This window comes from Lathyrus oleraceus, chromosome 7, assembly GCF_024323335.1.
Source record: "Lathyrus oleraceus cultivar Zhongwan6 chromosome 7, CAAS_Psat_ZW6_1.0, whole genome shotgun sequence".
In the NCBI taxonomy this organism is placed as follows: domain Eukaryota; kingdom Viridiplantae; phylum Streptophyta; class Magnoliopsida; order Fabales; family Fabaceae; genus Lathyrus; species Lathyrus oleraceus.
Window position 1 is genome coordinate 96,511,735 of NC_066585.1, and position 144,179 is coordinate 96,655,913.

The window sequence follows — 144,179 nt, forward strand, 5'->3', positions numbered from 1 at the left end:
AAGAAGCTCACAAAGACCTTTAGCCATCCCTCGAAACTCTACTTCAGCACTTGATAATGCTACAACCTTTTGTTTCTTACTTTTCCATGTAACCAAATTTCCTCCAACAAAGGTAAAATAGCCTGAGGTGGATTTTCTGTTGGTGATATCTCCTGCCCATTCAACGTCTGTATAACCTTCAACTTGTACATGATTATTCTTTGTGAACATCAAGCCTTTTCCAGGCAAGGACTTCAAGTACCGCATGATTCGAATTACCGCTTCCATGTGATCTTTACTCGGGTTGTGCATAAATTGACTTACTACACTTACCGCATACGCTATATCAGGTCGTGTATGAGATAAGTAAATAAGTTTTCCAACCAATCTCTGGTACCTTCCTTTGTTTGTTGGCACTTGGTCTGGATATTCTCCAAGTTGGTGGTTCTGGACAATTGGAGTATCTACAGGTTTACAGTCTAGTAGCCCAACTTCTGATAAAAGATCTAGGATATATTTTCGTTGAGATAAAAAGATGCCTTTCTTCGACCTAGCAACTTCAATACCTAGAAAATATTTGAGCCCACCTAGATTTTTCATCTCAAATTCGGTTGCAAGTTGTTTTTGAAGTTTTGCTATTTCCTCAGAGTCATCTCCTGTAATAATCATATCATCTACATACACAATCAAAGTTGTGACCTTACCTTGACGATGTTTCAGAAACAACGTATGATCTGCGTTGCTTTGTTGGAAGCCATATTTTTTCATTTCCAGGTTCAATCTCCCAAACCACGCTCTAGGAGATTGCTTCAAGCCGTACAAACTGCGTTGCAATTTACACACCACCTTAGTCTCATAATTTGTCATGTATCCCGGAGGGATATCCATATAGATTTCTTCTTTCAAGTGCCCATGGAGAAATGCATTTTTCACGTCTAACTAATGCAATGGCCAATCCAGATTTACTGCAAGAGATAAAAGAACTCTGACAGTGCTCAACTTGGCAACAGGTGAAAACGTTTCTTGATAGTCTACGTCATATGTTTGTGTAAAGCCTTTAGCCACTAATCTTGCTTTGTACCTTTCAATAGACCCATCAACTTTGTACTTGATAGAGAAAACCCACTTACACCCTACTAGTTTCTTTCCTTTTGGTAAAGGGACAAGAGTCCATGTCGCATTCTTGTTTAATGCCTCCATTTCTTCATTCATAGTTTGAACCCATCTAGGGTCTTCAATGGCCTCTTCAATGTTTCTAGGTACACTGTATGAAGACAGCTCATTTGCAAATTTCTTAAGGGGTTCAGACAAGTCCTTCATAGAGACATAATTAGCAATTGGATACGTTGATCTATGATCCTCTTCTTCAGGAGAGTAACACTTCGGTGGTTTTCCCCGATTATGCCTGTGAGGTAATTCATAGCTAACAGAGATATCACCATTATTATTAATATTATGAGATATAGGAGAGTTTACCTCAATGATATTCTCAGGAGATGGATCGTTGAGTACTGGAGAGGGGGGGAGTTCCGATACTTCAACTTCAGGACTCATATGGTCTGTTTGAGTTTGACAAGAATCACCAAAAACTTTAGTTGAAGGTATATCAATATCTTTGAACTAGTCAAATGTCGACCAATTCAACTCTTCTTCTGGTGTCTCCCCCTGAAGAGAAGAATTGGGTGATACAGATGAGTAGAAATGGTCAAATTCCAAGAATATAACATCCATAGTTACATAAATGCGTCGAGTAATAGGGTCATAACAACGATACCCTTTCTGGTGTACACCATATCCCAAAAACAGGCAGCGAATGGCACACAGATCAAGCTTTGTACACTGGTTTTTATGTAAGTGAACAAACGCAACACACCCAAAGACTCGAGGTGGCAGCATTTGTATTGTAGGCAGCGGTACAAATATGGACAAGGTCTGCAGCGGAGTTTTAAATTCAAGGACCTTCGATGGCCTCCGATTGATGAGATATACTGTTGTAGTAACAGCGTCAGTCCAATGGTGGTGAGGCACATGTGCTCCATGTAAAAGAGCACGGGCAGTTTCAAGAATATGGAGATTTTTTCGTTCTGCAACACCATTTTGTTGTGGGGTTTGTGGACACGTGTTTTCATGAATAAGTCCGTGTTTTTTGAAATACTCATGGAATTGATGATTTATGTAACACCCCTTTTTCTATCCCAAATTATTTAGTATATAATCAGAGTAAATAAGCACGCATCTAAAGAAAAGGGCGTCACATCGACGTTTTCGAAACTTAAACTTTCAAAAACCAACAATACACCTGGTCATTCAAAATAACACATTTCACTCCTCATGAATATTCAAGCAATATGCGTTCGCAGCGGAAAATAAAGAATACTCATGTATTTCATAATATGATTCATGTCCCATACCATGATCATCTCTCAATAATCACTTCAAATAAAATAAAACAATTAATGACATAAAGCATATCAAAATAAGATATGAGTTCAATACCACTAATCTACCCAGTGTTACATGACCAGAGCATTGACTCATTACCTAATTTCAAACTAAATACGGAAACTCTCCAGCTATTCTTGAGCGAGCTACCGTCCACCTACTCCAGCAATACTACTCTGTAGTATCTGCACGATACCCATGTAAAGGTAACATTCAAACAGAAAGGGTGAGAATTCAAATCATTATGAAATAGCATAATAAGGCACAATGAATTAAAACAATAATTCAAGAATTCATCACACTTTGCATTATTATATCCCTGATATTAACAAACAATCATCTCACATGCTTCAAACATGCATCACACCCACATCAATACATGCATTCAATGATCACATAACTATCAACGACTCGATGCAAGACAATGTGACTCCATGCATGCGGTACCTCAATATGAACTCAAAGTTTCACCGCTTTCCGATTCAATATCTAGAATCCAAGCCACGCTTCCGATCCGGACAAGACCAAAGCCCTACGTTTGTTTCCAATGAAGGATCACCGCTTAATACTACGCCTAATCCCAATTAAGGATTAACGTCTGCTACGTCTGTTTCCAATGAAGGATCACCGCTTAAATACTACGCCTAATCCCAATTAAGGATTAACGTCTGCTACGTCTGTTTCCAATGAAGGATCATCGCTTAACCACTTCCACAATGAAGTCAACCATGCTATGAATGAATGCACACATACCAACACATATGCAATTAAGACCATCTATATACCGTCTTAACATCCCACATATCACCATGACTCACAATTGGTACATATACACATTCATCACAACACATCAATTACGATTACATATACACATCCATAACCATAAATCATTCACAAATCAGTACTGGTATACATACACATTCGTACAAAATATTATTCACCAATATAGGCCAATCATCAAACATGTACACATGAATTTCATTCCAAAACGCACACAACATTTAAATATCAATTTTTCACTTTTCAAACAGTGTTAACCGGTTAACGCATATGGTTAATCGGTTAACGTAAAACAGAATGCGCTTCTTGGCAATTTTTAACAGTGTTAACCGGTTAACGCCCTGGGTTAACCGGTTAACGCAAGACAGAATGTAATTTTTCAATATCGCAACAGTGTTAACCGGTTAACACCCTGGGTTAACCGGTTAACGCAAAACAGAATGTTGTTCCTGCGCTAACACGAAACAGAATGCAGATTTCCCCGCATTTTTCATCGTTGGAGGACTTCCGGACCTCCGATTTTGATTCCGTAAAAAGCTACACGTTCAGAAAATTATGACTCATCCAATTATATATTCATTCACAGTTTTAGCATAATTTAATCATCACAATTCAAGAGTATTTATCAAGACCTAATAATTCCAAACCATGCCAATTAAGGATTTCAACCTAAAACATGTTCCTACCCATTGACCCAATCATACTAACCCATAATGATAAGGATTTACCCCCTTACCTTGTCAATTTGATGGAAACCTTGACTCCTCTCGCTTTTCCTCTCCTCTTTCTCTATTGCCTTCAGTGCTCAAGTGAATTCTAATTCTCACTTCCTTCACTCTTACTATTTATAATAGTATTCTAGTTGGGCTTAAATCATCTAATTTAATCACTAGGCCCAATAATACCTAATATTTAAATACCTCTATTTAAATTTAAATAATTAACCACTCACTATGCAACCAAGTTAATTAATTAATTCAATTATTTAATTATTTCTCATATCCACTAGATAATGAATTAATACACCAATTAATTAACACTACACATAATTAAATTAAAATTATAATAATAATAGTATAATAATTCAATACTAAAAAAAAATGGGTTGTTACAATTTACAAACTCCCCACCATTATCAGAGCGAAGGATATTAATTTTCTTTGAATATTGAGTTTGAATCATTTTATGGAATTGTTGAAATATGTGTATCACTTCATTTTTTTGTTTCAACAAATAAATCCAAGTCATTCGAGTGCAATCATCAACAAATATCACAAACCACCGATAACCAGAGATAGAAGATTTTGGGGATGGACCCCATACATCAGAATGGATTAAAGCAAATGGAGCATTACTTTTATTCATACTTGATGGAAAAGTAACATTGGGGATGGCCTACACTAAAATCCTCCATATAGTAAAGTCCCCCTCTCTTAGTACCACGCCCAATGATCTCCTTCGTGAGAATATCCTAAAGGAAACAAAAAAATGGATAAATCAGCACAACACAGTTCAAGTCTTTTATAACTTGACTCACAGACAACAACTTATGAGATAGAGAGGGAACAAGTAGTGTATTTGAAAGCGAAAGGCTGGTGATAACATCACAGTTCCAGCCCATGTTACCGCCGATAAACCACCATTTGCGTTGGCAATACTTGAGCGCCGAGGGGTTGAACGTTCAGAAAAATCAGCAGCATCGAACGTCATATGATCGGTAGCTCCGGAATCAAGTATCCATGCATTAGAGTCATCATCATGATTAGAGCAAATCAGAACATTACCTTCAGTGGTGTGGGAAATTGATTTTGGAATGAGGGAAAGATGGGGTTCGACAGTAGCTACTGCCGCTTTTCCCGGGTTGCTATCAGTTGTATCGCGATGCTTTCGAGCCTGAAAATCTGTCCACCAGTTTGGATATCCATGAAGCTTAAAACAGGTCTCGATAGTATGTTTGTTACCTCCACAATGAGAGCACTTAGTGCCATTAGATGGTTCTTTATGTTTGGATTGAGAAAGTATCTTACTGCTATGTAATTTGAGACCCTTAGATGCAAGAACTGCTCTAGATAATTCATTGGAGTTGTCTGTCATCACTGCCTGACGAAGAGCTTCCCTCCTAACATGTGCATATGCTTGCTCCACTGTTGGAAACAGTTTCATTTGTAAAACACCGCTTCTGATATTATCTAAGCGGTCATCAAGTCCATCCAAAAACACATACACTCGTTCTTCTTGGATAAGTGTATTGTAGTGTTGGATATCAACTTGACATGTCATCGGATTTGGACGACGAAAATATATCTCACGCCAAAGTCCTTGGAGAACGTTATAATTTTTTCAAGAGAACCACCGGCTTGTTTAAGACGTGTCACCCATCTCCGAAGGTCATACACCTGGGAGGTGTCACTGCCATCAAAGTACATGGTCGCAATTGCATCCCACACCAGCTTGGCAGTGGAGAAGCGAATAAAGTTGCTGATTAGAGAAGAGTCCATTGAGTTGATTATCCATCCCTTAACAATCGCGTTGTCAGTCCGCCAACGTCGAAACGTAGGATCTGTTTGAGGGGGTTGGGGGAGATCTCCATTGATATATCCTAGTTTGTCTTTGCCCGAGATATACATCTCGACCACCTGGGACCAGAGGGGATAGTTGTTGCCATCTAACTTGATTCCAATCGGTGCCACCGTATGGTCAGAGCCAATTTGTGACGGGGCTGACGCACGGTTCAGAACTTCCATCATTTTCGTCGTCAATTCAGCAAGAATGGAAGACGAGGTAACCTCATCGGAGTTTGAATCCGAGTCGCCCATTGAAGAAGGATGGAAAGTGTTACCATAGGTCAGGATTAAGACCTGGCGGCTGATACCATGTTAAACTCATATAAAACTTTCATATTATTTCAATCGTATATTACAAGAAGGGAATAGGTTATATTTATATACACAGAAAACCTAATTCTAATTATAACTAAATCAGAATAATTATAGCTAAATCATGGTAATTAATAGTTAATAACTATATTCCTATTATAGTTCCTAAAATCTTGTTGACAGCTAACGCCAACACCACCTTCCACATCATTTCTTTAAATTTAATTCCTAAATATTTCTTCCTGAAGTTACTGTATAAATGTATAGAACATGAACTAAATCAGAATATGCAATGCAAGTAAGAATATACAAGGAAATGGTTAGTCATATTAACATCGGATGTTAGTCGCTCTTTTATTTATCTTTAGAAGGTAAAAAGAGAAACATTCTAGTTAATTAGAGATCCACGCCTTTAATGATCATACTTCAAATGTCTTTTCGTAGGCACCATCATTATAAACCTTGGGAACGAAAACACTCGAGTGTTGCATGCGATTGATTTGACACGATTGATTAAGTTCATTTCTTTTTGCATTTTAAAGCATAATTATTGAAGAGTCATTGTTTCCTTTCTTTAAGTCATTCCTCCCAGCTTGTAGTTATCCTCTTTTATTTTGGAATCGGTATCCAAAAAAGTTAGTACATCATAGATAAAAATTTGTAGAAGAGTTCTAAAACAATCCTAGAAGTATGCTTAATCTTCAAGGGTGGACTATGTTTACTCTTCAACCACTTCTGATTTTGCTAAATAAGGTAATCTCGAATGGGGCCTTTCTTAAGGTTGACCCATATTTGGATTGGGGTGTCTTGACCCCTAATGAGAATGAAAGGATATGTGGTGAGTATGGCAATTGTGTCATTCCCTTTTATGAATGCACTTTCTCAATTGTAGGTCTTCGCCTGCCCTTCACTACTTTTGAGGTGCAAGTTCTCAAAATTTTGGTAATGGCTCAGTCACAACTTTATCCAGCAAGTTAGGCGTACATAAAAGTCTACTAATATTGGTGTGAATACTTGAAGGGAAAGCCTTATGTGACCTTTCTCTTTCATTTTTCCGATGTCACCCTTGTCCTGTGACTCAGATGCGGAGTAGGGGATTAATTTCTCGGGTGTCGCTATTTCAGGGATTTAGGACTCTTCCTGAGTCGCATCTTTTTTATTGTCAGTTCATTTTGGTTACCCTTATCCACCCAGAGGCTCACGTTACAGTTTGAGCTGTTGGGAATATAGTGGAGGGTAGATGCATTGAGTTGTTCCCCGAGTACTGGATTGAGTCATTTTATAATGGGAAACATGGTGTATGTATATAAAGAGAATGACCTTATTGCAAAAGATTTGTATCAAAAGAAGTAGCTGATGATTCTTATCAACGATCTGGGCTATTTCGGCGGTGGTATTCCCTCTAGGAGGGCGTCCGGAAATACTTGTAGTGCCTCATTGATATTCAATTGTTGATGGAGGCCCATTTTCGAAAAGAAAGAAAAGTTACTTTTGATAAGTTTTTAAAGCTCTTGGCTTCTTTATCTTCAATTTGCTTATGCATGATGTATTCGCTTTGACAATGATTGTGTGTAGATTTAATGAAGGAAGAAGTAAAACTCCTACTCTTAAAGTTGGGAATATGGTCGACAGGGACTAAAGCTTGACCCTTTACTACTTTGTATCCTTCTATAAGTACTAGTGATTTGATTTTACTTTAGAGGTTGCATAGTACTTCGGGCCCATGTCCTCGCTTTTCTAGAGAACACCAGCCTTCTCCTTCGGAAGTGGATTGTTTCTATCTAGCCAATCTGGTTGGGCGTACCCTAGAGGAAGAATTGGTGATTCTGGATCGGTATACTCGGAAGGCCTCTCTCACTTTAGCCCTCGGTGGAGTCGATCACTTGGAAGATTTTTAGTTTGACCATCAATGCATGGAAAAACATTGGTTGGAAGAAAGTGTTTGCAATCTAACGCTTCAGCGGGATAGGTACCTACATGAAATACAAACAACTTATACCTCTCTCAGTAGGATAAGGGATGCTTTGCTCCCCCTTATTCACCATGGTTCTTTGTCCGACAAGTTGACTCACCTAGTAAGGATCATTGTGAGGAAGAACCAATCTCTAGTTCCTGCTTGGAGAAATTTATCTTCTTCTCAGGCATCTTTTTCAGCAATTCAAAGGGGATTAGAGTCTTTGCGCCTTGAGAATGCTTCTCTGACTCAACACCTTGTTAATTTTATTGCTGCCAACCTTGGGGTGATGTCGTAGTCTTTTGAAAATGACTTACAGAAAGTGGAACAATTTCACCATCCTCTTCTTATCCAGAGGGAGCAGGTTCGGTAAAATCAAATGCTAAAAGATGGGGAGATCGTCTCCTTGCTAGAGTAACTCTGACGACCACTTTTTTGTGTGTACTATATGCAAAGTACTTTGTTATGGAAGAATATGTTGTATATATTTGTAATAAAGGTTTTTGTTACCAGCCTGAGGTAAATTTGAATGACCATGAGTGCAGAGCTCTGGATCTCATGTGAACTTATGAGATCTTCCCTCAAAGTTATTGGACGTCTCTAAGGTCATTTTGTTGGGCATGTGACTTCACACACAAGAGGGGGTGAATTGTGTGTTTCACAAAAAAAAATGATTTTGAAAATATTTTAGGATTAACTTCAGAGTTTGAAAACATTTTAGAATTTGTTTAGAAATAAGAACTGGAATATAAAATTCATAAAGTATAAGTTAAGGGAAGAGAGAACACACCAGAAGTTGTATAGGTCCGGTCAAAAGAAAAAGACTTAATCCTCTCCCCAAGATTTGATCGTGTGAATATCCAATATTCTTAAGAGGTTTTAGTAGGTTGAACTCTCGAAACCCCTTATATAAGGAAAATGAAATGTATGGCTAACTTTCAACCAAACAACAGACACACGGAAAAGTGGTGAGTCTTCCTTCTAAATGATGGATCGAAGCAGTTAGTCTTCTTTCCACAAGAAACTTGTAGCAGTTAGTATTCAAGCTTAAAACCAAGATTTTACATAGGCTAGTATTGAACCTGAGTGAGCTTTTAATCCGGGATAAACTCACGAACCTAGGAGATTTTATACCGTACTAATCTCTAACCTTAGTAAGCTTTTAACACTGGGATAAACATGAACCAAAAAGAGGCATTACACATGATAACCACCAACCAAGATGAGATTTTAATACCGGGATGATCTCTAACCTTAGAAAGCTTTTAATAGTGGGCTGAGCTTGAACTGGAAAGGGGTTTTACACATGATAACCATCAACCAAGATGAGATTTACCTAGCTGATCTTGAACCGATGAAGACTTTTGAATGGGCTGAGCCTTCGAACTGAAGCGATGACTTAGTAATTAATTCTCCAAAACCAAGATTTTGATGGATTTAGCTTTGAACTAAAATAAACAATCCCTAAATGGATGAATTATTCAACCTTCCAGAATTACAAAACCTCATTGGTGAATTTACAATACTACCCTTCCAGAATTACAAATTCCTCACTTGCAAAACAACTTTCTCGAAAACGCTACGACTAAATTTTAATGAGAGAAAGTAAAGAAAAAATATTTTAGAGAGAGAGAGTTAGGACTGAGGTATGAAAACTCAAGTTTCTCTATATTTTTGAAATATGAGGGATGAGACCTTTATTTATAGGCTATAGGTTGGGACAAAAAGGGGAAAATTTTGGGCCATAATTGATGAGCCAATCATTTGGTATAATGTTTCAATCGATTGGTTGGCCTAAAAATATTTTTTTTGGCTTGTTTTAAAATGAAATAAAAGATATATATTAATTGTCACTCATTAAGATGATTTCCTAATCATTTAGGGCGCATTTTTGCACTGAATCGATCGATTGGGTGAAGTCATAAGCGGTTGGTAAGAAAAAAAAAATGCCCAAAAATTTTCTGACAGTTCCTAAATCATTTGGCACGACTTTAAGATATTTTTAAAAATATTTCCTTGAGAAAAATAAGTTTGAAAAGTTTTTTTTGTGTGTGTGTGTATGAGTTGTATAACTTTATGAGAAAGCCCTTATGCTTTTACAATATTATTTACTCAGACATGTTAGGGCGAGCTTTCACACACTTCAAGTCTTGTCAAATGCTTCACACTTGTAGACACATGCTTGAGTTTTACTTTGATATGAGGCTTCAGTTATATTCCATTTAGATGCTATCATCAGAAAATCAAGTTTATCAAACCCCATTGATTTAGTTGCAACTTTAACTGCTTTATACTTAACTTTAGTTGTTATCGTCAAGAATAAGTTGTCATCATCAAAAACATGTTCATATTCAATAGAGCTTTCTAGATTAATAACCTGGAAACAAGGTTCCACGCCTTCCCGACCAAATGTCCAATCCCTTTCCCCTGCTAAGGTGAAAACGTGGTTCGAGGTCGACGTGTGGCTGACCAATTGTGTCCTCTGTAGTGGCTAGCTGCTATAGGGGGTAGGCGTTACTTCATGGGGAGAATTGATGGTTGTAGTCACACGAGCGGGGCGTTTGTGACAGCACCCCTGACTTTCAGTGGAGAATTTATTGTTGTAGTCACACATGCGAGGCGTTTGCGACTACACCCCTGACTTTCGGTGAAGTGATTATTGTAATCGCATGTGCGGGGCGATCACAACAACACCCCTAACTTTTTGTGGGGAATTGATTTTTGTAATCGCATGCACGGGGCATTTGAGACAACACCTCTGACTTTAAGTGGGGAATTTATTATTATAGTTACATGCGCGAGGCGTTTTTAATAATACCCCTAACTTTCATTGTGCTTACATTGCGTAGTGGGGATTTGAACGCTTTGGTCGTACCCCGAATGTAATGCTATCGTACACAACCAAAAAGAAATGAATATATCAAACTTACAATATTCCATTTATATTTTAGAATTACTCTTGCATAAAGAGAAGAGTGGGTATACATACATAATGTGTAATACAAATAATAAGGAAACACAATTGGGAGGGTCAACCGCCACTTATTCTCCTTATCTGCTTCCTTATAGTTTAGCCACATCTTAGTGGGTGAATGTTCATGCTTTAGAGCTGACCGGTCAGGGACACCATATTGATATCCATGGCTACACCCTCTTATTGGTCTCACTAGAGCGCTTGATAAATTCTTTTTTCCTCTTCAAGATTGGCATTTATGATGATCGGTTTCCTTGGATATTATGGTACTTGAGCTTAAGGTGGGCCAATTATGCTACAATGTCCAACATGGATGTGAAGGATCTTCCCATAATTAAATTTTAGACACTCCTACAAAGGTCAACGAGGAATTACGAGTTTACCGTTCAAATGTCTTTTCCTTTACCTAATGATACAATCAACACAACATACCCCCACAGATGGTTGGTCGTCCCATTGAATGCATGCAAGTTTGAGCCTTTATATGGCCATAAGCTTCCTCTTTCTAGGCCCATCTTTTCAAACAACTCAGAATACATGATGTCGCAAGAGCTGCCACCATAAATCAGGATTCAGGAGACGTCAAACTTCTCTATCGTAATTGTGATCACTAGGGGAAAGATTTCATTAGGAATGTCGCCTACTTTCTTAGAGCCCCGGAATCCCAGCATTGGCCAGACAAAGATCTTTACTGATGTACTTCCATCCTTTTTATGGATTACAAACATCTTGGCGATCTTCCTCTTCATAGTTCCTTTAGACGGAAGGTTTGCTCGAGGCGTTCCTCCTGTGATGACAGCGATATATGGATGTTTACCTTTGCTTGCCTCCTTTCTCTTGCCAGTGGTCCCTGCTTCATCCGTTTTAGAGGGAGATTTTCCCTTGGGTGATTCCTACACTCTCTCTTACCCTCTTTCACAGACTCGACTAGCTTGCATCTCTTGATCAACCCTTCAATGGCATCCTTCAACAGGATGCAATTGTCGATGTTTTGGTTGTGCTCTTTATGAAAGCAGTAATACTTCGACTTGTTATTCGAGGACGATTCTCCAATAGGGAAAGGGGGTCGGATTCCTCCCTTCTAGAATTTTTTGTTGGCACAATCTTGGTAGATCTTCTCCCGAGATGCATTCAACAGAGTGTACTTCTCGTACTATCCCTGCATTCTTCTTTTGGAATCATCATTCTTATAGTGGAACTCCTTCCCAAATGGGTGTCCAGAGTTGGTGTCGGCAGAAGTAGGATTAACGAATTGAGTGTGTCATACGGTGAACTGGACTTTTTGTGGTTTTAATCGCAATGTCGCGGTTAGCAAGAGTCGCCACCGACTTTTCTTTTATCCAATAAGGAAAGGTGGAAAAGAACAGGAAAGACCTTAATTTAGATTTTGGGTTCGGGAGGTACATTATACAAAGGGAAGGTGTTAGCACCCTTTGTATCCATGGTTATCCATGGGCTCTTAATTGCTCGATCACTTATATTATTTTTGTCTAAAAAAGTGTTTGTGAATTGTTTGGAAAATTGTTTTGAAAAGAGAATTTAACTTTGTAATGATTCTTGTATGAATGTATACAAAGTGGTTATCCCGTTTTAGTTTTGAAAATTGTTTAGAAAAATATAACTCGGTAATGATTCTAGTATGAATGTATACCAAGTGGTGATTTTCTGAAGGTATTTTGAAAGGTGTGAGGTGTGAAAAAATGTTTTAGGTTGTGAGCCAGCAATTAAGAGTTATACCGACCCAAGGTCTTTATGAGTATTTCCTATCCTTATGAGGGTAAAACTGTCCTTATTATTGAGAAATAAGTAGTTTTATCCTTTGGATGTAAAAGGGTCATCGTAGGGTCATCGATTGGTCATTGAAGGCAACAGTTATGAGGATACCTTAGCATTCGAAGGGACTATCATCATTTAACCGTAGGCAACATCGGAGGGTCATCGAGGGACAAAGTTGTATATTCGAAGGCAACATCCGAGGGACTATAATTTATTTTATGATGATTTAACCGAAGGGTCTTTGCTAAGGGTATCCCCACATTCGCGGGACATGACCGTAATATCGTAATCGTAAGGCAACAAAGAGAGGTCCAAGATCACTTATTCAAAGGCAAAGTTTTACAATTAATTATATAATTAGGATGAAACTCCACATTAAAATTATTAAAAATAATATATTAAAAATAATATATTAAAAATTAATACATTAGAAATTAATACATTAAAAATTAATTTAGGGTGAAACTCCACAAGGGTATCCCACAAATAAAGTGGAATACCTAGCCAATAACCTTTTCCTGGGATATGTGAACCTTTACGAAACTCAAAAAAGAGACATGTCAGAACACCAAATCAGGGTGCAATCGAAGATTACACCGGAGAAATATCACAACAATAAATAGGATAGGATGAATAATGCATGGCTATGATAAAACACAAAAAAAACAGAATAGAAAAGTCAGCTACTGTCTCGTTCGCCTCTGCTTCGCCTAGCGAAGGCCAGGCGAATATTCGCCCCAGGCTCGCCTAGCGATGTGCTAGCGAGCGGCCACGGATTTTGAATTTGAAAACAGCCCCATGTTAGGAACCTTGAATTTTTATGGCATTTAATCACAGGAACAGCATGGTCAAACATTCAGGGTATTCAGGCATATTTAAATTCACATACGAAAGCAAATTATATATCAACATTTAATCATGATGCATTATATATGCAAATATGGCCAATTGAAAGTATAAACAATAGAGATACGCAAACCTGTTTGCCAATTCAAGGTTGAAGGGGTTGATCACTTGTGGTATCGGAATGAGTTAGGCGGCGGGAATTGGGCGGCAGTGGCTTCGGTGCGGATGGGCTGCTTTCCGGATTTCTTTACTCTGAATTCTCCGGGTTGGCAGGGTTCCTATGCCAAAGTTTCTATCCGTCCTTCTCTGTTCTCTCTCTTTCTTTTTCCTCAAGGTTTTGTTCCAAGGAAACCTCAGAGTATTTTGCTTCTCTTCCTTCTTTCTCCAGTGAGTCTCCCAGTGTAAACTCCAAGTCTAACTCCCCCCCCCCCTTTTCCTCTACTGAAACTTCAGTATTTATAGACTAATTTTGTGGGTAATGGGCTTGGAATGAGGGAGACCCAAGTCCAAAATAATTTGTTATATTTTATTTATTTATTTATTTTAATTATTTAATTAATTAATTAATTAATTAATTAATTAAATTTTTTTTTTCTTTTTTTTTTTTTTTTCGTTTTTTTTTTTTTTTTTTTTTTTTTTTTTTTTTTTTTTTTTTTTTTTTTTTAGGAAAAATGATGGGTAATTTTTGGGGTATGACAGCTGCCCCTGTTCAATATTCTTGAACCGAGAGAGTTAGGATGGCGTGTATGCCATTCGTGGTCTGGAGGTGGAAGATTATTGAACACTAGAATGCCCCAAAAATTTGCACTTGAGAATCGACAGTTGGTCTTGATGGAGATGGGCTTAAAGATGCCATCCGGGAGGTTTGATGACGAAAGCTTCAGATCGAGCCGTACATTAGGCCAATTTGAAGACATGGGTGCCACACTGGGTCGTACATTAGACCGAATAATGAGTCATCCATTAGGCAGCCGACTTCGCTGGGGAGTCGGAGTGTGTCATATGCTGTTGGGGATAAAGGATCAGAATGGACCATACGCTAGATCGTATCTGAGTTGAAGAGAGAGCCGTCCGTTAGGCTGAATCTGATGATGAAAGGGGTGGTCGTACACTAGACTACACTTCAGAAATGTACCGTACACTAGGTAGCATCTGAGTAGTTGAGGATCCGAATGGGTCGTACGTTAGACCGTATTGGAGTTGCTGGAGCTCAGAATGGATCGTACATTAAATCGAATCTGAGTTGCAGAATGAGCCGTCCAGTAGGCTGAATCTGATGGTAAAAGGGAGTAGTCGTACACTAGACTACACTTCAGAAATGTACCGTGCACTAGGTAGCATCTGAGTAAGGGAGTAGCCGTATACTAGACTACCATTCAGAAATGTACCTGTCCGAAGGTAGCATCTGAGTAAGGGAGTAGCTGTATACTGGACTACCATCCAGAAATGTACCTGTCCGAAGGTAGCATCTGGGAAAGGGAGTAGCAGTATACTGGACTACCATCCAGAAATGTACCTGTCCGAAGGTAGCATCTGAGAAAGGGAGTAGCCGTATACTGGACTACCATCCAGAATGTACCTGTCCGAAGGTAGCATCTGGGAAAGGGAGCAGCCGTATACTAGACTACCATTCAGAAATGTACCTGTCCGAAGGTAGCATCTGAGAAAGGGAGTAGCCGTATACTAGACTACCATTCAGAAATGTACCTGTCCGAAGGTAGCATCTGAGAAAGGGAGTAGCCGTATACTGGACTACCATCCAGAAATGTACCTGTCCGAAGGTAGCATCTGGGAAAGGGAGTAGCCGTATACTGGACTACCATCCAGAAATGTACCTGTCCGAAGGTAGCATCTGGGAAAGGGAGTAGCCGTATACTAGACTACCATTCAGAAATGTACCTGTCCGAAGGTAGCATCTGAGAAAGGGAGTAGCCGTATACTAGACTACCATCCAGAAATGTACCTGTCCGAAGGTAGCATCTGGGAAAGGGAGTAGCCGTATACTAGACTACCATTCAGAAATGTACCTGTCCGAAGGTAGCATCTGAGAAAGGGAGTAGCCGTATACTAGACTACCATCCAGAAATGTACCTGTCCGAAGGTAGCATCTGGGAAAGGGAGTAGCCGTATACTGGACTACCATCCAGAAATGTACCTGTCCGAAGGTAGCATCTGGGAAAGGGAGTAGCCGTATACTGGACTACCATCCAGAAATGTACCTGTCCGAAGGTAGCATCTGGGAAAGGGAGTAGCCGTATACTAGACTACCATTCAGAAATGTACCTGTCCGAAGGTAGCATCTGGGAAAGGGAGTAGCCGTATACTGGACTACCATCCAGAAATGTACCTGTCCGAAGGTAGCATCTGGGAAAGGGAGTAGCCGTATACTGGACTACCATCCAGAAATGTACCTGTCCGAAGGTAGCATCTGGTCAGATGAAGGTCTAACTTGGTCGTGCATTAGACTGTACTTGAGTTGAAGAAGGTCAGAATGGATCGTATGCTAGATCGTATCTGAGTTGTTGAGGGTCAGAATGGGTCGTCCGTTAGATCGTATCTGAGTTGAAGAAGGTCAGAATGGATCGTACGCTAGATCGTATCTGAGTTGAAGGAGTCATATGTTGAGCTGAATCAGAATGAACCGTATGTTAGGCTGTATCTGTATACGTTGTACTTGCAATAAATGTCTGGGATAGGCTTAGCGATGCCATCGCTAGGAGGATATCGAAGTGTTGTCAGAATGAATGTTCCCATGAATTGCATCTGGAATATGTATCTGAATCTTGTCTGTGATTGATAAAGGCGTCTGCCTGAATGAGCCTTTTACTTTGACTATATCAGGAGGATAATTAACCTGCAAAGAAAAGTTAGCTTTATGCTATGTCATGATGCATGAGATGTTTTATGCTTTCGAAAATAAATGTGAATGTTGTATGCATGCGTATGCTGTGAAATGATGTAATGAATGAGTTATGCGTATGAGAAGTTCTGCTTGGGGACTCTACTGGGGAAAATAAATCCCCATCTACTGATTGGAGATATTCGTGTTGAGGACCCTCTCTCGGCTGGGGGTTCTGACTTCTGTCTGATGGTAGAGATATTCAACAGAGCCTGGCTGGGGATGGATGAGATGATCAATCTGTCTGATGATGCCGACCTCTGTTGGGGAATAGCTGGCTATGCCGGGGAATACTGCCAACTTCTTCTGGGGAAAAACAGGCTTGCTGGGGAAGAGAATTGGTAGTGGATTCATTGGAAGCATGATTAGACCTTTTCCTTGATCCTGAAGTAGGGTAGTAATTGCTATTGCTATTCTATGCATGTATTTTGGTAAACATTGGTCATATTCAAATGCACATATTAATTCAAATTAAATCAATGGACGTTTACGCAAACAAAACAGAAAAAGTAAAAACAAAAGTATCTTTTTTGAAAGAAGGTTGTATTGATTTTGAAAGGAGGCCTATAAACAGGCAATTTGTGTACAAGGAGACAGAAATCCTAGTAAGAGGAAATTGTCGAAAACAAAGAGATAGCTATGTGGAAGAAGTCCTATTGATTTTAAGCCTACTACTGTCATTATGTCTTCGAGCATCTCATCCCCTGCTGTCGGATAGAAGTGATTGGCTTGGTCAGTCCCTCGAACTTGGATGAAAGTTGACTGAGAACGGGACATAGTCATACGCTTTAATCCCTAATTTTTGCCTGGACCGCCTTTTCAGGTTTTCAGCCCACCAGGATACCCTTTTTTGCCCAAGCCACCTTTTCAGGTTTTCGACTTGCCGGGTGTACATTTTTTTTATATATATCCCTAATTTTTGCCCGAACCCTTTTGGTTCGCCGGGATGCCCTTACTTTTGCCTAGATACGTCGATCTAGCGGGTCTTTTTCATGCGTAGTATTTTTTAACTATGTCCGCGTTCACGGGATGCGGGAAATCTTCGCCATCCACTGTAGCAAGTATCATGGCTCCACCAGAGAATATCTTCTTAACTACAAATGGCCCTTTGTACGTGGGAGTCCATTTGCCTCTGGGATCAGTTTGCGGTAGCACGATACACTTGATTACCAAGTCGCCAATTTGATACACTTGTCTCTTGACCTTTTTGTTGAATGCCCTGGTCATGCGCTTCTGATATATCTGCCCGTGACATACAGCCGCAAGTCTCTTCTCATCCATCAAATTTATCTGATCGAGTCAAGTCTGAATCCGTTCCTCTTCATCTAAGCCCGCCTCTTTCATGATTCTTAGCGAGGGAACCTGAACTTCCACTGGTAAGATGGCTTCCATTCCATAGACTAAAGAGAACGGAGCTGCCCCTGTCGAAGTGCGTACTGAAGTGCGATAGTCATGAAAAGCAAATGGTAACATCTCATGCCAGTCTTTGTACATTACTGTCATCTTTTGTATAAGCTTCTGGACATTGTTAGCAGCCTCCACGGTGCCGTTCATCCTTGGCCGGTACGGAGAAGAATTAGAGTGTTTTATTTTGAACCGCGTGCAGAGTTCAGTAACCATCTTGTTGTTCAAATTAGCACTATTATCAGTGATAACTCTTTCAGGAGACAACAAGTTTCTCGAATAGATATTTGATAGAACCCATCTTAGAAATCAATAAAGTGGTATGATTCAACATGTACTGTCTTAGTCGGCGAGCAGCCCAAGCCAAAGCGCAGCAAGCTTTCTCGAGCTATGAGTATCTTGTTTCACAGTCGGTACCTTTTGCTAAGGCGGTATATGGCATGCTCTTTTCGACCAGACTCGTCATGTTGCCCCAACACACCTCATTGGATTTTCTAACACGGTCAAATACATGATTAGAGGTCTTCCTTCAACTGGTGGTGTCAGAATTGGAGGTTCTTGGAGACACTTCTTGATTTTATCAAAAGTTTCCTGACATTCATCATCTCTTGACTGTCCTCAGTAATTTGAAGATAGGTTTGCAAGTAGCAGTCAAGTAGGATATAAACCGGGCAATGTAATTCAAGTGCCCCAAGAGGCTTCTGACTTCTTTCTTGTCTACTTTTAGTACTCAGATCGACAGTTTCAATTGACTCCTCATGCGGCTGTACAGTCCTTTCTTCTTTCAGTAACAGTCTGGCAAGTTCTTCAGGTACTTCACAATCTTCCTCACTTCCATCTTCGGCTTGGTAGATCGGATTTTCGAAGTCATAATGAACAGTAGCAGAACTATTATCAACAGGATCCAGAGTGGATGTGGATACGCAATTTGTTACGTGAGTGTGTGCAAGAAAGCATAGCTTATTTGAAAAATGACAGGAAAGATAAAGAGCGCAATATTTGAATGCAAAAAGTCCATTGATTTATTGAATATGAATATGCTTATGAGAATGACAAAACATTTAACCAAATTTGATACATTGAATAAACAACAAACAATTACTCCTGACTAAAGGAAGTTGGAATAGTGTCTTCAGCCTTCCAATTATCCAAGTTGCAATCGCTATTCACATCTTCTACAGCATTAACAGTCTTGTCATGATCGGGCATAGGAGCAGTGATGACATTAGGAATATCCAGAGGATCAAATTCAAATTCCCCAGCGTCGATCATATCCTGAATCTTGTTCTTCAGCGACCAGCAATCATTCGTATCATGCCCGGGGCTATCGGAGTGATAGGCACACCTGGCGTTGGGATTATAACGAGGAGAAGTAGTGTTGGGTTTTGCAGGAGGATCTCTGAGGGTAATTAAATTTACTTTTAGCATACCCTGCAGTGCTTGTGCTAAAGTCATATTGATCTTCGTAAACTGCCTTCTTCCCGGGTTAATGTGCCTCACAGATTTCTTGTCCTTTTTCTTCTTGAGCAAGAGAGTCTTCAGTTCCTCCTGCCCCTTGGATAAGTTCAAGATCATCTCCTGGAGTTGAGCATTCTGAGCCTGGAGATCTTTGACAGTTTGTTCGAGGTCCATTTTTCTGTTTGAAGGAAAACCGTGAGAATACTGATCCTTTTAGAGTACCTGTTATGCAATGTCATGTTATGCTATGCAATGTATGAAATGTTTTCAAGGACTTTTGGAATTTAATTTTGCATAAACTACCAAAAAAGAAAGCCACTTTTATTAATAATATTTGATTAATATTCATTATAATAAGAAGTAAAATACAATAAAAGCTCAGGTCTCCCAGGGACGGCTTCTTTTTGGGCGAAGATATGTGTTGAGTCTTCGTTCCTCATTAAGCTGGCCGGTGAGCTCTAACACCTTCTTCCTTGTAGCACAGAACTGGGCTTCAAAAGTATCCCTTTCCTCTCTCAACTGGATCCAGGACTTCTTTAACTCTTCAACATCGGTAGGCATATCTGGATAAGGAACGATCTGAGGAGTACCTCCTTCAGCTTCTGGTTCAACAATCAGTGGTCCGACTGCCAGATATGGCATGACAAGTTCACGAGCTCTTGTGCGGACCCATCTGAGATAAGGTTCCATAGGAATAGAGTTTTTCTGTCCTAAAGTACTTCTTTTCACCATGCCCCAAGCTCGCACAAATCTTTGACGGAGACCTTGGGAATCGTTATCATAGTCAAACACCGTGCCTTGTATAATTATTTCATGTGGACCATCTCTTCGAGCACAACCAAACTGACGTAGGGCTAAAGCAGGATTATAAGTAATACCTCCTCTTATCCCCATGAGTGGTACATTAGGGAATTCTCCACAACGGTCAATGATGATATTGTTTTCTTTGAAATGAGGACACCAACGGATGTCTGAGTGGGAGAGCGACATTATCCTTTGAGACCATCTCAAACTTTGCTCATTCTTCAAGACTGACTGAGGAAGGTGCGAAATAAACCACCTGGATAATAAAGGTATGCAGCACATGAGAGTCCCTTGCCTCTTCATAGTACGAGTGTGAAGGGAATGCAGAATGTCGCCGAGCAAGGTAGGCACAGGGTTACGAGCGAGAAATATCTGAATAGCATTCATATCTATGAATTGATCTGGATTAGGGAATAACACCAAACCATAGATTAGTAATGCTAGAATCTCCTCGAAAGCATGGACATTCATGACTTTTAAGAATTCTCGGGCCTTATTCATCAGAAATTTGGCAAGTAAACCCTTAACTCCACTTCTTGTTACCCAATTAGCTTCAATATCTGACTTTGTCATGTGTAAAGCTGCGGCAACTTTTTCGGACCTCGGAATCTTTTCTAAACCACTGAAAGGTATTTGATCAAGAATAGGTATCCCAAGCAGCTGGGAAAACTCTTCTAATGTGGGCACCAACTGATAATCTGGGAATGTGAAGCAATGATGTTTAGGATCGAAGAACTGGAATAGGACTCTCATCATATCTTCTTTGAAACCAGTGGTAACCAAATCGAGGAGAGAACCATGCTTTTTGACGAACTGAGCCTGATCAGGAAGTTCTGACACTAAATCCTTGAGTTGAGGAGAGATGACTACAAAATTTATCCGGATAGTCTTCCTGGGAGCCATAGCCTTACAAAATAGAGCCAAGTTAAATCCCTAAGTCCTCGAAGTGATTAGTGCAATGTCATAATGTTATGATGTTATGATGTTATGATGTTATGACGTTATGATATTATGATATTAAACAAATAACAAGCATAAGCAAGTCATACAACAATCATTCCTAGGTTTTAAGGCTTGCATGAGTTCCATAGGTAAGTACCCTCCCCACTGAAGTTTGGTGGGTTCAACCTGTCTTAGAATAGTAACCGGGTTCTAGAAGGATCTCAAATCATTGACCTTTCCTTAAGTCCACTTCAGTGCAACACCAAGTGGTTGACCGAAGCTTCCCTAAAGTCCAATCTCAAAGAGTGTAGTATCGAGTCTCAACCAACTCCAGTCGGAACCGAAGCCAGTTATCTCACTACTTTCTAATGGCCAGGATGAGTCAATTAGGGTTCTAAAGGTCTGGTTAATGCTTTTATGACACCACGCGAATGCCAAATATTTCCTCAACTAACATGAGGAACATCAGGACATCCAAAGTGCCACATTAACCGTAGCCATCATTTTGACCATTCCAGTATACGCCGGACAGTCGCGATGATCTCTTGCTACTTGCCTAAGGTACACTAGATCCGGGTGTAGGATCTTTCACTCAAGCATAACATACCCAAGCAATCCCTTAAAAATAAATCAGACAAATTGAATAAGTGATCTTGTTTTTAAGGTAACCTCTCTTTTTAAATATTCCCCAGCAGAGTCGCCAGTTCTGTCATACGGTGAACTGGACTTTTTGTGGTTTTAATCGCAATATCGCGGTTAGCAAGAGTCGCCACCGACTTTTCTTTTATCCAATAAGGAAAGGTGGAAAAGAACAGGAAAGACCTTAATTTAGATTTTGGGTTCGGGAGGTACATTATACAAAGGGAAGGTGTTAGCACCCTTTGTATCCATGGTTATCCATGGGCTCTTAATTGCTCGATCACTTATATTATTTTTGTCTAAAAAAGTGTTTGTGAATTATTTGGAAAATTGTTTTGAAAAGAGAATTTAACTTTGTAATGATTCTTGTATGAATGTATACAAAGTGGTTATCCCGTTTTAGTTTTGAAAATTGTTTAGAAAAATATAACTCGGTAATGATTCTAGTATGAATGTATACCAAGTGGTGATTTTCTGAAGGTATTTTGAAAGGTGTGAGGTGTGAAAAAATGTTTTAGGTTGTGAGCCAGCAATTAAGAGTTATACCGACCCAAGGTCTTTATGAGTATTTCCTATCCTTATGAGGGTAAAACTGTCCTTATTATTGAGAAATAAGTAGTTTTATCCTTTGGATGTAAAAGGGTCATCGTAGGGTCATCGATTGGTCATTGAAGGCAACAGTTATGAGGATACCTTAGCATTCGAAGGGACTATCATCATTTAACCGTAGGCAACATCGGAGGGTCATCGAGGGACAAAGTTGTATATTCGAAGGCAACATCCGAGGGACTATAATTTATTTTATGATGATTTAACCGAAGGGTCTTTGCTAAGGGTATCCCCACATTCGCGGGACATGACCGTAATATCGTAATCGTAAGGCAACAAAGAGAGGTCCAAGATCACTTATTCAAAGGCAAAGTTTTACAATTAATTATATAATTAGGATGAAACTCCACATTAAAATTATTAAAAATAATATATTAAAAATAATATATTAAAAATTAATACATTAGAAATTAATACATTAAAAATTAATTTAGGGTGAAACTCCACAAGGGTATCCCACAAATAAAGTGGAATACCTAGCCAATAACCTTTTCCTGGGATATGTGAACCTTTACGAAACTCAAAAAAAGAGACATGTCAGAACACCAAATCAGGGTGCAATCGAAGATTACACCGGAGAAATATCACAACAATAAATAGGATAGGATGAATAATGCATGGCTATGATAAAACACAAAAAAACAGAATAGAAAAGTCAGCTACTGTCTCGTTCGCCTCTGCTTCGCCTAGCGAAGGCCAGGCGAATATTCGCCCCAGGCTCGCCTAGCGATGTGCTAGCGAGCGGCCACGGATTTTGAATTTGAAAACAGCCCCATGTTAGGAACCTTGAATTTTTATGGCATTTAATCACAGGAACAGCATGGTCAAACATTCAGGGTATTCAGGCATATTTAAATTCACATACGAAAGCAAATTATATATCAACATTTAATCATGATGCATTATATATGCAAATATGGCCAATTGAAAGTATAAACAATAGAGATACGCAAACCTGTTTGCCAATTCAAGGTTGAAGGGGTTGATCACTTGTGGTATCGGAATGAGTTAGGCGGCGGGAATTGGGCGGCAGTGGCTTCGGTGCGGATGGGCTGCTTTCCGGATTTCTTTACTCTGAATTCTCCGGGTTGGCAGGGTTCCTATGCCAAAGTTTCTATCCGTCCTTCTCTGTTCTCTCTCTTTCTTTTTCCTCAAGGTTTTGTTCCAAGGAAACCTCAGAGTATTTTGCTTCTCTTCCTTCTTTCTCCAGTGAGTCTCCCAGTGTAAACTCCAAGTCTAACTCCCCCCCCCCCCCCCCCCCCTTTTCCTCTACTGAAACTTCAGTATTTATAGACTAATTTTGTGGGTAATGGGCTTGGAATGAGGGAGACCCAAGTCCAAAATAATTTGTTATATTTTATTTATTTATTTATTTTAATTATTTAATTAATTAATTAATTAATTAATTAATTAATTAATTAAATTTTTTTTTTCTTTTTTTTTTTTTTTTTTTTTTTTTTTTTTTTTTTTTTTTTTTTTTTTTTTTTTTTTTTAGGAAAAATGATGGGTAATTTTTGGGGTATGACAGAGTGTTTAATTTCTCCTCTAGGATCAGGTAAGACTAAGTCATGCTCAACATCTCCTCAGTTGTTTGTATTTTCTTCATTCCTATCTTTAATCTGAAAGGATATTCGCGTAGAAGGTCATTTTCAAAGATCTAACACTTAAGGCCTTCCTCTACTCCTTCTACTTCAATAGCAACTTGAGTGAACCAGTTGATATAGGATTGCAGACTTTCCTTATTCCATTGGGCGATCCCGCTCAGAGTAGTTACTCTCATAATGTGCCTTTTTTGGGGGGTAAAATATGTAAAGAACCATTCTCAAAAGTTCATCCATGATTCAATACTTTCCTTTGATATTCCATTGAACCGCAGCCTGAACGGGATGTCCAAAGTTAATGCAAACATTTTGCATTTTGAGGCTTCGTCAGCATTGAAGTAATTCAGTTGATCATTGATGAGTTACGCATGCTTGTACGAGTCTTCCTTTTCATTGTACTCTCCCATCTTTGGCGCTTCTCCATATATTTTGGTATTTTGCTATATAATATTTGGGCGCATAGAGGATGTTTCAGTTGATTGTTTGATGGTTGATTTTCTGCCTGGTCGGGGGGAGGCGCATGTCTGCTCTGGTCTCCCTCGCTACTTTAGGGGAGGACTTTTGTGTTTCTTTCAACTCTAATTATTATTTAACTTAGAAGCTTCATCTTTCTTCTTTTCGATCGTATTGGGGATGATAATGTGATTTCTCCTTGATACGACCTCTTAAACAGTGTTTCCTCTTGGAGGCGCATTGTGGAGGCTTTCTTCAAGGTGATACAACCTTTATTCTATCGCTAGAGAATTCTATTGTCGAACAATGTAATGCATGTTGTTCAATAACTCATTAGTGCGTTGCAATCCAAGGTTTGCTCGCAGTAGTTGGAAGCCAGGTAAGGCATCAATTTGTGAAACTGGAGGTGGAACTTGAGGTCCAGTCGTATGTAATTGGATAGATCCAACTATTTAGGGAGTCTGGACCAAATATGGATGTATTTGAACCTCTTCTTCTGGATTCATAACGCTTTGTGGAGGAGGCAGAAATGGTTGATTGACCATTGCTTGATCAGAAGCAGCAACAACTTCTATCTTTGAGACTTTGTTATGCCTATGGTTAGTTGTTTGTTGTCTCGCTTGACTATATAATCAATGATGGTTTCATAATATGGAAGGCTCTCGGATAGTGTGATATCAAATCCTCGACAAGAAGAAGGGGTGCATATGGTATGAATATAATAAAGAGAGTGAGTAAGGGAGAAAACTACTTAATCATGGAACCACCATAACCAAACACTCAACCTATTACTACTACCTCTTTCGTATCACTTTCTAAACTCTGTAAAAATACTAATTCTCATAAAATAGAAAACCTTATTGAGTATTCTTATGTTCCAGAAGATGCCCAAGTTGTTGAAACAATACATCGCCTTTTAAGTCCATATAATATCTTCAAAATACAAAAAATAATTACCAAATCCATTAGAAATCTAATCTCTACAAGCTGCCCTCATATGAAAGAATATGTCCAGTCGTCTCGACTAGACCAATATAGTCTGAGATCTACCAACCAAGAGAAGTATGTAGATTTAGAGATTCCTCAAAGTCTCATAACTCACTGGAAGTTTGAAGGATACACAACTTTACATTTTAGAGCTGTCAGGCTCATCATCTCTCTCCATGGAAGGAAAAATCAACCCGTCTTCTGCAAGATAGATCTTTTAGATTTAAATTATCTCCAATATGAAAATGTTTAATAGGGATTGTTTTAACCACACTCCATGCGGGAAGTGTTATCCTTACTATTTTTCCAAATTATAATGTAAGCCTCAATGATAGTATTTTATCCACGAGACTAAAAGTACAAGTCTAGATCACTGGATCAGATCAAACTTCAGAAGCTATGTCTGCCACTCTTCATCACCAAATAATATATTGTCTATAAAATCATTCGATAGATTTGCCTCTCTCGGGATGTTCTTCTGATTCTCTGTTGGTCGTTACTAACAGAGAATAAGATATACCATATATTGTTCTAATACCAAGAAGGGTCACAAGGGAATAATTAACTCAATTAATTCCCTTGAATGGATAAAAAATTATGAAAACATCCATCTTGAGAGAAGACTAATATAATCTCAAGAGACTACCTTTAGAAGATCCATTGACAAAATTGTAAAAACAATTTTCAAAAATCCAGATGAAGGGTCAAGTTCGATCTCTCCTATTTTCCAAACCATCATGATCCAACCAATACTTAAATAGGATTGGTGTCTGGTTCATGTTATCACAACAGAAGGAAAACCCATATATACTGACAAGATAAATAACCATTCCATTTGGGACATTGATCCTAAAAAATGTGACCCAGGATGTGGCTATTGGATGCACGATGATGATATTAACGAAGAAGTTATCCTCTCCAAAAGAAAAATAAAGGGACATGCAAACCATCTCCTCCTCCTCAAAGAAGATATGATCCTAATAATGGCCCATGGATAGGAATACATGAGAAAAAGAAACCTCTCTTTATCTATAAGGAAGCTCTTAATATCCTTAGGAAAGAAAATTTGTTGTCGCCTGATGACCCTACTCTTGTTACATGGTCACCTTCGGACTACTGTAAACCATTGGATCCTCAAAAAACTATTGAGCCAATCCATTGTTTTATGTACTCAACTACAACATCAGATTATAGCCAACATTTTCCTTCTCTAGAAAGGAAAATGGACCCAAATACAGACATGACATGTAAACCTTTCATTCACCCTAATAAAGTCCAGACTAATGGAAAACTTAACCCTTTGACTAAAGCTGGGGAGGTTCTAAATTGGCAATCAGAAGACATGGTTGCTCAAAATGATATTGTCCATAATCTTGACAAATGGTAGATAAAATTGCTGAAAAATAGATGAAATAGATGATTATCTCAAGGTTTTATCTCAGAAAATGTAGAAGCATTACAGAAGCTTAAACGCTTAAGTCTCTCGGCTAGATCATGACTTAAGACAGGTGTTAGAAGAAAGAATTTTGGCAAGACTTTTGACCAAAAGGGAAGAGAAATAACAAATCTTCAAGGTCAATTAAAAGAGATGGATGATTTCTTGAGGGCTTCTCATGAAAGGAAACCCAAGCATGTTGAAAACTATTTGTTTAACTCTCATACTTTCCCTACATATTTCACACGACCAGAAATTCCTTCTCCTTTTTACCCTACCTATTCCTCATCTCCACCAAATTATGTCAAATACATACCCACATCCCACATACCAAAATCTGACAAAACGAGTGCCACCTCAACTTCCATGACAAAAGGGAAAGTTGTCTGTTTGAGCGCTTCATCCTCAAACTCTCAGGATGTTCCTAAAACACCTTCTCTAAAATTCCAAGAAGAAGAAGAAAATCCTGATAAAAGTTTCCAAGCCATGGCAATTAAAGGAAATTATGAATACCCCCGAGAAAATCACTCTCTCGCTGAATCCTCAACACAAAAGGGTAAAAGTTCCTCCTCAGATGATAACAACGATTCTTATCAAGATACATCCACTGATGAAACACCGAGATCCTTTTCATCAGAGTCATAACCTCAAGAGAATTTTATTCCTGGGCTCTTCATGGCAAATATAAAAGAAGAAGAATATTTTTATGAAGAACCACATGAAGATACTCAAGTCACTAAAAGGACAAAAGTAAATAGTGGTCCTTGATTCATGCTTGATGATATCCCACCTAGTCGGTGGAGAAAAAGACTCCTAGAATTTAGGGCTTGGCTTAACACTTAGATGATGAAAACAAATGCATATAGTTATAAAGTCATTAAAGAATTTTGTTGTAGAATGACATGCATTATGAAAGAACGGTATCATAATCTTGGAACATTCAAACAAGATGAGCTGTCATACTAAAAATACTGTCAGTATTCTTGGATTCCTTCACCATGAATTTATTGGAGATATGGAGATATTTGATAGTAAAAGCATACAAAAATTCTTTGAGATGAAGTTTTGTTCCCTCAAAACAAAATACCTCGATAAACATTATCATAGAATGACACAGAGGTATTAAGTCCTCAATGGATTTAATGACCCTATGTTAGACGAGGGTAATGATCTAGAGGGGATGAATAGAACGCAAATAAAATATTGATTAAAAATATATTTTTAAAAATATTTTCTATGGCAAGCAAAAATGACTCCAGATCGACACTCGTCTATCCCAAACCATTATCTGAAGAATCAGATATGCGTATTAAACCGTAGCGAAATAAAATAAACATATAAAAATGATGAGAAAACAAATCAATATGTTTTTTAAAATAACGTTTGAATAATTTTACAGTTTGATAATCGATTTCCAATGAAATAGGAAACAAAAATTAACTAAGACAATTTATCAAACAATTTGTGTGCAATGAACACCAAGTTGATCTTTCCTTAGTGTTGTTGATGTGAAAACCAATTGCAATTTTATAGATTACAATCATCTTACAAAACAGTTTAAAATATTTCATCACAAACAAAATTATCAGTATATGAAATTGCATACTAAATGAATTCACAAATTGTAAAGAGAATGAGAGAGATAGAGAGAGAGAGAGAGAGAGAGAGAGAAAGAATTATTTGTTTAGGAAGTTCCCCAATTATCCTCACTATGGGTACGTTTGCCCCCAATTCCAAATGGAATTGAGATATTCAATTAACCTTTACAAATGTTGTATACAAGAGAGAAACATAAAGCCAAACCCTTAATCCCAAATTTGAAGTTGATTCTATCTTTTTCTCTTCCCTTGATCTTAAGCAAGATCTAGTGTCCCAAGATTTCCAATTGATCCTCTGGTATCTCTACTCCTTTAATAGAAACTTCTTTCTTCAAAGCTTTCACTCGGCCGAATCCAAGTTGCAAAATATCGTGCCCAAAACCCCCCAAATCACCTTTGATCTTGGAAGGAAAATCCCAACTTGTTTTATCAATGAAACCCCAAAAAAAATCTCAACCCAATTTGATTATACAAATCCTAAATTGGACCTTATCAAGCTTGTATCTAGATGACACCCATCAAAAATGATTATGTGTAGTTATTGTATGTGTGCATAGAAAAAGGTTGAAGATGATGAAAAAATTAATGTTTTGAAAAGAATGCATGAGTGCATATATATATATATATATATATGTGTGTGTGTGTGTGTGTGTGTGTGTGTGTGTGTGTGTGTGTGTGTGTGCATGTGTATGTGTATGCACGTGTATGTGTGTGCATGTATGTGTGTATGCATGTGTGTGTGTGTATGTGAACGTGTGTGTGTGTGCATATGTGTGTGTATGTGTGTGTGTATGCATGTGTGCGTGTGTGCATTTGTGTATGTGAGTGTGTGCATGTGTGCATGTGTGTGTGTATGTGTGTGTGTGTGCATGTGTGCGTGTATGTGTGTGTGTGTGTAAGAAAAAATAATATAAAAACAGAATTTATAAAATTTACAAGTTTGGAGTTTTGAAGCAGCATGTGTCGACCTCAAAAGTGAATGTATCGACCCGTAAAAGCATTTTTGCTTCTATACGTTGAACTAAAGATCATAGGTGTTGACCTCAAATAGGCGGAGATTTTGGATTTTCCAAAAGCTCGAGATGCATCGACCCATAGTCATCATGCGTTGAACTAAACGAGCAATGCATCGCCCTGAGAGGCTTGTGTGTCGACACATAGAAGGCAACAACTTTGGTTTTGTAAAACCTTCAACATGTGTCGACCTATGGCTTGGATGTGTCGATATCTAACCTAGTTTTTCACATAAAAACTCAATTTTGACTTGTAAAAGCATAACTAATCTAATTTTAAGTGTCCTAAGATGAAAATTCACACCTTTACAAATTTTGACTTGAGGATAAGGTCTAATATACACAAATATTAAGTGTCTTAGTTTTAACATCATTCAAAACATTTCTAAAAGGATAATGCACTCACACCCTAGTCTCAAAAATACATTTGTCTCCTTTCTACCTCAAGAACTTCAGCCAGAAATTCATAGAATGGTAGCAACAACCCAAAAGCTTATCAAAATCATAAGTCTTGGCTAGATTCATCAAGTTAGTTTAAAAGCATTTGAAAATCTATGGAGATTGCATTATCATTTCTCATAGGTTGTAGAACAAAAGTCAAAGTTCACCAAGGCATGCAAGAAGCCTTACCTAGTGATCAAATGTAATGATAAAAGATGTAGTTGTGCAAAAAAAAATGTCATCAACAAAAATACACAAAACCTCGTAAGATCTTCAAAGGAAAGAAAAATAAAGCTATGAAGTTTTTAAAAAGAAAATCTTTCAGAGAAAAAGGGAAAAATCAAAGATGCTTTGTTTGTGGGAAAATGGGACACTTTTCTAAAGAATGTCCTAATAATACAAACAAAGCCACAAAGCTGATCAACTATCTTCAACCTCTAGAAGGAGACCTAGAATCTTTGTATTCTGAACAAAGCTCTGCTAATGAAGAAACAATTTTTGCCCTAAAAAACTCTTTGTCTTTAGAATTAGGAGATGATGATTATTTCCCAGTTTACCCTTCAATGAAATAGGGAGTTCTCTTCCTACCCCTCCTTTCCCTTGTGTTGAAATTCATGTCCTCACATCAAAGTTTTCTTGTCCCAAGAAAGTTATAGCTTATATGGATACTGGGCCACAGATTACAATGATGAATCCTAGCATTCTCCCAATAGAATCATAGGTGACACATGCTACATACTTTGTAGCAGCAGATAGAAAAGTTTTCAGGGCATACTTAATGACTAAGAAAAAGATAGGAATAAATTCTTCACATACTGCATAGTCTAGACAAGGGTCATTGGTAGTAGTCTTCCAAATAAATATATTGTTGTAGGAATGGATGTCTATTCAGCAGCAATTAGGCTTCAAATTCTCCCCAAAGGAATCAAATTCAAAAGAGAATTCAAACTCTATTCTAAAATATCAAAACTATATTCCCTTTCTAAAGTCCCTGTTAGGTATGAAGAAATCAAGTACAACCTACTCAAACTCTATGCAAACAGCCATGGAAAATTCCTTCATCCAAAACCTATATTGAAAAATTAAGACATTTTTGTCCATCTTCCTTTTAAGCTCAATGAAGATTTTAATCCAACCAAGGCCACTCATCCAGGAATGAGTCCATCAGATTATACATTGGCTAGGGAAGAATGCAACCAGCTGCTCATACAAGGTATGGTAGAACCCACTAAATCGGAGTGGGATTGCCAAGCATTTTATGTATAAAAGAGATATGAAAAGATGAGAGGGAAAGTGAGGCTAGTAATTAACTATAAACCTCTAAATCATTTTTTCAAAGATGATAAATTTCTCATTCCAAAGGTTTCATCCTTAAATGTTTTCATCAAAGAAGCCCAAATTTATTCTAAGTTTGATATTAAGTCAGGGTTTTGGAAATTGGGTATCGACCCTGAGGACCGCTACAAGATGGCGTTCTGCATTCTTAATGCCCACTACCAATGGATAATATTACCATTGGGGCTTAAGGTAGCTCCATCGCTTTTTCAAAAGGCCATGACTAATTTTCTTAGCCCATTCTCAATAGTATCCTCATTTATATTGATGATGTGTTATTATTCTCAAAAGAAGAAAAAAACTCATATACAATTATTGGGCCAATTCCTTCAAATAGCCCAATAACATGGAATGATGCTCTCTGAAAACAAAAGCCAATTGGGCCAAGGGAAATACCAACCTCAATCTCATATTGCTCAAGAACTCTTAAACTTTCCTGATGAAAATCTCACCATTATGCAAATTCAGCAATTTCTTGGTATAATTAATTATATCAGAGATTTCCTACCAAAGCTAGCGAGATGTACAAGTCCCCTGTCCCAGTTACTCAAGAAAAAACCACCATCATGGGGAACAAAGCAAACTGAAGCAGTAAAGGCTTTGAAAAAGATCTCACAAACTCTGCATGCCCTGAAAATCTCGGGGAATGGTAAGAGAATCTTACAGACTGATGCTAGTGATCATTATTAGGGAGTAGTCCTAATAGAAGAAGTTGATGTGATAAAGTATTATTGTGGTCATTCTAGTGGTCAATTCAAAGAAGCTGAAAAATATTATCACACCACTTAAAAGGAAGCTCTTGCAGTTAAGCAAGGTATCCAAAAATTCTACTTCCACCTAAGAGGCTATCAGTTTGAAGTTCATATGGATAATTCCTCTTTTTCTAAGATCCTTGAATTTTAAAAAAAAAATCCTCCAGATCCTCAAACTCTTCGACTCAAAGATTGGTTTTCCATATATGGTTTTACTGTAAAACATATCAAAGGAACTCAAAATGTGATCCCTGATTTTCTTTCTAGACCTATGAAACCCATCAAAATCATTACTACGAAGCACAATTTCCCCCTGATTCTTATGGTCAAACCTTTATCAATCCATTCATCTATGACTAAGAATCTTCCTCCGGGGATAAATATGTCCTCCTCACCATCCAACTCAAAGAATATGCCAGAAATAATCTTTTTTATTTCATGACTAAGATTATAAAAAAGAAACTCCCAGATCATACTCCTTACTTCCCAAACACACCTTTTATTCTACTATTCATGATAAACCCAAAATTTAAATTTACAAAAAACCAATTATGGTATATTTAGTGTGGAACCTATCTATATGGTATGCTTGTCCATGTCCCAACTAAAGCCATGTATAACCATATAATGGATCCTAAGAACCACAAGTCGTTAATCTTGACTACTCTTGAATGGTATTCTCCATTGGAATGGTGGAGAAATCAATTAAGACCAGTCCTAGACGAAGTCAAGGAAATAAAATTAGTCTCAGAAGTCGTTGGCAAACTCAAGATTGTTTTCTTCCTACACCGGCCATATCAAATAGATCTCATAACTAAACTCCTTGTTTGTAATAATTATGCTGATATATGGGAAACTATTGATGATTATCCTTCAAGTTTAAAAGTTACAAAATTATTAATGGATTATGACAACTTCATCAATCTTCATGATCAAGGAAAAATCAAAGCTGATACAACTTGCATAAGTCATGAAAGGGTTAAGATACGAGAAATTGGAGAATGCTCGGGCCAGGCTCTTCAGCAAAATAAGATTCTCCAATGGAGACCGAGTCATCGGAAAGACGCGTGGAAGAAACCCAAAGTAAAATGTTGGATGAAACATGGAAATATGAGTCACCTCCTTATCTAGGTTACTTTTCAAAAGAATACCTATCCGACCAAAATATGTCTCTAAGTCATGAGCTCGTCTTTAAAGACTAATTGGATAAGTGTACCTTATGTGTCACATGCATGTTTATGAATAATGGTATTTTTTCTTCTTATGTAATAGTACTATAATAATGTACCTATAAGTCATAAGTGTGTCGGTCATTTGAAAAAAGCATTCTAATAATGTTTATGATGGCATGCTTGTAAATAATGTCTATCTTGTCCTTTTGTGGATCTCCTTATCTATAAAAGGAGACATCTTGTATCAGTTTGAGGCAGAAGCAATAAGAAATAAATCTTCTGTGCTAAAACATAAACATGTTCTAAAAATCTTTCTTTTCTCTCTAAAATCTTTAGGTATTATGTTCATATCATAATTTTCATACAAAGATGCAAATATGCTCTACACTTGCCTCAAAATGAGGATCTTGAATATCAGAAAACATCTTACCATCAATCAATAACACGGCCCTCGCTATTATGGGATGTCAGTTTTAATTGTTAGTCTATGTTTGAAACTTTATTATGCCTATGGTTATTTGTTTATTGCCTCGCTTGACTATATAGTTAAGGTTAGTTTCATGACATGTGAGGCTCCCGAACAATGTGGTATCAAAGCCTCGACAATAAGAAGGGGTGCATATGATATGAATATAATAAAGAAAGTGATTAAAGATATCAGAGATCAAAAACTTTTGGAAATAGAAGTTGAAATGTTACTTAATTGGAACAAACACGACGAATCTTGGTGTTTGATTTCGAAGGCTCTCGGTTTAATGACCTAAGAAGGTACAAACTGGATAATTGAAGAGAGAACGTGAAATCATGGAAAATGCAGGAATCAAAAGTCGATTCCCATAGACGACATCATTGTTCTATACTGGAACTAGAAATAGAGTAAGGATCAAAGGTAATGGCGGATCTAAGCTTCTGGTGCGATAGATAGTGGATTAACCTATAAGATTAACACTCTAATGCTAAACTCAGTATGTGAAAGAGGGTAGTGAATTGAAATTGAGTTTGAAATTGAGTGTCTGAATTGGCGCACTATCTATTTATATAATAAAGGAAATAACAGACTCGTTATTTGTTAGGTGTGGATCATGGAGAGTCATTGGATGCATCAAATGGTTGACATCTTCTATAACCATTTGTAGGGTGGATTTCGTGTGTTGAGAACGTTCTGAAAGGATTACAACTCCTTTAGAGTGGTCAGTGGTATCAATATGGCCGGCTCAAAACACTACTTTTTTCTTCAAATTGCACATTTGCAAAATAAGGTCTAGGATAATAGTTTCTTGTTCTTGCTTTAGGGGCTTTATTTCCTAATCTACTTAATATGCTATTATTTTCTTCTTCATCAGATAGAGTATTAATCTTACCTGATGGAGATGTTCCTATTTTTAAGAATTTTAATTTACTAACTAATTCATCCAACTTATTTTCAGTATTATGACCTAAAGTAATTCCTTTTAATTCTTTATTTGAATGGGTATTATACAGATATATAGATCTATTAGGATCTAACATAATATTTTTAATATCTTTATATTAAGGGATAGAGTTCTCAATCCTTTCTAACGGTTGTGACATGGTGCAAATAATTTGATTTGTATAATTTATTTGATAATGGAGGTTATTAATGTCCTTTATTTTATTAAAAGAGTTTGTTATTGACTTGAAAGGCGAAGCTTCTATTTCTAAGTTTTCTTTTGGAGTGATAATCTTAATGACTTCTAATGGAGGGTGAATTGATTATATATTTTTAGAAGTTTTCCCTTGTGTACTCAATTTAACATTAACATCTAAAAACATTTTAACAGAAAAAGGGGTTCTCTATTTTTTCTTCTAAATAGAATAATTCAAGTCATGTAAAGAAATAGGTACTAATCTCATGTAATTATAAAAATTGATACAAAATTTCTAAATATAATTTTGTCTATTCCTTAGAGAAATACCAAGGTTACTTCTCTAAGTTATAGGCGGTCTATAACAAAGGATCATCTTTAGCAATTACCCCTAATATACGTGATTCTCTTGGAGGAGACCTGGAGAAAGCTAAATTACCCCTAATATACGTGATTCTCTTGGAGGAGACCTAGAGATTTTCTCCGAGTAAATTGATTGGGGAATTGTAGAAGAAAAGTTTACTCTGACAATATTTACCCTAATAGTGGAATCTATCACGTGTCTAGCATGAGATGAAGAACTAATACTACTAGACTTATGATATTTATAGGATTGACTTCTAGTCATCCTAATCCTAACCGATCCATCAATATCTTGGATTACAATTCTAATTGTTCTAGCTTCTATTTTTTTTATTTAATTACATCTTGAAGTATCCATTCTTTTGAAAACTTGTTTATAATATCAGAAGCAGTTAATATCTTTGGGGTCATAATATTATACCTACTTAGATTTGCTTCAATAATACATGTTTCATTCTTAGGGATATTTTTAATTAATTTAAACCTTGAATATAAATAACTAATATTCTTTTTTTTGTAAATTCATCTCTTAATCTCATAGAATAATTTAGATGACAATTAAAGTGAGCATGACCATTCAATTATAGCAATAGTTGAATTCTAAAAATCTTTTATTATAGTGTCTCCTAAAACTAGTAGTATAGGAGTGTGTAATCCTAATTTGTGCAATGATTCATGGCTATTTGAATTAATATTTGAATTAATCTTAGATGAATATATTTGTAACCATCTCTATAATGTTTTTTTAATAATTTTATGTTTAACAAATTTATAGTCTCATATTTCTCTTTTATGGATGTTACTGATTCAATAATATGAATTATTTTTTTATTTCTAAAATCAAAAGTATTTATCTTATAAATTTCTCTTAACTACATTCTGACATATACCAGTTTACTAACCTATTATTTTTATTAAATAACTTACAATTTTTATTTATTAAACTTGTTATTTTTAAGTTTAAGTATCCTATTCTTCATCTTTCTTCTCCCCCTTATTTTTGTTTACATAATTAGAATTAAAATGTGTTAAACTAATTGTTTTACTGTCTCAGCTCAGATCATACTACTATTATTAGTTACCCTCTAAGAAAAATCAAATTCACGGATTAGTTGTAGATAAAAAGTAAAATAAATAAATCTTGAAAATATCTGGTATAATAAAAAGAATAAAAGTAGAATCAAAGTATCCTCAAATCCATTGAGCAGAGGACTAAAGAAGTTTCCAAAATCGTGCGTAGTCTTATATTTGTCAAAACAAAAGAATTCATATTTTGGAATTTTGTTTTAAGATAACTCATATTTTGGAGTTAATCATTATGCACCAACTCTTTTAACAGCTGTTTTACATGAATGTTCCCAAAAATCCCAACCAAACGCATTCGTCGTGGCTTCTGTCATTTGTGATTTGTTAAGTATAAATTAGTAAACAATTTTGTAAAGTCAAGTGTGAGCGTATATTATTACCTCTCTTTGTTTGTAGAAACTTTTGGTCTTTCTTATGGTCATATACACTAGAAAAGGAGTGTATCTTTTATACTTCATTTGAACTATAAAGTGGAGTATTTGAGAAGACTGATTGAGGTTAAACTCGAGGTAAACAGTGAAATATAACAGTAATCATGTAGCAATGCATTAAGAACTTGGCATTTCAATTACTATGCCTTTTGGATTCTAGTTCAATTGGTGGCAGAGGAGAATGAATGTAGCCGAAATTTAGTGGTTCTAGGTTCAACAATAAAGCTTAACATTTCATTGCAATATGTGACTTCAGTGTTTTTTTTAAATAACATATTTAAAATACCAACAAATAGTTTAAATATTACTGTACTTTATATTTTATCTATTTAGATATCTTAAATTTTACATTTTAAATCTAGATTTAAAAGATCAAAGCTTAAACATATATTTTACATTTTATTTATATAAAAAACTTAAAAATTGTGTTTTAACTATAGATTTAAAAGACTAATAGTTTACCTTAAATTAAAATGAGATATCAAATACATAATAGTTGTATAAAACACAAGTAAAACAAATGCTTTTTATGTTAAAATTTATTTACACCATTAGATGAACCAATCACGCCATTAAATCAAGTGTGATACTAGTATAATAGAAGTTATTGATCAAATGGTAGGAAAAAGGTTTGTGCAACATATAATTAGTCTCAAATACAGTGTCCTTTTACTTTTGCAGGGTATTTTTGAATTTCATGTAGTACATACGATACATAAAATGAAACATAAGAATAAAAATAGAGAAAAGACACTTTTGTTTACTGGTGTATGTAGGGCCCACGACATTTCATCTGTTTGAATCTAATTAAAGTAACGCCTCTATAAGTAGGCCTATATGCAAGCAAACGAGCTCAAACCAAAGTAAACAAGTTCTTCTCAGAGCACCATTATTTACTCATTATTACAAGGTAAGGAAGTAGTCCATTTTTTTCAGAAAGAAACTTCCTTCCTTGGTTTTTATTTTTCAATATATAAATTTATCTCTACATTCAAGACATAACGCACCTATCAACCATATACATGCTCCATTGCACAACTCGCATAAAACACTATTTTTAATCCCTTAAGTTCTCTATAATCTGTAGTTTTTATCTAAATTGACAAGTTATTTTTCAATTTTTTTTAGTTTATAAACCATTTTACTTTTGATCATACAGAAATGGGAGTTAGTGGAACTTTTGACTACTTGTCTGATCTAATGAGCAGTGGTCACCAGCATCTCAAGAAGAAGAAGAAGCAGTTACAAACTGTAGAGCTTAAGGTTAGAATGGACTGTGATGGCTGTGAGCTTAAGGTCAAGAAAACCCTTTCTTCTCTAAGTGGTAAAGTCACACTCTTTTCATCTTTTCATCATTTATTATTAACATTTTACCAGTGGCATTCAACATGAAGTTGATGAAATGTAATGGTGATTTCAGGGGTAAAATCGGTAGAGATAAACCGTAAACAGCAAAAAGTAACTGTAACTGGGTTTGTGGAGCCAAACAAGGTGCTAAAGAAGGCTAAGTCAACGGGGAAGAAGGCTGAAATTTGGCCTTATGTACCTTACAACTTGGTGGCTCAACCATATGCTGTTTCTTCTTATGACAAGAGGGCTCCTCCTGGTTATGTGAGAAGAGTGGAGAATGCTCCAACCACTGGAACCATGACAAGATATGAAGATCCTTATGTCAACATGTTCAGTGATGAAAACCCAAATGCATGTTCTATCATGTAAACAAAAAAAAATGTTTTTTTTCTAAGCTTGGCACTGTAAATTTTCATATTTTAATCTAGTGTGTTGTTTCATTTTTCTTGTTTACTTTTTCTGGTTCTGGTCAATTTTCAAGCTCTTGTTTCCCTAGATTAAGGACGTTTCTTTACATGAAAAAGGATGAGAAGAGACGTTGCTGTTATCATTGCATTTATTTCCTAATTTTGTTATTTTCCAGAACTGTACACTGTACCTGCTTGTAGTTTTACAGTGGTTACTTTTGGTGGGACTTGACCTAAGATAGGAAATTGTTTCTATTGTTATGGTCTTTTTTCTCCTAGAAAGGAAAGCTGGATTGGGTGCAAAAGTGGAACAAACGTGCGAATTGCAAATAAATAGGGCCTGCAGGGTTGAAATGGTAAACAAAACAAACATGCCTTGTTGTGTGATTAAAGTTTTTATTTTTGCTTGCGGCTTGGAGTTGGAACTGGAGTTGAAAGGGAAAATAGTATAGAAGGGAGGAAACAACACGCAACCGCAATACTACACTTCTTAATGAAGGTCAGGTCACACCAAAATAAAATAAAAATGAAGGGCACATAAAGGAGGGTACAAATAACTGTTAAAGGCTCAAAAGTTATAAGGTTCACCCATTTTCCAATAGTATAAACTTTAACAGTATTTTGCATTTCATTTTGCCTAACCTGCACGATTGCTTGTTCCCTAGTTCTTGAACATTTGGCCCCTGTCTTCACCTAAGAAAAAACATTAGCAGTACTTTGCATTTTATTGCACCCAACATAAAAAGATCAAAAGGATAAAGGATACATGTAATAGGAATCTCAATTATCATATAAAGAGTTTACTAGTTTATCATTCAGAGATCATTATTAAAGATATTACATTTACAATAAAGATACAAAAGTTGCATCATGTTATGTGCATATACATAAAACTTGTCTAATCTATATATCACCACACCAGGAATGATTCCTCGTTACTCTTAAAATGGGTAATCAGGTCAATCTTGTCCAACCGCACTAACCAGGAGCAGTAACTCTAGAGAGCTGGAAGCAAGAAGGAGGTTCTGCCTAACCATATCCATATTCACAAGCAAAAAAAGAAAAACCATTTCATTGCTCTAAATTATTAAAAATAATGATTATATGTATTTTAGACAATCCAAATCAGAGAATGATATTAGATTACAAACAAAAACTCTTCATCTTAAATATCACTTAGTCATTAAACAGTATTGTGTCATAAATTTACCAAATATGCCAAGCCACTAGGATAAGGTTAATAATGATGGGTTTAAGTAGCTTGCATGAGATCCAAGTTCAAACATCATTTTCCCTATTGCATAAGAAAAATATTCACAAAAAATCCTGTGTCAAAATATTAAGCAGCCTATGTTTTAACTATGATTATGTGTGTCAGCAAATTTTAATATTGCTTACTAGATGGAATAAAAACCAGTTAAACTACTAAAGCAGGTGATCAATGTTTTATCATGAATGTTCTGCATATACCTACAAATGCATAAAAGCCTCCTGTTGGTTACCAAGGTTGTCAAGATTGAGATCTTACATGAGATCGGGAGAGAATAGCAAGATCGTAAAATACAAAATCGTAGCTAAGATCAGAAGATCCTATCCAATTATTTTTGTAAGATCGAGAGGGGGTAACAAGATCATAAAGCATAAGATCACAACAAAAATCGTAAAATCCTACTAAAATGAAAAAATAACAGTACATATTTAAAGTATATTTACATGATATATGTTAGTCGGCACGTGTATTCGTGAGAAAATGACTCTTTTTCATATTCTTTAAACAAGTATGATTGAGTTTTTATACTTGACTACTACCACATAGAACATTTGTTAGATGTTAGGGACATATTTGGTCAATTACTAGGATTTTCATATGTCAATTGGTTAAAACAAACCCTACAAGTAAGATGTTTATTCTCTAAACGCTAAACCTAGAACTTCATCATTTCAAAAGGCACACATTTATCCCACCAAACTGTAACTGTTGTGCCTCCGCGTTTTGTCATCCTTCTCACCTTTTAAAAGTGGTGGCGGGAAAACGGCTAATCATGGCCGAAAGTGGCAAAGATCGCACAAAATTAATGATTTTACGAATTTTTTTTCACAATTTGACTACAACACACGATTCTACATAAGATCGGGATCATTGGGGGTGAGTGAGATGTAAAATCTTAAGATTTTAAGATCTAGATCAAGATCTTGACAACCATGCTGGTTACATGGTTAATGTTTGAAACTTGAGCATGCGATTTAGATAACATCGAAAATAAACCAACATGTTTAGGTGTGGAGCATACAGAAAGTAAGCTGGATATAACAATCTGAGTGCTAGATAGTATTTCAGCTATCTAAACTAAGAACAAAATATTTTCAAAAGATAAGAAAACTTACCCAATCCATCTGTGGTTCATATGTGTACATGTATCTTATCGATTTTTACTTCCATCCCTTTTCGTTGCCCGAATAACGACCAACAAATTTAATATCATACAGAAGAGTGGCATTACCAGGTATATTGCAGTCACCTATTGAATCAGTAACAAAAATGTCAAAATCTAACATATTCAATGACTCACTGCTTCTTCCCATAATAATGTTAGATTCAATATCTGCTCATCCTAATAAAATCCATGGTCTTATAATTCTTTGAATGAAAAAAAAACACAGGTACAAAAACAAATTCAACAGGGAAAGTGGAGAACAATGTTGCCACTTGCAGATTGTGGAAAATAGGCGTTTTTTCAAACTCTACTATGCTACAGAGCTACAACACCGCATAGCTACTATCCTACAACACTTTGTACTTAAATAGAGTATCGCAAAACAGTAGCGATTTATTCAAATTCCGCAACACCGCTAGAGCTAATTTTTACAACATTGATAGGAAATATACTAAAGGTGGTGCAATGCACATGACCAATCACAGAAGTAATTAACCATTGAGTAGTGATTCATCTCTCCATTCAAGTAAGTGTCCACTACTTTTTTTGTATTTTAGGTCTAACAAAAGGGATTATCCATGTTCAGGACTAAATTAACTAATAATAATGCAACAATTAACATTCAATGAAATGAAACCTGAGAAACACCCTGCAGGTTCTGGTCCATATGCTAACAATGGAGGAATCATTAGCTTGCGTTTCCCACCTAGGTAAAAAAAGGCAGATTAATTAACTTAGCAAGTATCATATCATATACCATAATCAAGGAAACTTATACACTTAGATCAAATTTAATACCTATCCGCATTGGAGGTACTCCTTCACCTCCCAAAATTCCCTGATCCAATCCCCTGATTACCTGAAAATCTCATTCACCCCTAAAATTACAAACTCAGCAAAAGGATGTAACCACTAACCACACAAAAAAGTTAACAAAAACTTATATATCAACCTTGCCAACCCCAATACGCATGGTGAGAGGTCTACCACGTTTATAACTGCTATCAAATACGATTCCATCGCCGAACCTCGCAGTATAATGAACCTGCAATATATATTAGTATCTCATCATATCAGTAACTAATTAAATTTTTTGCATATTGAAAATGAACGAGTAAGTAAGAAATTAACATTGATAAGCTCTCCGAGAGGAGCTTCATCACCGAAACCCTCAACAACATCGCAGTAACCAAGCCCAGATTTAGCGTAATTGAGCTCACACATTGGCTCTGCTACAGTAGCATAGTATTCAATTCTCGTTGCATCCGCATCCAACGCCGTTAACCCCATAACACAAGCCGCTACAATCCCTACACCAAATCCAACTAACGGATTCTTATCCTTACGTGCCGAACATAACACTTTATTGGGCCCATTGTAACTCTTGCCATTCGGTTTCCAAATACAAGAAGAGGGAAAACGGTTAGAAACGGTTACGCCTGAAGAGAGTGAGAATGAGAGTGCCATTTTCTATTCCTCTATCTGTATAGTGTATGTATGGCTCTCTGCGGATATATCAAACCCAGACCCGGGTCCACCAACATTCTATTTTCTATTTTCTTTTTCACTTCAATTAAAAAAATAAAAGAAAATAAATTAAAATAAAATATCTTGCGGCTGTGACTACAAGCGAGAAACAGAGTGAGAGAAAGAAGAGAAAAACTCGCACGCTTACAAATGAAAATTTTCAAAAACGTTCTAACCTCTAACAACCGCGTAACTAACTCGCACGCTTACAAAATTCCTCTAACCGTTTCATTCGCGCGCGTATATATAAATGGTTCTCCCTTTATCTTCTTCTCATTTGATTCATTTTGCGTTCACTTTCACTTTCAGAGACTTGAATCATTGCTTCTTCTTTTTCTTCTCTAACCACCATGGAAATATCTTCTTCCTTTTCCTCACTGCGATTCTCGCTGATAGTAGCAATCTCCTTTGCTGCTATGCTCTGTGGTCCCAAGGTTAGTGCTACCGAAGGACTCGAAGCTTCATTCACGCCGTCAATGATACCGCCACCACCACCACATGATCTTCAAGAACATTCGTTCTTCTCTCACACTGCATTGCTTCCACCGATCTTGTCTCATCTCGGTTTTCACGAGCTTGCAACGGCGGCTCCGTCCTTGTCTGATGCTTCAACCACTGCTTCATCAACTTGGAACGGTCCTTCCACGATTTTCGCTCCCTCTGATGGCTCGCTCCGGACTTGCTTCTCTTGCTCTGTTCCTAACCTTCTCCGTGAACACATTGTTCCAGGTCTATTCACGATCGAGTATTTGCGGAGACTTGCTTTTGGCACCAAGATCGAGACACTGAGTCCCGGCCGTTGTATAACCGTCACTTCCGATTCTGTTCATGCGAGCAATGGTACCAGTGTCGACGCGAAGGTCTTCATCGGAGGCGTGGAGATCACACAGCCAGATCTCTTCAACAACGGAATGATTGTGGTTCACGGTCTTCAAGGTTTCGTCTCTACGCTATCTCCGTTTTCTTGCGACGTAGAAAGAATGACTTCACTCTCCTTCCCGTTCCATCCGGATCACCGTTCCGGTGCACATGCTCATACTCACACTCACGGAACTACGGTGCTTCCTGCTGTTATGCGCCTCATGCTCAGAGATGCAATGCTCAGACTACGTAATAACGGTTTCAGTATACTCTCCCTTGCTATGAAGGTAAAATACGCAGAGCTCATTACTCTCAACAACATGACTATTTTCGCCGTGGATGATCTTTCCATATTCTCCGGTTCTCAGTCATATATCAGCAATATACGGTTCCATATCGTGCCTAACCATTACTTGTCCATAACGGATCTGGAGAAGCTTCCGGTTGGTACTGCTCTGCCTACACTGGAACGAGGCCAGCCGCTTCTGATCACAACCTCTGGTGGAGGAGTGACACTAGCACCAATGAGAATTAACTATGTGAGAGTTAAGGTGGCTGACGTCATTCGCAATGTGAAGATAGTTGTGCACAGTGTGTATTTGCCATTTCCGCATATCAATCCTGTTGCGGCTGCTTATGACTCTATCTTAGGAGGTGAAGGACAAGGAGCATCGGAAGGAGCGGCTACTGTAACAGATGCTGCAGGTCTGGGGTCGGATGGAACCTGTTCTGCTCTTGATGGACGTGGAGGTTGTGCTTCTGGCTTCAGTACTGCAGGTATGTCTCCCATGCCTCAGGTCAAACCGATGGTGGAGATTGAAGATCACCATGGTTTATGAATGCAATTCTGATGGTGTAGATGGCCGTTTATACTTCTTACTGAAGTGAAACTCTGAGAAATGTGTAATTAGTTCACGCCGTTATATTCATTACTGTTGCTCAGTTTATTTTAGTTTGTTCTTCACTTCTTTCTCTGCTGAAGTGAAACTCTGGAAAATTTGTAGTTAGTTCACTTTGTTATCCATCTACTGTATGTTGATTAGTTCTTTAATAAAACTTTACAGATTTCTTGGGAATATCTTGATTTTTCCTTGACTATGTATATGTCATGTCATGCATGATTTCCTGTATACACCTCTTGATTTACTGTATGTTGATTCGTTCTTTAATAAAAAAGAAAGGGAGCACAAAAGTTTGTTAATGAATCTCAGCCATTTGCTCCTACATCTCTTGGACATAATCCAACTGACAGATCACTATATGAATTGGAGAGCTTACACCTTAATCATCAAGGATGATTCAGCTATGAATCACTAAGAATCCCTCTAAGATATTCTCACGGTTTCTTTTTCTCTTTTCCACACTAACTCCTTGCACTCAAATATGAAAAGTTCAGATTAATCGTTTCCCTCCTAAGGCTATACTTATAGCCACTACCCAAGGAGAAAGTTAGTTACAACTAACAGAAAAAAACCAATTCTGAGTTGCTTGAGGTGAATGCAACTCAAGAGACTAGAGAGGCCAAGAGCTGAGTACCAAACTACAACCGATACTTGCATCTTAATAGCTATTAAATATATTGTTATGAGCTCTACTTTTTCTCCGAAGAAAAATAGGATTGCAATGTTAATAGTGGTATAACTCTCCTATTTTACAAATTAATCCAACATTATGCCGGGTGCAAACCATATTTGACAGAGAAAATACAATAAATGACATGTCATGAAAATGACAGAAGATAAGCTTGCGTAGAAGTAGCAACTTGGTCAAAGATATTTGTAAGGGATTGACTTTGTAAAGTTTGTATGACACTCATGTGCAAGTTGGCAGTGAAAGTGAGCAGAGGAAACCAAATAAGTAGTCTACTATCCAACATAAGATAAAATGATAATTTCAAAAATAAATTAATTTAGATTTTTTTACATAAGTACAGTTACACCTTACAACCTATGCAATGAGGCCGGCACGATTTGTATATTAAGTAACAATTAAAAAATACATATCACGATGATTTTTTGGAAGAACAAATAATCTGTATATAAATTACAAAAAAAATGAAAGTTTTTAGTTTAATTAAGGCCTAAGAAGATTTTTGGTTTTGCCACAACCCATGATGGATGAAGGTAGCTTCCCAACCCTATCAATTCCTTCTTCAAAAACCACTCCCATCCCCATATAGAAATGAGACTCTATGTGACAATGGAAAGCCCATACACCAGGATTATCAGATCGAAACCTCAGAGCTGTCCAACCAAAAGGATGCACTGGCACAGTGTTCTTGCTAATGGGATTCACCAAGTTATAGTTTTTGGGGTCATTGTTTACATCAAACTTACCCTTTCCATATCCAAGTACCCAAAAATCATGCCCATGAAGATGCCAAGGATGTGTCTCACTGTTGTTTTTATTCATAGTGTTAGCATTTTGAAGTATAACATCCACTGTTGTATTGAACTGCAGTCTATAAATTCCATTGCTAGAAGTAGCATTTGTGTTGTTAGCCACACTGAGAATATCATAGTTATTAAAATCATAGCCATCTGGTGGTGGTCTTTGGTTGAATACACCATTTATGTTCTCTTTAAGTGCAACAAGATAAGGAGTGTGAGGTAGGAAAAAGGATACATTGTTAACAGACCAATGGCGAACACCGTCTATCGTGTTTTGTGTGTTGAGCATAACTATGACTCTATCTGAGGTTGTGGGAGGTTTGATTGTGTAATTTGGGTGAGCTTTGATTGTAAGGCTTTGAATTAGTCTTGACTCGACATTGTCCCAAGCTGGTGGAGGAGGCGGAGTTGTTGGTGGGGACCGCATTGGATGGTTTGGGTAGTAGTTGAAAATGGCTAAACCAGGTGGAGTTGTTCTGTTTCTGCTTACAACATTGGAGGTGATCCAGTAGTTTCTTGATGGATCTTGATTGGCTTTCACAAGAACTGAGTATGTTTCACCTGAGTATATGTAGAGATTCTTAACAACAAATGGCTCAACATAGTGTCCATCTGCTTCAACAACAGTCATATTATGACCCTGCAACATTAGAAATATGTTAAAACTGTTGTACATAAGCAATTTAGGGAAAAACAAATCAAGGTTAAATTGCGGTTGTGTTCGCAGTCGTGTCACAACAGTGTCACATATACATCAAAAACCATGAGTTGCAACTTAGACGTCGGCTGCAGATCTTATTTTAAAACCCTAGATGATACTTAGAATGATTGAGTGAATGAATGATTACCTCTATTTGGAAACTAAGAGCTGATAAAGCAGACAAGCTTGCAACTCTAATTCTGTATGTTTTTCCTGTGACGACCGTTTGCACAAAGGGAGAGCATTGAGGGTTTGTTGAGTTACAAACATCAGCAGTTAAGGAGGAGCAGTTGAATCTTCCTTTTCCATGAATCAAGAGTGACTAGTGAAACCAAATATAAAAAGAATTAACAAAAACAACAGTTAGACAGTTGGAAAAAGAAGAAAAAAAAAATATGATTGTAGATTTTGAATTAGTACACATCAATTTATTTACCTGAGGTTCCCCCACCCATTGAAAAGGGATTGAAGACAATCCAGCAGATTGTTCATAAGTACTCTTATGATACCAATCATTCAGAATAATGCTTCTATCGAAGTCATAAGAAAAGGGCTCAGGATCCTTGGATGCGACACGAATCATTCCATATAGCCCTGCCTCTCTTTGCATTCCATAGTGAGCATGATAAAGATATGTACCAGGCTGTTACATTAAACATGCTACCAAATTAGATGTGAACAAATTTTTATGTTAAGATTTGTTAAACTCGTAATGCTTGAAACATGCACAAATTGTCAAGCTCATTCATCTTATGTATTTTACAACAACTTACCCTATCAACAACAAATTGATAAACAAAGGTGTCTCCAGGTAGTATAGGACATTGAGATACCCCTTCTGTTCCATCAAACCAAGGAGTTCCAATCTGTCTGATACCATGCCAATGGATGGCAAGATTTTCTGTGAGCAAGCTGTTGTTAACTTCAACAATAACAGTATCACCTTCTTGTGCTTCAATGGTGGGTCCTGGACTTTTTCCATTAATGGTTATAACTAGTTTCTTGTAACAATCAGGGGACCTAAAATCATACTTCACCTCCCATTTATAATGTCTAACACCAGCCTCAGCTATGTAGAAATTCACCAGAATTAGAAAGAAACATAGAGCCAATAATTTTGGTGCTGAATGAAGTTGAACCATGTCTATATTGTTAAAAATGTTTGTTGATATTGAAAGAGAGCTTAAGGGAAAAAAATAATGTGAATGAATGTTAAGAAATATGTTGAGTTTGGTGGCATTTAAATAGTGATTGGGTTATGTTGAATGTTTATAAGTCTGGTCAAAATAAGCTGGTGATTAAAAAAAAGTAAGAAATTTCGCTTTTTTTTTTCTAAGCGCGTTGTTTTAGTCCTATAGCATCCATTGCCTTGGAGTTTCTTTCTTGCTCATTCAGATTTTCATTTTCAACTACCTCTATGGATTAGAAAATCACCTTAAACTTATATACATAACTGTAATAATCACACTTCAAATTATAATATTTTCGAATTTTAATATTAATGTTTAAATTAATAATTGTTAATTGAGTTAAATTTGTGGAGCTCTAACAAATATTTATTTAAATTTATATTGTCTAAAGACATGTGTTAAATATTTTTGGAAAATAAATTTTATATTAACAAAATAAAAAATTTAAATTTTTGACAAATTGAATGCATAATTTTCAAATTAATATTGTTTATATTCAGTTTTTTGCTCTTGAAACATAACTTGACATTTTTTATATCTAAGTTAATTCAGCCGTCCAAAATACTAGTACACCTTAACTTAACTTATAGTGAACACTTTTTATTGGGTGAGTTGATATAAACTAAGGAATGTCTTAGAACCATACGCTTTATAATATTAAGTTTTTCATACTAAATTTTTGTTAAAGTTTTTGTTTGTTTCTAAAATAAGACACTCTACAATTTTTTGAATACGTTTATTATTTTTTCTAAATATATTTCTTAGAAATTAATATTATATATTCGTGTCAGATAAAAAACTTAAGTATATCTATAAATAAAATATATTTTGATACTATTTTTGTTTATAAATTAAAATTTAGTTGAATAAATAACATAAATGAAAAAAAGTTGGTTGCATTATTGAACTTGTTGACAAATTGTAGAGTTTTATAGTTTTACTTTTTAAAAGCTATAATTAGTTAATGTTTATGCATAAATTATTTATTATAAATTTTGAAAAAAAAAACATAATTAAAGATAAGTTGATGGAAAAAAAATTAAAGAATTTTAAAAAATTCAAAATATTTATAAAATTGAACAAAGAAAAAACTAAAAAACTAAAAAACTAAAAAACTAAAAAACTAAAAAACTAAAATATATATATATATATATATATATATATATATATATATATATATATATATATATATATATATATATATATATATATATAAAGAGAATATCAAATAATTTATTTTTTCTATTTTAAGTGGGATTTTGATATTTTTTTCCTTATAGAACTGCACATGATGTCTAGCTCAATGGCCTTATTTGACATAATTTACCTAATAATAGAAAAACTTAGAAAATAAATAAAGTCAAATTTAGACGAAGTTTCGGTGAAATATACTTACACACTACCAACACAAGTTTTGAGTTTAGAAAATTATTTTTTTTAAGTAATTATTAAATTAACACATAACTATAAATAAAAGTTACTTCTGAAGATTGAACTCTAAATGAATAATTTATATTAATTAGTAATTTTGTATATGTCTTAATCTTATAAATATTATAAAAAAACTATTTATTCTATCTATTTATCTATTTTATTGATACATGCCAATATTTAAGATCAGTTTGATAGGTATGATAGGATACATACAAAATATAATAAAAAACAAATAAAGATAAAATATGTAGTGTGACAGTAATTTTATTATATTATGTGTTTAACGTTATTAACTTTTTAATTTAATCATAGTTTGATCTCCTATTTTATATAATTTATATAATTAATTTTTATATTTTAAATCTAAATAATTTGATCTCTTTTGTCTTTAGTTTTTACATTTAAAATTAACGTTGTGTCTATTTTTAAATAATATCTCATTTGTGAAACATGAAAAGTTATCACAATCATAATATATATAGATAAAAAAATAGATAGATAGAGAGAATAATTGAATAAATAAATGGAATATTATGAGTTCAAATTTGTACTCTGTCATCTAAAATCTTTGCACAACTACGAATTGAGTTGGTTTAATATGACAAACTATGATACATCTATTTCATCGTATATTTTATTTTGTGCATCAAATGGACCCTAAATATGTTTATTTGAATAATCAATGCAAGTCAATAACTTTTATAATTTAAAGGAAAATTTCGTAAGCATTTAAGTGCCAAAATTATCACCAAATAGGGTCTTTTTGAAACTCTCTAAAATGAAACTTTAAAACAATAAAATTCAAATGATCCATAGAAATTCTAAAGTTTACATGTCAATCAACACTCATATTTATTTTATGTCAAGTATGATTGATTTTCACATTCCCTCTCAAGTTCAGCAGTTTATAGATACGACGAACTAGAATAGGAACACTCCCATTAAACTTGTAGTTTTTTTATAGATCATGTCGATCAAAATCTTTGAGTCACTTTCCACAATAAGATGAGAATAATTCTACCTTAAAGTCATGTCTAAGATCAAATACAAACTCCACATCTTAGCGTCTAAGGTATCACATGCTCGAATATTCTTAGAGCAACTTTTAACCCATTTACCGTCTGAATCACTAAAAAGACTACCACACCCAAAAAATTATCCTTTATCCTTACATGCATCATCACTATTGAATTTGATCCAACCTTCTTGCAGTTGCTTCCATCCTATGTAGATAATTTTCTTCAACTAAGAACTTCTACAGAGAGGTTACATGTTGTATTCTCCAATATCTATGAAAAATCTTTGGATCAATAAAGTTGGATTGTCCGACCTTTGGAAATCAACTTCAAAGATAGTTTTGTTCTTCCATTTTCACAAATACCAAGACGTCGTCATGAAATTAGTCTTCCTTTCGGAAATGTTTGTCTCAATTCCTTTCCTATTGAGGTTATGAAAAACCAATCATACAATCAAAAGAAAAGAAATTAGTCATACAATCACAAGGAACAACGTGATGCCATACATGGATTGAATATATGCAATCACAAAGAACATGAAGCATAATATTTCATCCCCATTCTTACAACAAGGGAAAATAGGAGAGATATAAATAGTCTTCCAGTCACCATCCATTGTCAAGCAGTTTTGAAGTTGCAAAGAATAAGCATTTGTACTATGAATTGACAAGTATTGCTTCCTCCTACTCAATAGTGTCTGGACCATCAATATTTGTAGACGCCAAAAGAGAAATAACTCAACAAACAATGTCGGTTGGAAAGTTGTTTGTAAGGAACTCAAGGTCCCAATCTTCTGAAGTATGTATTGAATTTCTAACTCAAAGAGTAATATCCATGTAGGCATGATTTCCTATAAATAATAGTGTTCCAGTCTTCTGAAGTGTGTATTGAATTTCTAACTCAAAGAGTAATATCCATGTAGGCATGATTTCCTATAGATAATAGTGTTCCATTATTATGATATAATTTGTCTAGCCAAAAAATAGTATTACGTTCATCCCCTATTCGCCACACCACATGTTGATGAAAATCACTCTAAATACTTGCAAGTGTTTTCCATAGAGGACAGTTTTAGTAAGGTTATGCACTAATACTAGTGATAAGGTCATTATTACACTCATCTTTACTGCATAAGACTTTACCCTATTAATGATTGTCAAGTTTCTTAATCAGCTTCGAAAGCATCTTCATTAGAAAAGCCTCATTCATATGATGCATTTGTCGAAAACCAAGACCTCGGTCAATTTTAGGCAGAAAACAAACCTCCCAACTAATAAGACATGCTTTCTCACCTTGATCAAAATCTCCCACATGAAACCACACTGAATTTTACTAACCTCATTACTAAAGGTCTTGGGGATCTTAGCATAAATCATATGGTAGTAAGGAATCATGCTAAGGACCAATTTAGAGAAAGTGATCCTACCTATCAAGCTTAAATATTGTTGTTTATAACTACTCAATTTACTTTAAATTTTGTTAGCAATGTGATTAATGTCTTATAAAATTCCTTCTTGGAGCAAGTTCCAAGATATCTACCCAAATTTTGGCATGAGTAAAACCTGTATGTCATAAAATTTACTCACGATGTTGAGTATCAACAATTAAATTTATTAATTGTCATAAATTAACTTTAAATAAACATAATTAAATATGAATATAGTACTAGTTTGTCAAGCTTTTCTTTGTGGTGTCTTTTTGTAGCTCGAAAACGAGTACATAAATTATCGTATCCATAGAGACTAGTTATGTTTTATAAACCGTTCAATCATTTTTTATGATTCTAAGAGAAAGGTTGTTTAGAGATGTTTGTTTGAGAAAATAAAATGATAGAAAATAAATTGAGATTGCAATGTTAAGAGTGAAAAAATTTGTTGGGGTTAGATTTCATCATCTTTATCCTCATGTATAACCATTGATCAGTAATATGTTCTTCTACTTGTAGCTCATTGATAACACTAAAATTTACCGTATTTTCGACTCCAATTTCACATGCATTCTAGTTGTTTTATTATCATTTTGCTGTGTTATTGCTATGTTTTTCTTTGTTTTCAGGTTTTTATTTTAATCGGAGCCCCGATCGAGAAAAGGAGCGAAAAAGAGCCAAAAACCCTAAAATTCAGCATTTTGTTCTTGTGACCTACCCCATGGTTGGCGCCATAGACCCTGCCATGACGTGTCCAAGCTCAACTTCCCTCAACTTCCACGTTCCCCACTACTTCCACTAAGGCTCCCCATTTTGTGCTTGTGGCGGGCGCCATGGCCTTGTGGCGGGCGCCACAAGAGGAAAATAGTTTCCCTCCCATTTTCAAGTTGAAGGACATCCAAGTCATTTCCATCTTTTTACTTGCTTATAAATAGAAACTCGAATTCACTTTTACAATCATCCAAACTTAGAGCAGAGGCAAACTCAGAGCAACTTTGTTTCACTTAGGCATATATTCAGTTTTATAAAGTGGTAATCGCTTCGCATTGGAGTGTTACCATAATTGTGTAATCGAGTCTGTGATGGAGTCTGTAATCGAGTTTGGAGCACTTTGGAAGGAAGTTAATCCTGCCGCCATTTTCATTTCCGCTTTGCAATTTATTCAACCCTCCGATTGGAGCAGGTTTTTATTACTTGTCTTTATCTTATTTATTTTCCTCGCACTCGCTTTACTTTTATTTATTTCCTCGCACTCGCTTTACTTTATTTATTTTCCCGCACTCGCTTTACTTTTATTTATTTCCTCGCACTCGCTTTACTTTTATTTATTTCCTCGCACTCGCTTTACTTTATTTATTTCCTCGCACTCGCTTTAAATTATTTATTTCCTCGCACTCGCTTTAAATTATTTACTTTCCGCACTCGCACTACTTTTATTTATTTTCCGCACTCGCACTACTTTTATTTATTTTCCGCACTCGCACTACTTTTATTTATTCTAATGCACTTTTACTTTACCATGTCTAACTAAATTTATAAGGTTAGAATGTAAGGATCGTAATTGAACCGATAATCCGTACAATTGTTTGTAGAAACACTTAAGGGCTATTTTAACTTTCAACTTAAGTTTTCCCGCACTTCAATTCCGTTGGGTAAGATCGAAAGCCGTCCAACGTCTATCTAAACTTAATTGTTTTTAACTATTTCAAAAACAGCGAAAGCGATTTGTTTAGTTCATTGGGAGATTTTAACATTAAGAAGAAAAGAGATTTTAAAACTATTTTCGGACGCGTTTATGAGTTTAGAGTCTGGTTCGTAAGAACCTCTTTTGGTTAAGAAATCCAGGTTATAATACTTTTCAACTTAGTCAAGATACTATATTTCTTAAAAATAGGTTTACTACTCTAACGCAATGCGCGCCTTTTTATAAGTGACAATAAGAGGGTTTGATTAGGGAGTACAACTCGGTTCTGAATACGCGAAAGCGACAGTTCCTGTTAAATTAGTTATTTTCAAAGTAGGAAACATTGCCCATAAGTAGCTCTACTAGCAAGTACTTGGATTATCAATCGATTACGTGAATTACATTCGATCCTGTCTTTATTAATTAAATTTATTTCAATACTTTATTTTTCATTGCACACTCTAAAAAACACCTATTTTGATTGCCTTTGATAAACACCATAACAATAGATAACGATAGATTGACACTTGGTCTCTATGGATTCGACAATCTTTTATATTACTCTGACACGTTCGTATACTTGCGAAACACCGCATCAAGTTTTTGGCGCCGTTGCCGGGGACCAATTTCGTCAAATTTCATTTTCCTGTTGTTATATCGTTTAGACTTAGGCTATTTCCCGCCGGTCAATGCGAAGAACTCGCAGCACCGGAAGTTTAAGCTTAGTATACCCTCTGGCGGAACCTGAACGTTACGCTCGCGCACGTTTATTCTTTCATAGAATTAAGAGAGCTATGGCCGAAGATCAAAACCAATGACCTCTTAAGGACTTCGCTCAACCATCTAACGAAGAATCTAGTTCTAGTATAGTAAACCCAACCATCCCAGCTAATAATTTTGAACTTAAACCATCCCTGTTGCAACTAGTGCAACAGAGACAATTCACAGGTCTCGCTACTGAGAACCCAAACCAACATTTAAAAATATTTCTTCAATTAGCAGACACTTTTAAAACCAATGGAGCTTCTCCTGAGGCAATACGTTTAAGATTATTTCCTTTTTCCCTCAGAGATAAAGCCCTATCATGGTTAGATTCCCTTCCACCCAATTCCATTACGACTTGGGATAACCTTAGAAGAGTTTTTCTTGCTAGATATTTTCCCCCAAGTAAGACCACCTGTCATACCCCAAAATTTGCCCGTTGATATTACAAGGCATTTTTCAAGGCACTCCGACTTATTCTGCAAGGCACTAACCTTAAAGGGACAAAAGCCCAGCTCACAACAGGCCCAATCCAGAAAATGGCCCAAACTGGCCTGCTCGCTAGGCGAGCAGATCCTTCGCCTAGCGAACCCTTCGTCATGACACTCGCCCCAGCGAAGCACCAGATCCAGTAAAAGCCCAAACTAGCTTGCTCGCTAGGCGAGCAACTCCTTCGCCTAGCGAAGCTTGCGAATATCAGAATTTCTGGGCTTCATTCTGAGCCCATTAGGTCACAACAAGAGCACTATAAATAGCCAAGCCTTCAGTCACGAAAAGGGGAAGAAAAACGGAGACGGGAGAACGGAAACGGAGAAAGGAGAGCCCTAGCAAGCAAACCCTGATACTCACTGGAGGCAAACCCTGAAAGAACTCGGCGGCACCAAGGTCTACCTCTGCCCAATTCAATCCGATTTGCCGATTCGAAGTCACAACTCAGTGCTAACAGGTTTACATTGCTATTATTGTCTTATGTTCTTAATTTGCATATGGCTTTATGATTAGATTTATGAAATATCTTAGGTTTGGCATGTGAACTTCGGTATATACCTGAATACTTTAAATGATTAACCATATAATTGCAGTAATGAAATCCATAGGGCTTAAAATTGGTTGAGATTGTACGGATATCAAATTCAAAACCAGCAGCCGCTCGCTAGCACATCGCTAAGCGAGCCGGTAGCGAGTACTCTCTAGGCCTTCGCTAGGCGATGCAGGGGCGAACGAGACAGTGGCTGTTTCATTTCCTTGTTGTTCTATCTTATGTTTGCCTAATCATGATTTATTATAATTCTGCATCAGTTGGCCTGAGTTCATGACTGTTGTGTTTATTTTATGATGCACTTTCAATTATACTTTATCTCGATGCTCTAATCCGTGTGTTGAATTGTGTAAAGGCTTACATATTCTCGAAGAAACGGTCGGCTAGGCACTCCACCTTATGTGTGGGATACCCTTATGGAAATTCACCCTGAATTACTCAATTGATTTTAATGTATTAATCTTATGGCGAAGATCCACCCTAATGGTTTAATTAGTCTTAATGTATTAATTTTAATGTGGACCTAATTACCTAACTGATTACGGCTATTTAATTAATTGTAAAACGTTGCCTTTAAATAAATGATATCGGACCTCTCTTTTGTTACCCCCACGATTACGGTATTACGGTCATGTCCCGCGAATGTGGGGATACACTTAGCAAAGACCCTTCGGTTAAATCATCATAGTCCCTCGGATGTTGCCTTTGTCCCTCGATGACCCTTCCGTGTAGCCTACGGTTAAATGATGATCGTCCCTTCGAATGCTAAGGTATCCTTACAACTGTTGCCTTCAATGACCTATCGATGACCCTACGATGACCCTTTTACATCCAAAGGATAAAATTACTTACTTCTCAATAGTAAGGACAGTTTTACCCTCATAAGGATAGGAAATGCCCATAAAGACCTTGGGTAGGTATAACTCTCAATTGCTTATTCATAACCTAAAATACTTTTCACACCTTACACATTTCAAAACATCTTTTAGAAAATCACCACTTGGCATACATTCGTACTAGGATCATTGCCGAGTTATATTTTTCTAAGCTATTTTCAAAACTAAACGAGATAACCACTTTGTATACATTCATACAAGAATCATTACAAAGTTAAATTCTCCTTTTCAAAACATTTCCTACACATTTCTCAAACACTCTTTCAAAATTAAAAAAAACATAAATGATTGAGCAATTAAGAGCCCATGGATAACCATGGATACAAAGGGTGCTAACACCTTCCCTTTGTATAATGTACCTCCCGAACCTAAGACTCTAAATTAAGGTCTTTCCTGTTCTTTTCCACCTTTCCTTATTGGATAAAAGAAAATTCGGTGGCGACTCTTGCTAACCGCGACATTGCGATTAAAAACACATTAAAGTCAGTTCACCGTATGACAGAACTGGCGACTCTGCTGGGGACATAAAGAGAGGTCACCTTAAAAAATAATTTATGTTTTCGAATTGTTCCTTCTTTTAAGGGGATGCTTGAGTGAAAGATCCTACACCTGGATCTAGTGTACCTTAGGTAAGTAGCAATAGATCATCACGACTATCCGGCGTATACTGGAATGGTTAAAATGATGGCTACGGTTAATGTGACGCTTTGGATGTCCTGATGTTCCTCATGTCTACTTGGGGAAAAATTTTGCATTCGCGTGGTGTCATCAAAGCATTAATCAGACTTTTAGAACCCTAATTGACTCATCCTAGCCATTAGAAAGTAGTGAGATAACTGGCTTCGGTTCCGACCGGGGTTGGTTGATACTCGATACTACACTCTTTGAGATTGGACTTTAGGGAAGCTTTGGTCAACCACTTGGTGTTGCACTGAAATGGACTTAAAGGAAGGTCAATGATTGGAGATCCTTCTAGAACCCGGTTACTATTCTAGGACAGGTTGAACCAACCAAACTTCAGTGGGGAGGGTACTTACCTATGAAACTCATGCAAGCCTTAAAACCTAGGAATGATGGTTGTGTGACTTGCTTGTGCTTGCTATTTACATAACATCATAACATCATAACATCATTGTACTAACCATTTCAAGGACTTAGGAATTTAGCTTTGCTCTGTTAAACAGGTTATGGCTTCCAGGAAGACTATCCGGATCAATCTTGTAACGATCTCTCCTCAACTCAAGGATTTAGTGTCAGAACTTCCCGATCATGCTCAGTTCATCAAGAAACATGGTTCTATCCTCAATTTGGTTACCACGGGTTTCAAAGAAGATATGATGAGAGTTCTATTCCAGTTCTTCGATCCTAAACATCATTGCTTCACTTTCCCAGATTATCAGTTGGTACCCACATTAGAAGAATTTTCCAAGTTGCTTGGGATACCTATCCTTGATCAAATACCTTTCAGTGGTTTAGAAAAGATTCCGAAGTCTGAAGAAGTTGCCGCAGCTTTACACATGATAAAGTCCGACATTGAAATTAATTGGGTAACAAGAAGTGGGGTTAAGGGCTTACTTGCCAAATTTCTGATAAGTAAGGCCCGAGAATTCCTAAAGGTTATGAATGTCCATACTTTCGAAGATGTCCTAGCATTACTAATCTATGGTTTGGTGTTATTCCCTAATCCAGACCAATTCATAGACATGAATGCTATTAAGATATTCCTCACTCATAACCCTGTGCCTACCTTGCTTGGAGACATCTTGCATTCCCTTCATACTCGTACTATGAAAAGGCAAGGGACTCTCATGTGCTGCGTACCTCTGTTGTCTAGGTGGTTTATTTCGCACCTTCCTCAATCAGTCTTGAAGAATGATCAGAATTTGAAATGGTCTCAAAGGATAATGGCACTCTCCCATTCAGACATCCGTTGGTGTTCTAATCTCAGAGAAAATGTTATCCTCATCGACCGTTGTGGGGAATTCTCTAACGTACCACTCCTGGGGATAAGAGGGGGTATCACTTATAACCCAGCTTTATCTCTACGTCAGTTTGGGTATGCTCGAAGAGATGGTCCATACGAAATGATTATTCAAGGTGCAGTGTTTGACTATGACAATGACTCTCAAGGTCTCCGTCAAAGGTTTGTACGAGCTTGGGGCATGGTGAAAAGAAGCACTTTAGGACAGAAAAATTCTATTCCTATGGAGCCTTATCTCAGATGGGTACGCGCGAGAGCTCGTGAACTTGTCATGCCCTATCTCGCGGTTGGACCATTGATTGTTGAATCAGGGGTCGAAGGAGGTACTTCTCAGATCATTCCTTATCCAGATATGCCCACTGATGTTGAGGAATTGAAGAGATCCTGGACCCAGTTGAGAGAGGAAAGGGACACTTTTGAAGCCCAGTTCAATGCAGAAAAGAAGAAAGTACTAGAGCTCACCAGCCAGCTTAATGAGGAACGAAGACTCAATACATATCTTCGCCCAAAAAGAAGCCGTCCCTGGGAGGCTTGAGCTTTTATTGTATTTTTTATTTTTTCCTTGTTGTAATGAACCTTGATTAAAGAAATAATTAGTGAAAGTTTCCCTCTTTTGGGTGGTTTACGCAAAGTTAAATTCCAAAAGTCCTTGAAAACATTTCATGCATTGCATAGCATAACATAACATTGCATAACAGGTATTCTAAAGGACCATATTCTCACGGTCTGCCTCTTAAACAGAAAAATGGCTCTCGAACAAACTGTCAAAGATCTCCAGGCTCAGAATGCTCAATTCCAGGAGATGATGCTGAGCTTATCCAAGGGGCAGGAAGAACTGAAGGCTCTCTTGCTCGAGAAGAAGAAAGACCCGAAACTTGTGAGTTACATCAACCCAGGAAGAAGGCTTAAAAGACAGGCCGCGAGAGTCAAGTTTGGAATTCCGAATGGTCCAGAAGAGGAGACGGAGAATGATTCAGAGGAGGAGAATGTTGATTTCACCAACCCTGAGGATGACGATGAAGATTATGAAAATGAACAGTACTCTCCAAAAGATGATAAGTACAAGCTGCTGGAAGAACGTATGCTAGCCATGGAGGGTCAGAAGGCGCCCGGTCTGGATTTCGAAAGTTTGGGTCTGGTCTCCGATGTGACCATTCCTCGCAAATTCAAGATCCCCACTTTCACTAAGTACGATGGTGCATCCTATCCTCAGATGCATCTGAGAGCTTATGTGAGAAAGAATCAGCCATATACCACTGATAAGAAGCTATGGATCCATTTCTTCCAAGAGAGTCTGTCTGGCACACAGTTGGAATGGTATTATCAGCTCGAGAGCTCTGACATCCGCACCTGGACTGATTTAGCAACAGCTTTCTATAAACAGTACCAGTATAACTCTGAACTGGCACCTACTCGGCTACAGTTGCAGAATATGACTATGGGATCCAAAGAAAGCTTCAAAGAGTATGCTCAGAAATGGAGAGATTTGGCTGGCAGAGTCAAACCCCCTATGACTGACCGAGAATTGGTGGACATGTTCATGGGCACCCTGACTGGCCCATTCTACAGCCATCTACTGGGAAGTTCGTCATCAGGTTTCACTGAACTTATATTGACAGGTGAGCGTGTTGAAAGTGGCATCCGAAGTGGAAAGATACAGGCGGCCACCTCTGCAAGCACCAAAAGGTCCTATCAGGGGAGGAATGAATCAAATACTGTGTACGGTCAAAAGGGTCGTAACAAGAAAAATCGTGACCATACCATTGGAGCAGTTACGATTGCAGCACCGCCATCTCAAAACTTCCAGCCCAAACAAGACAAGCCAAGAAGGCAGTTTACCAGGATCAATATGACCTTAGCACAAGCACTGCAAAGTATGCTAAAGGCAAATCTGATCACCCTCAGAGATCCTCCTATGAAACCCAACACTGCTTCTTCTCGTTATAATCCCAATGCCAGGTGTGCGTATCACTCCGATAGCCCCGGACATGATACAAACGATTGTTGGTCGTTGAAGAACAAAATACAGGATATGATCGAAGCTGGAGAAATTGAATTTGAGCCTCCGGAGACTCCTAACGTCATCACTGCACCTATGCCTAACCATGACAAGACTGTTAATGCTGTGGATAACAATTCTTACATTTCTAGTGTGGCTGATTTAACGTCCCCTCTCCTGATCATCAAGAAGAATTTATTGCAAGCTGGTTTATTTCCAGGTTGTGCTGAAAATTGCGATCTCTGTATACTCCGACCCAATGATTGCCTGAAATTGAGGAATGGTATTCAACGGCTGATAGATGATCGTACGATCCTCTTCGAAAAGATTCCCAAGGCAAAAAACCTTATTGGAGAGGTATCTGTGATTGCGAGGTCCAAAGTTCCAGTGAAGATTACTGCCCCCAGAGTACCTGTGAAGATTACTGCTGAGCCCAGGGTAGCTCCCCTAATCATTACGGCACCTGGCCCAGTACCGTATTCCTCAAGCAAAGCCATTCCGTGGAATTACGGAGGTGATGTTTACATCCATGGCGTAAAACAAGTTGATAATTCTGATGACATTGTTGGGACTAGTAAAATTACCCGAAGCGGAAGGATCTTTTCTCCAGAGATCTCACCTCTAGTTCCCGAAAACCGAGGAAAGGAACCAGTTAACCCTTCTCAGTCAGAGACACCGGTCGAAGTTACTACTGAAGATATTGCCAAACAAGAAATGGAAGAAATGCTGAAAATCATCCGCAAGAGTGATTTTGATGTGGTAGAACAGTTGGGGCATACCCCGTCTAAAATCTCGATGTTATCCTTGTTGTTATCTTCTGAAACTCATGCTAATGCCTTGATAAAATTCTTGAAGACTGCTCATGTACCTCAGGAGACCTCCGTCGATCAGTTCGAAAACTATGTTGCTAACCTGACTGTTGACGATGGCCTAAGTTTTTCCAATGCTGACCTGACACCAGCAGGGAAGAATCACAATAAAGCTCTGCATATCTCCATTGAGTGTAAGGGGATCACCTTGTCTCATGTGTTGATCGATAATGGCTCTTCTTTGAATGTGCTACCGAAAGCCGTGCTCGATAAACTTGACTGCCAGAGCATTGAACTGAAGCCTAGTGACATTGTGGTGCATGCTTACGATGGTGCGAAGAGTGTTGTCCATGGTGAAGTGGTTCTCCCTATCAAGATAGGACCTCAGGTTTTCAACACTACCTTTCATGTAATGAACATTCGTCCTGCCTATTCCTGCTTGCTGGGACGCCCTTGGATTCACGGGGCAAGTGCTGTAGCTTCGTCTCTCCATCAAAAGCTGAGATATCCAATAGAGGGTAAGATCGTCACTGTGTGTGGAGAAGAAGAGTATATCGTCAGTAGTGTGCATACCTTCAGATACGTCGAGATGGATGGTGAATTCTTTGAGACTCTCTCTCAGTCATTTGAAGTAGTTCCTCCGACCAGTCCTGTCCTTAAGCCGACTCCCCGTGTGCCCAAGGTTGTTCGTGCTCCTCCTGCTATGATTTCTCTGAAAGATGCTCAAGCCGTGGTTGAAGATGGTGGTCGTACTGGCTGGGGTCAACTGATCAACATACCCTACAAGTCTGATAAATTTGGCCTGGGATTCAATTCTGAAAAGAGGGTCAAAGATCAAATCAATGCTGTAGAAGATGCTGACAGCGATTGCGACCTGGATAGCTGGGTTTACCCAACAATTGGTGACGGACTCAATAATTGGAAGGCTGAAGACACTATCCCGATCTCCTTTAGTCAGGAGTAATTGTTATTGTCTATTTAGTGTTGCAAATTTTTTAGTTTTTCAATTGAACCTCTTAAAGCGTTGTGTCCAGGCCCGGGGCACAATAGCTAGTTTGTTAAGGGTTTGTCATTTCATAAGCATATTCATATTCAATAAATCAATGGACTTTTTGCATTCAAATATTGCGCTCTTTATCTTTCCTGTCAGTTTTTCAAACAAGCTATGCTCTCTTACACACACTCACGTAACAAATTGCAGATCCGTATCCACTCTGGATCCTATTGATAATAATTCCGCTACTATTCATTATGACTTTGAAAATCCGATCTACCAAGCCGAAGATGGAAGTGAGAAAGATTGTGAAGTACCCGGAGAACTCGCCAGATTGTTACTGCAGGAAGAAAAGACTATACAACCGCATGAGGAGACAATCGAAATTGTAAATCTGGGTACTGAAGTAGACAAGAAAGAAGTCAGAATAGGAGCAGGCTTGGAAAACAGTATCAAAGACAGATTGATTCAGATGTTACGTGACCACGTAGAGATTTTTGCTTGGTCTTATGAAGACATGCCCGGATTGGATACTGACATAGTAGTGCATCGTCTGCCAACGAAGGAAGACTGTCGTCCTGTCAAGCAAAAGGTTCGCCGCATGCGTCCTGAAATGTCTGAGAAAATCAAAGCCGAGGTTATGAAACAATTCAATGCCGGTTTTCTAGCCGTTACTTCTTATCCTCAATGGGTTGCTAATGTGGTACCAGTGCCAAAGAAGGATGGTAAGGTGCGAATATGCATAGATTACAGAGATTTGAATAAAGCGAGTCCCAAAGATGACTTTCCACTCCCGCACATCGATGTTCTGGTAGATAACACCGCTCAACACAAAGTATTCTCCTTCATGGACGGATTCTCGGGTTATAATCAGATTAAGATGGCACCTGAGGACATGGAGAAAACTACGTTTGTGACGCAATGGGGCATTTTCTGTTACAAAGTAATGCCATTCGGTTTAAAGAACGTCGGAGCAACATACCAGCGTGCTATGGTAGTCTTGTTCCATGATATGATTCATCATGAAATAGAAGTATATGTGGATGACATGATAGCCAGATCTCATACTGAAGAAGAACATCTCGATCATTTATACAAACTGTTTGAGAGGTTGAAGAAATACAAGTTGAGATTGAACCCGAACAAATGCACCTTTGGTGTGAGATCCGGTAAACTCTTGGGCTTTATTGTCAGTGGTAAAGGAATTGAAGTCGACCCGGCTAAGGTGAGAGCTATTCAAGAAATGCCAGTTCCCCGTACAGATAAAGAAGTCAGAGGTTTCTTGGGACGTTTGAATTACATCGCCCGATTTATCTCCCATTTAACTGCTACCTGCGAACCCATCTTCAAATTACTGAGGAAAAATCAAGAGATGATATGGAATGATGAATGCCAAGAAGCTTTTGACAAAATCAAGAAATACCTCCAGGAACCTCCAATTCTGGTACCACCCGTTGAAGGAAGACCTCTAATCATGTATTTGACCGTGTTAGAAAATTCAATGGGGTGTGTATTGGGGCAACATGACGAGTCTGGTCGAAAAGAGCACGCCATATACTACCTTAGCAAAAAGTTCACCGACTGTGAAACAAGATACTCACTGCTCGAGAGAACTTGCTGTGCTTTGGCCTGGGCTGCTCGCCGACTAAGACAGTATATGTTGAATCATACCACTTTGTTGATTTCTAGGATGGATCCCATCAAATACATATTCGAGAAACCTGCCCTCTCCGGAAGAATAGCGAGATGGCAGATGATCTTAACAGAGTATGATATCCAGTATACTACCCAGAAAGCAATCAAAGGAAGCGTGCTAGCTGATCATTTGGCTCATCAAGCGGTGGACGATTACCAATCTATGGATTTTGAGTTTCCAGATGAGGATGTCATGCTTGTTACTGATGATGAAAAACCTAAACCGGATGAAGGACCCGAACTGGGATCCCGATGGACCATGGTTTTTGATGGATCTTCTAATGCATTGGGCAATGGCGTTGGTGTGGTAATCATCTCTCCCGGGGGTTACCATACACCTTTCACTGCTAGACTATGCTTTCATTGTACCAATAATATGGCTGAATATGAAGCATGTATTTTGGGACTCAAGGCTGCTATAGACTGGCGAATCAAGTTTTTGAATGTGTACGGAGACTCAGCATTAGTAATTAGTCAAATCAAAGGAGAATGGGACACTAAACATCCGAATCTCATCCCTTATCGAGAGCGGGTAATGACATTAATCCCATACTTTGAAGAGATTACATTCGAACATATCCCACGAGAAGAGAATCAGTTGGCAGACGCATTAGCTACCATGTCATCTATGTTCAGAGTCAGATGGGATAGTGAAGCTCCCAGGATCACTATTGAACGACTAGATGAACCAGCATACTGTTATGAACTTAACGCTGAGGGAGTAGAGGAGAAACCTTGGTTCCACGAAGTAAAAAGATATTTAGAAGCTCGGGAATACCCTGAAGGGGCATCCATCAATGACAGAAAATTCCTGAGGAAGTTCTCCGCTAAATTCTTTCTGAGTAATGGAGTATTATACAAGCGTAATCATGATTCGACTTTGCTTCGCTGTGTGGATAAAAAGGAAGCAGAAAAGATTATGGAAGACATGCATGACGGTGTTTTCGGGACTCACTCTGGTGGACATACAATGGCCAAGAAGATTCTGAGATCAGGGTATTACTGGTCTACCATGGAAGCTGATTGCCACCATCACTCCAGAACCTGTCACAAGTGCCAGATCTATGCGGATAAAGTACATGTGCCTCCTGCTCCTTTAAACGTGTTGACCGCCCCTTGGCCCTTTGCTATGTGGGGCATTGATGTGATTGGGGAGATTAAACCTACTGCTTCTAATGGACATCGTTTCATCCTCGTTGCTATTGATTACTTTACAAAGTGGGTAGAGGCAGCCTCATTCGCTTCTGTCACCAAGAATGTGGTGGCACGATTCATCAAGAATAATCTCATTTGTCGGTATGGCATCCCTGAAAGAATTATCACTGACAATGGTACTAATTTGAACAACAAGATGATTACTGAACTTTGCACGCAGTTCAAAATAAAACACCATAATTCCTCTCCGTACCGGCCAAAGATGAACGGCGCCGTGGAAGCTGCTAATAAAAATATCAAGAAGATCATACAGAAGATGACAGTAACATACAAAGACTGGCATGAGATGTTACCATTTGCTCTCCATGGTTATCGCACCTCAGTGCGCACTTCGACAGGGGCAACTCCGTTCTCTTTAGTCTACGGAATGGAAGCCGTTTTACCAGTGGAAGTTCAGATTCCCTCTCTAAGAATCATGAAAGAAGCAGGTTTAGATGAAGATGAATGGATTCAGACTCGACTCGATCAGATAAATTTGATTGATGAGAAGAGACTCGCGGTTGTTTGTCATGGGCAGATATATCAGAAGCGCATGACCCAGGCATTTAACAAAAGAATCAAGAGACAGGTGTATCAAATCGGCGAATTGGTGATAAAGTGTATCATTCTACCACAAGGTGATCCCAGAGGCAAATGGACTCCCACATATGAAGGGCCATTTGTGGTTAAGAAAGTATTCTCTGGTGGAGCCATGATACTTGCTACAATGGATGGCGAAGACTTCCCGCATCCTGTGAACGCGGACATAGTTAAAAAATACTACGCGTAAAAGAGACCCGTTAGGTCGACGTACCTAGGCAAAAGTAAGGGCATCCCGGCGAACCAAAAGGGTTCGGGCAAAAATTAGGGATAAACATATAAAGACGTACACCCGTCAAGTCGAAAACCTGAAAAGGCGGCTTGGGCAAAAAAGGGTATCCTGGTGGACTGAAAACCTGAAAAGGCGGTCCAGGCAAAAATTAGGGATTAAAGCGTATGACTATGTCCCGTTCTCTGTCAGCTTCAACCAAGTTCAAGGGACTGGACAAGCTAATCACTTCTATCCGACAGCAGGAGATGAGACGCTTGAAGACATAATGACAGTAGCAGAATTAAAATCGATAGGACTTTTCCTTCATAGCTTTTTCTTTATGTTCTCGGCAACTTCCTCTTACTAGGATTTCTGTCTCCTTGTATACAATTTGCCTGTTCAAAGGCCCTCTTTCAAAATCAATACGATGTCATTTCCACAAAGATGTTTTACTTTCTCTGCTTTGCTTGCATAAACGTCCATTGATTTAATTTGAATTGATTTATGCATTTGAATATGATCAATGTTTACAAAAAATGCATGCCTAGAATAGTAATAGCGATTACTACAAGACTTCAGGATCGAGAAGAAGGTCTAACCATGCTTTCCAATGAATACGTCGCTAATTCTATTCCCCAACAAGAACCAGCTATTTCCCAGAAGAGGTTGGCATCACCAGACAGACTGGTCATCTCTTCCATCCCCAGTCGGGCTCTGTTGAGTGTTTTCCGCCATCAGACAGAAATCAAGTATCCTCAGCTAAGAAAGGGTCATCAATACAAATATCTCTGACCAGAAGACTGAGATTTATTTCCCCAGTAGAGTCCCCTGGGAGAACGTTTCAGACGCATAGTGCATTCATTACATCATTTCACATCACATACCTGCATAAAATGTTCACATTTATTTCATTCCGCCTCATATACATTACATCGTTTCATAGCATGCACATGCATACCATGTTCGCAGGCATAAAACATCTCATGCACCATGACATTGCATGAAACTAACTTGATTTTTCAGGTTAAGCATCCTCCTGATACGGTCAAATAAAGATCCACTCAGGCGGGCGACTTTATCGATTACAGATATATCTTTCAGATATACTCCATGTCAACATTCATCCTGACATTCTCCTAATGATGGCATCTCTAAGCCCATCCCAGACATTTATTGCGAATACAACATATACAAATATCATCAGATATAGCCTAACGTACGGTTCATTCTGATTCAGCCCAACATATGATTCCTTCAATTATTTCAAGACGGTCTAGCGTACGACCCATTCGGGTGTTCATCTCCTCAGATGCTACCTAGTGTACGGTACATTCTGACATGGTCTAGCATACGACTACCCTTTCATCCTCAGACGCGGCCTGACAGACGACTCATTCCGCAACTCCAATGCGGCCTAACATACAACCCCTTTGGATCTCCCACTCAGATACGATCTAGCGTACGATCTATTCTAATTCCACCTGCTTCAGGTACAGCCTAATGGATGGCTCAGTCTGCAACTCAGATACGATCTAGCGTATGATCCATTCTTATCGTTCATCCCCAACAAAGTCATCCGCCTAATGGACAACTCACTTTGCTATTCAGATGCGGTCTAGCGTATGATCCATTCTGATCCCTTATCCCCAGCAGTATATAACACACTCCGACTCCCCGGCAAAGTCGACAACATAATGGATGACTCACTATACGGTCTAGCGTATGACCCGGTATGACATCCATGTCTTCAGATATCGTCTAATGTACGACGCACTCTGAAGTTTCCATCATCAAACTTCCCGGATGGCATCGTTAAGCCCATCAGGAATAATTTCTGGTTAGCAAGTGCAAATTTTTGGGGCATTCTAGTGTTTAATATTCTCCCACCTCCAGACCACGAAGGACGTACATACCATTCTAACTCTCTCGGTTCAAGAATATTAAACAGGGGCAGCTGTCATACCCCAAAATTTGCCCGTTGATATTACAAGGCATTTTTCAAGGCACTCCGATTTATTCTGCAAGGCACTAACCTTAAAGGGACAAAAGCCCAGCTCACAACAGGCCCAATCCAGAAAATGGCCCAAACTAGCCTGCTCGCTAGGCGAGCAGATCCTTCGCCTAGCGAACCCTTCGTCATGACACTCGCCCCAGCGAAGCACCAGATCCAGTAAAAGCCCAAACTAGCTTGCTCGCTAGGCGAGCAACTCCTTCGCCTAGCGAAGCTTGCGAATATCAGAATTTCTGGGCTTCATTCTGAGCCCATTAGGTCACAACAAGAGCACTATAAATAGCCAAGCCTTCAGTCACGAAAAGGGGAAGAAAAACGGAGACGGGAGAACGGAAACGGAGAAAGGAGAGCCCTAGCAAGCAAACCCTGATACTCACTGGAGGCAAACCCTGAAAGAACTCGGCGGCACCAAGGTCTACCTCTGCCCAATTCAATCCGATTTGCCGATTCGAAGTCACAACTCAGTGCTAACAGGTTTACATTGCTATTATTGTCTTATGTTCTTAATTTGCATATGGCTTTATGATTAGATTTATGAAATATCTTAGGTTTGACATGTGAACTTCGGTATATACCTGAATACTTTAAATGATTAACCATATAATTGCAGTAATGAAATCCATAGGGCTTAAAATTGGTTGAGATTGTACTGATATCAAATTCAAAACCAGCAGCCGCTCGCTAGCACATCGCTAAGCGAGCCGGTAGCGAGTACTCGCTAGGCCTTCACTAGGCGAAGCAGGGGCGAACGGGACAGTGGCTGTTTCATTTCCTTGCTGTTCTATCTTATGTTTGCCTAATCATGATTTATTATAATTCTGCATCGGTTGGCCTAAGTTCATGACTGTTGTGTTTATTTTATGATGCACTTTCAATTATACTTTATCTCGATGCTCTAATCCGTGTGTTGAATTGTGTAAAGGCTTACATATTCTCGAAGAAACGGCCGGCTAGGCACTCCACCTTATGTGTGGGATACCCTTATGGAAATTCACCCTGAATTACTCAATTGATTTTAATGTATTAATCTTATGGCGAAGATCCACCCTAATGGTTTAATTAATCTTAATGTATTAATTTTAATGTGGACCTAATTACCTAACTGATTACGGCTATTTAATTAATTGTAAAACGTTGCCTTTAAATAAATGATATCGGACCTCTCTTTTGTTACCCCCACGATTACGGTATTACGGTCATGTCCCGCGAATGTGGGGATACACTTAGCAAAGACCCTTCGGTTAAATCATCATAGTCCCTCGGATGTTGCCTTTGTCCCTCGATGATCCTTCGGTGTAGCCTACGGTTAAATGATGATCGTCCCTTCGAATGCTAAGGTATCCTTACAACTGTTGCCTTCAATGACCTATCGTTGACCCTACGATGACCCTTTTACATCCAAAGGATAAAACTACTTACTTCTCAATAGTAAGGACAGTTTTACCCTCATAAGGATAGGAAATGCCCATAAAGACCTTGGGTAGGTATAACTCTCAATTGCTTATTCATAACCTAAAATACTTTTCACACCTCACACATTTCAAAACATCTTTTAGAAAATCACCACTTGGCATACATTCGTACTAGGATCATTGCCGAGTTATATTTTTCTAAGCTATTTTCAAAACTAAACGAGATAACCACTTTGTATACATTCATACAAGAATCATTACAAAGTTAAATTCTCCTTTTCAAAACATTTCCTACACATTTCTCAAACACTCTTTCAAAATTAAAAAAAACATAAATGATTGAGCAATTAAGAGCCCATGGATAACCATGGATACAAAGGGTGCTAACACCTTCCCTTTGTATAATGTACCTCCCGAACCTAAGACTCTAAATTAAGGTCTTTCCTGTTCTTTTCCACCTTTCCTTATTGGATAAAAGAAAAGTCGGTGGCGACTCTTGCTAACCGCGACATTGCGATTAAAAACACATTAAAGTCAGTTCACCGTATGACACCACCATTCTTCGAAACCATATAACTAGATTTACCCAAAACCAAGGAGAATCGTTGTTCGAAGCTTGGGAGAGATATAAAGAGTTGTTACGAGCATGCCCACATCATGGCTTAGAAAATTGGTTAATCATTCAAACCTTCTATAATGGACTTCATTACAACACAAAGATGACCATCGACGCTGCCGCAGGCGGTGCTCTGATGAACAAACCTTATCCTGAAGCTAGTGCCCTCATCGAAGATATGGCTTAAAACCATCAATCATGGGGAGTCGAACGAGCGACAATTGAGAAGAAGGAAGCCCAAGGAGGAGTGCATGAACTAAGATCTATAGACATGATGCAAGCTAAAATGGATGCATTATCCCTTAAAGTCGAGCATATGTGCATAAACCCGAATACTGTAGCCGCAGTTTCGTCGGATTGTGAGATATGTGGAACCAAAGGACACCAATCTGCAGAATGCAGTTTATTAAACGAAACCCACTCTGAGCAAGTGAACTACACCCAAGGGAACCCATATTCGAATACCTATAACCCTGGATGGAGGAATCACCCGAACTTCTCCTATAAAAACAATAACCCTATTCAAAATAATGCACCTCCGAGACCTAGTTATCAAGCCCCTAGATCAAATCAACCTATGTAACATGTGCCACCAAAGCCGAGCCTTGAGAAAATTATGGAAAATTTTATCACCGCTCAAACCCAACAAAACAAGGAGTTCATGAACCAAAACATTCATGTTAACGAATTGATTACTCAGTTAGGAACCAAGGTTGACCAAATAGTTACTCATACTAAGATGCTTGAAACCCAGATCTCTCAGGTAGCTTTAAACCAAGCCCCTCAGACTACACCTGGAGGACAATTCCCTGGACAACCTCAACAAAATCCGAGAGGACAAGCCAATGCCATTACCCTACGAAGTGGGAACGCTTATGATGAGCCACCAAACCCTAGATTGAGTGAACCCGAAACTTCTAAGGAATGTACCAAACCCATGGACGAAGTAAAGGAACCAGAGGAATCTGAAAACCAGTAAGGTCGAGATAAAGGAGAAGAACCTAAAGATAAAACTTACGTACCACCCCCGCCATATAAACCACCTATACCATATCCGCAAAGACTCAAACAAACCCATATCAATAAACAATATCAAAAATTTATTAAAGTTATAGAAAAACTTCATGTAGAAATCCCTTTCACAGAAGCCATCACCCAAATACCTTCTTATTCAAAGTTTCTCAAAGACATCCTTACCAACAAACGTAGGCTTGATGATCCGAAGCCTTTGGAATGTAATGCTATTTCCGAGGACAAATTAGCAAAGAAAGATAAAGATCCTGGAAATTTCTCCATTCCTTGCCTTTTGGGTAATCATGTCATCGAAAAAGCTTTTCTAGACTTGGGAGATAGTGTGAGCTTAATGCCTTTAGCGGTTTGTGAGAGGTTAAACTTAGGAGAATTACAACCCACTAAGATGTCACTTCAGTTAGCCGATAGATCTGTTAAGTATCTGATAGGCATTTTAGAAGATGTTCCTGTTAGGATAGGTCAGTTATTTATCCCTACTGATTTTATTGTCATGAACATCAAAGAGGACAATGATATACCAATCCTTCTAGGTAGACCATTCTTATCGACTGCAGGAGCCATAATAGATGTCAAGAAAGGAAAGTTGACATTTGAGGTAGGTGACGAGAAAATAGAATTTATACTTTCGAAATTTCTTATGGCACCTGTGATGGGAGATTCGTGTTATGCCTTAGATATCATTGATGAATGTGTTAGAGAATTAGAATAAAAAGAAATTATAAAAACAATTAAGTTACCATCAACTCTCATAAGGGAAGATGATGACTTTAAGAAACCCTACATCAATGATAATCTTTACGAATGTTTATCCCTTACCCCAGATCCTATGCCATGCCCTAAGAAACCAACCTTATAACTTAAGGAACTGCCTAAGAACCTGAGATATGAGTTCCTCGATGAAAAGATGAACCGTCCAGTTATAGTCAGTGCCACCTTGAGCCAAGAGGAAACGAACCAACTTTTAGACGTTTTACGAAGATATCCCCCAGCCTTAGGATATAATATCTCTGACCTGAAAGGTATAAGTCCATCTGTATGCATGCATCGGATTTCACTAGAAGACGATTCAAAACCCTCTAGGGAACATCAGAGAAGAATAAACCCTATAATGAGTGATGTTGTTAAAAAGGAAGTTCTTAAGTTACTTGAGGCAGGAATCATCTATCAGATCTCGGATAGTAAGTGGGTGAGCCCTGTGCATGTAGTACCTAAAAAGGGAGGCATCACAATCGTGCAAAACGATAAAGGCGAACATGTAGCAAAACATTTAGAAGGAGGATGGCGGATGTGTATAGATTATAGAAAATTAAATAAAGCAACTAGGAAGGATCATTTCCCTTTACCATTTATAGACCAGATGTTGGAGCGTCTAGCCAGACACTCTTACTTCTGTTATCTAGATGGATACTCTGGATTCTTCCAAATACCTATCCACCCTGAAGATCAAGAAAAAACCACCTTTACATGCCCTTATGGAACTTTTGCCTATAGACGAATGCCATTCGGCCTCTGTAATGCCCCAGCTACTTTCCAACGCTGCATGATGTCAATCTTTGCAGATTACCTAGATGGTATCATGGAAGTGTTTATGGATGATTTCTCGGTTTGCGGATTTGATTTCCACAATTGCCTTGCTAACCTTGAGAAAATCCTGGAGAGATGCGTGGAGGTGAACCTCGTGCTAAATTGGGAAAAATGTCATTTCATGGTAACCGAAGGAATAGTTTTAGGACATATAGTTTCTGAAAAAGGTATAGAGGTAGATAAAGCTAAAATAGAAGTTATAGAAAACCTAAAACCCCAAAAAACCATCAGAGAAGTCCGAAGCTTTCTTGGACACGCTGGATTCTACCGGCGTTTTATTAAGGACTTCTCCAAAATAACTAAACCTTTAACCGGACTTTTAATGAAAGATGCTGAATTCATTTTCGATGAAAAATGTAATGACGCATTTAATCTTTTAAAGCAAGCATTAGTATCTGCACCCATTATGAAACCACCTGATTGGTCAGAACCGTTTGAGATAATGTGCGATGCTAGTGATTATGCAGTTGGAGCCGTTCTAGGACAAAGGAAAGATAAAAAATTACATACCATTTATTATGCCAGTAGAACCCTAGATGTTGCCCAACTTAACTACGCAACAACTGAAAAAGAATTACTCGATGTAGTTTTCGCTATAGACAAATTTAGATCTTATCTAGTAGGAGCAAAAATTATAGTTTACACCGATCATGCTGCCATTCGTTACCTATTAAGTAAAAAAGATGTCAAGCCCAGATTACTCCGATGGATTCTATTACTACAAGAGTTTGATTTAGACATTAGAGATAAAAAAAAGGCACTGAAAATGTAGTAGCTGATCACCTTTCTAGGCTAGAACATCTAAAACCTAAACTAGTACCCATAAATGATGATTTCGCCTATGATAGACTGATCGCTAGAGTAGAAACCATTGAAGATAATAACCTAGATCCTTATGAGCACCCTCAAAATTCCTTAGCAATAAGTAAAGTACCCTGGTATGCAGATTTCGTTAATTACCTAGCTGCTGATATAGTACCCCCTGATCTTGATTACCACCGTAAGAAGAAATTCTTCCACGATGTGAGAAACTTCTATTGGGACGAATCGCTCCTTTTCAAAAGGGGTAAAGATGGCATTTTTCGCCGTTGCATTCTAGAAGAAGAGGTAAATAATATTATTGAGCATTGTCATTCTGCACCTTATGGTGGACATGCGAGCACATCTAAGACATACGCCAAGATTCTTCAAGCTGGCCTATTCTGGCCTACCATGTGGCGTGATGTCTATGCTTGCATTGTCAAATGTGATAGATGCCAACGCACTGGAAACATTTCAAGACGTGATGAAATGCCTCTAAGAAACATTTAGGAAGTAGAACTCTTTGACGTATGGGGTATAGATTTCATGGGACCTTTTCCACAATCCTTAGGAAACAGGTATATCTTAGTAGCTGTAGACTATGTGTCTAAGTGGATTGAAGCTATAGCTGCACCCACAAACGACACTAGGGTAGTAATCAAATTATTTAAAAACTATATATTCCCTAGATTTGGAACACCACGTTTAGTCATAAGCGATGGAGGATCACACTTTATATCGAGAATATTTGACAAACTTTTAAGAAAATATGGAGTTAGGCATAGAGTAGCAACACCATACCATCCACAAACTAGTGGCCAAGTAGAAGTATCTAATAGGGAGATAAAACAGATCCTAGAGAAAACTGTTTCTATTTCTAGGAGAGACTGGTCTCAGAAGCTTCAAGAAGCATTATGGGCTTATAGAACCGCTTTCAAAACCCCTATAGGAACTACTCCTTATCAACTAGTTTATGGAAAATTCTGTCACTTACCTTTCGAATTAGAGCATAAGGCCTATTGGGCCATTAAAACTTTGAATTTAGACTACCTAGCCGCTGGAGAAAAGCGTACCCTAGACATTCATAAATTAGAAGAACTTAGGAAATCTGCCTACGAGAATGCAAAAATATATAAAGAGAGGACAAAAGCCTATCACGACAAAAGAATAGTAAAGAAAAATTTCAATATAGGCGATCATGTTCTCCTTTTTAACTCTAGGTTACGACTCTTCCCTGGAAAGCTACGTTCAAGATGGACTGGTCCTTTCGAAGTATCCAAGATTCTGAGATCCGGAGCCGTAGAAATCAAGAACGATACCTGTAGTCCATTCATTGTAAATGGACAAATACTGAAGCTCTACGAAGGAGGAGACATTCCAGCATACTATTCGAGCCACACCCTGATTGATCCACCGATTCCTACCACTACAGGTGTATAAATTCTAATCGTCAAGCTATTGACGTTAAACAAGCGTTGCGTGGGAGGCAACCCATGGTTTTTCTTTCATTTTACCTTTTTCGCATTTATTTAATTTTATTTTTATTTTATTTTATCATATTTTGCATTGAGACTAAGATTTGAATGGTTTGTATTTTCAGGATCACTTTCTTAACTTTTACAGGATGCAGGATTTCGATGACATGCATGTGGCCTATAGAGATAATGCTCAGAGGGAGCGCTACATTGCTCTGTATCAGCACCCTATGGCACCCACACGTTATCCTGATTAGCACTGTATGGAGGCACTGGGTATCGACCCGAGTATCCGATTCCTTAGCCACCAGCTTCACTAGGACGAGTTTGCAGATGACTTGAGTAACACCTACAGGAACCTGACTTTGGAGTTCCTGAGTTCATTCGACTACGACCCATACTCTGGACCAAATGAGTATGCTGCTTTCAGGCTTTTCGGAGTTGAGTACTCCTTCAGCCAGAAAGAGTTCGGCGACTTATTGGGCTTCCAGACTACTCTTGATGCTATCCCGGAGACACCTATGGGATATTTCCTGGGTAAGGAGGTTGAGAAGTTTTGGAGTGATATATCGGGTGGCGGAAGCCAGGATCCATCTATGCAACTGTCTCATGTCATACATAACCCCGCATTCAGATACTTTCAGATGATATTAGCACATTCCTTCCTGGGAAGGCCAGATGCAGAGACACTAATGAGTGAAGAGGAGATCTTCCTATTATTTTGTGCATCCCAGTCTCGCCCAGTCGCATGTGGGAACTTCTTGTTATACAGTCTCAGCGCTATCTCTAGATCTACCGAAGGAGTCATCCATGTTGGCGGAATCATCACGCAGATTGCTGTCGCTTTAGGTCTGTCTCGCAAGCTGTCACATCTCCGGATCTACTGTAGGTACACTACCATGGACATCGACTTCTGTTTGACTAGACGATTGATGAGGAGAGCCTCTTTCCACCCATGTCAGTTCCGATTGCTAGTCGACAGTGAGGCTATCCATTACTTCACACTGCCAGATCCTATGATGATCAGTGTGCATGATCCAGCGAATTGGAGTTATGCTCTGGAAGGCCAGGGAGAGACCGTTGAGGAACCAAGATCACCACCCATTGTTGAATACACGCCTACACCACCATCTCCCAGAATCACTGTTTTCTCTAATAATCTTTCATTGCAGACACCCGACATCCGCACTCAGATTGCTGAGTGTCGTAGAGAGATCGCAGCGCTTAGACAGGAGGTGACTGACCTCACTTTACAGATGGGAGTGTCTGATCTCACCCATGCTACTGAAGCCGACTGTCTATATCAGGAGATTGCAGAGCTCAAGCAGGAGGTAGCCATGCTCCGTGGTTCCTCTCAGGAAGATGACATCCCCACTATATGATCTCACCATTTCATCTTATTTTATCTCTTTTTTATATTTCTCGTATTTACATAACTCATCTTATATTATCGCATTTGGAATATTATAAAAAATCTATACATTAGTATTTCTATCTTTATCTATATATGTTCTATGTTTATTTTATTTGCATTCTAATTTTTCAGTTATTTATTTATTTATATTTAATTTTTGTTTTTGTTTCAGTTTCAGTTTTATTTTTTGTTTTTACCTTTATAAAATTATGCAAGTCAATGATGCTAGGAAAATCATAAGACAAATGCTATCCGGACCCCTCAAAGCCAAAAGACAAGAGAAGCCCAAGCCAAAGGACCAAAATCCGGCCCAGCCAGATTTTGCCTTGTGGCGCCCGCCATAGACCCTGTGGCGCCCGCCACAGCGTCTGTAAAAGGTCGGGGCAGAACCCCTTTCTTCACCATTTTTGCAACTTACAACCTTCCAAACCCATTTTTTCACCTTGGAAAAACATCCTTGAACCCACAAAAATCTCATACTTTTCTAACCACCACACCACACAAATCATTATTCCAATTTCCATTTTCGATTTCATCCATCGGATTTTGTAAAAATCCAACCTTTTCACAAACCACTTCATCTTCTTCATCACTTTTCAAGAGCTTTTTAAATGGAGTTTAACGGATTCATTCTTCGAGGAGGGAAACCGGGGGATAGACAAAGAAAAATTATTGAACGGTTGCAAAATCGGGAAATCCTCCCGACAAGGTATGTTGACGAAAACTGTCTCTACACTTTAGGTATCTATCATAGCATATTCCATTTATTAGATAATTTAGGTTTGCATAATTTCTTTTCCAATAAAGAACCTACCTATGAGCGATTGACAATTGAATTTTTGAGTTCCTTAATTTATATTGTCAACCCTAACACTGCTAGCACAGTTGGTACTGTCAAATTTAGAATATTTGCTGTTGAATACCAATTCAGTACCGACGAACTAGCCAGCTTGTTAGGAACCCCTCATGGGGACGGTGCTATTTGTGAGGCCCCTTTGGATTCCGAATGGTCTGTTGAAGTATTTTCCTTCTGGGAGCGTTTATCAAACACTTCCATAAACTCTTTTGAAGGAGTTCTTGCCTCAACTATCCATAACCCGGTCATCAAAATTTTTAGATATCTGTTGGCATGCACTATTTTTGGCCGGGAGAATCCAAATAAGGTTAATGCTAGAGAGCTTCTATTTTTACAAGGAAGCCTCACAAATAGACGTATTAATTCGGTCCTATTCATGCTTGCTCATATGACTTTAACTTTGAATAAAGCGGTACCGATTTCTTTTGGTGGATTGATTACATCTATTGCTCGGGCGCTTAACCTGAACGATGAGATGGCTACCCTAGACCCCCTACCTCCTCGCACAATTAACCTAAAATTCTTGAGAGACATGAAATTGTGTCGCTCGAGGAGAGAAGGAGGCTATATGCTTATGGTTCATGGTGTAGCCATCCCTTCTGTTGTTTTACCGTGCACTAGATGTACAGATGTGCGAGATGAAAGGAATTGGACCTACGCTTTAGATGCCCCACCTGTTTTGGGTCCTCTTCCTCCTAACATTCCTGATGAGGCGGGACATGACACTGATGATGAATATGATCGGAGAGAGAGATCTCCCGTACCCCATGTGTCCCCCCATCATCCTTCACCACTACACACCGCACCATCTTCTTCTTCTGCAGGTACCACTCCTGGCTTCTATATTACAGAGGAGATGTGACGTGACCACATGGCTAGAGAGAAAGGGCGTAAAGACCTACTCTCTACCATCCAGCAACAAATGGCGGATAACATGAGCTTCATGCAAGAGTCGCAGCGGAGGACAGACAGGTCCTACGACACTGTTCTACAGTCTCTGCTTACGATTACCAATACACAAGCCCCGTCAGCAACAATACCACCGTCAGCATATTGCTCTCATAGAAAACACTCAGGGTACCATTTTAGGTAACCTTCGAGAGGTGAGAACCGCTCAGGATGCCCTGCAGGCGAGGATGGATCAGAGAGACCGTCGTCGTACCCGATCCCGTCGTCCACCTCAGGATGGTGAGGGCACTAGTGGTCAACAATAGCTTGTCAGGTAACTCTTCCCTTATCTTATTTCGAAACATTGGGGACAATGTTCGATTTAAGTGTGGGAGGAGACTCTATCGTCTTTTCTTTATTGTTTTTCTCGTATTTTCTTTATCGCTTTTATCGCTTTTTCTTTACTGTTTTTAGATAGTTTATTTATTGTTATTTCCTTTTAGTTGTTTATTTTGCTTTTTAGTATAATGCATGAGTTTGACGAGTCACCAAATATAGTAGATCTTTAGTACAATCCTACCTCCCCATACCTTTAGCCCCACAGAAAAAAAAATTGAAAAAGAAAATAGTGTTATTCCGAAAATTTTCAGGTTTTAAAGACATGTTTTGAGTAAGGATGCGGTGACTTGGGAGAACTTTACGAAACATCAGTATCTGTTTTAGCACCATAGACTTCGTAAATATAGGAACTACTCCCAAAACCCCATATACCATGGCCTTAATCATCATTTCCGTATAAGTCCTTAGTAGTTTATCTCAGCAGTCAGCTCCGGCCTACGCATCCTCTACGTAGGGGACCGATGCAAATAAGTGAATGATCCAGAAAAACAAAAAAATAAAAGAAATCAAAAAGGCAACTCCGGTATAGGTGACCCTCACAAAGTCATTTAAACCAAAGAATTGTAAAAAATTGCTACAAAAACAAAAAGAAAAAGAAAAAGAAAAAGAAAAACTTACCCACTGTTAGTTGGTTCAGAGGTATCTGGCACTGAACTCGGTAGGGCGGATTACGATCCGATCCCCCACAACTACAGTTGGGTCCAATAAAAGGGTTTACACATGTTTATGTGCCAGAAACCCCATGCTCAGATCATAATCACTAACACGTCACTCTACTACGAAGCATGTACGGATAACGGGCTTAATGTGATTGCGCCTGAATGAAAAGGACACAAAAAGAGATGAAGAGGCAGGCCTAGGTGTTGTGGGATGATATGGGTTGGTTAATATAGGAATGAAGTTTATGTCTGTATTTGCGGATTAGTGTCATCATGATACCCTTAGTTCACTCAGTTAGTACCTATCACTGCATCCCGACTTGAACTTGGAATTTTTACCTGAATCACTCGTTTACACAAATTTTCTTTTATGAGCTTTTTAATGTTTTGCTTGAGGACAAGCAAAGGTTTAAGTGTGAGAGAGTTTGATAACACTAAAATTTACCGTATTTTCGACTCCGATTTCACATGCATTCTAGTTGTTTTATTATCATTTTGTTGTGTTATTTCTATGTTTTTCTTTGTTTTCAGGTTTTTACTTTAATCGGAGCCCCGATCGAAAAAAGGAGGGAAAAAGAGCCAAAAACCCTAAAATTCAGTATTTTGTTCTTGTGGCCTACCCCATGGCTGGCGCCATAGACCCTGCCATGACGTGTCCAAGCTCAACTTCCCTCAACTTCCACGTTCCCCACTACTTCCACTAAGGCGCCCCATTTTGTGCTTGTGGCGGGCGCCATGGCCTTGTGGCGGGCGCCACAAGAGGAAAATAGTTTCCCTCCCATTTTCAAGTTGAAGGGCATCCAAGTCATTTCCATCTTTTTACTTGCTTATAAATAGAAACTCGAATTCACTTTTACAATCATCAAAACTTAGAGCAGAGGCAAACTCAGAGCAACTTTGTTTCACTTAGGCATATATTCAGTTTTATAAAGTGGTAATTGCTTCGCATTAGAGTGTTACCACAATTGTGTAATCGAGTCTGTGATAAAGTCTGTAATCGAGTTTGGAGCACTTTGGAAGGAAGTTAATCCTGCCGCCATTTTCATTTCCGCTTTGCAATTTATTCAACCCTCCGATTGGAGCAGGTTTTTATTACTTGTCTTTATCTTATTTATTTTCCTCGCACTCGCTTTACTTTTATTTATTTCCTCGCACTCGCTTTACTTTATTTATTTTCCCGCACTCGCTTTACTTTTATTTATTTCCTCGCACTCGCTTTACTTTTATTTATTTCCTCGCACTCGCTTTACTTTATTTATTTCCTCGCACTCGCTTTAAATTATTTATTTCCTCGCACTCGCTTTAAATTATTTACTTTCCGCACTCGCACTACTTTTATTTATTTTTCGCACTCGCACTACTTTTATTTATTTTAATGCACTTTTACTTTACCATGTCTAACTAAATTTATAAGGTTAGAATGTAAGGATCGTAATTGAACCGATAATCCGTACAATTGTTCGTAGAAACACTTAAGGGTTATTTTAACTTTCAACTTAAGTTTTCCCGCACTTCAATTCCGTTGGGTAAGATCGAAAGCCGTCCAACGTCTATCTAAACTTAATTGTTTTTAACTATTTCAAAAACAGCGAAAGCGCTTTGTTTAGTTCATTAGGAGATTTTAACATTAAGAAGAAAAGAGATTTTAAAACTATTTTCGGACGCGTTTATGAGTTTAGAGTCTGGTTCGTAAGAACCTCTTTTGGTTAAGAAATCCAGGTTATAATACTTTTCAACTTAGTCAAGATACTATATTTCTTAAAAATAGGTTTACTACTCTAACGCAATGCGTGCCTTTTTATAAGTGACAATAAGAGGGTTTGATTAGGGAGTACAACTCGGTTCTGAATACGCGAAAGCGACAGTTCCTGTTAAATTAGTTCTTTTCAAAGTAGGAAACACTGCCCATAAGTAGCTCTACTAGCAAGTACTTGGATTATCAATCGATTACGTGAATTACATTCGGCCCTGTCTTTATTAATTAAATTTATTTCAATACTTTACTTTTCATTGCACACTCTAAAAAACACCTATTTTGATTGCCTTTGATAAACACCATAACAATAGATAACGATAGATTGACACTTGGTCTTTGTGGATTCAACAATCTTTTATATTACTCTGGCGCGTTCGTATACTTGCGAAACACCGCATCACTCATCTTTGAGTTAAAGACATGAGATCAAACCTAAATATATCTCTAGACATTATCATCCACCATATGAAGACTTGGAACTTGTAATGACTAGTACCTTTCGTATGTCAAGTCATACCATGAAAATATATTTTAGTTAGCTAATCCCAAACAAGAATCATCAATATTAAAACTTAAGTAGAATTACATAAAACATTAGGATTGTAATTAATACATGATTATAATGATGAATACATATAACCCCAACAAAAGAGAAATATCCATGTTTACTCGCCGTAGCTTTGCAATTAAATCCTAGAAGAAAGAGAAATATCTATGGATTACAATTTTTTGTGATAATAGCTCAACTATCACATTGAGCAAAAATAAAATTATGTATGAAAGAAATAAACACATAGATATTCGGTTTTACTTTCTAAGAAACCTGAGTTAAGGAGCTGATGAGTTGATATATTATGCATCACAAGATCAAATGGAAGATGTGATGATAAAATCTTTAAAGATAGAGTTGTTTGAAAGGTTTAAAAAGTTTCTTGAAGTACGTAAGATTTCTAACATGATTTAATTTTGGTTGTGGAGTATTAATCAATTGTAATCCAATTGTTTAAGCAAATTGAACTTAAGAGAGGGTTTGTTAGTTGTAAAACTTTTGAGCTAGTTGGATAAAAACTAGGTAGTTAAATGGGTTGAAAATAAGTAAAGTTAGTCATAATAGATTTTCATAATTTTTTATCCAAATACCCCTGATTTTCAAAAAAAAATCCCAAAATAATCTTGATTTAAAAAAAATCCCAATTTACCCCACTTTTTAGAGGAGGCGTCAGACCAATTGGCGTCAGCTCCTAAAGTTAGAGAGGAGGCGCCAATTGGATTGACTATAGCATATGGTGTTGCCAATCCAATTGACGTCCATGTGTTATTTTGCAGAGGAGGCGCCAATTGGTTTGGCGCCTCAGTGTAATGTGCAATTTTTTGTGTTATAAATAGAGGTGTTGTGTGAATCATTTTTCCACATCTTATTTCATCATATTGCAAACATGTTTGGTGTTCGTCACCGCTATGGAAAAGCGATTTATTCGAGAGACAAACCTCTGATGTTGATGCTCTTCTGGAACATCAGTAGTTTCGATCAACTGAAGAGAGAGTTGGTTCGTTGGTTAGATGGAAAAATACCAGAAGGGGGAAAATTAGAAGTATTGAAAGACTCGATAGTATATTTGGTTGGGTGCGAGTCGAAACTGATAAGGATACTAGGGAAATGATGTTTGGATGAGCTGACATAAGTTTGATTGTTGTAATTAGTTAGAAAGGTTCTGTTTTAAGTTTGCTTATGTTGTAGTTGTAAGACCCCAATTTTGGGCCCTAAGATCCCTCATGGCCCATATCATATCATATCATAACCTCAAGGATCATTGCATGCCTTTGTCCCCTCCTAGTGGGTAGGTTGCCTTGTGGGTTGATTTCTTGATCACCAAGCATACTTTGCATTTGTATATCTTTGCTTTCATATGTTTATCATTCAAAAGTACAAAAATATTGTCAGTCTAACCTTGTTGCTTGCAGTTGAAGCAATCATCAGCAATTAGGTCAAAATCAGTCAACAGTCAGTCAAAGCAATGGATGGTGGCCATTCTTGCAGAATTTGGGCACCATGATCAATAATCAAGAGTTCATATATCTTGGGACATCATTTGAAATCAAGTCCTCAAGGAATTAGGGTTTGGAATTCATCAGAAGTGGTCCAGTCAGTGCAAAACCCTAGAAAAGTCAAACTTGGTCAACTGTGGATTTAATCAGGGACTTGATGGATAGAATTGATTTGAAGGAGTTCATTCATGCTTGTATAAGCCTCATCTATCATGTTCAACCTCATCATGGAAGAAAATCAAGTTAAATCAGAAATTTTCCATAAATAGAAAGTGGACCTGTAATTTCAACTGCCAAAAATGGAAACTTCTTGATCTTAAACTTACATCATGATACAAGCTTCAAATGAATTTTTGCCCAACATGAAAGTTGAAGATCTTGTCTTCCCATTTTCAAAAAGTCCAAGAACTCTCAAATCCCATGTGTGGTTGTCAAGATATGATCAAATCATTTTCACCAATTTTTGAACTTCAAAGAGCCATATCTCTCAAACCATAAGGCCAAATTTGGTGGGATTTTTTCCTACAAACCACATTTTTCATCCTCTTTCCAAAAATATAGATTTCATGACCTAAAACCCTGCCAATCAAAATGGCATTTTTTGACCTTTTTCATTAAAAATCCAAGTTTGACTCATCGTTGACTTTTTGATCTATGGACTTTTTCTTAATTTGGCCAATTGGGAAATGTTTTAAATCATATTTGAAACTTGCCTCAAGCCTTAAATCATGTTCATACCACCATTTCTACTACCATTTTGACCAAAATGCAAAGTTGGCAAATTGTACAATTGGCTTCACTAAGTAAAAGCAAAGTACATCAATTCATGTGCAAAGGTAAAACAGCAGAAATGTGGTCTGTCTACAGCCCGTTTCAAGGCCCAAACCGTGCAATGCTACACCCTCCACTTCATTTGTACAAGATTGGCAATTTTTGCAAGAAGCTTCATTTGAACAAAACAAGCAAGCAAGTCATGTGCAGACCAAAAACAGTAAACACAATTGGCATTTACAGCCTGGTTACAAGCCCAAAATCGTGCCAAATTCACACCTCCACTATCCACTTGACCAAAATTAGCAAATGTGCAATTGTTTTCTTTTGAACTAAGCAAGCTTAGGCATTGGTTTAGCATGGTTAAACAGACAATATAAGTCAACTTTTCTGCCAATTGAGAACCCTAGTAGCAGCTGAAACAAACCAGAACACTCTCCTCTCTCTCAACTGCATTTTTGGCTCGAGCAACATTTTATTAAAAAACCCTCAAAACACCACAAGCTTCCATCATCACTCCTTCATCTGAGCAACATTTGGAAGAGCATTCAACCACCATTCACTAACTGTAGAGCCCCTTTCATACTCTGCTTTCCCCATGGACCAGCAATGGCAACTTGAGATTTGAGGAGGTCCAAGCAAGTTTGAGCTGAACAAGCTTCATCATCCTTCATTGCCAGACACAAGCATCATCTGTTTGCACCCCTATCATCGAAAGCAGCACTGTTCCATTGATTTTCTTCAAAACAAGTGAGTTTTCGACTGCATTATTTTTTCAAATCTTGTTACACATCATATAGGTCTTACTTAGTAGGTTGATTTGAGCTTTGAATCACATTAAATGGATGACTATGCTGTGAGATATGTGGATTTCTATTTTTGTGCTCAAATGTGTTTTCAATCGATTAGCTTTATTGATGATGATTACATGAAAATGATGAGTGGAATATGCATGCTGGATGAATGATGATGAGATTGCAATGCTTAATTTTGTTTTCTGGGCACATAAATTTTTCGAGTGCATGGAGGTGATACCCTGTTCATGACTGTAAACCTGCCCAGAATTTGCTCGATTTGGTTGTTCGTTTGGTTGTTGCTAGGATGCAGTATGAACATCTTTATTTAGTTGCCATGCTGTGTGAATAGGTCTACTGGAAATTTGTTTGTGATTGATGATTTAAATGATGAAGAACGATGAAATACTGCTGCTGTTTTGAACCCTATGAACTCTGCCCAGAAAACCCTCATGAATTGCATTTGGTATGTTGTTGTTAGGTTGCTGTATGGACTTTACTTAAATGCCGTGCTATTGTGTTAGTTTTGCTTGAAACCTGTGTTATGAATGATGATGCTTGCTGCTATGTTGAGTATGCCCAGGAATTTTGCTTGAATGCTGTATTGGTTTGTTGCTGTTTAGATGTACATGAGTATGGTTGCATCAATGCCTTTTTGTTTGTGTGCCTTTGCTGGGATTCATTTTTGATCGATTTCATGAAGCTGAACATGAAACCATGCTGTTGTTCTAAACCCTAAGGGTTTATGGTTGAAACCCAGAAAACTCGAATGCCATTGGCTGTTGTTGCCCAATTTACTGTTTCATTGAGGGAGAGCCAATCAGGTTATTTCATTTGGCTGTATCAAAACGCGGGCGTTTTGATTAGTGAGCCCAGAATTACAAGTTTGCCATCGGTTGACCACGTTTGACCCTCTTGCCTTGCTATGTGCTTCATATTTCATCAATTTGTGCATCAACTTCAACAATTAATTTCTCATCCATTTCAACTCCAAAAATCTTGAAATTTTTTGCATGATGATCACAAAGATGTCTAGTATTTTATTGTGAATTTTAATTAATTTTCCATTGGCTGGATTTTTAATGATAATTGTTTTCTCAACATGTATGCCAAAATGATATCTCTTACCATTTCAATTGTGAAATACTCATGTTGTATCCAATGCCTTTGAAATTTTTTTGTGATGAAACTAGACACATTGACCTTTGTTTCCATATAGAGTTTATGCATTTCCCATTTGTGGTTTGTGAGTTACAAATTTTTGAAGTTGTGTGTTACATTTGGTGCTACATGAATGATATGCAAATGTATGATTTTTGTTCACATGCTTCCTTACATCCAAATGACCTCAAATTTTGCATGAATGATCTATCACATGTCTAGTTTGTGTATGAATTTTCTTGGAATTAATCTTGCTGTTTTCCATTTGATTGTGAATTTTCTTCCATGCTTAGTCATTTGTTGACTTTTTGTGTTACATGTTGCCAAATCTTTTGTGAAATTCTCATATCTCATTGTATGACCATGAAATTTCATATGTGATAACTAGACACCTCAAGCTTTGCATTGGTGTTAATCTCATTCATTTCTCTTCTGTTTTCAAATTGATATGATTTTTTGAAGTTGACCCAGGCTTGTTGACTTTCACCATACTTACTTGAATTTGGTTTGACTTCATGATTTTACTTGACTGCCTTCCTCTCATCCAAATGCCATGAAATTTTACATGCTTGCCATGCTAGATGTTAGGATTGAGTGTGATTTATTTCATGATTTTTGAGATTGTTTGAGTTGACTTTTGAAAGAGGTCTTGCTGTTGACCTATTTGTGCTCTTTCTTGCCATGCTTTGCATCCTTTTGCATATGAAATGACATTGGTGCATGATTTGATTATGAATCCAATTGAGATTGCTTATCAAATGTTTAAACTTGGTTTGGGTTGACTTTTCCTTGCTGCCTTGACTTTTTCTTTCATCTTTGACCCTAGGCTAGTCCTAGTGGTCTTCTGAGCTTACAATTGAGCTGTTGTTTCAGGTTAAGCACCAATGCCTCAAAGATCATTCAAATTTGATTGAGTTGAATTGTTTATCATGTGCTAACCTTTGTTTTGTAGGTTGACTCATGTAACTTGAGTCTTTGTGCCTTGCACAATTGGTCCCTCTGTGGTTGACTATTGGTTCATTTTCTTTTGATTTTGATTGTTGACTTGTTTACTAATGAGTTTGACTTTTTCAGGTACACTTTAGTTGCTTTAGTTGCTTGCTTTGCTTTTTAGCATTTGCTTTGAGGTATAAACCTTTCTTCTTCATGTAGTCTGGAGACCCGGTCTGTTATTTGACCGGGCAAACTGTCTGAGGTCCTCCTTAAGAGGCAATGCCTGTGTTTGTTTAAATTTGTCCTAAGCAGGAAAAGTCCTCATTTGAGGCAATTGGTGGAAGGTAGGGATACGCAATCTATCCCCCACTATTCAGTGTGTCCTCTCTTTGCTCCCATTACATGGTTGAAGCATTGAGATAAAAACCCAAGATCTATCGAGTCAATAATGGGGAAAGAGTTCCATCTTTCTGAACTCCCCCGCTTTCTATTATTTGATGCTCTCTCTGATCTGAGATAGAAGCAATGAGGCACACCCCTCATCTCCTTTTCATCTGCTTCACCTTAGCCTCTCAATGGCAAGGTTAAGAGCGACATTTACCTATTACAGTGGACTTTCATAGTCAAACCCTCTTGTGTGAGCCCCCTTGTTTGGCTATAGAGTGTGCTGTTTGATATTCATTGATTGACTGATTGCTTCATGTGCACTTGTTTGCCTGTATGTTATGCATTTATCATCATCATCACTTGCCATTAATGCATGATCATCTCATTTGCTTTTGTGATGCTATTATTGTTGTTTGCCCATTGAGGACAATTGTAAGTCCATTGCTTTGGCATTTGCTCCTATGATATGGAAGGATAGAGTGTAAGACCTCATTGGTCACTCATATCTTCTGTTTTATCTGTTTGTATGGGAGGATACAGTTATAAGTCCCTGTAAGCTGGCATCTGTTATCCTGTGATCATAATTTGACCTGTTTGATTTGTATGTGAGGTTGCAGTTATAAGTCCCTGTAAGTTGGCATCTGCTTTCCTGTGATCATAGTTTGTTTTATCTGTTTGTATGAGAGGTTGCAATTATAAGTCCCTGTAAGTTGGCATTTGCATTCCTGTGATCATATTGTTGCTTTTGTTCTTGTATGTGAGGATTCATTGTAAGTCCCTGTAATGTGGCATTGGATTTCCTAGGACCATACTGTGGAGTTAACCTAAGTCCAGATAGATTGGCCGTTGACTTCCATATCTCATCTTTGTTTTCTTCTGAGGAGATTAGTGTAAGTCCATTGAGTGGCATCTGATATCCATTTCTGTTTTAGGAGACTGGTGTAAATCCATCTATTGGTATCCGGTATCCGCTTTTATTTCTTTGCCTGTGGAGATTAGTGTAAGACCATTGAGTGGCATCTGACATCCCGTTTTGTTTTAGGAGATTGGTATAAGACCATTGATTGGCATCCGGTATCCGCCTTTCTTTGCTTTGTTTGTCTGTTATTATCCATTGCTATTCCAAAGGACACACTTGAATCATCTGCTATATGATTTCAAGAAGTGAACCTTCTAAGAAGTTTTACTATCCATATCCATCCATTCATCATTCATTATGTCCTAAACCTTTTCACACTTTATCTTTCAAACTTGACATAAGTGTTGTGCAAACATCTTCATGTTTTCTAACTAAAAACCTGGACTCAAGTCCTTGACTTTTCTCAAACTCCATTTCATAATACTTCTTTGAATCAACCTTAATCATACTTTGACTCCATTTTCATAATCACAATCAATTAACTTCACTCATTCACTTGTTTTGGCTTTGTCCATTAATCTTTTCATGCATTAGCCATAGGTTTCAATTATCTTTGTGGTTGATGTAAATCTTGCCTATCCTTAGTGAGTCGACAGTAAGACTTCCGTACTGCAAACAGGGCTAACCCCTCTAGTACGTCGAAGCTATCCTCGCATGGTGGATGTTGTTTTTGGTCGAGTGTTCTCCCATTGATAATGAAAAGCCTCAGTGCTTGTGTTTAAAACTGAATCCACCAACTTTTGGAAATCTTTTAGCCGAACTACGGCGTTTTGATCCTTACCTTTGATGGAAGGTACGTAGGCAGCGGGTTCATCCGTTCGAACACAAAAATAATAAAATTGTATATTCTTTTCTCATCATCCCAATCATGTTTGCACAATGCTTATGTCATAACAAATAACAATCTTTTACAACAAGTGTGAAAAGGGCTCCCTAGGAGTACCTAGGACGTAGTGGGTGCCTAACACCTTCCCATTGCGTAATTTACCCCTTACCCAGACTCTCTGATCTTTTTATTAGTTTTCTACGTGTAAAACTTCTTAGGCTTTTGTTCGCTTTTTAGCCAATCCTTTGGATAAATAAAAGTGCGGTGGCGACTCGAAAATTTCATGTATCTCTTAGCTTGTGATTTAATCGATAGATCATATAGCGACGAATACACCGCTACAGAAAAGTGGCGACTCTGCTGGGGACACTCACCAGAATCCTTGGTGGTATTGCCTACTTTTCACCTTTGTTGTGCTATATTATTATTTGTTATTTGACATATTTTTGTACAATTTGGGATCACTGTATTGATTGTAATGTGTGAATTGCTTGATATACAATTGCTGTGTGCTTTGGTGATCCGTGAGATGAGTTCTATACCCGAACTCGAGTGCTCTCTAGGATAGGAGAATGGCATAGTCTTGTTGACTGGTGTGGAGTAGTCCTTAGCCAGTTGACTTGCGAGTCCATTCACTTGGTGGAGGTCATGTTGAGCTAATAATGTCACACAAGTTATTTGTGGTTAGGCATTATTCTTTCAATCATGTGCCGCAGAAGCCAAGGACCTTAGTTTACCAAACCCATCTTGGCCTATTTTTAGGACCGTAGTGCGGAGGTCGTTCAGATGTCAGTTCTGATGCGATTGTTACGCGATACTACACTCATAAGAGTTTCTCTTGAGAATATTCTTGGAATACGAGTATTCGTTCCTCCGATAATATTCGAGAGATGGAACGATGATTATGGGAACCTCTGATAGAATATGTCTGGCAGGTTTAAACCCTAGTACACTCCCTTTGGGTGGTTCTTAACCGAGACTCCATGCTCGTGACTCTCAACAAACCCTTGATTCGTGGTTGAGTCGTTCAAACATTGTTAATATCAATGGATCCCGGATCAGGTGTAAAACCTAAAATCCATCAAAGCGGCTGGTTGATATTAAGAATGTTAGAACCGGTTCACGTACCGTTAATATCAATGGAACTTGGGTGTCGATAAGGTGAAAACCTAAATCCACCAAAATGGATGATTGATATTAGGGATACATAGAGCTTTCCCACGACCTTTGTTTGGTGTGCTTTGCTTGATCCTTGAGTGTGTTTGTTGCATTCATGCATTCACGCATTCATCCGCATCCATATCATCAGATAAAAAGAAAATTTTCAAGGAACTCAAAGGAGTTTATTTGCAAAAAATTTCAAAACATGAAAAAACCGGGAAAATTTTTTCACCTGATATATCTGATGAGATATTCTCATGTATGATCAAGATGCTTAACATTTCAAAGTTTGCAAATAAAACCCTCGGGTTCCTTTGATATAAAAACAAGCATATGCACAAACACTTCATGCATCATTTGCATAAGCAGGTGTTTTGTTCCGGTCTCCCGTCCTGTGGTCTGACCCTGCGATCTTCATTTATTTTGAAGACGCACTTCGCCGGTATTATACCAGAGCCAACTCTGCCAGATTGATGGATCATCCTGAGCAAGAGAATTGTGAATTCAGGAGGATTTTGCCAGCCTTAGTGCTTTTAATGGATTTATTCCTGTTGATGGATTTATTCCTGTTAATGGATTTATTCTTGATTAACCGATCCCGGGTTGGCATTGGCTACTGTTCTGGGGCACTTAAGGAGCAAGGTTTGTTCGCGAGTGGAGGATTCATCCATAATGATCAACCTGAAGAAGAAGCTGCTGCTATCTTGGAAGAGGATGCAGAGGACCTGAACAATTTCATCATACCTGGTGGTGTCTGCCACAATTGGGTCGCTGTGGATGTTCCTACGGTCATTCATAAGTCAACGTGATTTGTTCATTTTGTTTAAAATCCTTCTCCCATGCCAAAAGGAGAAGTGATGACATTGTTGGCAGCATTTAATACAATGATGTTTTCATTCAATTAATGCATTGTCAAACATTTGTTTTTCCATTTGTTTTCACTTTTTGCTCTTGCATGAAATCAGTGATCACAAAAAACCATGAAAAACAAAAATAACATTTTCATCTGCATAAATGATTTGCTTGTTTAAACTTCAAAAGCTTTTCATTATCCAGAATCATTATGCAGGGATTTCTAAACCCATTGAACATAATGATCCAACGCCATCTCCCAATCTTGAAGTCCTTGTATCTGAGGCAGAGGAGGATGATGTTGAAGGGGATTCCTGACGAGATTACCCGTCTTCTTGAGCACCAAAGAAGCTCATTCAGCTGTATCATGAAAATCAGCAAAACAGTCAAACTGGGGCATTGCAAATGCAATCAAATCAAAAAAAAAAAAAAAAAAAAAAAAAAAAAGAAAAAAGAAAGAGGGTGAAAAATAAGAAAAAATCAAAAACCAGGAAAAAAAAATTTCAAAATTTTTTCAAAGGAAAAAAGAAATTATACCCTCAAGTCCCTAGTTGACTGATGCTGAATGGATTCAGAGTCGTTATGACCAGTTGAATTTGATTGAAGAGAAGCGATTAACTGCCATGTGCCATGGTCAGTTATATCAGCAGAGAATGAAGAAAGCATTCGACAAGAAGGTCAAGCCCCGTGTGTTCCGAGAAGGTGACCTTGTGCTCAAGAAAGTTTTGTCTTTCGCGCCCGATTCCAGGGGCAAGTGGACTCCAAACTACGAGGGTCCATATGTTGTCAAGAGAGCCTTTTCAGGCGGAGCTTTGATGCTTACAACAATGGATGGGGAGGATTTCACTCGTCCTGTGAATTCAGATGCAGTTAAGAGATACTTTGCCTAAAAAAAAAAGTATATGCAAATGAAAAAGAATGAAAAACAGAATAGCTCGCTAAGTTGAAAACCCGAAAGGGCGGCTTAGGCAAAAATGAGCGTCTCGGTGGAGAACCCGCAAGGGTAATCCAGGCAAAAATTAGAGACTTGAAAAAAGAATATATTTGCATCCCGCTAGATTGAGTACCTCACCCTGGGGCAATCTAGGCAAAAATTAGGGATTTGGCAAGTAACTGCATCCTGACAAGACTTTCTGGTTCATCAGTCGTCATTTCGTCAGAAGATTCTCGATTCGTCGTCAACTGAAGCTTCAGATACATCGAGATTCAAATTGGTAGAGAAAGGATCATTATGTTCAATGTAGCCCTCTTCCAATATATATCACTGATTTCAAATTTGTACAGATCTATGGAGTCTTGCCATTTGCAGACTACCATTCTATCAAATCAATTTGAGCTTTTTATCCAATTATTTGCACTCTTATTTGTTTCAATTTAACAAATGTTTTGCATGTTTTAAATTGATAAAATGTCATTGTTTTAAACAATCAAATTTTTCAAAATTTTTGTTTTAAACAAAGTGAACATTCACAAGATTGAAAGGATACTCAAGAACATCTCAGTGCTCTCCCGAGGGTGGCATGATTTCCAACAGGCAAGACATTCGTTCATATTCCTGGTTTGGTGGTATCTTCTTTCTTCAGATCTTTGTTGAGGTTGTCCCTCAAACAGAGTTGTTGTTGGGGTTGTTCCCCAGTACAGTCGCAAATAGAGTGTTGTTAAAGACCTCGTTCTCTTCAGCAGCAGTCTTTCCCAGCATGGGTGTTTTCTTGAGAAGTTGCGGCGGTTGATGGTTGGTCATCTTGGTGCCCCGTCACTTTCTCCAGTGGGTCATATCCCCAGATTTTATTTGTCTCCTCAGCACAGTCATGAGTATAACTGATTGATTGATACTCCCCTCGGAGTCGCGAGTAGAGCTGTTATTAATATCCCCACCAGGGTTGCAAGTGGATTTGTTACCTCTTTTCCCCATGCAGTGTTGCCAGCGGAACTGTCTGTTTCCTCAGCATGATCTCTTTCTTTTTGAAGACTCGGTAAGTCAGTGGTCTGATACCCGGTACTTTACCCTTTCCCCGGCGAAGTCGTCTGCGGAATCGTTGCTATCTCTTCATCAGAGTTATTCTCTTTAGCAGAGCAGGATTTATTTTCCTATGCGGTGATTGATTTGGGTTGATATCCCGGTATTTTCAACCATTTTTTCCTCAGCTTAGTCTGCAGAATGTTCGTTGTGGCAGTCTCGCCCGTTGATTGCTCCTTCAATCCCCGATATGGTCGGATGATGGCTCTAGCATCCAGTGAACGGATTTGATTTCCTGACTGTTTGTGATCCCCAGTAGAGTGGCTTGTATTGCAGAATCTACTTGTTGTGATCAGTTTGCTTTGTGTATTCTCCCCAAGTGGAGTGATTCATGGCAGAATCTACTTGTTTGATCTGTCCTCCCTCAGTGGTTTGTTCCCAAGAGAGTAGCCGACAGTTTTCCCCAGTAGAATTGCTTATGCAGTTGGATTCTATTTGGATGATATCATTCTCCCTCAGTGGGTTGTTCCCCAGTGGAGTTGTGTGGATTTGCTTCTACAGCAGTTTGTGCTTGTGCAATGCATTCGTTGTTTCTCAGCTGACACTGGGATCCCCTGCAGATACTTTGGGATTTCTCTTGTTCCCCTACAGATTCGTCTTGGTGGCTGTTTTGCCCGTTGTGACTTTCTGTACCCTGTTTGGATTGTTTCCTGATATCTCCGATCCTCTGCTTCTTCAGCAGTACCTGCAGATCTTTGCTCTACAGCATGTAGATCTCCGCAGATTGGCTCTCCAGTTGGTTTTTCCCCTGGAAGTATAATACCGGACGTTTGTTCCTGAACCTGTTTGTGTTAGAACTGTCTGTTTTGTCAGCATTCATCAAACATAAATCACGCATATTCATGCATATTCATAAACATTCAGATATTCATGTTGCATTTCTTGCCATATATCTTTTGTTTGTCGTGTCTCCTGCTATGGTGATATAGATCTCTTTACAGATCCCCCAAGCAGATGTCGGGTGTTATAAATCTCTCCATTTAGAGTCAACCCCATAAGCAGAAAATGTTTGTCCTTTCCTTCTGCAATTCCCCACTGAGATATATCCTCGTGGATGACGGTTTCTTCCGTTTCCTCCCAACACATGTATTGGGATGGATTTTCCTATTTGAGTTACATCCTCATTAGGACGTGTCTTGATTCAGTCCGGCTTTTCGGATCGTTCCCGAATTGGCTATTTGTCAGATATCTTGTGCTTCCCAGTGGGTTGTTCCCCAGCGGAATGTTTTTGGGCCTCTGCCTACAAACCAGCAGTTGTAAGTCCTACTTTTCCTGGCTTTCTTAACAGAATTTGTGGTTATACACCTTTTATTCTCCAGCCAGAATTTTTTTTGGTTTTCTACCTACTACCCGGTAGTTGTAAAATCCTATTTTTCTGCTCTCCAGCAGTTTGTGGTTTGTTAAACCCTATTTTGGTTTCCCGTGCGGATTTGTGATTTGTTCTATCCCCACGCGGAGTTTTTTGGTCTTCTACCCCGTATTCGGTAGATGTAAACCCTAATGTTTGTGGTTATCTCCATCTAGTATTTGATGTTGATTTTCCTTTGCTTGTATAAGTTGCTCAGACCATCACTTATACCCCCAGCAAGTCTTTTGTGGATAATTGCCGTATGCTAGCAATTTTATCCCCAGTGGTTCTTTTCACCGTATGCTAGTGATTTGTTCCCCGGATCTTTGGTTGTTTATCAATGTATCCCCAGCTAGTCTCTGTCGATAATTGCCGGATGCTTGCAATTTATCCTCAGCAGATCGCCTTTCATTTACCCTTTTGTTGGTAATGTCTGTTGTTCCCTTTGATTGGTCATCATTATATACCAAATTTGGTATCCCGATGCCTTTCTGTTCGGTTGATTTATCCTTTGTTAACCCAGTAACCGGTTGTGGATAATCTTCCATGCGAGTATATTATTCACGGTCTGCCGGTAATGAATAATATGTCTCATGCACTCTTCAGTCGAAGCCTTTCGTGTTTCCCCGGTCGAGTAAGATTCGTTATTTCCCTTTGTGGAGTCGAATATTCTTGTTGTTGGATAATTGCCGGATGCTTGCAATTTATCCCTTTGAGTTGTCTTTCGTTTACCCGGATGCTTGGTATCGATTGTCTCTCTTTTTGGTTAGTCACCTATTATATACCCAGTAACCGGTATCTCTGGTGTCTTTTCCTTTCGAGTGTATTATTCACGGTCTGCCGGTAATGAATAATATTTCTCATGCGCTCTTTAGTTGGAATCCTTTGTTGATTTTCCCCAACTGAGCAAGATTCGTGTTCTTTGTAGAATCGAATAGCCATCCTTTAACCAGTTTGCGTTTTGGATGATGAGTGTTTTGGAAGTGAAAACCAATTCACGTTTCGGTAGATCACCTATTATATACCCAGTAACCGGTATCCCTGGTGTTTCTTACCATGCGAGTTTATTATCTACGTTCTGACGGTAATAGATAATATATCTCATGCGAGTATTCTTATCCACGGTCTGCCGGTAATGGATATTATATCTCATGCACTCTTTGGGTTTGTGTCCCCAGTTGAGTAAGATTCGTTTTCCCGTTGTGGATTCGAATGTCCATCCTGTAAGTCGATTTGCTTTTTCAAGCCCTCCTTTCGGATGATGAGTGTTTTGGAAGTGAAATCCAATTCACGTTTTCGGTAGATCACCTATTATATACCCAGTAACCGGTATCCCTGGTGTTTCTTGTCATGCGAGTGTATTATTCACGGTCTGCCGGTAATGAATAATATATCTCATGCGCTCTTTAGTTGGAATCCTTTGTTGATTTTCCCCAACTGAGCAAGATTCGTATTCTTTGTAGAATCGAATGTCCATCCTTTAACCAGTTTGTGTTTTGGATGATGAGTGTTTTGGAAGTGAAAACCAATTCACGTTTTCGGATTTTATCCTATAAACAACCCAGTAACCGGTTCAGGATAATTTTCCTTTCGAGTATATTATTCACGGTCTGCCGGTAATGAATAATATGTCTCATGCACTCTTGGATTAATCTTTTGATTGTTTTCCCCTCAGAGTAGATTCGTATTCTTTGTAGAATCGAATATCCATCCTTTAAACAAGTTTGCTTTTCTAGCTCTCTTCAGGATGATGAGTGTTTTGGAAGTGAAATCCAATTCACGCTTTGGTCGGTCACCTATTATATACCCAGTAACCGGTATCCTTGGTGTTCCCTCCTTTCTGCTCCCTATTATGACCTCGGTCCCCCTGTGGAGTCAGATTTTCCTGAGTTTGTTACCCGTATGCCTGGTAACATCTCATTTTGCTTGTTTCTTCCCCAGTGGAATTTTTCTTTTGCTTCTCCCCAGGAGTCAGCTTGTGTCTCTCCAATGGATTTATTTTCCATTTGGAAATCGTTTCCCCAGTATGAGTCCTTCACTCCCCAGTGAGTTCTCCTGTCTGTTTTCTGTTTTTCCTTAATCAGAGTTGTGTTTTGATCAGTTATGTCAGTTTTATCTTCCCCAGTTTGGAGTCGTGTATTGTTCACACATTTCTTTTTCTTTGGTTTATCCCCATAGAGGCTTGTTAGAGTCTCTGTTCCTGGTGAGTGTATTACTCCGATGGATTGTCTTTTCTTCTGTGTGAATCATATTCCCCACAGAAGTCGCGTCTTTTGCATGCATACATTCGCATCATGAGGTCTCTTAGGGACCAAAATTTGTCTCATTACTGTTATTTAAGCCCATTCTACCGCGTCGAGATGAAGATTTCTAAACTTCACTTCTCCGGCTAGAATGACCTTAAATAGGGGCATCTGTAAGACCCCAATTTTGGGCCCTAAGATCCCTCATGGCCCATATCATATCATATCATAACCTCAAGGATCATTGCATGCCTTTGTCCCCTCCTAGTGGGTAGGTTGCCTTGTGGGTTGATTTCTTGATCACCAAGCATACTTTGCATTTGTATATCTTTGCTTTCATATGTTTATCATTCAAAAGTACAAAAATATTGTCAGTCTAACCTTGTTGCTTGCAGTTGAAGCAATCATCAGCAATTAGGTCAAAATCAGTCAACAGTCAGTCAAAGCAATGGATGGTGGCCATTCTTGCAGAATTTGGGCACCATGATCAATAATCAAGAGTTCATATATCTTGGGACATCATTTGAAATCAAGTCCTCAAGGAATTAGGGTTTGGAATTCATCAGAAGTGGTCCAGTCAGTGCAAAACCCTAGAAAAGTCAAACTTGGTCAACTGTGGATTTAATCAGGGACTTGATGGATAGAATTGATTTGAAGGAGTTCATTCATGCTTGTATAAGCCTCATCTATCATGTTCAACCTCATCATGGAAGAAAATCAAGTCAAATCAGAAATTTTCCATAAATAGAAAGTGGACCTGTAATTTCAACTGCCAAAAATGGAAACTTCTTGATCTTAAACTTACATCATGATACAAGCTTCAAATGAATTTTTGCCCAACATGAAAGTTGAAGATCTTGTCTTCCCATTTTCAAAAAGTCCAAGAACTCTCAAATCCCATGTGTGGTTGTCAAGATATGATCAAATCATTTTCACCAATTTTTGAACTTCAAAGAGCCATATCTCTCAAACCATAAGGCCAAATTTGGTGGGATTTTTTCCTACAAACCACATTTTTCATCCTCTTTCCAAAAATATAGATTTCATGACCTAAAACCCTGCCAATCAAAATGGCATTTTTTGACCTTTTTCATTAAAAATCCAAGTTTGACTCATCGTTGACTTTTTGATCTATGGACTTTTTCTTAATTTGGCCAATTGGGAAATGTTTTAAATCATATTTGAAACTTGCCTCAAGCCTTAAATCATGTTCATACCACCATTTCTACTACCATTTTGACCAAAATGCAAAGTTGGCAAATTGTACAATTGGCTTCACTAAGTAAAAGCAAAGTACAGCAATTCATGTGCAAAGGTAAAACAGCAGAAATGTGGTCTGTCTACAGCCCGTTTCAAGGCCCAAACCGTGCAATGCTACACCCTCCACTTCATTTGTACAAGATTGGCAATTTTTGCAAGAAGCTTCATTTGAACAAAACAAGCAAGCAAGTCATGTGCAGACCAAAAACAGTAAACACAATTGGCATTTACAGCCTGGTTACAAGCCCAAAATCGTGCCAAATTCACACCTCCACTATCCACTTGACCAAAATTAGCAAATGTGCAATTGTTTTCTTTTGAACTAAGCAAGCTTAGGCATTGGTTTAGCATGGTTAAACAGACAATATAAGTCAACTTTTCTGCCAATTGAGAACCCTAGTAGCAGCTGAAACAAACCAGAACACTCTCCTCTCTCTCAACTGCATTTTTGGCTCGAGCAACATTTTATTAAAAAACCCTCAAAACACCACAAGCTTCCATCATCACTCCTTCATCTGAGCAACATTTGGAAGAGCATTCAACCACCATTCACTAACTGTAGAGCCCCTTTCATACTCTGCTTTCCCCATGGACCAGCAATGGCAACTTGAGATTTGAGGAGGTCCAAGCAAGTTTGAGCTGAACAAGCTTCATCATCCTTCATTGCCAGACACAAGCATCATCTGTTTGCACCCCTATCATCGAAAGCAGCACTGTTCCATTGATTTTCTTCAAAACAAGTGAGTTTTCGACTGCATTATTTTTTCAAATCTTGTTACACATCATATAGGTCTTACTTAGTAGGTTGATTTGAGCTTTGAATCACATTAAATGGATGACTATGCTGTGAGATATGTGGATTTCTATTTTTGTGCTCAAATGTGTTTTCAATCGATTAGCTTTATTGATGATGATTACATGAAAATGATGAGTGGAATATGCATGCTGGATGAATGATGATGAGATTGCAATGCTTAATTTTGTTTTCTGGGCACATAAATTTTTCGAGTGCATGGAGGTGATACCCTGTTCATGACTGTAAACCTGCCCAGAATTTGCTCGATTTGGTTGTTTGTTTGGTTGTTGCTAGGATGCAGTATGAACATCTTTATTTAGTTGCCATGCTGTGTGAATAGGTCTACTGGAAATTTGTTTGTGATTGATGATTTAAATGATGAAGAACGATGAAATACTGCTGCTGTTTTGAACCCTATGAACTCTGCCCAGAAAACCCTCATGAATTGCATTTGGTATGTTGTTGTTAGGTTGCTGTATGGACTTTACTTAAATGCCGTGCTATTGTGTTAGTTTTGCTTGAAACCTGTGTTATGAATGATGATGCTTGCTGCTATGTTGAGTATGCCCAGGAATTTTGCTTGAATGCTGTATTGGTTTGTTGCTGTTTAGATGTACATGAGTATGGTTGCATCAATGCCTTTTTGTTTGTGTGCCTTTGCTGGGATTCATTTTTGATCGATTTCATGAAGCTGAACATGAAACCATGCTGTTGTTCTAAACCCTAAGGGTTTATGGTTGAAACCCAGAAAACTCGAATGCCATTGGCTGTTGTTGCCCAATTTACTGTTTCATTGAGGGAGAGCCAATCAGGTTATTTCATTTGGCTGTATCAAAACGCGGGCGTTTTGATTAGTGAGCCCAGAATTACAAGTTTGCCATCGGTTGACCACGTTTGACCCTCTTGCCTTGCTATGTGCTTCATATTTCATCAATTTGTGCATCAACTTCAACAATTAATTTCTCATCCATTTCAACTCCAAAAATCTTGAAATTTTTTGCATGATGATCACAAAGATGTCTAGTATTTTATTGTGAATTTTAATTAATTTTCCATTGGCTGGATTTTTAATGATAATTGTTTTCTCAACATGTATGCCAAAATGATATCTCTTACCATTTCAATTGTGAAATACTCATGTTGTATCCAATGCCTTTGAAATTTTTTGTGATGAAACTAGACACATTGACCTTTGTTTCCATATAGAGTTTATGCATTTCCCATTTGTGGTTTGTGAGTTACAAATTTTTGAAGTTGTGTGTTACATTTGGTGCTACATGAATGATATGCAAATGTATGATTTTTGTTCACATGCTTCCTTACATCCAAATGACCTCAAATTTTGCATGAATGATCTATCACATGTCTAGTTTGTGTATGAATTTTCTTGGAATTAATCTTGCTGTTTTCCATTTGATTGTGAATTTTCTTCCATGCTTAGTCATTTGTTGACTTTTTGTGTTACATGTTGCCAAATCTTTTGTGAAATTCTCATATCTCATTGTATGACCATGAAATTTCATATGTGATAACTAGACACCTCAAGCTTTGCATTGGTGTTAATCTCATTCATTTCTCTTCTGTTTTCAAATTGATATGATTTTTTGAAGTTGACCCAGGCTTGTTGACTTTCACCATACTTACTTGAATTTGGTTTGACTTCATGATTTTACTTGACTGCCTTCCTCTCATCCAAATGCCATGAAATTTTACATGCTTGCCATGCTAGATGTTAGGATTGAGTGTGATTTATTTCATGATTTTTGAGATTGTTTGAGTTGACTTTTGAAAGAGGTCTTGCTGTTGACCTATTTGTGCTCTTTCTTGCCATGCTTTGCATCCTTTTGCATATGAAATGACATTGGTGCATGATTTGATTATGAATCCAATTGAGATTGCTTATCAAATGTTTAAACTTGGTTTGGGTTGACTTTTCCTTGCTGCCTTGACTTTTTCTTTCATCTTTGACCCTAGGCTAGTCCTAGTGGTCTTCTGAGCTTACAATTGAGCTGTTGTTTCAGGTTAAGCACCAATGCCTCAAAGATCATTCAAATTTGATTGAGTTGAATTGTTTATCATGTGCTAACCTTTGTTTTGTAGGTTGACTCATGTAACTTGAGTCTTTGTGCCTTGCACAATTGGTCCCTCTGTGGTTGACTATTGGTTCATTTTCTTTTGATTTTGATTGTTGACTTGTTTACTAATGAGTTTGACTTTTTCAGGTACACTTTAGTTGCTTGCTTTGCTTTTTAGCATTTGCTTTGAGGTATAAACCTTTCTTCTTCATGTAGTCTGGAGACCCGGTCTGTTATTTGACCGGGCAAACTGTCTGAGGTCCTCCTTAAGAGGCAATGCCTGTGTTTGTTTAAATTTGTCCTAAGCAGGAAAAGTCCTCATTTGAGGCAATTGGTGGAAGGTAGGGATACGCAATCTATCCCCCACTATTCAGTGTGTCCTCTCTTTGCTCCCATTACATGGTTGAAGCATTGAGATAAAAACCCAAGATCTATCGAGTCAATAATGGGGAAAGAGTTCCATCTTTCTGAACTCCCCCGCTTTCTATTATTTGATGCTCTCTCTGATCTGAGATAGAAGCAATGAGGCACACCCCTCATCTCCTTTTCATCTGCTTCACCTTAGCCTCTCAATGGCAAGGTTAAGAGCGACATTTACCTATTACAGTGGACTTTCATAGTCAAACCCTCTTGTGTGAGCCCCCTTGTTTGGCTATAGAGTGTGCTGTTTGATATTCATTGATTGACTGATTGCTTCATGTGCACTTGTTTGCCTGTATGTTATGCATTTATCATCATCATCACTTGCCATTAATGCATGATCATCTCATTTGCTTTTGTGATGCTATTATTGTTGTTTGCCCATTGAGGACAATTGTAAGTCCATTGCTTTGGCATTTGCTCCTATGATATGGAAGGATAGAGTGTAAGACCTCATTGGTCACTCATATCTTCTGTTTTATCTGTTTGTATGGGAGGATACAGTTATAAGTCCCTGTAAGCTGGCATCTGTTATCCTGTGATCATAATTTGACCTGTTTGATTTGTATGTGAGGTTGCAGTTATAAGTCCCTGTAAGTTGGCATCTGCTTTCCTGTGATCATAGTTTGTTTTATCTGTTTGTATGAGAGGTTGCAATTATAAGTCCCTGTAAGTTGGCATTTGCATTCCTGTGATCATATTGTTGCTTTTGTTCTTGTATGTGAGGATTCATTGTAAGTCCCTGTAATGTGGCATTGGATTTCCTAGGACCATACTGTGGAGTTAACCTAAGTCCAGATAGATTGGCCGTTGACTTCCATATCTCATCTTTGTTTCTTCTGAGGAGATTAGTGTAAGTCCATTGAGTGGCATCTGATATCCATTTCTGTTTTAGGAGACTGGTGTAAATCCATCTATTGGTATCCGGTATCCGCTTTTATTTCTTTGCCTGTGGAGATTAGTGTAAGACCATTGAGTGGCATCTGACATCCCGTTTTGTTTAGGAGATTGGTATAAGACCATTGATTGGCATCCGGTATCCGCCTTTCTTTGCTTTGTTTGTCTGTTATTATCCATTGCTATTCCAAAGGACACACTTGAATCATCTGCTATATGATTTCAAGAAGTGAACCTTCTAAGAAGTTTTACTATCCATATCCATCCATTCATCATTCATTATGTCCTAAACCTTTTCACACTTTATCTTTCAAACTTGACATAAGTGTTGTGCAAACATCTTCATGTTTTCTAACTAAAAACCTGGACTCAAGTCCTTGACTTTTCTCAAACTCCATTTCATAATACTTCTTTGAATCAACCTTAATCATACTTTGACTCCATTTTCATAATCACAATCAATTAACTTCACTCATTCACTTGTTTTGGCTTTGTCCATTAATCTTTTCATGCATTAGCCATAGGTTTCAATTATCTTTGTGGTTGATGTAAATCTTGCCTATCCTTAGTGAGTCGACAGTAAGACTTCCGTACTGCAAACAGGGCTAACCCCTCTAGTACGTCGAAGCTATCCTCGCATGGTGGATGTTGTTTTTGGTCGAGTGTTCTCCCATTGATAATGAAAAGCCTCAGTGCTTGTGTTTAAAACTGAATCCACCAACTTTTGGAAATCTTTTAGCCGAACTACGGCGTTTTGATCCTTACCTTTGATGGAAGGTACGTAGGCAGCGGGTTCATCCGTTCGAACACAAAAATAATAAAATTGTATATTCTTTTCTCATCATCCCAATCATGTTTGCACAATGCTTATGTCATAACAAATAACAATCTTTTACAACAAGTGTGAAAAGGGCTCCCTAGGAGTACCTAGGACGTAGTGGGTGCCTAACACCTTCCCATTGCGTAATTTACCCCTTACCCAGACTCTCTGATCTTTTTATTAGTTTTCTACGTGTAAAACTTCTTAGGCTTTTGTTCGCTTTTTAGCCAATCCTTTGGATAAATAAAAGTGCGGTGGCGACTCGAAAATTTCATGTATCTCTTAGCTTGTGATTTAATCGATAGATCATATAGCGACGAATACACCGCTACAGTAGTGATGTTTGTTGTGAACCTTGTTGTAACAAAAAGATAATGATATATAAAAATCCAAGGTTACAAAAATTAAAAGGAGAAACTATATTATGATGCAGATGTTGCTCCTTGATTTGGACAGTTGTTCTTATTGTGTCCTGGTTGACGACATATACTACATAGTCTTATCATTTTATCAGTCGTATCCATTTATGTTCTAATACGTGTGTTGTTTTGCCGTCCTTTTTTCTTTCTTCGCATCTCATCGTTGTATCAAACTATGTCACCTTCATATGGAAACCAGTATTCCTCCATTGATAGCACTGAGAAGCTTTTATTATACACATTCATGACGATAATGGCCTTGTAAACATCAGATAGATGGTTGTAAGCGTCCTGGCGAGTATGTGTGCATGCCGCAATGACATAGGAGCAAGGAATACGGAAGGCTTGAAACTTTCCACGGTCACACCAACTTCTGTTTAGTTTGACAACATAGGATAAATTTGGCATCCCCTCATTGTGGTCCATCGTTTCCTGTACGCTGAAGTTTTGCCTATGACGGTCAAAGACTGTAACCGCGTGTGTGCTAACTTTGTGTAAACGGGTATTAATATTAATATGAATTGGTCTGATTTCGGCTTTATCTATCATGTAGAATGTTTTTTTAAAAAAATTACAAAACACACATATGTGCAAATCCAATTGACGTCTCCCTTAAAGCTTAACACATAGGCGTCAATTAGACTGACAACACAAAGAGTCATAGCCAATCCAATTGGCGTCTCCTCTCTAAGTTTAAAAAGAGACGCCAATTGGTCTGACACATCCTCTTAAAATTAGGATAGATTGAGAATTTTTTTGAAATCAGGATTATTTTAGAATTTTTTTTTTAAATCAAAAATATTTGGATAAAAAATTCAGTCAACTATCATTTTTTTTATACTGTAAGCAATTATAAATTGACAAATCAATGAATGAGATTGAATGCTATTGATTGAATCCTAAGAAATACTAATATGTTTAATTAACTAAAGTTCATTTAAATAATTGATTTATTGAAACACATATACTTTCATATGCATCGATTAAAAAAACATTCGACCATTGAACCAAAATGATTAGGACCAAGTATCACATGCCTTATAAATAATTCATTTAATTAGTCTAAAGTTTGTAATGTAGAATTAATCACGCTTACTTCAGTTTGTCACAAATTGATTGAATCCTAAGAAATACTAATATTACACTTCACAAATTGATTGACAAGTATGTTAACGCGTTCTCTATATTCCAAGTATAGTTGAAGAGAATGTTCATGCTATATTTTATCATTTTCCATCAATTTCTTATGAGTCATGTTATATTTTTTAAATAATTAATTACACTTACTTGTTTTTTAAGTATTACATACATTTTTTTATACAAATTGACTTGATCGTATGGTCTTTAAAAAACTTCCATGAATAAGTCGTGATACTACACACGATTTGTTATACTATTTTATTGTTTATTCCGATTCGCCCACAGCTATTTGACAAATTTGGAAGTAAATAAATCATGTTGAAGACACCATTCCCCTCTTACTATATGGACATTTTTTAGTTTTATATCTTTTGAACTATTTTTTATTTTTATTGTATAATATGACATACAGTGTTTTATATATCTTAGGTGTGATATTTATGGTGGAAAAAATGAGTGAAAACTAAGGTTTTTAGAGTTTGAAGCTTTGATAAATATTAATCTTATTAATTTTTATACTGGACGTGTAAATTTTATTTAAGCTTAAATTAATTTGATCTTTTTATATCGATTTTGATAATATTTTAGTATTTATTTTATAAAAGAATAAATTTTTATTTCCTTTTATCATTTTTCATGTTTTTTTTTCTATCTCCTTTCTCATGAGAGATCCAATTACAAATTTGATATCTATTGTCATATCATTAAAAAAAATTATATTTTATTTTAAATATGATATCAAATTAATTAATATTTTGTAATTAAAAATTAAAATATAATATTTCATTAAAATAAATAATAAACAAAATAATTATAAATCATAAATATTTTCTTCCTCGGTAAATCATAAATCTATTATTCTTGTCTCCAATAAAAAAAAATGTTCACATTAACCCAATGCGGCAATGTCCCCTTCTCAATTCTTTTTCTAGAATTTGACAAACGATAAAACTCCTAATGTAAAATTTATTCTTTCTTCTACCTCAAACTCTACCTCAAACTTATCTTGTTCGAAAAACAACCGCTTAAAGGTGAAGATTATGGATGTATATGAGTTGGATAAATCCAATAAATTTAATAAAATTTATCTAAATAGATTCAATTAAATAAATTAGATCGTGTTAAAGGGTGAATATGATTTTTAAAAATGAAAGACTATTCAAAATAATTGAGTTAAGGGTAAACCTACATCCAACCCATAAAATTCATGGGGTATTTAGTGATATTTTTTATAATTTTATGAGTGATGACTTTGATATCTTTAATCTTAACTGCTTTAATTACAATCTTTTGAATATATTTTATTTTGTAAGTAATAATTTAAACTTATTTGGGAGGACTCATTTTAATTATTTTGATGTTAATTTTTATAAGTTTCAAATATTTTATATAATTTCAAATATTATCGTAAGGTAACTTTGATGTATTTAAATATGTTTATAATGAATTTTATCATACATTTATATATTTATGGTGTTTAAAAAAATAGAGATAATAGGTTAAACTGTTTATTTAGAAAAAAATATGAACTTAAATTATAATTATTTAAGGAAAAAAATAAAGAAAAATATTGTGTAACCACTACCTAACCAAATTTAATCCATAAATTTATAATTTTAACCAAACCGATTCAATACCACATTGTAACTGATTATTTTACCTTATTCAAATTAATGTATGATTTTGTCTAAACTTAGTTCAAACAGACTCATATACATCTCTAATAAAAATTATATTTTTCATTCATACCCATAAAAGATAAAACTTTCTTATTTTTTTCTTCCACTCATACAAATCTATTTGTAGTGCTTTTTCCAATTATTTTTTATTACAACTTTTATCACCTTTTATTAAGTATAATAATGTTTTTTATTGTTTCTCTCTCCAAAGTATTAATTAAGCAGTACATGCTTTTACTTTTATGCATATGTTTATGTAAGTACATGTTAAATGACAGTTAAAGCATCTAATTTATTAAAATAATTTACAATTACGTTAAAACAAAAAATGGAGGTCCAAGGCAAAGGCCTTGGTTGTCTTACCCTGGGCCGGGTGTAGCTTATCTTACCTCGGGCTGGGTGCAGTTATGTCAAAGAAAACTTTATCCTATATATTCTCCATTATTTATTTCTCTACTTTTATATTATACTTTTTTATCAAAATATTCTACATAAGTCATTTATTAAAAATTAAAAAATATAATAAAAAATATAAAAAAATAAGTACTCAAACTCTTTTATAAAGTCTTCTGATACACAAAATAAAAGTTAAAAATATTTTAAAAATTGATTATCAAAATTATTTTCCAAAATCTTCCAACATATAAAAAAATTAATGTTAAAGATTGACTACCAAAACTCTTTTGCGAATCACAAAAAATATAGGTGAATAGTATTTTGGTAATAAATAGAGAGAGAAATAGATGAATGTTTTGGTTGGATCTGAGAATAAAATCAACTTAATAATTCTAAAATAAAGAAGAATTTATTTTATAAAAGAATCGTGTTCTGGTAATGATAGAGAGGAACAATGAGTTAGGTCTAAGAATAAAATAAAAATAATAATACTAATAAATTTAATTTTTTGGTGTGAAAGAAATTGTTGATTCTTAAGAAGATAATGATTTTTTGTGTTTAGATGTTTTTTGAATTTAGGAAAAAGATAGAGGTGAAGAAAATAAAGAAATTTAAGAAGAGATCGAGATAATAACATTTCTGAATTTATGATGGAATGATGCATTTGTTAATGTATGAAAATGAATATAATAGTGCTTAAGGGTTCAACCTCCTCTTCTAGAAAGAGAACTGGTAGACATGTTCATGAATACCTTTCGGGGGGCTTATCTTGACAGGATGGTTGGAAGCGCCTCCTCAGGCTTCTCAGACTTGGTCGTTGTTGGTGAGTGAATCGAGAACTGCTTGAAGATCGGTAAAATCCAAGATATAACCGATGTGGCTAAGGGAGCAAAGAAAACTCACTTCGGGTTCCCTAAGACGAAGACAGAGGAAGAAAGAAGTGTTGTCATGGAAAATGTTCAATCTTAGTTTCAAACGTCCATGGCTCTCATGCCATGCTTCTTGTATGCTGCTACGACTCATTACCAATAGCCTCCGCTCTAACAAGTGCCAATAGGGTATCAACAGCCTCATCAAGCTCATATTCTACAAAACCAGCAAGCCCAAAATCAGCGTAGACCTCAGAATAATCTAGAACAAAGGAATGTTCCTCTAGATCTGGTTCATGTAACATATAGTCAACTCATGTTGTATCTGATTTAGAGCTCAATGGTGATTCCCAAGCCTCTGAAGCCTCCTCCACAACCATTCCCACTAGGGTATGACTCGAAGGTGCATTACAGATATCATTCCGGGTCAGCAGGACACTCGATTGAGGACTGCAACGCTTTCAAAGCCAGAGTACAACAACTGATTGATCAGAGGAACCTAACTCTACAAGGAGGGGACTTGTGGGTGAACGAAAATCCCTTGTTCAAGTAAGTGCCTGTAGCGGTAAATTCATGATCATCAAGCTATGGATAAGCTAGACATCAAATAACAAGAGTCACCACCGCGCTCTTATTGTTTCCAAAGGAAAATGGAAAAAGTACGAACAAAACCCAAAAGTAAGAAGTTTTCAAATCAAAATTAATAAAATGTTAGAGATTACAGGTAAGGGGGTTGGTTACACAAAGGGAAGGTGTTAGCACCCAAAGTGTCCTAGTTACTCCTAGGGAGCCCTTTTTTGTGTGCATATGTATTTTGTACAAAGTGATGTTTACAAACAAATAGAATGGGGGGGTGAGAAAAGAATTCATTAATTATATTTTTGTGTTTGACAAGACCTTTGGACTTGTGCCTACGTACCAACATAAAAATGAGGGATCAAAATCTCGTAGTTCGTGATACTAATTTCAAAGTGGATGCATTGTTCTTAACAAAAATTAAGTTTGAAAGGCACAAAGGCCTAAAAATGGTTTGAATGGGTTAGTTCTTTTTGGCTTTTTGAAAGTTTAAGTCAAGTATAATTAATTTCATTTACAAGTTTGATTAAGAAAAGAAGTTTGAAAATGCAATGGCATAAGGCCAAAGTTTCTAGTTTGCAAAGTGGTCAAAGTTTAGACCAAATTAGTTCAAGCAAAGAAGATTTTTTTTAAAAGGAGGGAGATATTTTTAAATTAAAGAAGTGGGGAGGAGATGAAGAGACTAATCCTATGCACAAAATTAAAAGTTAAGAGTTGAAAAGACCTGACCAATGGGTAGCAATCCAATAGACAAGGATGTCTTATAGAAATACCAAATTCCCTTGGATATTAGAATCAAGCCACAAACAATGCATACAATATTATCTTGAAGAGCAAGGCATCAAATAAAGATAGCCCCATCCAAGCCTTAACCACTCCATGATGTCTTTTCAAATTTGCCCATGTAGCAGTTGAATTCCACAAGTCACGGGTTCAAAATAACAGCTTCACAATGATCATGTTGCAGATGGACTCAAAGGGATCTTCAATGATGTATCAGATGAAGTTTAAAATTGCAAGCACTTGGTTACATGATAGTTGGCATTGGCCAAGTCCTTTAGCATAGGAATGTTGCCTAAATTCTAAGTCCAAGTGTTCAAGATCAAACCAATTATCCACACAATAGTCTTTTAGGGTTTTTTGTTTCTTATTATGTACATTAATGGTCAAAGACCACACAAACAAACAAAATATACACAAACAAGATATATCACACAATATGGTCTAAATGGACAAAGTGAAAATGGCATTAACATAAACAATTAGAATGATATGAATAATGGAAAATGAATAGAACTTAAAAGTTAAAGTGCATTAAAATAAAGGACTTGGAATTAAATGTTAGTTGTTAATAAGTTAGAAGTTAGTATTGTTTTGTTTTTGCTTTTTGTTTTAAGTCATTCTTTGGAGAACACTCAACCCACTTATCACAAGCATGGATCCTTGAACCAAGACATCTTCCAAAGGAATGAAAAAAGGCCAAGTTTCCACACAATACCATGAAAGAGGGGAGACTTACAATCTCACTAACTAGAATGTTATGCCTTTTGTGTCAAAATTTAGCGCTATGTTAAGCAGTCATAATTGGACTTATGTAGAAGTCACAACTATTTGAGGTCAGGCAATAGAGTTTTGGTGTTAATGCATGTTAGAGACATAATATAATGGACTATGCTCATGAAACATACCACACACAAAAAAGAATATGCAAAAGAGGTGGCATAATCTCATCCATACTTATGTTGATTTTGCAATCAACTAGCCTTAGGATTTAGAGACATCATAGGCCAAATGAAATGGATGCATAAAGAAAGGGAACTAGATGAAGAGGGAGGGGAATAGATCAAAACTCAAATTGATCAAATGAGGACTTTTACTAAATTAATATCATTCATTCATTTTGGGAGATGGAATGTACATTCCATCAATCCCCTAAATCCAATGATATTAACCTAGCAAAGTCAAATCAACCTTGACCAAGGCCCAACAACACAAGTCAAACTTACACAAACCATCACAAGAGGTCAACACAATTATTTGACATTTATTCAATTTAAAAATACTAAAATAATGCATTTAAATTAAATATGGTTTGCCAAATTCCTAAAACCTCATCAAAACACCAAAGAAATGGCCATGAGATTTATCATAGGTCAAACAAGGTCAAAGGACCTTGAAGAAAAAATTTCAGAATTTTTAAAGACTTAAAAATATTTTTAAACAATTAAAAATAATCACAAAATCAATTAAATCATGAAAAATATTAATAATGATCCAAAAAATAATTTTAATTCAGAATATGAAAGAGGAATTTATTTAAATTATTTTGGTGAAACTCTCATATTTTTTGGATCAATATTAAAATTAATATGAATTAATGAAAATCAAATGAATTAAAACAAAAATCAAAAAATCAAAAAAACGTGAGCCACTTGATCTCCCTCATTAATTGAGGTGGCAGATCAAGTGGATGGAAACACGCGTTCCATGGTGGAACCTAGTCAGCGCGCCATACGCGTGGTAATCAAAATCAACGCTTAAGATTAAAACATTTCAAGTGGATCCTGTGGTTTGGAGACGTCCCAACACATCGTCGGAGCCATAGCTCCGATCTTCTTCTCCGGTGGACCTCACCGGACTGGTCCACCCTCAACCATCACCAAAATAAAAAAGGAAGACATGATCTGAAAGAAAAAATGGTGTAGAGCACGAATCTGATCTCAATTTCAACTAACTCCAAATATATAAAAGATATGAGGAGTTGAATTTTAAGGTGTGACAACTGAGTTGCTTCGATTTGACCTCAAAGCAACTCAATCTTCTCGCCTACATTGGTAGGACTTAAGATTCAAGAGAATTGATGAGAATTGAGTGAGAATCGAAGAGAAGAAGTTTTCTGAAATTTACCTTCAATGTTGTGTAGAAATGGATCTTGTTTGCTTCAACCTTGATCTGATCACACTTGAGAAGCTTGCAGGAGATGTTTGGCAATGGTATAAAGGTTTTGCAATGGTATAAGTTGAAAATTCTCAGGTTTTCCTTTGAATGGTGAGGGTTTCAATTGGGGGGCAAAGCTGGCGCGCAAGGTGTCTTTGAATTGAGCTCCAAGGGCCTGTATTTATAGCAATTGGGACTGATATTTGCATGCTTGAAAAATTGCTAAATTTGGACATGGTGATGCACAATCTTACATGGGCGTGTAAAGGCCCATGAAGCAATCCAATTTGATCCATGTACAATCATTCTGAAGTTCAAATGAGGCTTGGATGTCAAGGCAATGTGAAAATGTGATTTTTAGCATTTGATTTCTTCCAATCATGCATACCTATTAAAGTCATGCGCAACCCTAGCAATCCTTATCCAAAATGTATGAACTTGGGTTCTTTGGAAAGCTTAGATCAAGGGGAACAACTTTGATGTTGGACACTTTTTTATTTGGAACTTGGATCATGGTGAATTTTGAGGTGGAAGTTTGGAAATTTCAACATGTTGAGAATTTTTCTAAGTGTCAAGTCATATATCTCAATATTCCACCTTGCTTAACTTTTTATATGAGCTTCAAATGAGAAAAGTGTATTCATCAAAGTTGTAGTTATTTAAAAGACCTTCAAAATGGTTACCAATTTCATGTCATTTGGATTTATAATGGTAGAGTTATATATTTTTGAAGTTAAGGAAAATCACTTGTTCAATGGTATAGGTCAAAAATGACCTATAACGTATCCTCATATCACATGCTCATAAAAGTTGAATTATCTCTAACTCCAAACATAAAAGTTTAAGTATACATCTTTAATTGGATTGTGAAATTTGGAAATCTTTCATATCATAAAAATTGAGCAAGTTATGACCTTGGGAAATTGACTTTCAAATTGGGGTTTAAACAAAATGACCTATAATGTTTCAACATAGAAAATGATTTTCCAAGCAAAACCATATCTTGACCTCTACATGAAATTTATTTGGAATGTCATTTAGAGTAACTTTTATCTTGGAATCATTTTCATATGGTGAAAATTGTAGGAGATAGGGTCTAGGGGGACCCAGTTTTAATCAGATGAATTCATCTGGCCAACCACCATCAACCAACTTGCTAACCTTCAATTATCTTGGCTTTTTAGGCTCATGATAGATCATATATGCATAATATGATGAATTTTGAAGTGTCCCTTGATAAATTTGATCAATTGGTGAGATAGCTTATTGGAGAAGTTACTTAAGATACCCAGTCAAACTAGGGTTTCCAAGGCAAATCACCTCCAAACTCTTGAAGAATACTTGATCAATGTAATATGTAGAGATAATTGGGACACATATATGATGCTTTGAGACATTGTTAATCAATCCTTGGTTGTGCTTTTAGCCATGAGGGTCTCAAACCCTAAGTGTGGACTTGATAGATCAATGAGGATCATGCCCTACCTATAAAAAGTTAGGCAAATACAAAGACATATTTTTGGTATTTTGGTTAGTGAAATGATAAAATACAAGTATGATACAATCACATAGTGCTTGGTGATCTCTCCCAAAATAAACCCAATGAAAGAGGGGTAAGGAGGATGCCAAGGTATGATCCCAATGCTAATGCATATGATGAAATTGCATGAGGGATCTTAGGGTCAAAATTGGGGTCTTACAGTGTCGAGGTTGTAGAAGCGTGCCTTACAATAGTCAATCAAGTCTGAGAGTGTCTCCTCAGCATTGACAATCATTTTGTCATCTAATCATTTTCATTTATAATTTTCTTGTTTGTCATTGTAATACTCACTTGTAAAACTCGTTTGCTTTCAAATAATTTTAATAATGAAATGAATATGCATGTTTTAATTCAATCCATTTGTGTCCATTCATATTTTATTCATCGATATCAAACTTTTATTTAAGCAAAATCAAAAGGAGAATGATAAAATTGAAAAAACATGAAATCACTGCACATATGCTTTTGAATAAAACTTTGTTGATGATGTAAGGCATTGTTTCAAATCCCCCAAACACTAGAGTTATAAGGAAGATAATCTCTACTCAACCCTCTCGAGCCAAGGAGTAGGAGTTTCTTTATGTACATAAAACCCTTCGTCTTAACCTGGGGCAGGGTAGTGTTCAGTTAGTTTGACCTTGTGTACAAATTTCAAAAGTAAAAAAACGGAGTGTCCTATCTGAGGATCAATTACATCTTATCCCTCACAAGAGGTCGAAAATAAAATTTACAATGGTTGTCCCTCACCAACAGAAGGAACGAGGCAGTCACAACCCCTTCAAATCAAACGAACAGATGTCACACGATTTGTTCCAACAAAAGAAAAAAACAAGAAATCCATAAAACAAAAACAAAAATAAAGAAAGTCTGCCAAGTCAAAAACTCAAAATAAATGACTTAGGCAAAAATCATGGCATCCCGGTGGACTGCGAACTAAAAAGATCAGTCCATGCAAAAATCAGGGAAAGCAAAAACTAAGAAACAAAAGAAAAGAGGAATCAAAAGAAAAATCCTCAATGCGAACAAATTTGTATTGCTAGAAACAAAATAAAAGGTGGGTGACCGCCATTTCGAAAACCTTGTCAGATCCTTAACCGTCACTTCCAATTTTCAAAGTTCCTTTTGGAAAATGAGTGCTTGTGTCGAACTAGCTGAACGCAGGATTGGAGAACATCAAGGAGAATGGATGGGTTAGAATAAGTCTTGATCCATAAATACTTTCTTTCTAAAAACATGAACCAGACCACGTAACAACGTGCAAAAGACCTAATTGAAGCAGGGTTTATTTCGAAAGTATACTGCGGTAGGATCATGTTAAAACTTATTCCTAAACGATTTACTTATCATTTGTGTTGGTATATGGCATCCCAATTAGTGATTCATTCACTATGTGCCATAATTCTAGTGAACCGGCTTGGATTCCAAAACTGACATAAACATAACATTGTAATTATTATTTTCAGAATGAACAAAATTTTCACTTGTGAGTAAGCATTTGACATCAAGAAAGTTTTTGCAATAAACATGAATTAAAGAGCTTGATCATACCAAAGAACAAAACGCTTGAAGACTCCGTTGAGAAGAAAGGACAGTCACTATAATATTCAGTCAATCTAGGACAATCACGTCGAGATCAAATCTCTCCAAGACCAGTTAGTCAGGGGCATTCCCTCAGAGATAAACCAACCATGGGAAAAGTTACTTCAAGGCTCAAACTAGTGTAGGCCACTCCAATAGCACAAGAGTTAAATCCCTCTGAGATATTTAATTAGAGCTATACAATTCCAAAATACTGAGGCAGGTCAGATCGAGATCGTCCTACGACAAAGTTGCTTCATAACTTGTGACTGGGGCAATCCATGCAGATACCCAACCAATTGAGGCAAGATTGACCATAGAGCGGAATTTCATATCCCTACTTTAAAAGATGCTAAGAGCAAGTTTGGGACATCAAAAAATCCAGATCAGTCTCACTACTTCAGTAGTATCCAGAGACCAGGATGTCGGGAAGTCATGTTAGACATATCACGTGACCTTTCAACAATAAGCCTTGTAACTAAGCAAAATAATCCCAAGTGTCCACTGTACATTAGCAACCTCAGGGGAATTTGTTGGACCCTTAAGACTATTGCATAAGTCATCATGCATTAATCATGTCATGCATATCATTCATCTCACATAGCATGAAGCCTTTCCCTAACAAGAAAAACTAAAGCACAAACCTTCCTAGCACATCCATCAAGCCCAATTCCTATTAGCGCGTTTCTGGAACCCATTTTTGCTTAGCACCTCTAAATGTCCAACCTTGATCAACATCATTTCAAAACCTGGTTCCCTTCTGGTACCCAATTCTCGCCTGACCTTTCATTTCAAAATCTAATTCCCGTCCGGTCTCTATTTCAAAACCCGGTTCCTGTCTGGTCTCACTTTCAAAGTCTAGTTCACGTCTGGCAACCCCTTTTCAAAGTCCAGTCTACATATGGAAAACTTATTTTAGTCAATTCTTATCTGGCCTTTCCTTTCTTGAAATCCAGTTCCCGTCTGGTAGTCAATTTCCGTTTGACTTACCCTTTCTGAACTTAGTTCCCATCTGGTAGTCAATTCTTGCTTGACTTATCTTTTCCTTTTCTAGTTCTCTTCTAGTAGTTAATTCTCGTTTGAATTACCTATTTCGAAAACCATTTCCCATTTGATAGTCAATTCTCATTTGACTCACCCTTTCCAAACCCAGTTTCCATCTGGTAGTCAATTCTCATTTGACTTATCTTTTCCTTTTCCAGTTCTCGTCTGGTAGTTAATTCTCGTTTGACTTACCTATTTCTAAACCCAGTTCACGTCTGGTAGTCAATTCTCGTTTGACTTACCCTTTCCAAACCCAGTTCTCATCTGGTAATTAATTCTCGTTTGACTTATCTTTTACTTTTCCAGTTCTCATCTAGTAGTCAATTCTCATTTGACTTACCTATTTCTAAACCCAATTCCCGTCTGGTAGTCAATCCTCGTTTAACTTACCCTTTCCAAACCCAGTTCTTGTATGGTAGTCAATTCTCGTTTGAATTATCTTTTCCTTTTCCAATTCCTGTTTGGTAGTCAATCCTCATTTAAATTACCTATTTCTAAACCAATTTCCCGTCTGATAGTCAATTCTCGTTTGATTTACTTTCTCGAAATCCAGTTCCCGTTTGGTAGTTAATTCTCGTTTGGCTTACCTTTCCAAAATACATTTCTCATCTGGTAGTCAATTCTCGTTTGGCTTACCTCTTCCAAGATCTAGTTTATGTCTGGTAGTATGTTCTCGTCGGGTGTATCATCTCAAAATCCAATTCTCGCTTGACTTACCTTTTCAGAATCCATTCCTTGTCTGTTGTATTTTCTTAAAATCCAGTTTGTATTTGGTAGCCAACTCCCATTTGGCCATTCACTTTAAGACCCAGTTCCCGTCTGGCAAGCCATCCAGTCCAACCCCGTTTGACACCCTTTTAAAATCCAATCATATTGGTACCTATGTGAAGCCTTCCTTACAAAGTTGTCTAAGCCTAAACCTTTTATTTACCCCTTTAAGTTTGAACTTTGTGTTTGGCCAATCCCCCAAATCAAAGCTTAAACTTTCTATTTAGCTCTCTAAGCCGAACATTTTGTTTGGCCAATGCCCCTTTGCCCAGCAGAAGCCTAAACTTTTTGTTTAGCCCCTTCATATCTATAAAGCCCAAACCCTGTTGAATTTGCCCCTTCTTCTCCAAACATCCTAAATCTTGTTGATTTGACCCTTTATTTTTCCATCATAATCCAAAACTTTGTTTAACCATTTCCACTAAAACCCAAACTTTATTGGCTACCCTTCAAAGCCCAATTCTTATTGGCATCCTCAAAACTTTGCATCTTGAATACAAGACAAGAGATTGGATGAATAACCTAGTCCCTTCTTGATCATTTTGAAACACATGACGTGGGTTTGGAAAGTCCTAGAGTGTAACCATATTTCGAGAACTTCATCCATGTCGTTGTGCCTGAGGGACATCATGAGGTTTTTGTGCCCACTGCAAAGTCCTCATTTGACAAAATGTGTTAAATCCCAGTTCCTTCCTGGACAACTGTTAGATGCCCAAAAGTGCTTATTTGAGCTATCATATGTGGGCATCTTTCACTCTTTTTCCTTGCTAAAAATTGTCAAAACCACATTTGTTTTACATGGAATGCATTACATTGATAAACAAGCTTGGTGCCTTTGATTTGTGTGTTATTGTGCAGGAAAGACATGAACTAATTGAAAAGGAAGACACAAGAAAATTGGCAAAGGAACCAAAGAATACAAACATTTCATCAGCCTGCTCGCTAGGCGAGGCTGTGGCGAAGAACTGCTTCGCTAGGCGAGCTCCTGGCGAAAAGCTCCAGTAAATTGTCAAATTAATTCGCTAGGCGAGCTGAAGGCGAAGGTGGTAGCGAGTTCATTCTGTTTTGGTGAAATGCGCAGCCAGCACTCACTCGCTAGGCGAAGCTCTAGCGAGTCCCCAACGAGCATTCCAGTAGCTAAACCTCTCAACCTCGCTGGGGCGAAGGTTGAAGCGTATGTTCGCTAGGCGAAGGTATGTTCGCTAGGCGAACATGACAGTTCAGCAGGCCCTGTTTTCTCTGGGCGCAGGGGCCTTATGTGCCCATTTTAGACCCTCGCTAGGCGAGCCATTCTGCTCGCCTAGCGAACATGACAGCCCAGCAGTGGTCTATAAGTAGCAGGTGCCACTTTTGAGCACCATACCTTATTTTTACCAACTTTTTCCACTTTTGTACTTTCTTCTAGATATTTTTGCAGCATTGTTCTTGGGATCTTTATGCCCTAGTTTTCATTTCTCTTCATCTTAGAACCATCTTCTACAAAAAGAAGGTGGATTCCCATCCAACTTCGATTATCCGACTTGGATGTTGATCAACCTTCTTTCCTTACTTGCCGACCAAGCTACCATGAAAATGAGTAGCTAAGTCATCCATTTGTCAAGGTTAGATGTAGGTGATTACTAGCTTTGTGTGTAAATGTAAGGATCCTCATATGTAAACTCTTTAATGGTAAATATATGATGAAAGCTTTGTTTCTATTTAAAACTCTTTATGTTGGTTTATGATCGAGAGATGTTTACCGACTCTTGACCTAGGTTTTCATCCAAACTTGTTTGTTAGCTAGAGATAGTAACGAATGATTTTGTTCACCATAAGGTTGAACCAAAAAGTTGTCATTTTGATAGATTGTGTTCGAGAGAAACAATGGATCAAAATGGCAAAACTCACAATATGTGTTCGAGAGAAACATATTGAGAGGACTTTGTGAAATGATTTATCATCTAAAGGAGTTTATAAGATTGTTGACCGAGCAAATACATGCAAAGTGATCATTGAAACCTAACTTTGACAATATTTCTCATTTAATCAAACCATAACTTTTACCGCAACTTATTACTTTTTATGCAAGATAACTTGATTAAAACCAAAACCCTATTGTTACATTGAGCTAAGATTAATACAACCATCGAACGACAGTGATATCTTACAATCCCTGTGGATACGATAACAAAAACCCGACACGAAATATACTTTCAACAACAACCTCCTTAAAAGCCTAGTTCCTTCCTGGCTCATCTTCTCAAATCCCAACTCATGTCTGGGTCTATACTATCAAATCCCAGTTTCTGCCTGACAAACCTTCTCAAAGCACAGTTCCCGTCTAGCTAACCAATCATTTCAATCTCGAGCGAAGTTGTCAATCCCTTCAGAATCCAGTTTCATCTGGAAAATCACTTCAAAGCCCAGGTTCTGCCTGGAAAATAATCTTTAGAACCTCTTACATAGCATATTCCTCAGCAGAGAACCTTTTCACTTCTTACTAAAACCTGCTAAAACTTGTTAGTGAAGACCAAAAAAATCAATTATACACTACATGCATAGCATATTGTATACGTCATGCATAACAAACATCTTTCTTTATAGCTAATCCATTCTCCCCACAAATATTTTGGCTAATCCCCGTTAGATGACCATATACAAAAGCCTACATGTCATCAAATAAACAATTTCCCATTAATACTTGCACCTCTCATCACATTCATTCCCAACGGACAAATTTCTTGGTTTTTTTGGTATTTAATCCTCTCTTACCTCGAATGTTTGAAAGTCGTTGCTATTCACACCTTCAGGTCCGAGAATATTAAATAGGGACATCTTTCATACCCCAAAATTTGCCATCCCCCTTTCATTTTCATCTAACCTTTTAGTTTGATATTCATGCGTGTTTATACCATCTAGTTTACTAACATCATCATAGATTCAAATGTTTGAGATTGTTTATATCTAATAAGAGCCCAAGGGTTTGGGGTATTACAGTCAATATGGAGAGTCTATCATTTGGGTCAAGGTGCAAAACCCTAATTTTAGTTGCTTGAGACCTTGGAGACTACATCATGGTGTTCTTCATGCCTAAACCCTAGAACTTGATCTTTGAGGTTCATGAATCATGTGAATTGCATTAAGGTGTTGAAAACCCTAGTTTTTGGTTCTTGTCGTTGGTGGATCACTTGTGTTGAGGCCTTGCTCTTTGGTTTGAGGACTTTGATTGTTTGACTGCCATCTTGATCTTGACCTAGCTAAAACCCTAATTCATGGCTTGCTATATGCTTGATCCAAGGTTTGTTGCATTCATGTTTCAATGATTTCATGGTCTCATGGTCCATTTGATCCAAGTCTTATTTCATTCACATTTCATTCATGTTTTCATGGTTTCATTATTGCATTACCAATCCATGGTCCCATGTTTCATTAGCGTGTCATGATTCAAGTTTTCATTAAAGTTCATTGATTAAAGATTGTTTTCATTTTCCATTGATCCCAAGATCATATTGCATATCATGGTTTCCTAAGTGCATAAAATATTCATGTTTCAAAGGGATTTCAAATAAGGACATATGGAAGGAAATAAGGATTGGGATCAAGGCATGTTTCATAAAAGCATTTCTCATTTGCATTCATACAAGATTATTTCTACATTGTCCATACAAGAATACATACAATTACACAAAAAATGATTTTTTTACCTACAATTGACTTTGGTCAACTGTTAACTTTTTTGTCAACTAGTTGACTAAAATCAACTCATCTAATCATCAACCTAATTCCTAGTTTCTAGTTGGCCCCCTCATGATTTCATGCTTTTCCTTAAACTTCACGACATAACTTTACTTGTAGGTAGATTTCACTTTTGTTTATATTCATCCATGGCACACCATGATTCCATGCCTTGCTCCTTTCAAAACATCTTCATGTCCAAACCAAGCTTTGCACTCACATCCAAACATCCCTAACACAAGAAAGGCAATCCATTCATCATCACCAATACATAACATTTCATCATACATCATTGCAAATCAACCAATTCATACTTAAACCCATTTAGCTTAACAATCATGATGCCAACAATTCAAACAATTCATCACAAACATATAACCATGACAATGCATACTTAATAACCAAGCATCATGACAATTCATCAAACCATAGCAGAATCTAGGCATACAACCAATAAGAAATCATTTGACATTTCAAGCATATCATCACCTAACATCATTAGCAGACCATAACATCCAAATATCATAACAGCCCTAGCATAAGAATAACACTTCAAAATAGGCCAGAGCATGAGCATTACAAGCATTCCTTCATAACACTAGCAAGCAACCCACATACATTCATTCACACGATAACAATTCACAATGCATAATGCATAATCATATCAACAATAATGTAATTTATCATGACACAACAATGCAACATCAGATCAACAATAATGCATTTCATCACATCCATACATGAGCAAATTAATAACAGGGTAATGCACGATTCACCAATATCATCAACAACGGGAAAATCATTCATCGTGACAAACATCTAAGCAACCATTCACATACACACAATAACATTTCATTTCATAAAATTGAGCAGGGCGTTAACCTAGCATAGCATCACTTACAACTAACCTACAATCTAACAGAAAATTGAGACCTCACTTTTAACATTAACATTTAACATCCAGTTGACTGAATCACTTAACATGAATGGAATTTAATTTTCATCAACAACTGAACTAACAATTAACATTTCGAACTCACTAACAGAAAATCGAATTAACATTTTCACCACTAACTGAATCATTTAACAACTAACCAACTTAACTGAAAAAAAAAACTAACTAACTTTCATTCCCTTCTAATTGATTCTAACACCGTTACATAACCTCCAAATTCCTTGAATAAAGTCCAACTAACTAAACTAACAGAGTTCAATCCTCTGTTAACTGATCATTTCCTACAAATTCAATTCAACCTTCACCTCAAATCACTCTTCATTTTTCACCTCAAATCAACTCAGACTCAGATTCTCTCTCTCTCTCTCTCTCTCTCTCTCTCTCTCTCTCTCTCTCTCTCTCTCTCCCCCCCCTTACAAACTCACATGCATCTCTAGTACACACATACAATCTCACATTTAAACCACATAGAAAAAAAGAAGAGAAACATAAGAAGCTGAAGAAGAAAATCTCAAGATTGGAAAAGAAGGATTCATAAGAAATACCTGAAATCCGATGACCTCTACGCTGGTGAGTTCTCGATTCCCTTTGTCGTTTGCTCTATTCTTGTTACCGAGATGTAGGTTCTGATTAGTGGAATCAAAGCCCTAACCCCTAGTGGAATCAAAGCCCTACCGAGATGTAGGTTCGGATAATTGACTAGTCTTTCTCCACATATGTGACATGCATATTAGAGATCAAGATCTCAACCTCTAGGGTTTCTTTCCCCTTCCCTTTCTTTCTTTCAGTATAATACTGAAACCATTTTTGTGAATAAACTCAAAAACACTTTAAAATACGATTAGAATTATACGCCACGAGCCTTAAGCAACGAAGAATGATGAGATGGGTCATTTCTATCCTTGTCTAGAGCATCTTTGAGTATGGGGAATATGCCCTAGCTATTCAAAGTATTCGCCTTCGTTCACAGACTTTAGTACAGTTCTAATAAAAATATATCTTTTCAAATATAAAAGCAAATTCGACCCATCAAATTCATTTTTTCCTTTCGGCATCCTTTAAAACAATTTTGGAAAGGAGATGTTACTTCCTTTCTACCATAAACAACGCTTAAGCCTTCCATGCGCGAGCATACAAGTAATGTTTAACTTCTAGAGTGCGATCCCGACGCATCCATTCTACCGCAAATAAACAAACGCTTAAGTTTCCCATGCACGAGCATACAAGCAACATTGATTGTTAGAACACGAATATTAACACTATTCATTAAAAACAACCAACACGTCCGTATTTTCTATCATGAACTATGGAGCTCTGGTTTCCTTATTGTACTATAAGAATACGTAGGCACGAGGATTTGAATTCTTGGCGAGCACATTAATTATTATTTTCTTTTTTGACCCTAATTATTAAAAAAAAAATCCTTTCGCAAGTAATCTTTAGATAGTAACACCCATTCGAGCAGAGAATAATCAAAACGGTTCCCATTGAGTACAACTGATGTGAGAGATACTAATACCTTCCCCTTGCATAACCGACTTCCTTACCCTGTTTTCTCTTTCCCCGATTTTATCGATGTCTTTCCTTTCTTTCAGGAATAAATAAAGTTTGATGGCGACTTTGCTGTATCTTTAAGCGTGCAATGCGCTCAGGTATATTTCGCATAACTTCAATATGTAATATTAATGATATTCATATTTTGAGAAAAATATGTGTTGCTTTTGTTTGAAAAAAAAAGGCAAGAGCCTTTAATAACACTTTGTATAAAAGTGATATTAAATAATGGGCCTTTAATAGCTTTTTGTACAAAAGCGCTATTAAATTATGCTTATAAAGAAGTGTTAAGGTGAGACTTTGCTATGATAGCAGTTTTTAGGAAATGCTATTAAACAATCTACTTTTATTAGCGCTTTAAAAGCGCTACTATAGGTAACAAACATTTAATATCGACAACTTTAATAGATCTTAAAAGCGCTATTAAATGTTTTTTTGCATAGTGGTGGCAACACATATTCTTATCCCAAAGAATAACAAATTTGGGTAACTAGCTAAAACCGATTTTTCTATGGTTTAGTTACTAGCTAATAAAGTAGAAAAAACTGGGATATTTCGGTGATCCATCATTTGATGGGTGTCGCATTACGCGAAAAACCGGCGGGAAACGAAAACAACAGAGCCGCCACCGTGCGTTATTTATCCCAGAAGAGGGAAAGGAAACGCTCGAAGTAAACCTGAAAAAGACATGGTCTCGCGACCAAAGAGGATGGGATCGGGAGTCGGTTATGCGAAGGGAAGGTATTAGCACCCCTACACATCCGTCGTACTCGACGGGATCCACGCACAAAAGGAAGGAATATGGTTGCTAAAACGCTGCTCACAAACACAAACACTGGCTGAAAGAGACACAAGAAAACAAACAAAACTAACTCGGCAGGATATCGCATCCTGGGCCTACGTAGTCTATCAGGCATAGACATCAGAGTCGACGTAGTTCGGACTAGGGGGAAGCGTGCTCGCTAGGACGTCGCATCCTATGCATACGTATCTTCTCGGACTAAAGAAGAATCAGAGCACTCGTAGCTCGGCTAACGCACGCCAAACAAAACCACACAGGAAACCGACTGCCAATCGCTGGACTTATGTCAGACTCCGAACCAACAAACACGCACAGGAAACCAACTGCCAATCGCTGGACTTATGTCAGACTCCAACAAAGAAACTGGAAACCGAATGCCAATCGCTGGACTTACATCGGACTCCAACCAGAAAAGGAGAAACAACTCACACAAACAAAACAAAAGGGCGCCCGGAGAGATCTGCTCATCTCCTGCCTACGTACCTCATCTGGTATGAGGATCAGGGCGACGTAGTTCCCCTACGCAGGGACAAAGGACTAGCCTAACCAGATACAAAGGGAGACACAACTAGGGAGACTACGACTCAAGCCTAGATGTTATCATGCAAATCATCCCTAAGTTAAGGTTGCTATCTAACTTGCACAGGGAGCAAGCTATCCTAAACAGCATAAGCAGTCAAAGCAAACAATCACAAATAGCACACACTATATACACACAAAGTGGGCTCACACAAGGGTTAGGCTGTGAAACACAAGGCAATCTGGAATCGGGTGATGTTAGCTCTTAACCCTAACATTGAGAGTTAGGGTGAAGCAGATGAAATAGGAAGTGAAGATAAGACTTCACAGCTCTTATCCCTGGCCTGGGAGAGCTTTTAGACAAAAGAATGTGTGGGTTCAGAAAGTTGGAACCCTTCTACACATAGGACTGACACAACTGTACAAGGATCTTGGGTTAATATCCACAATGCATCAACACCAGTTGTGTGAGCAAAAGGATGACTCAACTGAGTAGCAGGAGATGGATTGCACATCTCTTGTGTCTGCCAATTGCCTTATCAAAGGTCTTTTCCTGCTTGGGGACAAAGATAAACAATCACAAGAATTGCCTCTTAAGGAGGACTTCAGACAGGTGCCTGACCAAATAACAGGCCAGGTCTTCCAGACTACATGGAGTTAGAGACATTATACCTCAATGCTCAAGCTATCAAGCAAAGCAAAAGCAAGTTCACAAAAGAACTATAGCAACTAAAGTACCTGAAAACAATCCAGCATAATCAGTATACAACTCAAACAAAAGTCAAACAGACAGCTACAAGTCAACAGACAACTGTACATAAACAGACAACAAGCAATGCATCAAGCAAAGCACATGCTCAACTCAAAGGAGCTAATCCACCTACAAAACAAATTAATGTTAATCAACATCAATCAAATATCAATCCAAATGAGCAAATGAATCAAACTCCTCAAGGCCATATGCTTCTTGTCCTGAAAACACAACTCAAACATAAGCACTAACCACTAGGACAATGCCTAGGGTCAAAGAGGGAGCAATAAACCAAAACAGAACATGAAAATTGGCATGAATCAAGCTTAATCAAATAAGAACAACATCCAAGTGGTCTCATATCCATATCATCAACCAATTTCACTTCATAAAGCATTTAGTGCAAAGCATGCAAATTCAAAGCTCATAGAGGCAAACAGAATGATCCAATCCACATCAACTCAAAAAGGATTCAATAAATTCCAAGACAAATCATGGCTAAACAGCATTCATCACATGATCATCATACCAAAACTCAAGTCATTTGGACAAGTGGAAGCATGTCAAATAAATTCCCTAAGGCAAGGTAAGGCAAAACAAGCTCAAAGGAAGCACAATTTCATACATCAACTTCACACAAGCATAAAACAGAATCTACACATGATAAATGATTCAAACCAAAGCCATGGCAAACTTTAAAGTGTCTAGAACACATGTGCAAAATTTCAAGCTCATAGGATAAACATCAAGAATTTCACAAATCATCTAAGTTCATGACTCCCAAAAAGTCCCAACATGACCAATCAGCAAAGAAAATCTCAAACAAATTGGAAATGCACTAAACAATTCCACAAAAATTCACAAGCAATCCTAACATCCAGAAGTAGCATCATGCAAAAATTCACATCATTTGGCATTGAAATGGCATGGTAATGAAAATCAACAAGTCAAGCAAGCAAAGGTGTGACACAAATTGTCACACCTACATTCAACAGAGCATATCTCATCAACCAGGAATGGGAAAAATGCAAACTCTATACCAAAATGTTCATTGAGATGTCTATTTAAAGCATGCAAAATTTCAAGAGTGTTGGATAAAAGCTCATCATTTCACAATCAAAATGGCAAAGCATGTCAAGCAAACACATGTATGAACAATCCCTAAGCCAAAACAAATTCCATCCAGGCACAAATCATGGAAAAATACTCATTAAATTCTAGAGATCACGAGGAACATCATGAAAAAAACCTCACATTATTTGGACAATCCATCATGAAGTTATGAATTTTTGAAATGGAGAAAAAATTAAAAACACATGTGAAGCAAGCATATAGAACATGGTTGAAATAATGAACCAAAATGCCAAAAGCCAAATGTGAAACTGCTGGAGCTGAGGATCGAACTACGTTCGAATTTGAACTTGCGCGCGCTACAATGAAACGTCGCGTTTCATTAAAGCGGACGTGGCGTTGTGAAGCGCTTGTGGCCAATGAAAGTGACACGCTGGTGCCAAGTGGACCAGTACATGGATAATAACAAGAAATTTCATGCAGCCAGCGTTAAAACAGATCAAACATATTTTTGGGAATGGAAACCCTAAACCTTCATCGTGTTCATCAACAAATTTCCAGCTCAAGAACAAATTATCACCAAAATGCACAAAACCTATATCATTAGCTTCGTCTTTCCAAGTACATCACTAATCTAACATCAATTTATCCTAATTCTCAACAACATGCACGGATCGATCAAAATAAGTTTCACTCATCAATCTTAAAATCACAATAACTTCCTTGTTTCTCGATGAAAATCAATGCCACAAAGCTCAGTGTACTCTCCAATCAAAGATCTACCAAAAGCATAGCATAATTTCATGAATTGTGATCATCGAAAACTGACCTTCAAGAGATTGCAGAAGTGGATTCGTGGATTTCAGGCTTTGTAAGGTGAAAACAGATGTTCTTATGCTCTTGAATGGATGAATGGAAGAAAGATCTGATGTTAATCTTGCACGATGCAGCTCAAATCTGCAACTGCCATGGATGATGCAACTTGCTACAGTCCTTGATTCAGCTCGAAATCCTTGAATCTTTGCTTCCAAAGTCTTCAATTACACTTGTGGATGATGGAACAATCAAAGATACAGCAAGGTTTGTGAAGAAATTTGCAGAAAAGTGGAGAGAAAAAGTTTGTGAGATTTGCAATTTTGATCTAGATCTGAACCAAATGGAATGTTAATCACAAATTCTGTTTTGATTATCCTTATATATGATGCACTAATGAAGTTTGTTAATCATGATTAGCCAAGTGCCAAAGATTAAGTGAAATGAGTGTTTATGCTAATTTGGTCAATTCACCTTATGTGCATGGAATGATTGCTATAGTACACGAGTTCATGTGTTAATTCACCTTGAAATATCATTTTTAGCCAAATGCACATGATGGAATGTATGGAAAATGCTTAATTTTCAAATGAGATTTTTCCCTCCAAATTTCAAATTCAATTCAAATGAAAAATCCAATATTTTTGTGATGAGAATTGATGAAATGTGATGCATGATTTGGGTAGCTCATGTTAAAACAAGAATGTTACAAAAAATCCCACTCCATTTGGCCTTGTGGTGTGAAAGTTATGCCCTTTTGAACTTCAAATTATCTTGACAATGATTGATCCATAATTTTTCAACCATACATGAGAAATTCATGTTCTTGGACTTTTTGGAAAGGTGAGAGCAAGATCTTCAACTTTCATGTTGGACAAAATTTCATTTGAAGCTTTCTTGGTGATGTAAACTTGAGGAGAAAACCTTTCCATTTTTGGCAATTTGAAATTACAGGTCACTTACTATTTTTGGAAACTTTTCATCTGACCTCAAATTCTTCATTGTTGATGTTTGAAATGTCAAATGAGACTTGTATGGACATGAATGAGGCCTCTCTAACCATCTCCCACCTTTAAATCCATGATTTCATGCACAGTTGACTTTGATTGACTTTCTAGGATTTCAGATGAATTGTGCAATGATTGATGACTTCTGAACATCCAACCTTTGGCCAAACCACTTCAAAATGATCCCTAGGTCACATGAACTTGATGAACCAACCCTAGGGCTTTGCTTCAATAGGAAATGCACTTGCTTGCTTGCACAACTGGATCTCCTGACCAGTCTTGACTGATGACTTTGCACTTGGGCAATGGACAATGCAATGCTATGCAGTGGACAATGTAATGTTAATGACCTAAAATGAAAATGGATGTACAAAAAGGGAGGTGCAAATTTGAGGTGCTACAATGGGGAACAAGAGAAATAATATGTGGTTACCATGTGGTAACTTGATAACAAAAATCTTGGAGTATTATGGCTTCAACCTTGAAGAATAATAATCAGATAAAGATTATATAGGGATAGGAAATAATGTAATGGGGAAAATAATAATAGATATTACCAAAGAGGTGCTGACTCAAAAGCCACCCAAGGCAAATAAAGCTTCCTCAAGTCAACAAGTTCCACTTCAGCAAGGAGAACCTTCAACTATGAAGGATTTTAATTATGAGATCCCTCAAACTACTCCTACAGAAGCTCTTCTTAACACTTTCATCAAAGGGAAGAAAAGGACAAACTAGAAGATCAACTTCTTGGCACATCTGCTTACTCAAAATGAAACGCTTGAAAATTATTCTTAAATTACCAAGGAGGTGTAAACACTCACCTAGAAATGTTGTTAACCTATCTATTCGATAAAACACCTTAAAGCCCTTAGAGGAACCATCAAGTGCTTATGAGATTGATCAAAGGTGTTCCTAAATATTCAGGAAGGTTTATACACTTCCTAATATATTAAGGCCCTTAGCCAATCGATTAGAGTAGGGCATGAAGCTTTTTATTTAACTAGGAACACTTATAATTGATTATGTGTTTTCCTTTTTGGTAATTAAGGTTGTCGTTTTCGTGAAGCATATAGTCGATTATACCTAATGCATAATCGGTTATGAGCATTAAAAAGCCCATGAATAATTTTCCTTATATAGCCAGATTTTTACCTATAAATAGAGAGTTTCTCCTTGTAACGCCTTAACTTATAATTAGCGCATTTTAATTGTTTATTCGTGTTATTATGGATTAAATAGAATTTGGTTGTTTTTAGAGCGTAAGGGTAATTTGATAATTTGGTTATTCGTGTTATCGGGGGTCTGAGATTGAAAGCAGGTCAAATAGTATTCTTTGTATTATTATAGATGATTAGGCATATTAATTATTTGATAATAAAATAAAATAATAGGAAATGAAGAATCCTGATTAAATAGTTAATTAAGTTTATTTAATTTAAATATTTATTTGATTTAATTAATTATTTAATTGAATAAATAATAAGAATGGATCATTTTTGTGAATAATGGAGAGTAGGAGGTAGAAGGAAAGGGATTTAGATTTTATTGGGAAAGAAGTGCGATTTTGAAAAGTAAGATCATATAAATACTAAAAAATGGGGAGAAATTAGGTTAGAATGCAATTTGACATTACGTGAAAGGAGGTAGAGTGAACTCTGGGAAAAAGTGGAAGGTTTGAGAGCAGGGATCCAATGAACTTCTAGGAGAATCAACCTTAATGAAAATCTGAGGTAAGGGGGGGGGGGGGGGGGGGGGGGGGGGGGGGGGGGGGGGGTAGAATTGTCTACTCTTGGGTGATTTTATGTCATGAATATTGTATGAGCTATGCGTTTTCTTGACTATTTTGATTTCTGTTGAATTGGGTGTTGATACGTGTTGCTCTAAGACCCTAATTGGGTAAAACACCCAAGGTCTTTATTTGTGTTAAATATCTTGTGGGCTATGTGTTCTCTTTCTTGTTTTGATTTCTGTTGTGTTGGAATATTGCCTATGGGATTTTGAGACCTCTGTGATTTTTCTTCCCAAATCGATTTTTATCGGTCAATTTAAAAAAATAAATTGGTGGGGTCGCGACCGAAAGAAAGAGAAAAAAATCATGCCACACGACGACCGACGATTTTTTTTTTAAAAGTCGGTGGGGCTGCTCTGGCGGGCGACACTGACAGTCAAGCGATATCGATTTTTTTCGACTTTTCGAGCATTTTTTACGCTTTTCGAGTTTTTGAGCATTTCCTGGAGTTTTTGGATTTCAGGAGCCCTCTAGTGGCATTTTTGAGTATTTGTGACATTATAGTCCTTTTGGTGACCTTATGGTCACTTTTGAGTAAAATGAGGAAATTGTTTGTCATTACCTTATTGATGGTCTGACACAATAATAATAAAGAGTTTTGAGAATTTTAAGAAATTATGACTTTTTGAGAGTTTTGGAGAAAATATGAATTTTTGAGAAATTATGAGTCTTTGAGACTTTTTGAACTCTTTGAGTATTTTGATGAATTGAGAATATTTGGTAATCATATAACTTTACTTTTTGAGAAGAAATAATTAAAATAGTTTTGAAAACATAATTATGAGTATAGTAATCCAGAGAGGAATTACAGTGATGATCTTGATTGGCGTTTCAAGCATGGTAATCCAGAGAGGGAGTACAACGAAACCTTTATTAGTGATTTAAGCATAGTAATCTAGATAGGTATTACAATGAGGCCTGTGATTGGCAATATATGAGTTCAAGAGTGGAACCTTTTCGAGAATGTTTGAGACTTGTATTTTGTTATGATTTTGAGATGATGATGATGTTTCATGTTTGTGTTGTTCATAGTCATGCATTCATGTATTTAGGAGATAAGTAAGACTTTGATATAGTGATGGCCTGATTCAGAAAGGAACTATGGTGGTCTCATGTCTAGAGAGGGACAATATTCAGAGAGAAACCATATACATGGAAATATCAGTAACATATCAATGATCCCAATGATTTTGGTACCATATGCATTTGAGAAGGAGAAGGTGGCATTACATTGCATTGCATCATGATCTGTTTGATTGTGTTTTGAATGTGATTGAGAATACCATTATATTCATTATTACTATTCTGTTTTGCTGAATTTCACCGTTAACATTTGTTAGATGTATTCTCACCCCCTGTTTGTTGTTGTAGCGTCTGTGATACTTAGAAGTACAGACAATCAGGTACATGAGTAACTGCTAAGTTATGGATGACATCAAATGCCCAATTTAGCTTTTATCATTAGGTCTTAGAGGAGTCGCTCTGATATGTAGCATTGGAGATGAGATGTCTTTCGTTATTTGTGTTATGTCTTTTTTATTGGAGTTTGTTGTTGAGACTTTATGTCGAACTCTTTTATTTCTGTAACTTACTTTTACATGACTATTTGGTGTTTGAGTTTTTTTATGCTATGGTAAATCATGCGCGACACTATAATGTGTGATTTTTATTTGAACTACTTTATTAAATATCGAGTTAGGGATTAGCGTGTTACAACTCACTTTCAAAGCACACCAGAAAACATATTATTATATACTTTCTCACTTTCTTTTCTCCTGTTTCTCATTTATTTCTTCTTCACTAAATTTCCTTAATGCTTAAGAGTGAAAAATATCACACTTTGCGACTTTGATCCCTAAGGTTAAATTGAAGGAGAATTGCCATCCAAGGCGCAGCGGAATTTAAAATTTCTCCATTTAGTGATCCTTACGAATGGGCATGATCAGTGATAGAATCGTTACCTCTTGTGGCGATTCAAACCTTTGGTGCAGATCTCTGATAATGATCAAACCTTTGATACAGATCCACGGGGCGATCACGAACGTTGAACGATGACAACGTCTCTACTCAGTCCACACGAACGGATTCCTTCAATCGCAGTGCTAGCTGTTTGTGAATGAAGGCTTTGAGTGAGAGAAAGAGAGATACGAAATTCCAACTCTTCAGTTGTGTTGTATTCCCATACAAAGCTTCTGCACAAGAGCTCTATTTATAGAACCACTTGTGTGGGCTTCAAGCCAAAAAGCCCACTTAAGTGCATTTTGGCCTATATCTCATAATATGCCAAAATCACTTAAGTATTTGGTACCTTACCATATTTCGTATTCTGCTTAAGTACACCGTACCTTACGATGTTCCTTAATTATTCTATCTCTCATCAATCCGTCCTTTGTGTGTGACCCTATAGGTTTTCGCGACGTTGGCAATTATATTAAATCACGCATTTAACATAATAAACAGTGAGCGGTATCTAGCAACACATCACTGCTACCCAAGTCACGAAAATGTCATGTGATATGACAAAACCTCCTGTGATAATAATTATGTGTATAATTGCCCATTTGCCCTTATGTCTATATTGAACACAAGGTATAGACCGTGTCACCCTTGTCCAGTTCAATATTGGGCCCATAGACATTTATCCTGTTACGCAGGATTGGCAAATTCCATCTAGGACACTCATGTCCCTCAGCATGCTTCATGGAGCACCCATTAACTGTCTTTATGGTTATCCAGTTACGGACAACGTTGGATCAGTAATAAGGCACTCAACTCTACATCTAGGATCCATAGTGATTTCAGGTCGAAGAGTGGTATACACTATTATCACCATGAGAATAACTTATGACACTTTGCATAACTTTCTATATAGTATTCTCATAGCGGGTCAATCCGGTATAAATATTACTCCTAATATTCATACCTATGTTTAAGACTTGATAACTCTTTATCCATGATCCATGAGATGTGATCATCAATCTACAAACATAATAGTCTTAATGCTTTAATGTTATCCCACTTCACATTAAAGCTCGACTACGGATACTTTAAGAACAATGCCCTTATGTTTAATGTGTTCTCATGATTAAGTCACACTTAATACATTAAACGGACTATCTATTCTAGGGACTTTATTAATCAACCATAATAAAGAAAATGCCTTTAAATAATTTGATACAAGTACCAAAAGTATTGGCCTCTAGGGCTTACACCAACATAAATCCCCCTCTCATTTGGGAAACTTAGGCCTATCTCTTGGAATCCTTGTACAAAGTGGTGGCTAAAGTGTTAGCCATTAAACTTTAGTCAGTGATGTACAAGCTCATATCCCTTAATCAATCATTTTTTCTTAAGGAAAGAATGTTGGTTGATGAAGTCGTGGTTGTCAATGAGGTGGTCTATTTTGACAAGAGATCTAAAAGATTTTTCTTCATTATTAAGGTGGATTTTGAGAAAGCGTATGATTCAGTTAGTTGGAACTTCCTAGATTATATGCTTACCAAATTCGGGTTTAGTGAGAAATGAATGTCTTGGATGAGAGCTTGTATTTTTGTTGGTAATCTTGCGGTGATGATAAATGGGTGTCCTAATCAAGAGATCAACATCCAAATGGGTTTGAAGCAAGGGAATCCTCAAGCTCCCTTCCTTTTCCTTCTAGTGTTTGGAGGGCTTAGTGGTCTAGTCGTCAGAGATGAAGAGACTGGTCTTTATTTTGGATTCAGGGTAGAAACATTTGGGTTTATCGGGTCTTAAATTTTGTATGATGATCTTGAGTATGATGATGATACTCTTCTGGTAGCTGATCATAATCATAAGAATTTGTGGAGTATTAAAGTTATTCGTAGAGGTTTTAAGCTAACTTCATGGATTCAAGTGAATTTCTTCAAGAGTATTCTTTCTATCCTCAGCTAGAGATTTACTCAATTGTGATATTGATTATATTCATTTTAAACATCTTTGTTTTCTAGCGGGGGATAATCGCCAGCTTGAAACAACTTGGGATCCTTTAGTTAACTTGTTGAAAAAGAGGCTCAATTTTTGAAAGCATATATATGTCAGTTTGGGTGGTAGAATTATTTTTCTTAATTTAATGCTTAATGATATCCCCATCTTCTTCTTGTCATTTTTGAAGATTCCTGTAATGGTTTGGAAGAAGCTTGTCAAGTTACAAAGAATGTTCCTTTGGAGGTGTGAAATTTGCTTCAAAGATATCCTGAATTAAGTGGGAAGATATATGTAAGTCAAAGAACATAGAAGGGTTAAGAGGGGAAAATCTCCAGTTAGTTAATCTTGCCTTTTTGGCAAAATGGAGACATAGACTACTTATAGGGGATCCAAGTCTTTGCAGAAATATTCTTGTAGTTAGATATGTATCTACAATTGTTTCCTCTCATTTTGGAGGGAGGACTAAGGGTTTTCACTCTACCTCTTCCTAATGGAATGATGTGTCTCTTCTTGAGTCTAATGAGATTGATAAACTCATACTGGTTTTTCGATGGTGTCATTAGGAAATTTGGGTTGAGTACTCAAACCTCCTTTTAGAAGGACCATTGGGTAGGGACCATCCCTTAAAGTACCAAGTTCCATGGTTTGCTATCTAACTATGTTCAATCTGATGGGGAGGTGTCAGAAATTGTTTTCGTGGTTAATGGGATCTTGACTTGGGGTATTAGATAGTGAAGACCATTCTTTCTTTGAGAGCTACTCGTTTTTTCTCTCCTTCAAGATGTGACTCTTTCCCGGGACACTAATAAGTGGATTTAGAAGCATGCTAGAGAAGATACTTTCTCACTAGTATCCGCTTAACTTGTTCAGAAGGTTAGTTAGATCTCTTTTTTGGTTCCTCTTTCGACAAAGAGCCAAATCACCCCTTACCTGGATTAGTTAGGCTCCTTCTAAGATCTTGGCATTCTCTTGAATTTTTTTGCAAGATAGATTCTCGTCTAGAGAAAAATTGTCTAAGAGAAGGGGTGTTTTTTTTATCCCAATACGATATCTTGTCCCATGTTTGTATAATTGGTTGAGACGATTTCCCATCTCTTTGTTATTTTTGAGCTAACCTTGTTTGTTTGGTGTGAATCTTTAAGTGGTTGGGGTGACAGAAAGTTATCACGAATGACTCTAGGGGTGCTTTTTTAGTCTTTTCTTTCTTTAGCGGGGCAAGATAAAGTATATGGGAGATTATCTTTTATTTGACAATTATAGTTTGGTCAATTTAGAAAGTCCACAATGATGTCGCCTTTAACATAGTCACAAAATGAGCAAAAAAATATGGAGGAAACAAGTATTTTTATTCAGCCAGAAAATAGTTTCTAAGTAAATCTCGGCTGAAGTGTTGACACTTTCAACGAATCATTTCAGAACCCTATCCTCTACTTGCACACATAACAAATAGAGTGTATGCCTTAATTCTGAAGTAGGTTTGACATTTAATTTTTTGATGAGATCTGATCTATTGGGCAGTGGATCAGAGTTGAGAATTTACTTTTTGCCAATAAATTGACTCTTTAGTAGCTTGAGTTTTTGGAGAGAATCTCTTGTATAATTCGTGGTTGAATGGTTTTTTGTTCTTTGTTGTTTCTTCTTGTAAGTTTATTTTTTAACCCTCCTTATTCTTTATGTTTATCTCTGTTGATTTTCCACCATTTTTATGAGAAAAAGGAATATGCATAGACAATGTAAAATATTTTTACACTGTCAACCAATGAGACCCGTATATCCCACTACATCACACTTTTATTTTTAAAATACTATTATGATTTGGCAATATAAAATATTTTAATTGGATGTCTGTGTAATATTTCTTTACACCTATGGTAGAATACCTTTAACCTTTTTTTTATTATAGTATAAGTAAAAAAACAAGAAACAAAAGCGCACACATTTAGTTGGTAGTACAAAACTATAAATTAAGTTCATAATATAAAACTTTGAATTTTCAATCGATAAAAATGGCCGCCACACATATACAACGCACCTAAACTCTACTATTTATTTATATAAAATTGAATTCAATTAATTCTTTGAATAAAGGAAATTTCAGGTTTTTCACCAACTCTCTCTCCCACCCACTTCTTCACCAAACCCCTTCTTCTCCAACTCTCTTTCTCTTCTCATTTATATATCACACTAACTACCTCCATTGCGATTTCTTCATCACAATTCTGCATTCCTAATTCATATTCAATTATCCACCTTCCATGGCCAACACGCTACACAACACCACCACGCGTGGAATCTCTTTCCATGACCAATCTCGCCATGTCTCCAGATCCCTCTCTTTCTCCTCAAACCTTTCCACCACTTTTTTTCATTCACGGGTTTGCAGAACAGTGGATATGAACGCGGCAAAATGCGTTGTTGGGGTGGAGCAGAACAGAAGAGGGAGATTGGTAGTCAAGTCAAAAACCGATTTTGATGAATTGGGCGTTGATATTTCATTGAGTCCACGTGTCAATGCTGTGAAGCCTTCGAGGACTGTGGCTATAACTGATCAAGCTACTGCTCTCGTTCAAGCCGGTGTTCCTGTTATTCGCTTGGCGGCTGGTGAGCCTGATTTTGATACACCTGCTGTCATAGCTGAGGTCTTTTCTCTTTACATTCTCATTTTCATTGCGAAATTTCTGTTTTTTTTAAAATTGCAATAGACCCCTTTGAATTGGTATATTCAGGTATATCTGTTATCTAGTTGCATAAATTCTTATGAGACTATTTCAGAGAGTTTATGTTATAAGCACTTTTATCGTGCGCTTATTAAGTTGCTGACCCAAACGTGGCCTTAGTGTTATGTCTTGTATGGTAGTGTAGGCTGGGATTAATGCAATTCGTGAAGGACACACAAGGTATGCTCCTAATGCTGGATCGTTGGAATTGCGCCAAGCAATTTGTCATAAGCTTAAAGGTTAGTTTGATTGTGTTATATTATATGGTTTCATTTGGGTTGATTATATGAGATGTGGATTTTGATAATGTGACATATTTGATTGATTTTGCAGAGGAGAATGGGATTTCTTATACTCCTGATCAAGTTGTTATTAGTAACGGTGCTAAGCAGAGTATTGCTCAGGCCGTGCTTGCAGTTTGCTCACCAGGAGATGAGGTGTGTAAAGTGGTTTAGTTCATTATACTATTAGGATAAGTACTAGAAGAACTGCTCAATAGTTATGACTTATGATGAAACTGAAGTCTTTTGGGTTGGGTATAGGTGGATAGTTTAACTGGAACAAACTCATTTGAATTATTCAAATTCTTCTCATCTTGTCTTAATGAAAGCCTAGGAGAATCTTTGATGCATTAGAAATTTTCTGGTGACTGCTGTGCTTGCCTTTGGCTGCCGTCGTTGTAATAGGCTATTAGCATTCTACAATCTGTCTAAACTTTTTATTGTGTTATGATGGCTTTTATTTCTGATACGAATATTTCAGGTCATTATTCCAGCTCCATTTTGGGTTAGCTACCCAGAAATGGCAAGATTGGCTGATGCAACACCCGTTATTCTTCCAACGTCGATATCTGATGATTTCCTTCTAGATCCCAAGCTCCTTGAGTCCATAATTACTGAAAGGTCAAGACTGCTTATTCTTTGTTCGCCATCTAACCCGACAGGATCTGTATATCCTAAGAAATTACTTGAAGAGATAGCTCAAATTGTAGCAAAGCACCCTAGGCTTTTGGTAAAGTGATACTTCTCTGATGCATTCACAAGCGCTTCAATGTGTTTTGGATCGTACTTCCTCTTAAGATCTTAATAGCTGTTTTGTGCAGGTTATCTCTGATGAAATTTATGAACACATAATTTATGCACCAGCAACACATACAAGCTTTGCATCTTTACCGGGAATGTGGGACAGAACTCTAACTGTGAATGGATTTTCTAAGGTTAGTTCGTATGTCGTGTTCTCTTTCTGTTATAACTTATAATTGTATCTAGTGGTTCTTATCTGCTAATTAATACTATGCTGCATTTTATAGTATGATCATAAATTGCAAAATAAATATGAATGGTCTCCAAATCGGATCCTGATGCTTTTAAACTGCTTTACTGCAGGCCTTTGCAATGACTGGATGGCGGCTTGGATATATTGCTGGCCCAAAACATTTTATTGCAGCATGTGGAAAGATCCAAAGTCAGGTATGCTGACTCGCCACATTTGTCCGCTTTATTCTACTTGTCATCTTTTCTTGATTTCCTTTTGCTACAAGACACGCAACAGGTTATTAGGTTTAACCATATTCAGCATCTGAGAGGGAACTATAAAAGTCTTTTGAGCATTCATTTGGAATTAGTTTGAATACTTTTGTTATTTGATATGCAGTCTTTAGTAGCTAAAACATGTTTTATTGAACTCAGTTCACTTCAGGGGCCAGTAGTATATCTCAGAAGGCTGGAGTTGCGGCATTAGGACTAGGTTATGCTGGCGGAGAGGCTGTATCTATCATGGTGAAAGCGTTTAGAGAACGAAGGGATTACTTGGTTAAAAGTTTTAGAGAAATTGACGGTGTTAAAATATCCGAACCACAGGTGCAAATTCATCTAGTTTTTCACCCATTTCTTCAATAGTGATTCTCCGTGTTTTGGCCCTTTTTCATCTGCCATTCTACTCATGAATAAATACTTTCTTTTTCCTTGCAGGGAGCATTTTATTTATTCATTGACTTCAGCATCTATTATGGAAGAGAAGCTGAAGGATTTGGTAAAATTGAGGATTCTGAGTCCCTCTGTCGATATCTATTGGAAAAAGGCCAGGTATACTCAATGTCTTTCAAGATTTTAGCGATGTTTTGCTTCAGTTTGAAGTGAAGTGTCGGTGTTATATAGCTTATAACAATGTGTTTTGTCTACAGGTAGCACTAGTGCCAGGGAGTGCATTTGGAGACGATACTTGCATCCGAATCTCTTACGCAGCATCCCTTCCAACACTACAGGCAGCTGTAGAGAGAATTAAGAAAGCACTTATCTCTCTTACTTCTGCTGCATTTGTTTAGTGTTGTTGGTTTGTTTGTTGTAATTTGTGTATTTTATATTTGGGTTATTTGTGTAATATGTTTAGGCTTTGTCTGTTTTAACAAATAAAGTGATGCAACTGTGATTAATAGTTCAAGATTACAATAACAAAGTTGGTACATTTTCTTTTCTCTATTTTGTTTGTTACATTTCAGTGGATGAGCAAGGGAAAGGTGATACCAAGTAAAGAAAGAAGCATCCTGCTACAAACTGAAAATTGCATTTATTCTAGATTGAAATAAAAGTAGCATCCATTGAAGAACAATTTTGTTGAAAACACTTTTTAAGCACTAAATGAAATACTCTTAACCAAACACAAGCACTTAGTTAGCCAAGTTATTAATACTACTGCTTTATAGACAAAAAAGTATTAGGGTGGAGGAAATTAGTTGGAAAGTTGTTTCAAGTAGAATTAAATCCTATGGTGTGTTGAGTTGATTTCAAGAAAATGAGTTGATAAGAACTAACTATTAAGGTACAAGTGATTGGATTGTGAAAGTTTTGAAATATTGTATATTTTCAACTAAAATATTAGGCTTACATATTTTTGAACTTTTAGTCCTCATTTAAATTTTTTAGCCTTTTGATTTATGTATTAGACTTTTTTTTGGTATTTTTTTTCTTAATTCCCATCTATTTTTGTGTATGTAACACTGAAAATAGTGACGTGATTCAGATTACGTGGCACCACATTATTAGTTGTGTTAATTAAGAATTATTTAATTTAAAAAATTCATTTTAAATGTCAATTAGAATTAAAATTATAAAAACTTGTAATATTTGATATGATTTAAATTGAAATAAACTTAGAATTGTTGAACTCTTCGTTTTCTTTCCATCCTATTACTCATTTAACACTAATTTTGAGAAGTCAAAATCCTCTTTGTTATCGCCACTGAATTTTTTTTGAAGTTCCATTTCAACTTGTGAATCGTTACTATAAACCATTTGAAGAAAACTCTTCGGTCTCAAATATTTTACGAAAATTCTGTTTGAATTTTTTTTTTCAACCATTGAAGGAACTGTGAGGGGAAGGCATAATGGATATCCCTCAGGCGTCATCGAAAAGCAAGGAAGAAGTAAAATTTTATATGAGGTAAGTGATATTCTTCATTTCTGAGTTTAGAGTTTTGTGTCGTTCCTTCTATGTCGTTTCGTTCAATTGTTACGTTCTTCATTTCTAAGTTTAGGGTTTTGGTATTTGGATAATGTTACCCTTTCTGAAACATGTGGTCCTAAAATGTTAAAAATTTGGCACTTGGTTGTTCTGAATGTAGTCCCAAATACATGCAATTTTTTAATTCTAAATGTGGTCCCATGATGTTATTTGTTTAATTTGATTATGCCTTTTAATTGTTTATTCTAATTATTCCCGACCATCTCATACTTAAACAATTAGGTTACAAATTCATCATAGGAAACAATTAGTATCCAACCCTGTTAAATTGTACATTAATGGAGAAATATCTGAAATGAATTGGAAATGGGATGTGGACTATATGTCCTATATGCAGTTGGAATATTTGATTAAATATGAGGGATATACATAAATTACATTACGTGTTTATGGTATTCGAACCCTAGGTATAGTTTTTCATGTGGCCTTAGTGAAAAGAAACTTAGGGATATACGAATATCAATTGAGTTGAATTGGACCACAATCGTACCAGGTAGTGAAAAGGTGAGTCATTCTGATGTTAATGATAAAAATGAATGTAATGATGATGTCTATGACTCTGATAAACTGTACACACCTCCTAAAAGTGGCTATGATGAAGAGCATGAGAAGTTTTCAACTTATAAAAGTGGCGAAGGCTTCAAATTTCAATAGGTATGATATTTAACAACAAAGAGATAATGAGTGAGACTTTAAAAGACTATGCAACAGATAAGATGGAAAATGCTTTCATTAAGAAAAATGATGGAAGAGGATGGTAATTAATTGTATGGAAGATTGGAAGTTTTACATGAGAATTAGTAAGAGGTTTGAAAATCAATTTTGGCAAGTTGTAAGTCTATTTGATGAACACACATGTCATAGAACTTTACATAATAGCCAAGCAAAGGCATAATGGCTTATCAAAAAATTCACACATATTCTAAGACATAGCCCTGGCATGAAACCTATGGGATTGATTGCTGTGTCTATTGACATATGGGGAGTGAAGTTGTCCGATGATCAATGATATAGAGTCAAAAGAAGGACAATGGGCTTGATCCAAGTTGCTGGTATGAACCAATTTTCTCATTTAAGGTGTTATGCCGAAGTGTTACTCAAGTCAAACCCTAATAGTAATGTTGTGGTGCAATGTGCTGACTTTAATGAAGGCCATGTGTTTTAAAGGATTTATACATGTTTAAAGGCCTGCAAATCTAGTTTTGAAAAAAAATTGTTGGTCACTTATAGGTTTAGATGCTTGTTTTTTGAAAGGAGACTTTGATGGGCAATTGAGAACAACTGTAGGAAGGGATGATAATAATCATATATTTCCTATTTCTTATGCTATTATAGAGGCTGAGACAAAAGAGTCTTGAGAGTGGTTCACATACCTTCTCCTAGAAGACTTAAAAGAAATAAATTATAGGACATGCTTTCATTTCAGAGCAATAAAAGGTATCCCTTTAATTTATAGTTTTTTTTCTCCTACCAATTAATAAGTTATACTAAAGAGCAATATTGTCTTCTTTTGGTGTTATTTTTAGGGTCTAGTGCCAACAGTTCAGAGTGTTAGTTCACATGTGGAGCAACGCCTTAATGCGAAGCATCTCTATGGGAATTGGAAGAAGAAATATCTCGGGTTGGAAATGAAAGAAGTTATGTGGAGTGTAACAAGATCTACAACTATTCCATCATGGGAGAGGGTAATGAAAATGATGAAAAGCTTGAATGAAACTGCTTTGAAGGAAAGGATGGATATCCCTGAACAATTTTGGACCAGATCACATTTCAAAACATATTCTAAGTGTGACCTATACGAATGACATGGCGATGATGATTTAGCCATCTATGGTGTGACCAATTACATTGAAACATATTATGTCGATCTAAAACAAGAGACATGTGCATGTAGAAAATGAGATTTAACTGGAATCCCATGTAGTCATGCCATAACATGTATATGAAAAAATAAGTAAAAACCAGAAGAATATGTCTTTAAATATTACAAGTTTATGTCATCAATATATGTCTCTGATTTATGTTTAATACTATGGCTTAATTTATACATAACATGTGTATTACTTTATGTACGTAGGAATTCTACCTTCAAGAACACTTACTCACCTATAATCTATCTTAAAAATGGGCCACAATTATGGCTTTTGGATGGCCAAGTAGAAATCATTCCACTAGCGATGAGAAAGACAATTGGTCGTCCTAAGAAGATGAGAAACAAGGTCAATGATGAGACAAGAAATTCATACGTGTTTCCTATAAAGCTAACAACAATTATTTGTCATAAGTGTGGAGCCATAAGACACAATAAGAGGAGTTGTAAGGGAAGGAGGGCTGCTGGCAGGGCCATTCCAAAATGTGGAAATAAGAATAATGGAATAACATGTGCAAAATATGGTGGAAAGAAGAATAAGAAGAGGAGTCATGTGCATCAAAGGGTGGAAATAAGAAGAAAAAAAAGACATGTGCAACAAAGATCGAAAGCTCATCACATACATCACAAAATACATAACCATCTCAAGCCTAGTTTCACTTAGGGTCATTTTGCTGTTTTTTGTTATGATGTTTATGTCATTTTGCGGTCATGGACAAATACCTCTTTGTATTGATGTTTATGTCATTTTGCTGTCATGGACAAATCAGTATAACATCATTCTTGTCTGTTTAGGGTATCTTAATCTTACTTTCTTTCCTATGACGACATCGCATTCATCTACCGTGTTTGTTTATTGTATTGGTTTTGTAAATCAAAATCACCGGGTTCATGTAGTTATATAGTTATGTTAGTTAATTTTGACGTAATATTTTAAATCTTTGTAAATTTTAACGTAATTTTTCTAATCGGGTAAAAATAAAGCAAGGATTTTTGTTGCCATAAGTCACATTGGATTGAAAGAAATGATGTTTCCAGGAAGCAATGCCTTGGATGTTAGGATTTTCTGGGCGTTTAAAACATTGACAACAACTTACGTTTGTAGTGTCAAACATTGTTAGCTTAAAATTATACATTGTATTATATTAGATGCTATTGACACAAAATTATATTAGATGCTATTGACTCAAAATTATAACTAACATGAATATCAAAATAATACATCAATCTCAAAATAATATTCCATAAATATCTCAGCAAACTCAGGGTCGTCCTCAATAACCCTAATCGTTGGAGATAACGATGAAGCTCCTGTGAAATATGTGATATGATAGGATCTCACAGTCCTTCATTATAGAAAGGAACCAATACTGTTCTCTGCTCATCCTGAGGGGGGGAGATACCAATTGAGGATGTGAAAGGACGATGTCTCTGGATGTCATATGTCCGTCTAAAAGTATATTTTGGTCAATCCTACTCATATCGTTCTCTGGAGTGAAGATAAACCAACACCTTTCAACCAACCATGAATCAAAATGCTAAGAGATATACTGAACTCAATCTTTCAACTTACTTCCATATACAACCATCTTTAGTTCTTTCTTCGGACCTCTATCCTAAAAACAATTTAAAAGACCAAAAGTATAAATCATAAATAATTAAAATTAAAGATTATTCAACATAAAATGTTTAAGATTTACTAACCTCATTGTACATTAAATGACGAGTAACATAGTGCCCGTATCGTATAAGAAGCGATGTTTCGTACGGTCCGCCAGGGTACTGAAGTGGATCTTACTTAGGTCCACCTACATGCTCTTCCTATACATATGAGGTAGGTAAGGCTCCTCATCCTACGCCTACACGACGAATAATTCTACTGTAAGTTTCTTTGCTCCTCATGTTAAATCTAAAAAAAACTATTTTATCAACTTTGAAAAAAAAAATTGAAAGTCTTTCATAAAAGACATATGGGGCCAAACTAAAAAGAGTTCAGAGAACTTACTAAAGAGTCTTCTGGTATGATAAACTTGTGGACCATATAACTTGAAAGTAAGATCTCCGGTGGTGATATTTGGCCTTGAAGACTTGGGGGAAAGATTTATGAGGTAGTTGTGTATTGGAAGACTTGAGAAAAGACTTTTGGTGAAGTTTTGTGTATCCAAAGATTTGGGAGAATTATTTCCGATGTAGATTTGTGGATCAAAATATTTGGAGGAAAGATTTTCGACACAAAATTTTCACGAATTCTCTCAACTTTTTTCAGTGGGTTGGATAACTCGAAATTAAAATGAAAAAAAAATTAATTTTTTAAAAACATGTACTATTTATACAAAAGTATTTTGGTCAAATTACATAAATTGTGAGTGGAGAAATAGTTGTAGGTGTATTGGATAAAATTTCATGGTAGAGAAGAATAGGAGCCCAATTTGTATTTAGTAAAGCCCATAAGGCCTCAAAGAGACAACTTAAGCTTCAAAACATACTCTCAAACCAAAACTTGATATAATTAATCCCTTGAGGGCAAAACATACATGGATTAATTAATTAATTAGTTAAATGATATAATATATGTGGCAGCATAGTATATGCTTATTTTGGCATAGAATCAATCATAAAGGAAAAGAGTTCTTGACATGTCCAAGTCCAATGCCAAGGTTTTCATTGCAAGTTTCCTGTTGAAGAGGCAATAATTAGAAAGAAGCAAAGTGAATCTTAACTCTCCATGTTACATATTCTCCATGCATAGTGACTTCAACTTGGAGACAATCAACCTTCACAGACAAGAATTTCATTTCTCTTTTTCCTGTTCCAAAGGATTACGTACCTACCACCTAAACTTCATCTATAAATACTAAACACATTAAACCAAATTCAACACATCAATTAAGCAATTTAAAGAAAATAATTATATAGAAAATTAACTTTATAATGGAGAAGGTTTCAAGTTCATGCAATATTGAGTTACATGCACCTGAAATTGTGTTCTTTGATTTAGAAACTAACGTGCCAAAGAAAATAGGACAACAATTCTGGGTCCTCGAATTCGGCGCAATTGTAGTTAGTGCTCACAAACTCAACGAAATCGAGAGCTACACAACATTGATAAGGCCAAAAGATTTATCTGTTGTGCCTGTGAAATCTAGCAGAATCGGTGGAATAACACGAGAAGCTGTGAAAATTGCACCATCTTTTGAAGATGTGGCAGAGAGGATATTCGGTATTTTGAATGGAAAGGTTTGGGCTGGTCATAACATTCAGAGATTTGATTGTGTTCGAATCAAAGAGGCTTTTGATGGTATCAATAGGGCTGCACCTGTGCCTGTTGGAATCATTGACTCTTTGGTGGTTCTTACTGAGAAATTTGGAAGAAGAGCTGGTAATATGAAGGTATGTGAAGAAGAACTTGCATGTGATCATGATTCATCACAATTTCAAGTTTTTAACAACTGTTATTTATATAAACAGATGGCAACTTTGGCTTCTTATTTTGGCTTAGGAGAACAAAAACACAGGTAAGCCCACGTTTAATTAAGTTGTTTATTCAAAATTTATGTTAAGATTACCGATACCGGATAATATATAGCCTGAATATATGTTAATAATTATGAGCAATCATCGCTTTACCAGTATGGCTACGTAGAGATTGAGTTAGACTGAACCACAATTTTTAATATAGTATCTGAGTTAGGTTTAAGATTCGCTGAAGCATTTGCTATTAGGTTTTTGCTATTGGCCCACATGATTATAATGCGCTTTGTAAATTTTTTGTGATTGATTTGAAGCAGGAGCCTAGATGATGTTAGGATGAACTTGGAGGTTGTCAAGCACTGTGCAACAGTGTTGTTTCTGGTATGAAAATAATTAATCTCCATGAATATTTCAATTCTACTAATTGCTAATTATCTTTGAAAATAAATTAAAGTTTCTTATATAATTGTTATGGTTTATTTGGTAATGTTAGGAATCTAGTCTACCAAATACATTGCATAATAATGATAAAAGCAAATGGTATGGGTCTTCTAGCATTGTGACAAGAAGCAAAACAAATGGAAAATCACCATGTAGAGAAGAGACAAGTAGAAAATCTCCTCCAACTTCATTTTCATATCCAAGGACAGTTCCCTATGCTAGGGGTAGTTTGGGAAAGGTAATTATTCATACATAAGCATAATGTTTTGTTTTTCATTCAAGTTTTGTTAATTAGGTGCTAATTATTAACTATGATAATGAAATTTAGGTGGCTGAAAGAATGAAGGGATTGTTGTGTAAAGCACAAGGACAACCACCGTTTCAACAACTATTAAAGCATTCTCATTCAT

The 144,179-nt window shown here is 37.1% G+C and overlaps 6 protein-coding genes and 1 non-coding gene across 10 annotated transcripts in view; 4 read left to right on the forward strand and 3 right to left on the reverse strand.

Moving 5' to 3' along the window:
• The first annotated feature begins 37,410 nt into the window (after positions 1–37,410).
• On the forward strand, positions 37,411–38,553 carry LOC127100304 (heavy metal-associated isoprenylated plant protein 23). Its single transcript, XM_051037441.1, has 3 exons — positions 37,411–37,566; positions 37,816–37,980; positions 38,077–38,553. Exons 2-3 carry the CDS (start codon positions 37,818–37,820, stop codon positions 38,373–38,375), a joined length of 462 nt encoding a protein of 153 aa, XP_050893398.1. The 5' UTR covers positions 37,411–37,566; positions 37,816–37,817; the 3' UTR covers positions 38,376–38,553.
• Positions 38,554–38,876: 323 nt separating this feature from the next.
• Positions 38,877–42,351, reverse strand: LOC127100302 (photosynthetic NDH subunit of lumenal location 4, chloroplastic). Of its 4 annotated transcripts, none has more exons than XM_051037439.1 (6): positions 41,980–42,351; positions 41,801–41,893; positions 41,647–41,707; positions 41,486–41,554; positions 40,799–40,932; positions 38,877–39,106 (listed from the first exon to the last, which is right to left on the reverse strand). In XM_051037439.1, the coding sequence occupies exons 1-5, from the start codon at positions 42,313–42,315 to the stop codon at positions 40,844–40,846; spliced, it is 648 nt and encodes a 215-aa protein (XP_050893396.1). In that variant the 5' UTR covers positions 42,316–42,351; the 3' UTR covers positions 38,877–39,106; positions 40,799–40,843. The 4 variants fall into 4 exon arrangements, with proteins under 4 accessions (XP_050893396.1, XP_050893395.1, XP_050893394.1 ...); XM_051037438.1 differs by lacking the exon at positions 38,877–39,106 and adding an exon at positions 39,177–39,438; XM_051037437.1 differs by lacking the exon at positions 38,877–39,106 and adding an exon at positions 39,177–39,442.
• A 149-nt stretch (positions 42,352–42,500) lies between these two features.
• LOC127100301 (uncharacterized) lies at positions 42,501–44,437 on the forward strand. The gene has a single exon (XM_051037436.1). The coding sequence runs from the start codon at positions 42,726–42,728 to the stop codon at positions 44,073–44,075; it is 1,350 nt and encodes a 449-aa protein (XP_050893393.1). The 5' UTR covers positions 42,501–42,725; the 3' UTR covers positions 44,076–44,437.
• Positions 44,438–45,111: 674 nt separating this feature from the next.
• On the reverse strand, positions 45,112–47,547 carry LOC127100300 (L-ascorbate oxidase). Its single transcript, XM_051037435.1, has 4 exons — positions 47,100–47,547; positions 46,763–46,969; positions 46,475–46,648; positions 45,112–46,266 (listed from the first exon to the last, which is right to left on the reverse strand). Exons 1-4 carry the CDS (start codon positions 47,466–47,468, stop codon positions 45,310–45,312), a joined length of 1,707 nt encoding a protein of 568 aa, XP_050893392.1. The 5' UTR covers positions 47,469–47,547; the 3' UTR covers positions 45,112–45,309.
• A 21,689-nt stretch (positions 47,548–69,236) lies between these two features.
• LOC127109846 (small nucleolar RNA R71) lies at positions 69,237–69,343 on the reverse strand. The gene has a single exon (XR_007797095.1). It is a non-coding gene; the product is annotated as a small nucleolar RNA R71 (small nucleolar RNA).
• Positions 69,344–133,823: 64,480 nt separating this feature from the next.
• Positions 133,824–136,945, forward strand: LOC127101572 (bifunctional aspartate aminotransferase and glutamate/aspartate-prephenate aminotransferase). Its single transcript, XM_051039024.1, has 9 exons — positions 133,824–134,390; positions 134,614–134,707; positions 134,802–134,905; positions 135,231–135,479; positions 135,571–135,684; positions 135,854–135,937; positions 136,157–136,327; positions 136,439–136,552; positions 136,651–136,945. The coding sequence occupies exons 1-9, from the start codon at positions 134,007–134,009 to the stop codon at positions 136,789–136,791; spliced, it is 1,455 nt and encodes a 484-aa protein (XP_050894981.1). The 5' UTR covers positions 133,824–134,006; the 3' UTR covers positions 136,792–136,945.
• Positions 136,946–142,742: 5,797 nt separating this feature from the next.
• The window catches only part of LOC127101547 (protein NEN4), a 1,657-nt gene continuing 220 nt past the window's right edge, over positions 142,743–144,179 (forward strand). The window contains exons 1-5 of the mRNA XM_051038991.1: positions 142,743–143,247; positions 143,326–143,372; positions 143,646–143,709; positions 143,822–144,007; positions 144,098–144,179. The exon at positions 144,098–144,179 is cut by the window's right edge and continues 220 nt beyond it. Coding sequence (XP_050894948.1) covers positions 142,789–143,247; positions 143,326–143,372; positions 143,646–143,709; positions 143,822–144,007; positions 144,098–144,179 — 838 coding nt within the window. The 5' untranslated portion in view covers positions 142,743–142,788. The remainder of the gene's footprint in view (positions 143,248–143,325; positions 143,373–143,645; positions 143,710–143,821; positions 144,008–144,097) is intronic.

Coding starts and splice junctions, on each gene's coding strand:
- LOC127100301 (XM_051037436.1), top strand. CDS start 42,726: ATGGAAATATCTTCTTCCTTTTCCTCACTGCGATTCTCGCTGATAGTA.
- LOC127100302 (XM_051037439.1), bottom strand. CDS start 42,315: ATGGCACTCTCATTCTCACTCTCTTCAGGCGTAACCGTTTCTAACCGT. Junction 41,708..41,800: donor TGCGTATTGGGGTTGGCAAG/GTTGATATATAA, acceptor TGAGATTTTCAG/GTAATCAGGGGATTGGATCA. Junction 41,555..41,646: donor AGTACCTCCAATGCGGATAG/GTATTAAATTTG, acceptor TTTTTTACCTAG/GTGGGAAACGCAAGCTAATG.
- LOC127100300 (XM_051037435.1), bottom strand. CDS start 47,468: ATGGTTCAACTTCATTCAGCACCAAAATTATTGGCTCTATGTTTCTTT. Junction 46,649..46,762: donor AATGGGTGGGGGAACCTCAG/GTAAATAAATTG, acceptor TGGTTTCACTAG/TCACTCTTGATTCATGGAAA. Junction 46,267..46,474: donor CTCTTAGTTTCCAAATAGAG/GTAATCATTCAT, acceptor CTAATGTTGCAG/GGTCATAATATGACTGTTGT.
- LOC127101572 (XM_051039024.1), top strand. CDS start 134,007: ATGGCCAACACGCTACACAACACCACCACGCGTGGAATCTCTTTCCAT. Junction 134,708..134,801: donor AATTTGTCATAAGCTTAAAG/GTTAGTTTGATT, acceptor TTGATTTTGCAG/AGGAGAATGGGATTTCTTAT. Junction 135,938..136,156: donor GTGGAAAGATCCAAAGTCAG/GTATGCTGACTC, acceptor TATTGAACTCAG/TTCACTTCAGGGGCCAGTAG.
- LOC127100304 (XM_051037441.1), top strand. CDS start 37,818: ATGGGAGTTAGTGGAACTTTTGACTACTTGTCTGATCTAATGAGCAGT. Junction 37,981..38,076: donor AACCCTTTCTTCTCTAAGTG/GTAAAGTCACAC, acceptor TGGTGATTTCAG/GGGTAAAATCGGTAGAGATA.